The sequence below is a fragment of the Arachis stenosperma genome, chromosome 7 (genome assembly GCF_014773155.1).
Source record: "Arachis stenosperma cultivar V10309 chromosome 7, arast.V10309.gnm1.PFL2, whole genome shotgun sequence".
Classification (NCBI taxonomy): domain Eukaryota; kingdom Viridiplantae; phylum Streptophyta; class Magnoliopsida; order Fabales; family Fabaceae; genus Arachis; species Arachis stenosperma.
In genome coordinates, this window is record NC_080383.1 from 59,818,183 (window position 1) to 59,962,361 (window position 144,179).

General features: G+C 36.3%; 5 protein-coding genes and 2 non-coding genes across 9 annotated transcripts; 4 read left to right on the forward strand and 3 right to left on the reverse strand.

Moving 5' to 3' along the window:
- The first annotated feature begins 4,877 nt into the window (after positions 1 to 4,877).
- Positions 4,878 to 4,981, forward strand: LOC130942712 (small nucleolar RNA R71). The gene has a single exon (XR_009071272.1). It is a non-coding gene; the product is annotated as a small nucleolar RNA R71 (small nucleolar RNA).
- Positions 4,982 to 40,913: 35,932 nt separating this feature from the next.
- Positions 40,914 to 45,655, forward strand: LOC130940801 (isocitrate dehydrogenase [NADP]-like). Its single transcript, XM_057869037.1, has 15 exons — positions 40,914 to 41,324; positions 42,308 to 42,351; positions 42,444 to 42,553; positions 43,072 to 43,109; positions 43,203 to 43,280; positions 43,371 to 43,424; positions 43,505 to 43,606; positions 43,785 to 43,876; positions 43,977 to 44,080; positions 44,204 to 44,272; positions 44,357 to 44,472; positions 44,627 to 44,661; positions 44,762 to 44,904; positions 45,035 to 45,157; positions 45,261 to 45,655. The coding sequence occupies exons 1-15, from the start codon at positions 41,276 to 41,278 to the stop codon at positions 45,352 to 45,354; spliced, it is 1,251 nt and encodes a 416-aa protein (XP_057725020.1). The 5' UTR covers positions 40,914 to 41,275; the 3' UTR covers positions 45,355 to 45,655.
- Positions 45,656 to 46,412: 757 nt separating this feature from the next.
- On the reverse strand, positions 46,413 to 48,930 carry LOC130939830 (serine/threonine-protein kinase RHS3-like). Its single transcript, XM_057867898.1, has 3 exons — positions 48,913 to 48,930; positions 47,963 to 48,756; positions 46,413 to 47,304 (listed from the first exon to the last, which is right to left on the reverse strand). The coding sequence occupies exons 1-3, from the start codon at positions 48,928 to 48,930 to the stop codon at positions 46,413 to 46,415; spliced, it is 1,704 nt and encodes a 567-aa protein (XP_057723881.1).
- Positions 48,931 to 52,374: 3,444 nt separating this feature from the next.
- Positions 52,375 to 56,842, reverse strand: LOC130940517 (mediator of RNA polymerase II transcription subunit 22a-like). Of its 3 annotated transcripts, none has more exons than XM_057868672.1 (5): positions 56,375 to 56,842; positions 54,594 to 54,687; positions 53,997 to 54,186; positions 53,325 to 53,390; positions 52,375 to 52,932 (listed from the first exon to the last, which is right to left on the reverse strand). In XM_057868672.1, exons 3-5 carry the CDS (start codon positions 54,165 to 54,167, stop codon positions 52,693 to 52,695), a joined length of 477 nt encoding a protein of 158 aa, XP_057724655.1. In that variant the 5' UTR covers positions 54,168 to 54,186; positions 54,594 to 54,687; positions 56,375 to 56,842; the 3' UTR covers positions 52,375 to 52,692. The 3 variants fall into 3 exon arrangements, with proteins under 3 accessions (XP_057724655.1, XP_057724654.1, XP_057724656.1); XM_057868671.1 differs by having other exon boundaries at positions 54,486 to 54,687; XM_057868673.1 differs by lacking the exon at positions 54,594 to 54,687.
- A 16,780-nt stretch (positions 56,843 to 73,622) lies between these two features.
- Positions 73,623 to 73,707, forward strand: LOC130942743 (small nucleolar RNA R44/J54/Z268 family). The gene has a single exon (XR_009071301.1). It is a non-coding gene; the product is annotated as a small nucleolar RNA R44/J54/Z268 family (small nucleolar RNA).
- A 4,404-nt stretch (positions 73,708 to 78,111) lies between these two features.
- Positions 78,112 to 85,265, forward strand: LOC130941282 (ATP-citrate synthase alpha chain protein 1-like). Its single transcript, XM_057869724.1, has 13 exons — positions 78,112 to 78,260; positions 78,448 to 78,575; positions 79,959 to 80,135; positions 80,641 to 80,802; positions 81,259 to 81,339; positions 81,416 to 81,467; positions 81,592 to 81,706; positions 83,429 to 83,510; positions 83,713 to 83,808; positions 84,021 to 84,122; positions 84,266 to 84,382; positions 84,478 to 84,594; positions 84,968 to 85,265. The coding sequence occupies exons 2-13, from the start codon at positions 78,477 to 78,479 to the stop codon at positions 85,037 to 85,039; spliced, it is 1,272 nt and encodes a 423-aa protein (XP_057725707.1). The 5' UTR covers positions 78,112 to 78,260; positions 78,448 to 78,476; the 3' UTR covers positions 85,040 to 85,265.
- A 24,993-nt stretch (positions 85,266 to 110,258) lies between these two features.
- Positions 110,259 to 112,902, reverse strand: LOC130941426 (peroxynitrite isomerase Rv2717c). Its single transcript, XM_057869922.1, has 4 exons — positions 112,645 to 112,902; positions 112,260 to 112,400; positions 111,501 to 111,569; positions 110,259 to 110,818 (listed from the first exon to the last, which is right to left on the reverse strand). Exons 1-4 carry the CDS (start codon positions 112,798 to 112,800, stop codon positions 110,699 to 110,701), a joined length of 486 nt encoding a protein of 161 aa, XP_057725905.1. The 5' UTR covers positions 112,801 to 112,902; the 3' UTR covers positions 110,259 to 110,698.
- Between the last annotated feature and the right edge of the window lie 31,277 nt (positions 112,903 to 144,179).

The following is a 144,179-nucleotide window of genomic DNA, read 5'->3' on the forward strand; positions in this document are numbered from 1 at the left end:
AATGCCAAAAAGCATATAAATTATCCGCTCATCACAACACCAAACTTAAATTGTTGCTTGTCCTCTAGCAACTGAAAACCAAATAGGATAAAAAGAAGAGAATATACCATAAATCTCAAAATATCAATGAATATTAGTTCTAATTAGATGAGCGGGACTTGTAGCTTTTTGCTTCTGAACAGTTTTGGCATCTCACTTTATCCTTTGAAGTTTAGAATGATTGGCATCTATAGGAACTCAGAGTTCAGAGAGTGTTATTAATTCTCCTAGTTAAGTATGTTGATTCTTGAACACAGCTATTTTTATGAGTCTTGGCCGTGGCCCTAAGCACTTTGTTTTCTAGTATTACCACCAGATACATAAATGCCACAGACACATGACTAGGTGAACCTTTTCAGATTGTGACTCAGCTTTGCTAAAGTCCCCAGTTAGAGGTATCTAGAGCTCTTAAGCACACTCTTTTTGCTTTGTATCACGACTTTAACCACTCAATCTCAAGCTTTTCACTTGGAGCTGCATGCCACAAGTACATGGTTAGGGACAGCTTGATTTAGCCGCTTAGGCCTGGATTTTATTTCCTTGGGCCCTCCTATCCATTGATGCTCAAAGCCTTGGATCCTTTTTGCCCTTGCCTTTTGGTTTTAAGGGCTATTGGCTTTTTCTGCTTACTTTTTCTTTTTCTTTTTTTCGCAAGCTTTGTTCTTTACTGCTTTTTCTTGCTTCAAGAATCAATTTTTTTATTTTTCAGATCATCATTAATATTTCTCTTTTATATCATTCTTTCAAGAGCCAACAATTTTAACATTCATAAACAACAAGATAAAAAATATGCACTATTCAAGCATTCATTCAGAAAACAAAAAGTATTATCACCACATCAATATAATTAAACTAACTTCAAGGATGAATTCGAAACTCATGTACTTCTTGTTCTTTTGTATTAGAAACATTTTTCTTTTAAGGTAGGTGAAGGATTCATGGAATTATTCATAGCCTTAAGACATAGACACTAGACACTAATGATCATGTAATAAAGACACAAACATAGACAAACATGAAGCTCAAAAACCGAAAAATAGAGAGATAAGAACAAAGAAGTTAAGGAATGAGTCCACCTTTGTGATGGTGGCACCTTCTTCTTGAAAGACCAATGGTGTCCTTGAGCTCCTCTATGTCTCTTCCTTGCCTTTGTTGCTCCTCCCTCATAGCTCTTTGATCTTCTCTAATCTCATTGAGAATGATGGAGTGCTCTTGGTGTTCCACCCTTAATTGGTTCATGTCATGACTCAATCCTTCTAGAGAAGTGTTGAGTTGTTCCCAATAGTTGTTTGGAGGAAAATACATCCCTTGAGGCATCTCAGGAATTTTTTGATGATGAGCTTCCTCATGCGTCTCTTGAGATCCATGAATGGACTCTCTTGTTTGCTCCATCCTCTTCTTAGTGATGGGCTTATCCTCTTCAATGAGGATGTCTCCTTCTATGACAACTCCAGTTAAGTTGCATAGATGGCAAATGAGATGAGGAAAAGCTAGCCTTGCCAAGGTGGAGGGCTTTTCGGCTACTTTGTAGAGTTCTAGAGGGATGACTTCATGAACTTCTACTTTCTCTCCAATCATGATGCTATGGATCATGATGGCCCGATCCACAATCACTTCAGATCAGTTGCTAGTAGGGATGATAGAGCGTTGGATAAACTTCAACCATCCTCTAGCCACAGGCTTAAGGTCCAGTCTTCTCAATTGAACCGGCTTGTCTTTTGAGTCTCTTTTCCGTTGAGCTCCTTCCACACATATGTACATGAGGACTTGGTCCAACCTTTGATCAAAGTTGACCCTTCTAATGTAGGGGCGTGCGTCTTCTTGCATCATAGGCAAGTTGAATGCCAACCTTACGTTCTCCGGACTGAAATCTAAGCATTTTTCTCGAACCATTGTAAGCCAATTCTTTGGGTTTGGGTTCATGCTTTGATCATGGTTCCTAGTGATCCATGCGTTTGCATAGAACTCTTGAACCATTAAGATTCTGACTTGTTGAATGGGGTTGGTAAGAACTTCCCAACCTCTTCTTTGGATCTCATGTCAGATCTCCAGATACTTATTTTTCTTGAGCATGAAAGGGACCTTAGGGATCACCTTCTTCTTGGTCACAACTTCATGGAAGTGGTCTTGATGGACTTTTGAGATGAATCTCTCCATCTCCCATGACTCGGAAGTGGAAGCTTTTGTCTTCCCTTTCCTCTTTCTAGAGGTTTCTCCGGCCTTAGGTGCCATAAATGGTTATGGAAAAACAAAAAAATCTATGCTTTTACCACACCAAACTTAGAATGTTGCTCACCCTCGAGCAAAGGAAGAAAGAATAGAAAAAGAAGAAGAAGATATAGAGGAAAGGGAGAGAGGTGTAGGTTTCGGCCAAAGGGAAGAAGAGAGGGTAATGTTGTGTGAAAATGAAGAAGGAGAAAGGGGTTTATATAGTGGAGGGAGAGGGGTTAGGGTTTGGTCATTTAAGGTGGGTTTAGGTGGGAAAGAGATTTTGAATTTGAAGGTAGGTGGGGTTTACAGTGAAGAGTGGATGGATGTGAGTGGTGAAGAGGTGATGGGGAAGAGTGATTGAGGTGATTGGTGAATGATGTTTGGGGAAGAGTGTTATGAAAAGGTGTTAGAGAGAGGGAGAAGGTAGGTAGGGATTCTGTGGGGTCCACAGATCCTGAGGTGATCCTGTGGGGTCTACAGATCCTGAGGTGTCAAGGATTTCTCATCCCTGCACCCTTTAGGTGTGTAAAATGCCCTCTGTAGAGGCAATCCTAGTGTTTAACACCAGACTGATGCTTGTTTATGGCGTTAAATGCCCAAATATAGCCTGTTTCTGGCGTTTAATGCCAGCCTGATGCTTGTTTCTGGCGTTAAACGCCAGCTTAATGCCTATTTCTGGCGTTAAACGCCAGACAGATGCTTGTTTCTGGCGTTTAAATGCCAGACAACTCTTCCTCCAGGGTATGCTTTTTCTTTTGCTATTTTTTATTCTATTTTTAATTTTTGTAATTGTTTTGTGACTCCACATGATCATAAACCTAATAAAACATAAAAGAACAATAGAAATATAGATAAATAAAAATTGGGTTGCCTCCCAATAAGCGCTTCTTTAATGTCAATAGCTTGATAGTGAGCTCTCATGGAGCCTCACAGATGTTCAGAGCATGATGAGAGCCTCCCAACACCAAACTTAGAATTTGAATGTGGGGGATTCTCAACACCAAACTTAGAGTTTGGTTGTGGCCTCCCAACACCAAACTTAGAGTTTGATTGTGGGGGCTTTGTTTGACTCTGTATTGAGAGAAGCTTTTCATGCTTCCTCTCCATGGTTGCAGAGGAAGATCCTTGAGCTTTAAACACAAGGTAGTCCCTATTCAATTGAAGGACTAACTCTCCTCTGTCAACATCAATCACAACTCCTGCTGTGGCTAGGAAGGGTCTTCCAAGAATGATGGATTCATTCTCATCCTTTCCAGTGTCTAAGATTATGAAATCAGTAGGGATGTAAAGGCCTTTAACCTTCACTAACACGTCCTCTACCAATCTATAAGCTTGTTTTATTGACTTGTCTGCCATCTCTAATGAGATTTTTGCAGCTTGTACCTCAAAGATCCCCAGTTTCTCCATTACAGAGAGTGGCATAAGATTTATACCTGACCCCAAGTCACACAGAGCCTTCTCAAAGGTCATGGTGCCTATGGTACAGTGTATTAAGAATTTACCAGGATCTTGTTTCTTTTGAGGTAAAGTTTGCTGAACCCATGTATTTAGTTCACTAATGAGCAAGGGAGGTTCATCTTCCCAAGTCTCATTACTAAACAACTTGGCATTCAGCTTCATGATGGCTCCTAGATATTGAGTAACTTGCTCTTCAGTTACATCTTCATCCTCTTTAGAGGAAGAATAGTTCTCAGAGCTCATGAATGGCAGAAGAAAGTTTAATGGAATCTCTATGGTCTCTATATGAGCCTCAGATTCCTTTAGGTCCTCAATAGGAAACTCCTTTCTGTCTGGAGGACGTCCCATGAGGTCTTCCTCATTGGGATTCACGTCCTCCCCTTCCTCTTTGGATTCGGCCATTTTGATTATATCAATGGCCTTGCACTCTCTTTTTGGATTCTCTTCTGTATTGCTTGGGAGAGTACTAGGAGGAGTTTCAGTGTTTTTCTTACTCAGCTGACCCACTTGTGCCTCCAAATTTCTAATGGAGGACCTTGTTTCATTCATGAAACTTAAAGTGGCCTTAGATAGATCAGAGACTATATTTGCTAAGCTAGAGGGGCTCTGCTCAGAATTCTCTGTCTGTTGCTGAGAAGATGATGGAAAAGGCTTGCTATTGCTAAACCTGTTTCTTCCACCATTATTAAAGCCTTGTTGAGGCTTTTATTGATCCTTCCATGAAAAATTTGGATGATTTCTCCATGAGGAATTATAGGTGTTTCCATAGGGTTCACCCATGTAATTCACCTCTGCCATTGCAGGGTTCTCAGGATCATAAGCTTCTTCTTCAGAAGATGCCTCTTTAGTACTGTTGGATGCATTTTGCCATCCATTCAGACTCTGAAAAATCATGTTAACTTGCTGAGTCAACATTTTGTTCTAAGCCAATATGGCATTCAGAGCATCAATTTCAAAAACTCCCTTCCTCTGAGGCGTCCCATTACTCATATGATTTCTCTCAGAGGTGTACATAAATTGGTTATTTGCAACCATGTCAATGAGTTCTTAAGCTCCTGCAGGCATTTTCTTTAGGTGAATCGATCCACCTGCAGAATGGTCCAGTGACATCTTAGAAAGCTCAGATAGACCATCATAGAATATATCTAAAACCGGTCCACTCTGAAAGCATGCCAGAAGGACACTTTTTGGTCAACTGCTTGTATCTTTCCCAAGCTTCATAGAGGGATTCACCATATTTTTGCTTGAAGGTCTTAACATCCACTCTAAGCTTGCTCAGCTTTTGAGGAGGAAAGAACTTGGCCAAGAAGGCCGTGACCAGCTTATCCCAAGAGTCCAGGCTATCTTTAGGTTGTGAGTCCAACCATGTTCTAGCCCTATCTCTTACAGCAAAAGGGAAAAGCATGAGCCTGTAGACTTCAGGATCTACTCCATTAGTCTTAATAGTATCACAGATCTGCAAGAACTCAGTTAAAAACTTATAGGGATCTTCTGATGGAAGTCCATGAAACTTGCAGTTCTGTTGCATTAGAGCAACTAGTTGAGGCTTCAGCTCAAAATTGTTTGCTCCAATGGCCGGGATTGAGATGCTTCTTCCATAAAAATTGGAAGTAGGTGTAGTATAATCACCAAGCATCCTCCTTGCATTATTGTTGGGTTCGGCCATGTCTCCTTCTTTTTCGAGATTCTCTGTAAGGTTTTCTCTGGATTGTTGTGCTTTAGCTTCTCTTAGCTTCTTCTTCAGAGTCCTTTCAGGTTCAGGATCTGTTTCAACAAGAATATCCTTGTCCTTGCTCCTGCTCATATGAAAAAGAAGAGAACAGAAAAGAAGAGGAATCCTCTATGTCACAATATAGAGATTCCTTTATGTGAGTAGAAGAAGAAAAGAATAGAAGAAGGAGGAGAAAAATTCGAACACAAAAGGGGAAGAGAAGGTTCGAATTTTTAGATGAAGAGAAGTGTTAGTAAATGAATAAATAAATAGAAAAAGATGCGAGAGAGGAGTTTTTGAAAATTAACTAAAATAAAAGAAAAATATTTTTGTTTTTATCTTAAATTAAAGTTAAAATTCAAATTTATAAAAAGAAATAAAATTAAAATTTAACACAATTAGTTGAATAAAAAGATTTTTTAAAAAAGAGGGAGGTGATTTTCAAAAATTAGAGAGAGGAAAGTAGTTAGGTGGTTTTGAAAAAGATAAGAAATAGTAAAACAAACAAAAAGTCAATTAGTTAGTTGAAAAAGATTTGAAAATCAATTTTGAAAAGATAAGGAGTTAGAAAAGATTTTTGAAATTGATTTTGAAAAAAGATATGATTGAAAAGATATGATTGAGATTTGTTTTGAAAAAGATTTGAAAAGAAAATTAAAAAGATTTGATTTTTAAAATTAAAATTGATTACTTGACTAACAAGAAACTAAAAGATATGATTTTAGAATTTAAAGATTGAACCTTTCTTAACAAGAAAGTAACAAACTTCAAATTTTTGAATCAATCACATTAATTGTTAGTAAAGTTTTCGAAAATTATGAAATAAAATAAAAAAAAAGATTTTGAAAATCAATTTTAAAAATTTTCGAAAATAATAAAAAAATTGAAAAAGATTTGATTTTTGAAAAAGATTTTGAAAAGATAAGATTTTTAAAAATGAAATCTTGACTTGACTAACAAGAAACACTTTATTTTAAAAATTTTTGACTAAGTCAACCCAAAGATTTCGAAAATTATGAGTAAAACAAGGAAAATATATTTTTTTGAATTTTTAATGATGAGAGAGAAAAACACAAAAATGACTCACAACATAAAAAATTAAGATCAAAACAAAGAAAATATGCAAGAACACTATGAATGTCAAGATGAATGATGACTACGCATCATGTACCCTTTTTCCTATCTAAAAGGACAATAAAAAGAACACAATCCTATTGAATCAATGCAATTTCATGGAACAAATGATGTATATTGTGGTACATTGCTTTGAAATAGTTTGTGTTAAATTTCAGGTGGAAAAAGAAGCAAAAAGAGCACAAAACAAGCAAATAAAATTGGACGTGCCACTTGGAGCTCTAGGCGTGGCACGCCAAGCCAACATTCCAGCAAAGAAGGTTGGAGAATTTCACATGGGCGTGCCACTTGGAGCTCTGGGCGTGGCATGCCAAGTTTGTGAAGCCAAGATGTCAAAGAGGGCGTGCCACATGGTATTTTTTGGCGTGGCACGCCAGGCTTAAGTTCCAGAGGAGTGATTTTGAGCCCCACAACTCCAAATGCAGATATCTTGAGTTACACAACTCCAAATGGGTTGATTCCAGTGACAGTAAAAAGTAGACATCCAGAACTTTCCAACCATATGTAACGCTTTATGATGGACACTATAATTGATGAAGATATTGACCCCGAAAATACAGGGAGCAAAAGATGTCAATGCAGAGTTACCAGTCTGACCTCTTCTTCTTCAAAGGGACATAACTTGAGTTGTAGAGGTTCAAATGATGTAATCTTGGTGGAGTTGCTAAGCTGACATCAAAAGCTTTCCAACGATATATAACACTCTAGGATGGACATTAAAACCGGAGGTGAAAAAGGCTATTATTTCAGCATTGCAAAACCTGGGCGTGCCACTTGGTATCGAAGGCGTGGCATGCTAGCGCAAGAATCTCACTATGGCGTGCCACTTGAAGCTTTGGGCGTGGCACACCAGTTCTAATGGCCAGAGAGCATCATTTAAGGTGTGGCACGCCAGCTTCACAACATATGGGGCGTGGCATGCCAGAAGTGGGCGTAGCACACTCGGCTACGTGACAGACTAATCTATCCGCCTTCAAATGGGCATAACTTGAGCTACAGAGGTCCAAATGAGTTGATTCCAATGGCGTTGGAAAGCTAACATTCAAGAATTTCCAACAATATATAATACTTTATAGTGGACATTCATTTTGAGGCCCAACCAACTCCATACTTTCAACGTTGCAAAGTGGGTCATACTCCAAAGAGCAAAATCAAGTGGGAGTGGCACTTGGAACCACACGCCAACTTCTCCCTGCAGCCCTCAACCTTCAATCAAGCCCACTCTAACTCTCACTCAAGCTACAATTGTCAACCAATCAAGGCCGAAAGAAGCATCTAGAATAGTTTATTTTTATTTCATTGTAATTTGCTTTTAATTTCATTTAAGTTTGTAATTTAGGAGAGCCTGTATAAGGGGCTTAGTTTCATAGAATTAGGTATGCTGGATTGGGGGAAGTCTTCGGACCCTCTCTGTTCACCATCAGCTTCCTTTCTTTTCTTTCTTACTTTTGTAAATATCTTTTAGTTATGAATCACTAACTCTTTCCATTGGGAAAGAGAGCTCTATTATTTTTCAATGGATTGATTGTTTTTATTCTTCTTCTTCTATTCATCTCTCTTGATTTACTAGAAGGGATTTCGTTCTTCATTCTAGCATTCAATTATCTTGGAAAAGAGATTGAATGTATTTGGGTTTTATGGGAACCTTGGAAGAGGAAACATAAAACCATGCTTGAAATTTTTTCTCACACTTGAGTAGAATATGGGTTTTGGTGATGGGATACGTGACATATAATCCCTCCTCTACTTGGACCTATGATGGTGTGTGGTATAATCAGGGACCATTCTTCATCTCTTTTCATGAGCAATTAGACCAAGGAATTGGCTATTGATCAAGATTTGAGAGATTGAGTCACCAAGGAATTAGGGCTCAATCAATCATGATTGCCAAGAGGTCAATGAGTTGCATGATTGAAGACGAGATGAAATCAATTAATCCGGAGAATGCAATATCTCTTGATCCCAATGCTTATTTTATCTTTCTTTCTTTTATTTACTTTATGGTTATTTATATTTTCTGCACTTTACATTTTCAGCATTTTACTTTCTTGTACTTTACTTTCCTTGCCATTTACTTTCCTGCACTTTATTGCTTTTATTTACTTTTATGTTATTTACATTTCTTGTTGCTTATCACCCAATTATGAATAGTCTAACTAGGATAATTAATCAACTATTGCTTGCTTAATCCAATTAATCTCTGTGGATACGATCCCACTCCATTGTGGGTTATTACTTGACGACAATTTTGGTGCGCTTGCCAAAAGAATGGATTTACTATATACGCGTGGGTAGTGAATTTGAGTCATCAAGTTTTATGACGCCGTTGCCGGGGATTAATTGTGATTAACAAACTACTGGTTGGTTGATTACGTAGATTAGACATTTTTTCCTTTCTCTTTTATTTTTGTCATTTAATTTCTTTTAATTTTTCTCTTGCTATTAAGGTGTTTATGTTATTGCCTCTCTAAGAATCCCTCAACTGTGACAATGGGGATTCTAATTTCTTTTGGTGATTATTGTTTGAGACAGAGTATTTTGCAAGAAAGAATGGAGTCTACCTCACATTTTGATCAATCATGTCATATGGGATATTGCCCACCACCACAAAATGATTCTAGTCATTATCCTAATGGTGGCTGGGAATATCACCAAAGAATGATAGAGTATGAGCAATCAAATAAAATGGAATACCTCCCAGAGCCACAAAATAGTTCATATTATTATGATAACTACCGAAATTTTGGCTGGGATTTCAATGATGCATACCCCATTATTCAAGGACTATCATCCCGTAATTGTCCAACCTATGCACCTCCACAAAATCTTCTAGAATTTGCAATAGAAGAACTCTCCAAGAGATATCTCTTCATTGCCCAACTCAGTGAGTTTTTAAGGAAAAATGTAAAAGAGGTGATTGAAGATATGAAAATCTCAAGGAGAAATCAAGAAGAGAAAATGAGACAATTGGCACAACATTTTGTTGATGAACCAACCAATGTCTTCCCTTGGCCAGGGGAAGAATATCATGCCATGAGTCTAAGGAGTGGAGAAGTGCTTAATGAGGGTGAAAATGAGGAATTGGTAAAGCAAGAAAAAGAGATCTTTGTACCAAGAAAGCTACCATTCCAAGAAGTTCTTAATAAAGAGGATACTCCAACCATCCCACAACACACAAATGTTGAAAACAAAGAAGTGAAGGCAATCAACCAAAGCACTGGAATAAGAATTGTGACCAAGATAAGAAGGACAACATTCATGAAAAAGAGAAGGTCAACTACAAACAATCCGACCCCTACCCCAGCAAGCAAAGCAAATCAAGCTAACAACAAAAGAAAGCTTGCTGGGAGGCACTCAAAACAGGGGGCATCAAGCTTCTCCTCTACTCCTCTAAGGTCATTTCTATTAATCAACTAGAAGAAGAGGAAGAAAGTTGATCACAACATGTCAAGATAATGACATTAAAAGAGCGCTTGTTGGGAGGCAACCCAACCGTAGCTAATATTTCCTTTCTTTGTTTTGTTTGTTTTCAATAATTTAGCATATGATTGTATTCTAAGTTTGGTGTTGCCATGCAACAAATTTGATTTTCAATCTTCACTGGGTACTTGCATCATGCTAAAATGAAAGTGTCACACTAAGTTTGGTGTTGCCACTTATCTATCATGCTATGTACCATGCACACCCCTTATTAATGAAACCATATTGCCTCTGTTTACTTCTTGTACCTTCATTTTATCATTAATTTTTCTTGCTTAACCACATGTATTACTCATATTTTATTGTTCTAAGACATTCATAAACTATCATAGACCCCATCACCACTGTTTTATTTGTTGCTTGAGGACAAGCAATCATTCTAAATTTGGTATGGAAAGGGGAAGAATAGAAGGAAAGTGACAACAACAATGAAGATGAACTACAAGGTGGTAAAGTTCCTTTTCCTCTTACTTATTTCCAATACATTTAGATTGCATGATTGTCTTCTATTTCCTTTGTATACATGTGTGTTGTGAATAAGCATAGCTTGATTGCTGAAATTGTAACATGTGCTATGACATTATGACTACCATCTTAAGTTTTGTGAGTTCAAAAGCAACTTAGTTTTATCATCATAAACAAACAAGATCATTAAAGAAGAACTTAGCATGGGCATATAAGTATTGGAAGGCTAGCATGATTATTGTTGCTCAATTGCATTTGAATTTGTTTAATTGAAATTTTCATCTAGGACATTTTATGAAATTTTTGAAATCATGAAAACCTTGAAGAAGCAAATGCAAATAAGGCAAGAAAAGAAAAGGGAAAGAATGAGAAAGCTGAAGGCTCTGAGTACCAATGACAATTCATTTGTTAAGTACTTGTGGTGTTTATGTATCAAGCAAAAAGCTTGAAAACAAAACACTTAGAGTCAAGGCTAGGCTCAAGTGCAAAAGCACTCCTTCAAAGCTCAAGGCTCTGAGCATCAATGATTAGAGAATAAAGAAAAGAAACAAATGAGCATAAAGAGTCCTCTAATTAAATGCTTGTGGTGCTTATGTATCAAGTGGTAATACTTGAAAACAAAGCATTTAGAGTCGTAGCTTTCAACACATGGTGCAAAGCACCCAAGAAGCTAAGATAAGAAAAGAATGAAAAGGCTTGTTTCAAGGAAGGAACATAAAGAAAAAGATTTCATAAAATGAGCTAGATAGAAGCATCAATCATTCGAATCTCTTTTGTGATTGTAGCATGCATAAAAAACTAGTCAACCATGAAAATAAATATTGCTACTCTTTCTACCTTTGTTTGTCAAAATCTATTGCATGATTCTTTGTTTGCTTGAGGACAAGCAAAGTTTAAGTTTGGTGTTGTGATGACTACGCATCATGTACCCTTTTTCCTATCTAAAAGGACCATAACAAGAACACAATCCTATTGAATCAATGCAATTTCATGGAACAAATGATATATATTGTGGTACATTGCTTTAAAATAGTTTGTGTTGAATTTCAGGTGGAAAAAGAAGCAAAAAGAGCACAAAACAAGCAAATAAAATTGGACGTGCCACTTGGAGCTCTGGGCGTGGCACGCCAAGCCAACATTCCAGCAAAGAAGGTTGAAGAATTTTACATGGGTGTGCCACTTGGAGCTCTGGGCGTGGTACGCCAAGTTTGTGAAGCAAAGATGTCAAAGAGGGCGTGCCACTTAGTATATTTTTGGCGCGGCACGCCAGGCTTAAGTTCCAGAGGAGTGATTTTGAGCCCCACTATGGGCGTGGCACGCTGGGGCATATGCCAGCCTGACCTCCTCTCATTCAAATGCAGATATCTTGAATTTACACAACTCCAAATGGGTTGATTTCAGTGCCATTAGAAAGTAGACATCCAGGGCGTTTCAACCATATATAACACTTTATGATGGACACTGGAATTGATGAAGATATTGACCTCGAAAATACAGGGAGCAAAAGACGTCACTGCAGAGTTACCAGTCTGACCTCTTCTTCTTCAAAGGGACATAACATGAGTTGTAGAGGTCCAAATGATGTGATCTTGGTGGCGTTTGAAATCTGACATCAAGGGTTTTCCAATGATATATAACACTCTAGGGTGGACATTAAAACTAGAGGTAAAAAAGGCTATTATTTCAGCGTTGCAAAACTTGGGCGTGCCACTTGGTATCGAAGGCGTGGCACGCCAGCGCAAGAATCTCACTATGGCGTGCCACTTGAAGCTTTAGGCGTGGCACACCAGTTCTAATGTCTAGAGAGCATCATTTAAGGCATGGCACGCCAGTTTGGGGTGTGGCACGCCAGAAGTGGGCGTGGCACGCCGGGCTACCTGACAGACTGACCTATCCACCTTCAAATGGGCATAACTTGAGCTACAGAGGTCCAAATGAGTTGATTCTAAAGGCGTTGGAAAGCTAACATTCAGGACTTTCTAACAATATATAATACTTCATAGTGGACATTCATTTTGAGGCCCAACCAACTCCATACTTTCAACATTGCAAAGTGGGTCATACTCCAAAGGGCAAAATCAAGTGAGAGAGGCACTTGGAACCACACGCCAACTTCTCCCTGCAGCCCTCAACCTTCAATCAAGCCCACTCCAACTCTCATTCAAGCTACAATTGTCAACCAATCAAGGCCACAAGAAGCATCTAGAATAGTTTTTTTTTATTTCATTGTAATTTGCTTTTAATTTCATTTAAGTTTGTAATTTAGGAGAGCCTATATAAGGGGCTTAGTTTCATAGAATTAGGTATGCTGGATTGGGGGAAGTCTTCGGACCCTCTCTGTTCACCATTAGCTTCCTTTCTTTTCTTTCTTACTTTTGTAAATATCTTTTAGTTATGAATCACTAACTCTTTCCATTGGAAAAAAGAGCTCTATTGTTTTTCAATGGATTGATTGTTTTTATTCTTCTTCTTCTATTCATCTCTCTTGATTTACTAGAAGGGATTTCGTTCTCCATTCTAGCATTCAATTATCTTGGAAAAGAGATTGAATGTATTTGGGTTTTATGGGAACCTTGGAAGAGGAAACATAAAACCATGCTTGAAATTTTTTCTCACACTTGAGTAGAATCTGGGTTTTGGTGATGGGATACGTGACATATAATCTCCCCTCTACTTGGACCTATGATGGTGTGTGGTATAATCAGGGACCATTCTTCACCTCTTCTCATGAGCAATTAGACCAAGGAATTGGCTATTGATCAAGATTTGAGAGATTGAGTCACCAAGGAATTAGGGCTCAATCAATCATGATTGCCAAGAGGTCAATGAGTTGCATGATTGAAGACGAGATGAAATCAATTAATCCGGAGAATGCAATATCTCTTAATCCCAATGCTTATTTTATCTTTCTTTCTTTTATTTACTTTATGGTTATTTATATTTTCTGCACTTTACATTTTTAGCACTTTACTTTCTTGTACTTTACTTTCCTTGCCATTTACTTTCTTGTACTTTATTGCTTTTATTTACTTTTATGTTATTTACATTTTTTGTTGCTTATCACCCAATTATGAATAGTCTAACTAGGATAATTAATCAACTATTGCTTGCTTAATCCAATTAATCTCTGTGGATACGATCCCATTCCATTGTGGGTTATTACTTGACGACAATTTTGGTGCGCTTGCCAAAAGAACGGATTCACTATATACGCGTGGGTAGTGAATTCCGGTCATCAATGAACACCAAGAACACTTTGAAGATCAAGATGAACATCTAGAACTATTTTTGAAAAATTTTCAAGAAAAGAAAAACATGCAAGACACCAAACTTAGAAATTTTTTATGTGTAGACACTATGAATGCAAAAATGCATATGAAAAACAACAAAAGACACAAAACAAGAAAATATGAAGAACAAACAAGAAGACTTATCAAGAACAACTTGAAGATCATGAAGAACACCATGCATGAATTTTTCAAAAAAAATGCATAAATTTAAAAAAAAAACATGCAATTGACACCAAACTTAAAAATTGACATTAGACTCAAACAAGAAACACAAAAATATTTTTGATTTTTATGATTTTATTAATTTAATTTTTTTTTGGATTTTTTGAAAATTACTTTTTGGAAAACGAAAACAAGAGAAAAAAATTTTTGAAAGATTTTTGAAGACTTTTTGAAAAGAAAATTACCTAATCTGAGCAACAAGATGAACCGTCAGTTGTCCAAACTCGAACAATCCCCGGCAATGGTGCCAAAAACTTGGTGCACAAAATTGTGATCATCAACAATGGCGCCAAAGACTTGGAGCTCTCAAACGTGAATCACACTTTGTCACAACTTCGCACAACTAACCAGCAAGTGCACTGGGTCGTCCAAGTAATAAACCTTACGTGAGTAAAGGTCGATCCCACGGAGATTGTTGGTATGAAGCAAGCTATGGTCATCTTGTAAATCTCAGTCAAGCGGATTATAATGGTTATAATGGTTTTTGAATATAACGATAAATAAAGAATAAAATAGAAATAGAGATACCTATGTAATTCATTGGTGGAAATTTAAGATAAGCGCATGAAGATACTGTGTTCCTTCTGAATCTCTACTTTCCTACTACTTTCATCCAATCATTCTTACTCCTTTCCATGGCAAGCTGTATGTTCGGGTTTCACCGGTGTCAATGGCTACCTCCCGTCCTCTCAGTGAAAATGGTCCAAATGCGCTGTCACCGCACGGCTAATCATCTGTCGGTTCTCGATCATGTCGGAATAGGATCCATTGATTCTTTTGCGTCTGTCACTATGCCCAACACTCGCGAGTTTGAAGCTCGTCATAGTCATCCCATCTCAGATCCTACTCGGAATACCACAGACAAGGTTTAGACTTTCTGGATCTTAGGAATGGCCGCCAATAATTCTAGCTTATACCACGAAGATTCTGATTAAGGAATCCAAGAGATACACGTTCAATCTAAGGTAGAACGGAAGTGGTTGTCAGGCACGCGTTCATAGGTGAGAATGATAATGAGTGTCACAGATCATCACATTCATCATGTTGAAGTGCAGCAAATATCTTAGAATAAGAATAAGCTTAATTGAATAGAAGAATAATAGTAGTTGCATTAATACTCGAGGAACAGCAGAGCTCCACACCTTAATCTATGGTGTGTAGAAACTCCACCGTTGAAAATACATAAGTGATGGTCCAGGCATGACCGAATGGCCAGCCCCCATGAAGGTCTAAAATCACATACACTGATTAAAGATCCATCCAAAGACCTCGAATACAATAGTAAAAAGTTCTATTTATACTAAACTAGTTACTAGGGTTTACAGAAATAAGTCTAAGTGCAGAAATTCACTTTCGAGGCCCACTTTGGTGTGTGCTTGGGCTGAGCTTGAGCTTTACACATGAAGAGGCTTCTCTTGGGGTTAAATGCCAAGTTGTAACGTATCTTTGGCGTTTAACTCTGGTTTGTGACGTGTTTCTGGCGTGTTACTCCAGAATACAGCATGGAACTGGCGTTGAACGCCAATTTGCGTTGTCTAAACTCGAAAAGTGTATAGACTATTATTTATTGCTGGAAAGACCCGGATGTCTACTTTCCAACTCAATTGAGAGCGCGCCATTTGGAGTTCTATAGCTCTGGAAAATCTATTTTGAGTGCAGGGAGGTCAGAATCCAACGGCATCAGCAGTCCCTTTTCAGCCTGAATTAGATTTTTGCTCAGCTCCCTCAATTTCAGCCAGAAAATACCTGAAATCACAGAAAAGCACACAAACTCATAGTAAAGTCCAGAAATATGAATTTTGCATAAAAACTAATAAAAACACCCCTAAAAGTAGCTAGATCCTACTAAAAACTACCTAATACAATGCCAAAAGCGTATAAATTATCCGCTCATCACTCTTCATGTTGACACTGGCGGACATGCTCGGCCTAGACCCCAACTTCATGTTTCACCAACTAACTATAAAGGTGGATGCAAAACCAGTAGCATAGAAGCGGCAAAAGATGTTGATAAATAGAGCAGTTGAAGTAAAAAGACAAATAGCCAGCCTCCTACTGATGCGTGAGCACCTTTTCCTAGTGAATTTGCATTCAAATTGTTAAGTTTAATCAAGATTTAACTATCTTTTAGCCACTATGGATGCTACTTTGAGTCGTGTGCAATTCTGTTTATTTCAGGTAGCATTCGGATGGATTTGATGGAGTTTCTATAGAAAAAGAGAAGAAAGTGGATAATGCTGTCAACCCTAACTTCCCTACACTCTAACATGAATAACTTGAGATACAAAGGTCCAATTGACGTAATTTTAATGGCATTGAAAAGCCAACTTTCAGAGCTTTCCAACGATATAATAGTCTACACCTTTCTTATGGAACTACTGCCTTGGTGAAGCCAGACTTAGGAAATCCCAAGTTTGACGCCATGATCATCACAAAGCTTCCCATGCGTACTACCTTGGTGGTTCCAAAACTTGGAAAATCCAAGTTTGGCACTAGGATGAAGAAACAATTGAGAATTGCAAGCGGAAGGAATGGCACCAAACTTGGCCTAGCCCAAGTTTGATGCCAGGTTCAGCAATTTGGGGTGGTCCCCTACTTCTCCAAGAAGGCAGCATGCAATCTTTTATTAATTTTGATTAAACTTTTATTTTATTTACAAATAGAAAAAGATATTATTTAGTTTTTAGAAAATATATTTTATATTAATTAGGATTAAATATAAAAGGGAAAAGAATCAGCCCTTCGGGTTAATCTCTTCTCTTCTACCTCATTCCGCAATTTACAGTTTTCTGAATCCTAGTTTTCTCTCTGAACCATGAGCAGGTAAACCTCCACTATTAAGGTTAGGAGCTCTATCTATTGTATGGATTGATACTATTATTTTTCTATTTTAATTCATGTACTGATTTTAATTTCAAGAATTGTTTTCATTCTTTATCCTATGAATTTGGGTGGAACAGAAGTATGACCCTTATTCTAATTGAGTTCTTGTATAACTTGGAAAGCCTCTTTACTTGAACAACAACTTGAAAACAACTTCTCCTAAACTTCTAATTATCTGGACTTAACGGGATACGTGACATATAATCCTCTTATATTCGGCTAATTAGGGTTTTTGTGGCATATAAACTAGAATTGAACTTCACCTTCTAATTAGAATTAAGTGACCAAGGAATTGGCGGTTGATGAAGGTTAGAGAAGACTAAAAAGGTCTAAGGAATTACGATTTAGTCACATATAGTTTACCATGAATTGAATCTTCCATGATTAAAATAATTGGTAAGAAAAGTCAATCTGGAAGATAGATATCTCTGAAGCCTTAACTGTTTCTCCATATATACTTCATACGAGTTTACTGCTTGCTTTCTGGTTTTCTGGATTTATTGTTTTTTGTTTTTGAACTCTCAAAATATCGTTTTTTGTTTGTCTAACTAAGTACATCACTTAACCATTGTTGCTTAGTCGATCAATCCTCGTGGGATCGACCCTCATTCACTTGAGGTACTACTTGGTACGACCCGGTGCACTTGCCAGTTAGTTTGTGGGTCATAAATTCCGCACTAAGTTTTTGGCGCCATTACCGGAGATTGACTGTGATTGATAACTACTAGTTGTTTGATTTCTTATATTAGGCATTTTTGCTTTAATTTCATTTAACTTATTTCTTTAATTTTTTTAAAATTATTTTGATTTATTTTTTTAAATTTTTTCTTAATTTTTGAAATTAAGTTTGGTGTCCCCTTAGTTGTTTTATTCTTCCTAGTTATTTTACTTATTGAGTTTGAATTTTATACTTCTTTTTTCTTGTTAGTTGTTTTATTTTCTTAATTATTCAATTTATTTTCTTTATTTTATTTTTCTTTTATTTTTTTCTTTTATATTTTATTTTATTTTTATTTTATTTTTATTTTTATTTTTCTTTATGTTCTTTGTTCTTTGCTTGCCTGTTTACCACATAGTGCATTTAATTCTATTTGGTATTTTGTGCTAAGAAAAAATAATAGAGAGAGATCACATGGGTTACTACTCATACCCAAAGAGTGATTCTTATTATTATGGATGGAGGAACTACCCGAATTTCGGTTGGAAAAGTCAAAACCAAAGAAACTTTAGTGCTCCATGTTCCAACTATCAAGAACTACCATCTCTATATTCATACCAAGAACCACCACCTCTCTATCCATATCAAAAACTATCATTTTTCTACCCATATCAAGATCCACCATCTACCTATTCATACCAAGAACCATCCTCTTTTTACTCTTATCAAGAACCATCATCTCCTTCTTATTCATATCAAGAGCCACCATCTCCTTATTCATATCAAGAACCATTAGCTCTTGAGCTTCTCATGAAGGAATGCATACATGATATGTGGATGAGTGTCAAAAATATAGAGAAATATGTGGAGTTGATTATCAAGCCCCAGAAAGAGGAACAAGCAAATTCCTTCCCAAGAGATACAATACAAGATCCTATGGAAGAAAGTGAGGAAATCAATCAAAAGAGTTCATACTCCAGTGAATTGGAGAACTCTCCACCCTCACATATGGAAGAAGTGGATGATGCACAAATAAAGGAGGTTGTAAGGGATGAAAATAATTATGGGAATTTACACTCCAATGAAGCAGAGAGTGGCATAGAGGGTGAGTTTTTTGAACCACTAATTCAAGAAGTTCTTGATGAAGGGTACACTCCAACCATCACACAACACCAAAATTTTGAAATCAAAGAAGTGAAGGCAACCAAGGAAATCACTGAAAAGGGGATTGTGACCAAGAAACAAAAGAAAATATCCATGAAAAAGAGAAGGTCAGCAAAAAACAATCCAACCTCTACCCTAACAAGCAAGGTAAATCAAGCTAACCACAATAAAAGAAAGCTTATTAGGAGGAATTTATATCAGGGAACACTAATTTTCACCTCTTCCCCCTTAGAGACATTTCTTTTAACCAACTGGAAGAAGAGAAAGAAAATTCAACAATCAAGTGTCAAGCTAGTGACATTAAAGAAGCGCTTGTTGGGAGGCAACCCAACTACTAGTATCCTTGGTTTTGCAGTTACTTTGGTTTTAATTTTATAGTTATTTTATTTTAGCATTATAATTATTTTAGTTCTGGTTTTAAATTACTTTAGCTCAACTTTTTTTTAGAATTTTTCATGTTTTACATGTGTTTTGGTCATGCAGAGTGATTAGAACAGGAACAGGAGCAATTAAGAGGCATTTTTGACACCCTGGAGATTTTCTTTGCTTGAGGACAAGCAAACTTTTAAGTTTGGTATTGTCGCTTCGCTTGTGGGTCTTCTGTTTATTTTAATGGCACCAAAGTGGGGGCGAATCATCTTTACGGAGGAGCACAGCCTGAAGAATGAGACGGCCACTAGGATAACTGAGGTGGTTGAGTTCCTTTCATTCCCATTATGTTATATTCATGTTTTTTCTATTTTACTTAAATGTCTGCATGATCTTTAGTAATTCTGAGTCTTAGGTTCTAGTTTAATTCTGTTATTTTGAAATTTTAGTTATTTATCTTTTAATTGAAGAGATGTCTCATGTACCGTTCACTGAGCTTGAATCTAAAAAGAAAAAGAAAAGAAGTGATGTATTGCATGAGAAATTGAGTTTATATTCAAGAGTAGTCTTATTTACTTAAATGTGGTGGTGTTATCTGTAATTTTGAATGCATGATATGAATAGTGCATGTTTGAATTTGAATAAAAGGATGTTGATGCATGAGGAATAGGAATTTATGGAACTATTATGAATTCTCTGAATTAAACAAAAGCTTAATCTTTGAAGCAAAAGAAACAGCAAAAGAAAAAAAAGGCAAGGTCCAAGGCTCTAAGCATCAATGACTAGGAAGGTCAGACATGATTAAAAGCTCAAAGAGTTGTTTCCCTAGTCATATGCTTGTGGTGTAATTGTGTTAAGTAATCCTTGAGACAGAGCACTAAGAGTCGAGATCAAGTGTATTTAACAGAGTATGCCAAAGGCTTTGAGCACCACTGTTTGGGAGTAACTGAAAGAAAAATTAGAACTTAAAGAGAGTTCCCCAGTTAAGTGCTTATGGTATTTTTGTGTCAAGTGAAGCTCGAGACAAAGCATTTAAAGTCACAGCTAGGCTCAAGGTGCAAAGCACAAAAAAAAAGAGAATTGAGGGAAATTTGCTGTGTTTAAGGATTAAGCCAAAGTAAAAAGGTTAGAGAATTCATAATATTATCCGGATTTTGATTCCGAATGACGGTGATACTCCTCTGATTCAAAGGATAGTAAGATGCAAAAACTATTCAGAATTGCAGTGTATGAACCCCACTTTAAGAAGAGACAGGAGCTTAAGTGAACACTCACCTCTCATGCAAATTCACATCCTAAGCCTATATTAGTTTTGGTTGGTTGAGGACAAGCAACAGTTCAAGTTTGGTGTTGTGATGCGTGAGTATCTTTTCTATGTTTTCCTAGTGAATTTGTATTCAAATTGTTAAGTTTAATCAATATTTAACTATCTTTTAGCCACTATGGATGCTACTTTGAGTCATGTATAATTCTGTTTATTTCAGGTAGCATTCGGATGGATTTGATGGAGTTTCTGTAGAAAAAGAGAAGAAAGCAGATGATGCTGTCAATCCTGACCTCCCTATACTCTAACGTGAATAACTTTGGCTACAGATGTTCAATTGATGAAATTTTAGCGTCATTGAAAAACCAACTTTCAAATCTTTCCAACGATATATAATAGTCTACACATTTTTATATGGAATTACTTCCTTGGTGGCGCCAAACATGGGAAATCCCAAGTTTGGCGCCATGATCATCACAAAGCTTCCCATGCGTACTGCCTCCAAGTTTGGCGCCAGGATGAAGAAACAATTGAGAATCACAAGCGGAAGGACTGGCGCCAAACTTGGCCAAGCCCAAGTTTGGCACCAGGTTCGGCAATTTGGGGTGGTCCCCACTTCTCCAAGAAGTCAGCATGCAATCTTTTATTAATTTTGATTAAACTTTTATTTTATTTACAAATAGAAAAAGATATTATTTAGTTTTTAGAAAATATATTTTACATTAATTAAGATTAGATATAAAAGGGAAAAGAATCAGTCCTTCGGGTTAATTTCTTCTCTTCTACCTCGTTTCGCAATTTACAGTTTTCCAAATCCTAGTTTTCTCTTTAAACCATGAGCAGCTAAACCTCCACTATTAATGTTAGGAGCTCTATCTATTATATGGATTGATACTATTATTTTTCTATTTTAATTCATGTACTGATTTCAATTTCAAGAATTGTTTTCGTTCTTTATCTTATGAATTTGGGTGGAACGGAAGTATGACCCTTGTTCTAATTGAGTTCTTGTATAACTTGGAAAAACTCTTTATTTGAACCACAGCTTGAAAACAACTTCTCCTAAATTTCTAATTATCTAGACTTAACAGGATACCTGACATATAATCCTCTTATATTCGGGTAATTAGAGTTTTTGTGGCATATAAACTAGAATTGAACTTCACCTTCTAATTGGAATTAAGTAACCAATGAATTGGTGGTTGATGGATTAAAATAGTTGGTAAGAAAAGTCAATCTGGAAGATTGATATCTCTGAAGCCTTAACTGTTTCTCCATATATACTTCACACCAGTTTTCTGCTTGCTTTCTGATTTTTTGGATTTACTGTTTTATGTTTTTGAACTCTCAAAACACCATTTTTTATTTGTCTAACTAAGTATATCACTTAACCATTGTTTCTTAATCCATCAATCCTTGTGGGATCGACCCTCATTAACTTGAGGTACTACTTGGTGCGACCCGGTGCACTTGCCGATTAGTTTGTGGGTTATAAATTCTGCACCACCTACGAGCCAGTTTTGGTCAAGAGTTGACATACCCCACTTGGCTATCGAACGTGGTTCTGGTCCGGAAGCCAAACGGTAAGTGGAGGATGTGCGTCGACTACTCAGATCTTAACAAGGCTTGTCTCAAGGACTCCTTCCTACTGCCCAACATTGACACCATGTCGACTCCTCATCCGGGTATAACTACTTGAGCTTCATGGATGCATATTTCAGGTACAACCAGATACCGATGCATCTACTAGATAAGGAAAAAACAGCATTCATTACCCTAGATGGCATTTACTGCTATATGGTGACGCCTTTTGATCTAAAGAACGCGGGGGCCCTGTACCAACGGTTGATGACCAAAATCTTCCATAATCATATCGGCAAGACGATAGAAGTATATGTGGATGATATGCTCATCAAAATTGCGGAGTCGGGAACACTACTAGATGACCTCCGTCAGATTTTCGGATCCCTACATGAACACAAGATGCGCCAAACTCCGGCAAAGTGTGCCTTCGCAATGGAAGTGGGTAAGTTCATCGGGTCTATGCTAACCTAGTGAGGGGTCAAAGCCAACTCGGAGAAATGTGACACAATTATCCGGATGGCCAGCCTAGGGTCCATCAAAGACGTTCAAAGACTATCAAGGAGACTTGCGGCCCTTTCAGGATTTCTCGGGGTCTCGGTGCAAAGGACTCTCCCCTTCTTCAACTTGATGAAAAAGGGGATCGCCTTCCAATGGACAGAGGAGTGCAACATTTCTTTACAAAACTATAAGAAACTTTTGTCGAAGCTACCAATGTTGTCAAAACCACAAGTTGGAGAGCCATTATATCTATACCTGGTGATCTCAGACGAAACCATGGGCGCGGTGCTCATAAGGGAAGTCGAGAGCCGACAGCTCCTGGTACACTTGATTAGCAAGGTTTTCTAAAACATGAAAAATTGATACTTGCGATTAGAAAAATTAGCTTTTGCCTTACTCGTCTCATCTCGACGGCTTAGGCAATACTTCCAAAGCCACCCGATCGTGGTACGGATCGACTATCTCATCAGGTAGGTGCTGCAGAAACCTGAACTAATGGAGAAAATGATAACGTGGTCAATCAGGCAGGCTATCAAATCCCTGGCCATGGCTGACTTCTTGGCCGAGATGGCCAATCCCGATGCCGATCCTTCGACCTAATAGTGGAAACTCCATGTAGATAGAGCCTCCAATAATGTCTCAGGCGGAGCGGGGTGATTCTGGAAAACTGAGATAGGCTTTTGTATCAGTAATATATCAAATATAAATTCCCAATGTCGAACAATCAAGCTGAGTACGAAGTCATCTTAGCTAGGCTCTTATTAGCCAGGGAACTCAGGGTTGAAAGTTTGCTCGTCAAAAGCGATTCGTAAGTGGTCACATCACAGATCAAAAGTACCTACCAAGCCTGGGATCTACTCCTCCAAAAGTACTTAGAAAAAGCTAGAGAATTGGATGCAAGCTTTGGAAAGATGATAGTTCAGCATGTTCCCCAAGAAAGAAACGCTAGGGCAGACTTGCTAACAAAGTTAGCCAGTACCAAGACCTCGGGAAGTAATCACTCTCTCATACACGAGGCAGTCACAGAACCGTTGGTAACCTTAGTGGTGGGTGTAGTAAAGGATGCCAACTGGAACACGCCCATCCGATAATACTTGGAGGAGGGAAAGCTTCCCGATGATGCATCGGAACAAAAACGGGTGAAAAGATAGGCTGTCAAATACACGATAATCAAGGGAACTTTATACTAAAGGGAAGCTTCCCAACCCTTCCTGAAATGCCTACGTCCTGAACAGACAGATTATGTGATGAGGGAGATTCACAAAAGATGCTGCATCCATCATATGGGGGGAGGGCTCGCTCAAAAAGTCGTAAGGGTGGTGCACGAAATTGTGATACATAATGGCGCCAACAACTTGGTACGCACAATTGTAATCTCAACTCTTTTTCACAACTTCGCACAACTAACCAGCAAGTGCACTAGGTCGTCCAAGTAATAAACTTTACGTGAGTAAGAGTCGATCCCACAGAGATTGTCGGCTTGAAGCAAGCTATGGTTACTTTGTAAATCTCAGTCAGGCGGATTTAAATGGTTATGAAGTTTTAATAATTAAAAAGATAAATAAAACATAAAGTAAAGATAGAGATACTTATGTAATTCATTGGTGAGAATTTCAGATAAGTGCATAGAGATGCTTTGTTCCTGTTGGATCTCTGTTTTCCTACTACCTTCATCCAATCCTTCATACTCCTTTCCATGGCAAGCTGTATGTTGGGCATCACCGTTGTCAATGGCTATTTCCCGTCCTCTCAGTGAAAATGGTCCAAATGTGCTGTCACCTCACGGCTAATCATCTGTCGATTCTCGATCATGTTGGAATAGAATCCAGTGATCCTTTTGCGTCTGTCACTACGCCCAACACTCACGAGTTTGAAGCTCGTCACAGTCATCCCTTCCCAGATCCTACTCGGAATACCGCAGACAAGGTTTAGACTTTCCGAATCTCAGGAATGGCCACCAATAATTCTAGCTTATACCACGAAGACTCCGATCTTTCAGAATGGAGGCTAAGAGATATACGCTCGATCTAAGGTAGAACGGGAGTGGTTGTCAGGCATGCGTTCATAGGTTGAGAATAGTGATGAGTGTCACGGATCATCACATTCATCATGTTGAAGTGCAAGCGAATATCTTAAAATAGGAATAAGCATGAATTGAATAGAAAACAGTAGTACTTTGCATTAATACTCGAGGAACAGCAGAGCTCCACACCCTTAATCTATGGTGTCATGGTGTGTAGAAACTCTACCATTGAAAATACATAAGAACAAGGTCTAGGCATGGCCAAATGGCCAGCCTCCCCAATGTCTAAGATCACATAATTCCAAGGTTCCAAGATGAAAATACAATAGTAAAAGGTCTTATTTATAATGAAACTAGCTACTAGGGTTTACAGCACTAGGTAAATGATGCAGAAATCCACTTCCGAGCCCACTTGGTGTGTGCTTGGGCTGAGTATTGAGCTTTACACGTGTAGAGGTCTTCCTTGGAGTTAAACACCAGCTTTGGTGCCAGTTTGGACGTTTAACTCCAACTTTTATGCCAATTCTGGCATTTTGACGCCAGAAAAGGCGGAGAGCTGGCGTTTTGACGCAATTTTACATCATCAAAACTCGTGCAAAATATAGACTATTATATATTGCTGGAAAGCCCTGGATGTCTACGTTCCAACGCAATTGAGAACGCACCATTAGAAGTTCTGTAGCTCTAGAAAATCCACTTCGAGTGCAAAGAGGTCAGAATCTAACAGCATCTGCAGTCCTTTGTCAGCCTCTGAATCATATTTTTGCTCAGGTTCCTCAATTTCAGCCAGAAAATACCTGAAATCATAGAAAAACACACAAACTCATAGTAAAGTCCAGAAATGTAAATTTTGCATAAAACTAATAAAACATCCCAAAAAATAGCTAGATCCTACTAAAAACTACCTAAAAATAATGCCAAAAGCGTATAAATTATCCGCTCATCACAACACCAAACTTAAATTGTTGCTTGTCCCCAAGAAACTAAAAAAAATAGGATAAAAAGAAGAGAATATACAATGAATCCCACAGTATCAATGAAACTTAGTTCTAATTAGTATGAGCGGTGCTTGTAGCTTTTTGCTTCTGAACAGTTTTGACATCTCACTTTTTCCTTTGAAATTCAGAATGATTGGCATCTATAGGAACTTAGAATTTTAGATAGTGCTATTGATTCTTCTAGTTCAGTACGTTGATTTTTGAACACAGCTACTTTATGAGTCTTGGCCGTGACCCTAAGCACTTTGTTTTTCAGTATTACCACCGGATACATAAATGCCGCAGACACATAACTGGGTGAACATTTTCAGATTGTGACTCAGCTTTGCTAAAGTCCCCAGTTAGAGGTGTCCAGAGTTCTTAAGCACACTCTTTTGCTTTGGATCACGACTTTAACCACTCAGTCTCAAGCTTTTCACTTGGACCTGCATGCCACAAGCACATGGTTAGGGACAGCTTGATTTAGCCGCTTAAGCCTGAATTTTATTTTCTTGGGCCCTCCTATCCATTAATGCTCAAAGCCTTGGATCTTTTTTACCATTGCCTTTTGGTTTAAAGGGCTATTGGCTTTTTCTGCTTGTTTTTTCTTTTCTCTCTTTTTTTTGCCATATATATTTATTTATTTTTTTCACTGCTTTTTCTTACTTCAAGAATCAATTTCATGAGTTTTTAGATTATCAATAATATTTCTCTTTGTTTATCATTCTTTCAAGAGCCAACAACTTTAACATCGATAAACAACAAGATCAAAAAAATGCACTGTTCAAGCATTCATTCAAAGAACAAAAGGTATTGCCACCACATCAAAATAATTAAACTAGTTTCAAGATAAAATTTGAAATCCAAGTACTTCTTGTTCTTTTGTAATTAAGCACATTTTTCATTTAAGAGAGTTGAAGGATTCATGGAGTTATTCATAGCTTTAAGACATAGACACTAGACATTAATGATCACGTAGTAAAGACACAAACATAGATAGAACATACAGCATAAAGCCGAACAACAGAAAAATAAATAGACAAGGAGATTAAGGAATGAGTCCACCTTAGTGAGGGTGGCGTCTTCCTCCTCTTGAAGAACCAATGGTGCTCTTGAGGAACCAATGGTGCTCTTGAGATCCTCTATGTCTCTTCCTTGCCTTTGTTGCTCCTCCCTCATAGCTCTTTGATCTTCTCTAATCTCATGGAGAATAATGGAGTGCTCTTGGTGTTCCACCCTTAATTGGTCCATGTTGTAACTCAAGCTTTCCAAAGAAGTGTTGAGTTGCTCCCAATAATTGTGTAGAGGAAATTGCATCCCTTGAGGCATCTCAGGGATTTCTTGATGAGGGACTTCCTCATGCTCTTGTTGAGTGCCATGAATGGGCTCTCTAGTTTGCTCCATCCTCTTCTTATTGATGGGCTTGTCGTTTTCAATGAGAATGTCTCTCTCTATGACAATCCCAGCTGAATAGTAAAGGTGACATATGAGATAAAGAAAGGCTAATCTTACCAAAGGTGAGGACTTGTCGGCCACCTTGTAGTGTTCTAGAGGTATGATTTTATGAACTTCTACTTCCTCTCCAATCATGATACTATGGATCATGATGGCTCAATCCACAGTTACCTCAGATCGGTTGCTAGTGGGAATGATAGAACGTTGGATGAACTCCAACCATCCTCTAGCCATAAGCTTAAGATCCGGTCTTCTCAATTGAACCGGGTTGCCTCTTGAGTCTCTTTTCCATTGAGCTCTTTCTACACATACGTCCATGAGGACTTGGTCCAACCTTTGATCAAAGTTGACCCTTCTAGTGTATGGGCGTGCGTTTTATTCCATCATTGGCAAGTTGAACGCTAGCCTCACGTTTTTAGAACTGAAATTTAAGTATTTCCCCCAAAACATTGTAAGCCAATTCTTTGGGTTTGGGTTCATACTTTGATCATGGTTCCTAGTGATCCATGCGTTTGCATAGAACTCTTGAACCATTAAGATTTTGACTTGTTGAATGGGGTTGGCAAGAACTTCCCAACCTCTTCTTCGGATCTCTTGTCAGATCTCCGGATATTCGCCCTTTTTGAGCCTAAAAGGGACCTCAGGGATCACCTTATTCTTGGCCACAACTTCATAGAAGTGGTCTTAATGGACCTTTGAGATGAATATCTCCATCTTCCATGACTCAAAGGTGGAGGCAGTTGCCTTCCCTTTCCTCTTTCTAGAGGCTTCTCTGGCCTTAGGTGCCATAAATGGTTATGGAAAAACAAAAAGCAATGCTTTTACCACACTAAACTTAAAAATTTGCTCATCCCCGAGCAAAAGAAGAAAGAAAGATGTAGAAGAAGAAGAAAATAGAGGAGATGGGGGGTGTATAAGGTTCGGCCAAGGGGAGGGGAAGGTGTGTATGATGTGTGAAAATGAAGGAGTTGAGAGGGGTATTTATAGGAAAAGGGAAGGATAGTGGCCGAAAGGTTTGGGTGGGTTTGGGAGAGAAATGGTTTTGAATTTTGAAGGTGGGTGGGGGGTTTTTAGGGAAGTGTTAAGGAAGTGATTGGTGAAGGGTATTTGGGGAAGAGATATGGAGGTGATTGGTGAAGGGTATTTGGTGAAGAGTGTTGTGGAAAGGTGTGAAGAGGAGAGAGAGTGAGTTGAGGCTAGTGGGGATCCTGTGGGGTCTACAGATCTTGAGGGGTCAAGGAATTCTCATCCCTGCTCCAATTGGGCGTTTAAAACGCCTTAGAGTACAATTCTGGCGTTTAAACGCCAGTGTGCTGTCCTGTTCTGGCGTTTAAACGCCAGCTTTCCTTCCTGTTCTGGTGTCTGAACGCTAGTTTATTGCCCTATTTTGGCATTTAAACACCAGTCTGGTGCCCTGTTCTGGCGTTTAAACGCCCAGAAAGGTGCCAGATTGGGCGTTTAAACGCCCATTTTGCTACCCTTATTGGCGTTTAAACACCAGTAAGTCCTTCCTCCAGGGTATGCTATTTTCAATGCTGTTTTTGATTTTTTTCTTTATTTTTGTAATTGTCTTTGTGACTTCACATGATCATCAACCTAAAAGAAAACAAAATAATATAGATAAAATTAAAATAAAATTGGGTTGCCTCCCAATAAGTGCTTCTTTAATGTCAATAGCTTGACAGTGAGCTCTCATAGAGCCTCACAGATGATCAGAGTATGGTTGAGATCTCTCAATACCAAACTTAGAGTTTGGCTATGGCCTCGCAACACCAAACTTAGAGTTTAAATGTGGGGGCTCTGTTTGACTCTGTATAGGGAGAAGCTCTTCATGCTTACTCTCCATGGTTACAGATGGAGAACCTTGAGTCTTTACTACAAGGCATTCTTCATTCGCATGAAGGATCAACTCTCCTCTGTCAACATCAATCACATCTCTTGCTGTGGCTAGGAAAGGTCTTCCAAGGATGATGGATTCATCCTCATCCCTCCTAGTGTCTAGGATTATGAAATCAGCAGGGAAGTAAAGGCCTTCAACCTTTACTAGCACGTCCTCTACTAGTCCATAAGCCTTTTTTATATAGTTATCTGCCATCTCTAATGAGAATTTGGCAGCCTGTACCTCATAGATTCCCAGTTTCTCCATTACAGAGAGGGGCATCATGTTTATCCCTGACCCCAGGTCACACAGAGCTTTTTAAAAGGTCATGGTGTCTATGGTACAGGGTATTAAGAATTTACCAGGATCTTGTTTCTTTTGAGGTAAATTTTGCTGAACCAATGTATTCAGTTCATTGGTGAGCAAGGGAGGCTCTTCCTCCCAAGTCTCATTACCAAACAGCTTGGCATTCAGCTTCATGATTGCTCCTAAATATTGGACAACTTGCCCTTCAACAATGTCTTCATTCTCTTCAGAAGATGAATAGTCATCAGAGCTCATGAATGGTAAAAGGAGGTCCAAGGAAATCTCTATGGTCTCTATATGAGCCTCAGATTCCTTTGGTTCCTCATTAGGGGATTCCGTACTGACCATTGGATGTCCCCTGAGGTCTTCCTCATTGGGATTCACGTCCTCCTCCTCCTCTAAGGTTTTGGCCATGTTGATTATATCAATGGCCTTGCACTCTCCTTTGGGATCTCTTCTGTATTGCTTGGGAGAGTGCTAAGAGGAGTTTCAGTAACCCTTTTACTCAGCTGGCCCACTTGTGCCTCCAAATTTCTAATGGAGAATCTTGTTTCAGTCATGAAACTAAGAGTGGCCTTAGATAGATCAGAGACTATATTTGCTAAGCTAGAAGGATTCTGCTCAGAATGATCTGTCTGTTGCTGAGATGATGATGGGAAAGGTTTGCTATTGCTAAACCTGTTTCTTCCACCATTGTTATTATTGAAGCCTTGCTTCTGTTGATCCTTCCATGAAAAATTTGGATGATTTTTCCATGAAGGATTATAGGTGTTGCCAAAGGCTTCACCCATGTAATTTACCTCTGCCATTGTAGGGTTCTCAGGATCATAAGCTTCTTCTTCAGAAGATACTTCTTTAGTACTGTTGGATGCATTTTGCAATCCATTTAGACTCTGAGAGATCATATTGACTTGTTGGATCAATATCTTATTCTGAGCCAGTATGGCATTCAGAGCATCAATTTCAAGAACTCCTCTCTTTTGAGGCGTCCCATTACTCACAGGATTCCTCTCAGAGGTATACATGAACTGGTTATTTGCAACCATTTCAATAAGTTCCTGAGCTTCTGCAGGCATTTTCTTTAGGTGAATGGATCCACCTGCAGAGTGGTCCAGCGACATCTTGGAAAATTCAGATAGACCATTATAGAATATATCTAATATGGTCCATTCTGAAAGCATGTCAGAAGGAGACTTTTTGGTCAGCTGCTTGTATCTTTCTCAAGCTTCATAGAGGGATTCACTTTCTTTCTGTCTGAAGGTTTGAACATCTACTCTAAGCTTGCTCAGCTTTTGAGGAGGAAAGAACTTGGCTAAGAAAGCTGTGACCAGCTTATCCCAAGAGTCCAGGCTATCTCTAGGTTGTGAGTCCAACCATGTTCTAGCTCTGTCTCTTACAGCAAAAAGGAAAAGCATAAGCTTGTAGACTTCAGGATCAACTCCATTGGTCTTAACAGTATCACAGATTTGCAAGAACTCAATTAAGAACTGATAAGGGTCTTCTGATGAAAGTCCATGAAACTTGCAGTTCTGTTGCAGTAGAGAAACTAATTGAGGCTTTAGCTCAAAATTGTTTGCTCCTATGGCAGGGATTGAGATGCTTCTTCCATAGAAGTTGGAAGTAGGTGTAGTAAAATCACCAAGCATCTTCCTTGCATTGTTGTTTGGTTCAGCCATAATTGTTTCTTTTGCTGCTTCCTTTTCGAAAATTTCAGTGAGGTCCTCTTCAGAGTTTTTTGCTTTAGCTGCTCTTAGCTTCCTCTTCAGAGTCCTTTCAGGTTCAAGATTAGCTTCAACAAGTATGCCTTTATCTTTGTTCTTGCTCATATGAAAAAGAAGAAAACAAAGAAAATATGGAATCCTCTATGTCACAGTATAGAGATTCCTTGAGGTGTCAGAGGAAAACAAGAATGGAAGGATGAGGTAGGTAAGGAAGAATTCAAACACACAAAGAGAGATGGAGTTCGAATTGAAAATGGAGGAGGAATGTTAGTGTTTAAATAGAAAAAGGTAAGAGAGGGGGAGAATTTTCGAAAATAAAAAGAATAAAATTTAAAATAAATTTTGGAAAAATTGGTTGTGGTTTTGAAAAAGATAAGAAATAGTAAAACAAACAAAAAGTCAATTAGTTAGCTGAAAAAGATTTGAAAATCAATTTTGAGAAGATAAGAAGTTAGAAAAGATTTTGAAATTGATTTTGAAAAAGATATGATTTGAAAAAGATATGTTTGAAAAGATATGATTAAAATTTATTTTGAAAAAGATTTGAAAAGGAAATTAAAAAGATTTGATTTTTTTTGAAAAAGATATGTTTGAAAAGATATGATTTTGAAAAAGATATGATTGAAAACATTTGATTTGAAAAAGATTCAATTTTGAAAAAATATGAAGATTTGAAAAAGATTTGATTTGAAAAAACAAAATTCCTCTCCTTGTGTCATCCTGGCGTTAAACGCCCAGGAGCTGCATGCTTTGGGCATTTAACGCCCAATTGCTGCATGGTTTGGGCGTTTAAACACCCAGCCTGGTACCCTGGCTGGCGTTTAAACGCCAGTTTTCCTTCTTTACTGGGCGTTTTGAATGCCCAGCTTTTTCTCTGTAATTCCTCTGCTTTATGTTCTTGGATCTTCATTTTGCCAAATCCTTTATTCAAGAAGATATGTTTTCAATTTTGAAAAACAACAAAATGAGTTAAAACATATAACTCTTGGATCAAAACACAAGATATATGCAAGAACATTATGAACGTCAAGATGAACACAAAGAACAATCTTGAAGATCAAGCTGAACATCAAGAACTCAGTTTTCTTAATGAAAGAAAACATGGAGGATACCAAACTTAGAACTTTCTCATGTTTGGGCCATATGAATGCAAGAATGCATATGTAGAACATCATGCAGTGCAAATCAATAAATCATGAAGATCAAACAAGGCAATTCATCAAGAACGACTTGAAGATCATCAAGAACACAATGCATGTGTTTTGAAAATTGCAAGACAATTAAAATCATGTAATTGACACCAAATTTAAAATTTGGCCCTAGATTCAAACAAGAACCATGAAATATTTTTGAGTTTTTCTGATTTTATGAATTTTTTTTGGGTTTTTCAAAAATTGTTTTAAAAAAAATGAAAAAGAAGAAAATTTTTCGAAAAATTTTTGAAAATAAAATAAAAAGAAAATTACCTAATCTGAGCAACAAGATGAACCGTCAGTTGTCTAAATTCGAACAATCCTCGACAACGGCGCCAAAAACTTGGTGCACAAAATTGTGATACACAATGGCGCCAACAACTTGGTACGCACAATTATAATCTCACTCTTTTTCACAACTTTGCATAACTAACCAGCAAGTGCACTAGGTCGTCCAAGTAATAAACCTTACGTGAGTAAGGGTCGATCCCACAGAGATTGTCGTCTTGAAGTAAGCCATGGTTACCTTGTAAATCTCAATCAGTCGGATTCAAATGGTTATGGAGTTTTAATAATTAAAAAGATAAATAAAACATAAGAAAAGATAGAGATACTTATATAATTCATTGGTGAGAATTTCAGATAAGTGCATAGAGATGCTTTGTTCCTGTTGGATCTCTGCTTTTCTACTGCCTTCATCCAATCCTTCATACTCCTTTCCATGGCAAGCTATATGTTGGGCATCACCGTTGTCAATAGCTACTTCCCGTCCTCTCAGTGAAAATGGTCCAAATGTGCTGTCACCGCACGGCTAATCATCTGTCGGCTCTCGATCATGTTGGAATAGAATCCAGTGATCCTTTTGCGTCTGTCACTATGCCCAACACTCACGAGTTTGAAGCTCGTCACAGTCATCCCTTCCCAGATCCTACTCGGAATACCACAGACAAGGTTTAGACTTTTCGAATCTCAAGAATGGCCACCAATAATTCTACCTTATACCACGAAAACTCCGATCTTTCAGAATGGAGGCTAAGAGATATACGCTCAATCTAAAGTAGAACGGGAGTGGTTGTCAGGCATGCATTCATAGGTTGAGAATAGTGATGAGTGTCACGGATCATCACATTCATCATGTTGAAGTGCAAGCGAATATCTTAGAATAGGAATAAGCATGAATTGAATAGAAAACAGTAGTACTTTGCATTAATACTCAAGGAACAGCAGAGCTCCACGCCCTTATTCTATGGTGTGTAGAAACTTCACCGTTGAAAATACATAAGAACAAGGTCTAGGCATGGCCGAATGGCCAGCCTTCCCAATGTCTAAGATCGCATAAACTGATCAAAGAGAGATTCCAAGGTTCCAAGATGAAAATACAATAGTAAAAGATCCTATTTATAATGAAACTAGCTACTAGGGTTTACAGAACTAGGTAAATGATGCAGAAATCCACTTCTGGGCCCACTTGGTGTGTGCTTGGGCTGAGCATTGAGCTTTACACATGTAGAGGTCTTCCTTGGAGTTAAACACCAGCTTTGGTGCCAGTTTGGGCGTTTAACTCCAACTTTTATGCCAGTTCTGGCGTTTTGATGCCAAAAAGGGCAGAGAGCTGGCGTTTTGACGCCATTTTACGTCATCAAAACTCGCGCAAAGTGTGGACTATTATATATTTCTGGAAAGCCCTGGATGTCTACTTTCCAACGCAATTGAGAGCGTACCATTTGGAGTTTTTTAGCTCCAGAAAATCTAACCGGAAGGTCAGAATCCAACAGCATCTGCAGTCCTTTGTCAGCCTCTGAATCAGATTTTTGCTCAGGTCCCTCAATTTCAGCCAGAAAATACCTGAAATCACAGAGAAACACACAAACTCATAGTAAAGTCCAGAAATGTGAATTTTGCATAAAAACTAATAAAACATCCCAAAAAGTAGCTAGATCCTACTAAAAACTACCTAAAAACAATGCCAAAATGCGTATAAATTATCCGCTCATCAAAGGGCCAGGTACTATTGGCCCATGATAACCCAAGAGGCGATGAAGCTTATCAGATTGGGTGTTTAGTGTTAGGAGAATGACGATTTTCATAAGGTTTCCGTAGAGGAGTTATCGCCCATCACGACCTCCCGACCTTTCGCCACCTGGGGGATCGACCTCATGGGACCCTTCCCAACCGCACGGGACCAGCTTAAATATCCCATAGTGGCCATTGATTACTTTACCAAGTGGATCGAGGCAGCGGCCATGGCTACAATAACGGGAGCCTGGTGTGGAAAGTTCTTCTAGAAGCAAGTGGTCTGCCATTTTGGGATCCTGGAAGTCGTCATCTTCGACAACGACACCCAGTTCACCGATAAAAAATTTTGATGTCTTCTCGAGGGGTTGGGGATTCGGCACCACTTCTCCTCTGTTGAACACCCTCAAGCCAATGGCCAGGTAGAGGCTGCCAACAAGGTAATCCTAAAGGGTATCAAGAAGAGGTTGGAATAAAAGAAGGGTGATTGGGCAGAAGAACTCGGCTCAATCCTCTGGTCCTACTACACTTCTCCGCAGTCGGTAATAGGGGAAACTCCTTTGATGAGTAGAATTTATGTCGGTCTAGAATTTATCAATAAAGATCAAGTCGAAGTATAGTTCCAAACCAACAACTAACTCTCAATCAAAGTTTAATTTTGGTTGTCACAAGTTCAACACAATAAAAATTAACCGAAAGTATTACTCTCGGGTTGTTCTCCCTAGGAATTACAATCGAGTGCTCAATTATTGGTTATGAGATCAAGTGGGTTAATGATAAAAAGGCAAGAAATTAAATGGCTAGAAATCTAAATGACAATAAAATAAATCAAACAACTAAAGATGACAATTACTAAAGAGGCATTCATGGCAAGGATTGAGAATCAAGATTTTCTATCATAGTCATTAATCATAACACAATAATTACTAAGGGCTAAGCCCATTACGTTATTTTTGCATCGGAGGAAAGTCAAATATGCCTAGTTAACCCCAATCCATAAGTAATGTTAATGGAAATAAGATTAACTAACAACTCTAGATCACCAATACAAATTGGGTATTAATGACTCAAGATTGCCTAATTTCTCTTTCCAAACTAAAAATGCTAAAAAATCTACTCTAAAACTAAGCCAAGCATATTATCAAATACTTGGAATGTATAAAAGAAAAGCATATTAAATTGCAAGAAATATAAAATCTAAAGCTACCAAATGTAAGATAACAATAATAACAACTCAATTAAACAATAAGAAACATAAAAAGACATCAATTGTATTAAAGAAAGTGAAAATCAACAAGAGTTCATAAATATAAAAGTGACATAAAAAAGGGAAATTAACAAGAAGAACTAAGAGAACAAAGATATAAGAACAAGAAATTGCAATGAAAACTAATTGAAAACAAGAATTAAACTCTAAATCTAAGAGAGATTAACCTAATTCTAGAGAGAAGAGGGAGCTTCTCTCTAGAAAACTACCCTAAAACATATTTCTAACCTAACCTAATTGCTCCCCCCTTGTTTCTTCTTGAGTTTGGCTTGAAATACTTCAAAAAATATGTTGGATAGGGCCCAAAATGCTCCAGAAGTCGTTGGTCACGTGCTTCTTTAATGAAGCACGTTTTTTATCTCTCGCGTATGCGACTTTTGGGCTGCGTACGCGAGCATGTGAACTCATGTCAACTATAGATAATTTTATATTATTTTGAAGTCCCAGATATTATCTTTCCAATGCCACAATAACCGTTTCATTTGGATCTATGTAGCTCAAGTTATGATCATTTTAATACGAAGAGATCAGGGCTGACAGCTCTACACTTCCCTCATTTCTTCATGGATTCTTCACTTTTGCATGCTTTTTCCTCATTTCTTCAATCCATACTTGCCTTGTAAACATAAAATCACTCAAAAAACATATCAAGGCATCAAATAGAATTAAAGTGAATTAAATTAAGCAAATTAAGGGCCTAAAAAACATGTTTGCACTCTTAAGCACAATTTAGGAAGAATTCATAAAACCATGCTATTTTAGTGAATAAATATAGGAAAAGTTGATAAAATTCACTCAATTTAACACAAGATAAACCATAAAATTGTGGTTTACCACCCACTTCTAGATCACTTACGGCATGGAGGATGTGATCCCAGTAGAGATCGGAAAGCCCAGTACTAGATTCCACTCGGAGCAATTGACCGAGAAGTGGAGCTAGATCTGCTAGATGAGGTCCGAGTCCTAGCCCACCTGAAGGAAACAATCCTTAAGCAACGGCTGTCCCTCAGGTATAATTGAGGCGTCATCAAAAGGGCCTTTGAGGTGGGAGATTTGGTCTTATGACGAAACGACATAGGAACTTGAAATCTCGGAGAGGGCAAGTTGGTAGCAAAGTGGGAAGGACCTTACCATATCCAGAAAGCATACGGTAAGGTAGCGTATCGTTTGGAACGACTTGACAATTTGACCATCCCTAAGACTTGGAATGTCATCAACCTCAAAAGGTTATACTCTTAAGAAGTCCAAATCGTGGAAGGTTGATACTCTATTTTGAACTTTACATTTTTCTTCATTAAGTTATTTCGTGATAGATACTCTTTCCTCTCCTCTCGGCCCGAAAGGGACCTAAAGGAAGGTTTTAACAAGGCCCAATAAAGTAATTTAAAAGAGATTCCTCTTTAGTTTTTACAAGTATTAAAACCTACAACAATAGATACCAGCGTTCTATGCTTTTAAAACGTTTTTTTATATAATTAAATAGTAAAAATGGCGCAATGGGCCTGATCAACTCGGAAGCCAAAATGCCATCCAAGTGGATATTTAAAGACAAAAACAACATTTACAAAGGAGTACCAAACAGTGCGGTCTCAACACAAGTCGCCCCCTTGGGCATAAATACAAAGTACAAAAATTTCAATACATAGCAAATATAAAAAACAAAGAGGCAGGAGGCCGCTACGCTCTCTTTTCAACGTCGAGGTCCACAATCTGGCCGTCACAAATTGTCTTGAAAGTGTTAATCTGGGAAACATTGATGTCGAGGGCCAGAAGAGCTACCTGCGACTTCAGGGATTCTTCTGTGGCAGAGATGACCTCCTTTGCATTTCGGACAACCTCTTTGTTCCTCTTCCGCAAGGTATCCGCTAAAGTCTCAGTAGCCTTCATCTTCTTCTCGGCCTCCGCTGCCCAACTCTTTGCCTTTGCGGCCTTTGGCCTCAACAGGTCTCCATATCCTTGAGGCGTTGAACTTCACTAGCAACCTCCTGACCCAACTTCTCTGCCTTGACCTTGGCCTCTTTGGTCAACTCCTTCTCTTGACGGGCCCTCACTAGGTCTACTTGGGCTTGGTAAAGCTTGCCATCCAAGACATGAAACTATCCTCGTCCTCGATGAGGAAGACTGCCATCAGATTTTCCATAGTGGTGAGACCACTGGCCACATCAACTGCAAAGGGAAATCTCAAGAGGCCAACAAAATGAAAAAATAAAAGAGCAAAGATAAAAGACGATAAAAAATATCAAGACACCTACCCACATATTGATGACTAGCATCCCGATCACTCATCACGTGCTGAGGATTTAACGACCTATTCCCAAATATGGCCGTCAACACTTCAACGATATTCTTGTTGTCCCGACTCAATCCTTCATAAGTCACTTTCATGAGTTAGTCTGCATCAGCTTCATACTTCTAGTAGGTGAGAAACCTACGCTCCCCCTCTAGGGTCAACCAAAAGGGGTGGTGACCCCCGGCTGGCTATACTTTAAAGTATTCCTCTTTGAACCCATGAAACGAGTCCCAAAGAAGCCAATAATCTTCTGGCCCTAGACAACCCGGAAGAACATGAACCCTTTCTTTAATTTGTCTTCCCGATGAGGCATGGTCAGGAGAAAAAAGAATAAGAAGGCCTCCATCACGGCAGGGATCTCCAAGTATTCACACACGAGATCGAAGCATCTAATAGCGGCCCAACTATTAGGATGGAGTTGCGACGGGGCAACGTTGCACCGATTATGAAGCCCGATGACGAAGTCGGAAAATGGGAACCGAACTCCAACAACGTCAAACATGAGTTTGTAAACTCACATCCAGTCAGGGACCCAAGGAGCATCCAGGTTGATGTAGTAGACCTGTTCATGGGGCTCGGGAAAGGGGAGCACATATTGTTCCTCCGCTGCCCCCGGCCACAGATCGCTCCAGCATTCCGAAGCTCCTAAAGGCCTCCCTCAGTGAGACGTGAGAGGGTCCCCACCACCTCCGTGTTGTACCAAAAATATGTTCGGGGCACACCCCCACTTAAAAACATAAGTCTTCGAGGCTCGGCCCTCCGTTGCGCCATACCTACAAATAGGGGTACCACCACTACCGTGAGCCTACACGCTACGAACGAATCACGAAGGCCAAAAGACTAAAGGAAATAAACAAAGAAATATGGCCTAAACCCCAGGCCAAAAATGCAGTGGCACCCTCGCTAAACCACCCAAAGCCACCGCCATGGTGGTGACTAACCACTACACCCAATGAAGCAAAACAAATAGCAAACAAGGAAAAGCTTACATACGACAAAGCGAACGAGGACTTAGTTGGATAGTAACGGTGGCGAGTGAATGATAGGGAGCAAAAATTGTCCTTGCAAGCGAAGCAGAGCCCGAAGTAAAGAAAGAAACTGGAGAAAATGGCGAAGGAGAGATAAAGAAGGTGACAAAATTTGCAAAGAAGAAGAAGTGGAATTAGAAGAGTGAGGAAAACAAAACTGAAAAATAAAGTTTAAATGAAGGCACCCCAAAAAGCGTGAGCTGAAGGGACTGGAGGGGCAATATGGTAAATTAAGCCCATGATAATAAATGCCCCTCCCATTGAACTGACGTGAACCCTCGAAAACTGCAAGCACGTCTCTCACGATTAGGAGCTTTTAAAAACCAGTCGTCTGCAATCGAACTCCCGATGAACAAACACCACCTCGGGACCCCAGAAATGTGACGATGCTGTTGCAACTAAGCGTACCACGTTTGGGAGGCTACTGTTCCGGGCCTAGGCTTCGAACTAGGTAACCCAACAACAGGCAGACCCCAGACCCGGCTTATTGGGGACTCACGCAATGATATGGCCCATTCCGAAAATTCCGCCCATGCCACCTTCGGCACTTAATGTCACGGATATGCATCGTATCTTTCCGATTTAATTAAGGAGCACCAGAATCCTATAAGAAGGGGAACCACGATTCCCCCAAGGTATAAAACCTAACCCTAGCTTTCGATCTCATATTCATAAACACTTTTCTAACTTTGACATCGAAGTGTTGTTACAGGTCTATCCCCCATCCGATTCTCACCCAACATCTTGGAGGAGCACTAGCCAAGGAATACCCACTACCTGGTCACAGTCCCATCGAATCAGGTCTGACTTGATTAGATATCTTCATTGTATTTGACAATTTCGATTCTTATATATTTGTGCACACAACAATTACCATCAACTCCCATTTGATATCCTTGATTTTCGACTTCAAACATAAAACTTTCCTTCTATACCTTTCAATTTGTGGATCATTCTTTTCTAGTTTTGGGTTTGTCCAACGAAAGAACAAACGCTATTCCTAAATCTAAACCTATGATAAACCACAGAACCATAAACCCAAAGTGAAATTCCAAATAATCAACAAGCATGCATCTCGTAATACACACAACCCCAAAATATTGGGCATGATTTTTTTGTTATCCTTAAAGTTTACAAGATAGGTCATTGACCATGCCACACAATAACTCTCTTTTCAGTGCACTTAAGCTGGCTCGAGAAGATTTCAAACTCTGGAAGTGGTAGAAGCCCTAAAAGCCATATTAGTTTCGTCAAGAACCCCTACAAAAAAAAGTTTTGTCAAGAACCCTAATTTAATATACTTTGTTTTGTGAGACCGAAACATTATGATACTTGTTTTTTAGAGTTTTAATTTGTCCTTAAAATTTGAAGTCGAATTTAATTTTACCCTTAAAATTTTAGTGAACTCAAATTGGACTCTGAAATTTACAATCGTAACTCATATTAACTCTTGAATTCGTTGATTTGGTACATTAACTTGTTACGATTTGGATTTTTAGTCCAAGACTTCTTAGAGTTTCAAAAACTTGATTTTTGCTTCCAAAGCCACAAAATTTTTAAATTGAACTTGTTACTGTCGTTTTCATGAGAATGTTGAGGAGTCAATCAAGCTTCTAGAAAGTCTAGTAAGTCTCAATCACATTGAAGCACAGAAATCAGCTCAGGACTAACGTGAGTTACCATTGTAAGTGTTGAAGGACGAATTGAGTCAATCGTTATTTTAGAGTCAATTTAAATCCGATCTCAAAATTTATGGGTCAAATTGAGTATTAAATTTATTTTTGGTATAATTTTAGAGTTTAATTTTGATGCACTTAAAGTGTAAATTGTTTTACACAGTCATGCAATCACAACCATTTTTTTGGATAAGCATTCACACTGTTAATGTAAAAGGTAGTTATTTCTACTAATATGACATTGTGTATTTGATACAAGTATAAAACGATTTTATACAAGTAGTACATTAAAATTAAATTCTTATTTTTATACTTTAAATTTTTTTAATTTTTTCAGCTAACGTGTAAAATTAATGTCAATTAATGAAAAGATGATTTTAAAATTTTTGATTAATGCTTAGAATGTTTATGAAAATAAAAAATAAACAATTTTAATTTTACATACAAATTTTAAGAATTAAAATAATATTTTATTCAAAAGTAAAACCACCATAGACACAATGCTTTATTGCTTAGTTTAGATAATATATTCTTTTAATTTTTTTTCAATTAATTTTGTTAAAAAAAAAAAAGCACACCATATAAAATTTTTCTCAAATGCTTTCCTTTATTTCACTCAAGTCTTATACGATATAGTTACAAAATTAATTGAACGAAAGGTTTGAAAATAATGTTTCTCCAATGTTTAGTGGCACTCGGCAGAAGAAAACTAGAAAAGGGCGTTTCATACTGAAGCACTCAAGCACACCTGGAAAAGGGGGAGAAAAAATATTTAAGTATTGGGGAGTTGGGACAGCCAATAAAACCCTAGTGTTGGCTGACTCTGACCCCTTCCAATATTCCATTCCAAGCAGTGCAAGCGTTGATAACTATTACACACTGGGAATCAATAACCGGAAATTCGTTGATTCTCTATTACACACACTCTTTTCTCTCTCTCTCTCTCTCTCTTATTTGGTGTGTCTTTTGAGTTTCTTTCTTCTTGTTCCTCTCTGAGTTCTCAACCAAACTCAAGAAATGGCGTTTCAGAAGATAAGGGTTGACAACCCCATCGTTGAAATGGACGGTATTCTCCTCTCTCTCTCTTCCACCTGTTTGTTATTTTGATTATTCCTATAATCACTTTGCTCGCGCCCTTTAATTATGGATTATGATGGAACAACTGGTTCAATCACAATCTTTGTTTTGGGAACTTTGATTTTGTTTTAAGCATTGCGGAATTGAGCTAAACTGGAGCGTCATTCTTTCACATGTTTGATTTTATAGTTTATTATATTTATTATAATTATTGTTACTATTTTGTTTGTTAGATTGAATTTAATATGGATTTCATCCTGAAGCAACTAAGTCTTGTCCTATCTAAGTCAACTGGGGCCGTAGTATATTGTCACGAATGAGTTTGTGAATCTTGTCTACTTCAACTAATCTTTATTCATGGATCATCCTCAAATAGGTTGAGATTGCAATTTTATGTTACGGCCTGCGGATTTAACATGATGAACTCAGCTACTAGTAGCAGGCTAGTAGCAAATAAGTTGTGAAATTTAACAAGTAAAACTATGTTAGATATAGTTTTTGATGCTTGAAATGTCATGAGCTGAATGAGATTTTGGGAATCCATGTAAGAGTTGGCTCTGTTTTGAATGGATGGAGAATACAGTGGAATGTTTACAATAGGTTATAATATACTGATCCTATTGTTGAGTTTACTGAACATGAAATTACTGCTATAGGCTGCATATGTTCCAATGATATTCTATATGATATGTGTATCTGAAAATCTTCGGTGTCGCACACTGAAGTTTATTTGTCTGCTTCTTTGAGGGATGTAGGTTTTGTTTTGTTTTGTTTTGTTTTCCCCAAACAAACTTTCCATTAAATCATTAGGGTATATAATTTTAGGTTTTCCTTGTGAATCATTGATAGTTGCACTGATTTCCTGAGCTTAAGAAACTCATCACGTTAGGCTACTAGCAAACATCATTGGTTACAATTTTCTACTCGTTCCATTTCTTTCTTTGAATAATATTTCATACTTTGCACATGTAGGAGATGAAATGACTCGGGTAATTTGGAAACTGATAAAAGATAAGGTAGGTTTTGTCTTGTTTCATTTTCATGAAGCAGCTGTGAATTCTTTTCCTAGACATTATGGGAACTTATCTCTTGTGTTTTATTTCTGTAGCTTATTTTCCCTTATTTGGAGCTCGATATTAAGTATTTTGACCTAGGACTTCCTCATCGGGATGCCACTAATGACAGAGTTACCATCGAAAGTGCTGAAGCTACACTCAAGTATATGATCTACTTTTGCCTTGAAGGCTTCTTTGCATATTTGAACTTTTGAAATTATGTAAATTCTGGTGTTGCTGTCAGTGCCACTCTTTCCTGCATTTCCTTGATTTCATTTGTTTCTCTCTTTATTGTTAAGCTCAACGACTGCAGTACTTCTAATAGGAAAATCCAATTCATATCTTTCTATGATCAGATAAAAACTGTAAACACAACATTGTAAAACACTGAATTTCGTAATGAAGCAAGGCTAGGAGTAACAGAAGAATGCAAAATAATAGAAAGATGAGATTATATATTCTGAAAAGAGAATTATGGGTTCTGAATATATGTGATCGTGTACTTGTGTTTTAAATAATATAAACTTAAATAAACTCAACTTACATTTTAAATGGCCTCCTATGTCAAATCACAGGAAAAATAAGATGCTTTCATTGTTTCTGTTTTTAATGTTAAACAAATTTCTCTTAATCTCTGAGGCCCCTGAATATCATCCTGCAATTCTTTCTCTTCTTTTACAGGTATAATGTAGCAATCAAATGTGCAACTATAACTCCTGGTATTCGTTATTGTTCCAAGTGGAACTATGAACAGCTTTCTTGCTGAGAATTTGATAACTAAAATTAACTTGTGAAGAGTTTCTTTTTCTTAGACGAAGCTCGTGTCAAGGAGTTCAACTTAAAGCAAATGTGGAGAAGTCCAAATGGAACAATCCGAAACATTTTAAATGGTAGTTGAACTTTCTAATGGTTTGGTAACTTGTTTCTTGTTCTGAGTATATTAGTTGCCATCCTGGATTCATTTAATCTCTTTCCTACAGGTACGGTTTTTAGAGAGCCAATCATCTGTAAAAACATTCCGCGTCTTGTTTCAGGTTCTTAAAACTAAAACTTTTGTGACAAATGAGTTTAGTCTGTAATATCAAGTGTGGATTCTTATCTTGCTATTGTTTAGGCTGGACAAAGCCAATATGCATTGGAAGGCATGCTTTTGGAGACCAATATCGGGCAACTGATATTGTTATAAAGGGCCCAGGAAAGCTGAAACTGATGTTCGGTAAATTCCCTATACAGTCAATTGTTTCTTGTACACAACTACTCTAGATGTACAATCGTGATAAAGTTGCAAAAAGTTTATCAGGCTTGAGATTTGATTAGTGGAATTTCCTAACAGATCAACGTGCTAAATGTCTAAAATTAAGGCATCTTATGAAGTCAAATTGTGCATTTTACAGTACCCAATGGACATGGAGAACATAAAGATATAGAAGTCTATAATTTTACTGGTGCTGGAGGCGTAGCTTTGTCAATGTATAATACTGATGAGGTTTGCATTTGGGTGATGCTTCCTTTTGTCATCTTTGTTAAAAAGAATTTATAAATGTTGCCTTAATACTATTAGTATGGTGTATTTGATTTGGAAATAGTCCATCCGAGCTTTTGCTGAGGCATCGATGAACATTGCTCACCAGAAAAAATGGCCACTCTATCTTAGCACTAAAAATACCATTTTAAAAAAATATGATGGAAGGTATGGCAACATATTTGTGGTTCATATGCCTTTATATTATTTCTCTGTTATTCTAATTGAGATCTATTTTAATTGTAGTTAACCAAACTCTCAATCACATTTTTACTCTTTGCTTTTGTGAAGATTCAAGGACATTTTTCAGGAAGTTTTTGACACTCAATGGAGGCACAAGTTCAAAGAGGCTGGGATATGGTTAGATAAGTTGTTTCTCATGCTAGTCAATAATCAAAGCAATCTATGTTATTATATTGCTAATTTATATGGCTCATTTTGTAGGTATGAACATCGTCTCATAGATGATATGGTTGCCTATGCTCTTAAAAGTGATGGAGGGTATGTATGGGCCTGCAAGAATTATGATGGGGATGTGCAGAGTGATTTCTTGGCTCAAGGTGGATATCATATTCTTTTGTGATCTTCAAGCAGATTTTAGTTCGTGATAGCTTTGTTGCTTGTAATAAACTGGTTGCACACAAGGATTTACAAAATTCTTCACTAGACTTGCTTGTGTTTAATGTGATCTGAACAATTTTTTCCATTGAACAGGATTTGGTTCTCTTGGCTTGATGACATCAGTGCTGGTATTACTTTCCTAATCTTTTTCAGTCTTTCTCTGTCATTTTTTCCTTTGCATGTATTTCCAGCATGGATTTTGCTTTAAGAAGCTACATTTTGTGACAGGTTTGCCCAGATGGGAAAACCATTGAAGCTGAGGCAGCACATGGCACTGTTACCCGTCATTACCGGGTTCATCAGAAGGGAGGTGAAACCAGCACAAACAGTATAGCATCAATTTTTGCCTGGTCTCAAGGTCTTGCGCATAGGTAAATGTCGAAATCCATCCAAATAAATTTTCCTTGTACTAAATTCATCAAAATTAATATCCCCACCTATACTCCAAAAGAAAGAAATTATACTTCGTGAATAGAAGACTAAGAGATTTAACTTTTCCAGGGCAAAGTTGGATGGAAATGCTAGATTGTTGGACTTCACAGAGAAACTGGAAGCAGCTTGCATTGGAACAGTGGAATTGGGAAAGATGACAAAGGATCTTGCTCTTCTTGTCCATGGGCCTAAGTAATTTCTGGCACTGGGACATTTCATTTTCGTTTCTTCTCCTTTTTTTTTTCTAATAAAATAAAATGTTTGACATATTTAAATTACTTCCTTTTCTTTGTAGGGTTACTAGGTCTCACTATCTAAATACTGAAGAGTTCATTGATGCAGTAGCTGAGGAGCTGAAAACTAGATTATCTATGCAGGCAAAGCTATAAAGGTGAAGATTTATTAGGGCTATGTGATCTCCAATAAATTTTTACCTACAAATAAGTTTACCTTATTTATGGCTAATGCCTTTTTCAATTTTCATTTATACTGGTGCCTACAAATATCACCAAAATATAGCTCAGTTTGTTTGGGAAGTCAAATAATTCAGGGAGTATAATGTGTGGTGGTGCATCAAGTTCAAGCGAAACTATTGTATCATGAATAATCTCTTTCAAAAATTTAGGTAGAGACGAATAAATAATTTTTTTTTTAATCTCAATAACAAGTATTATCTTGCGTTAGCTTTAAGCAGCTTCATGCAATTTAGTGAACTTACAACTACGATTACTTCCTCTCATCTCTCACGAGCCTTGTGCTTTAGCAATAAACCACTTCTGATTTGGCTAGCCAGTAACCTCCAACTTTTCTGATTGCTTCAATTTTCTTTTTTTTGAGTAAATGTTAGCGACTGATTTGGGAGTTTATTTTTAATACATAAGAGACAAAGAGAGAGGATGTCTCGAATATTATCCCCAAATCAACCATAACGGGATACAAGTGAAAACCTTAATTGGAAAATGTATCTCAAACTATCCCAAGACCAAGAGATTATCTCAACAAACGATCAAATAATGGGATTATTTAATACTAATTCTCAACTACTGAGCTCCAACTAACGCACTAACTAACCCTTATTAATGGTCACTAATTCATATAATAATGGGATTCTAAGAGACCCATACTCTCAAGAATGATCTCATGTATTGCAATCTTTACATTGTTAAGTATTCAAGCTATAGACAGTTGAAATTTGAAACAGATACTCAGGTTTTTTCATACAATATTAATCTTTTAGGGACACTTATTATAATATTAAAGATTCAGAAAATAAAAGAAACTCAACTAGGGCGAAAGATTTTTAAAAAAAAAAATCAATTTACATGAACTTGTGTACAGTTGTTTGCTTGAGAGATGTCTTTAATTTTAGTTTAGGGGTAAGAGGAGGACATTTTGTACAGAACTTTTAACAAAGAGGTAAATTTATATCCGAGTAGGATTGTTACTGCTAAAAATACTCAAAATCTACATATGAAGAATCAGTAGCACTGTTGTTCTTTTTATTACTAGCAACATTATCTGCCACCTTCTTCTCAGATGCCGGTGCCGGTGCTGGTGGTGGTGTGTCTTTGCTAGCATACTTTGAGAAGTCAATAGGGTCTGGTATATGAGGAGGCACGGCACTTCTAACTAGAGCCCAGTTCACTCCCTCAAAAAATGGGTGCTGCTTTATCTCTGTGGCACCCCTTTTATATGCAATTCTGTTCTGAGGTTCCTTCACCAACAATCCTTTTATAAGGTCTCGAGCCACCTGACTAACCTGTGGATTTTCTGGGAACCTCAATGGCTGGCCAACAACATTGTAAAGTGTGGCCTTATATCCTTGGCCTTTAAAAGGGGTTGTTCCATGCAACAGCTCATACAAGAATATCCCAAAAGTCCACCAATCTACTGCACTACCATGACCTTCTCCTTTGATAATCTCAGGTGCTAGATATTCATGGGTCCCTACAAATGACATCGAGCGCACATTGGTCGGCTCTGCCATCAGTTCAGGCAGGCGGTTTCCACCGACCAATAGGCCGAAATCTGATTTTGCCTTCCTGTTCTTCTTTGAAGGCAAAATGCGTGGGAAGAAGGTTGATGTTGCACTACTTTGTGATGCTTGTTCATCACCTACTGTGCTGCCAGAGTCGCCGCTACTACTACCATTGTTTGCGTGCGCAGATGAAGACTTGACAAGTGTAGGATTGACCGAACAGCGAAGTGATAAGTCGAAATCCGAGAGCATGATATGGCCTTCATCTCTGACTAAAAGATTTTCTGGCTTTAAATCTCTATATACAATGCCAAGCATGTGCAGATACTCAAGAGCTAACAGAACCTCTGAAGCATAAAACCTATATAACAAGAATGAAATTTGAACGTAGAATTCTTAGTTGGTTTACAAAAGTGATAAAATTATGGGTAAATGGTACATAAATATCAATTATTGACTTATTGTCAATGGAAAATAGCTTTAAATATGTTTCTTTAAAGAAATTTAATTACAAATGATCCAGTTCAATTTAGATAAGCAAATGTAAGGGCAACCATAGTTGATCAAATTGTATCAAGTTGCAGTTTATTAGGAATTCTTTGCAGAAACTTGGAAAAGCGGTAAGTAGAGGAAGTGCAGAATTCAGATTCCAATGAGATTCCTATGATAAACAATTTTATATGGAAATATGGGAACCCCTATTTCATATGATAAATGACAAACAAATGAAGTAAATTTAATTTATTGCTAATTATATTGACTGGTTCTAAGCATAGTTACATGAATTCACCAAGTAGCGCACCACGTACTAATTGGCGCATAACGCGTACTAGTTCATTTGCCTACTGAGATGTTATATGTATATTTTTTATATAAATATTTTACCAATTTTCGTACTGGAATGTTCCATGTAACTATGGTTTAAATAGCTTTTGAGCACGAACTAAATGTGCTCTATGAATATGCAAGAATTTCTTATGGAAAAAGAAAAGGTAAAAATGACATAGTAGGTCACTAACCTTGCAGCCTCTTCAGTGAAACACTTGTTAGGTTGCTTCTGTCTAAGAGAATGGAGATCACCTCCACTACAGAACTCCATGACCAAACAGTATAATTTATCTGTTTCGAAATAAGAATATAATGTGGGCAAGAAGGGGTGATCTAGAAGTCCAAGAATCTCTCTCTCTGTCTGTGCTCTCAGAAGCTTGTTTCTGCTAATAAGTGCAGCCTTGTCCATTACTTTCATGGCAAAGTAGGTCTTACTTCCTTTAAGTTCCGCGAGATATACGCTTCCGATATCTCCATAACCAATACGCTTGAGAAGCCTGAAATTGCTAAGATTTAGAGGGCCTGCCTTGGTAGCCAAGTTAATTGCTTCCCATCTACAATCGCCACCGGTATGTGGTCTGAGGGGTGTGCTGGTGCTCTCTAAACTATTGCTGCGCGAGCTAGAGTTGCTCGATGCACCTTGGTACACTCCCCTCGAAGAAGTCGCAGGCGGCCGCCCTGGTGAGGTAACTGCAACATCATAAATTGAGTTTGTCTTGGCGCGTGGACTATGGCGTTGAGTGCCGGGTTCAGCAACATTTTTTGTTATTGATGCTAATCTTTGAGGTCTAGATTTACTTTTCGCATTGTTTTTAGAAACCTCTTCCATATGTGCAGCTTCGGTTGTTGAATTGTTGGTTGCACTGCCATCTTTTGCTGCTTGATTCACCCTTATAATAGGATGAGTTGGTGAATTGTTTCTTGAATTTTCAGAACTATGACCACCAGGATCTGACTTAAGAAGCTCTCCTAAGTTATGCTTCCTCTGCCAGTGATGAATGAAACACAAGTTTTAGCTCAGTCCTTTACAATCATAGATAAGTTTTCCCACAAAATGGTTACCGAAGCATGCATTCATTTTAGATTTTTCTTCAGAAACCATGCATATATGAATGAATACATTGTATGATTTAACTCTTACCCCAGGTGAGTCAGGCATATTGATAGGCTTTGATGCAATCAATTAATAAGCAACACAATAACACCCCTCGAGGAATATCTGCCAAAACCACATGAAAATAAGTTTCCGAAGAGGACAACGTGACATGCTTAAAGAAAAAAAAAAATGGGGATTGTTATGGGGCCTAAAATTTGGTATTTAACTTGCCAAAAAAAAAAATTAAAAATCAATATTTAATTTAAAAAGTATAAAACAACAAAATTTTAAATATTTGATGTTTATTTATTTAAAAAAAAACAAGTTTAGTAAGTTCTCCACCAAAATAAAAGGCATTATAGAATTGGTCAAGAAAAATTAACATGGTATAATGAGCCAATTATTTTAACAGAAGAAAATACTTGTAGGTCGTGCCATATATAAGAAACTAAAAGCATTCATTTCTCGCTTATTGCCCTAAATTAAAAAGAAAGTACATTTATGCTTAATCTTAAATTTTGGTTTAGTTTTATTTTATTTCTTCTTGAGAGTATGTGACAAAATCAGTGAAGAAAACAAAGCTCGAGTGTTGAACATGCATGACCCCGTAATGCAAACGTTGTGAGCACAAAAGAAGGAAAATCCAAATTAATGGTATCCACGTCATGGAACTTGATGAAGACAAATATGGTCAAAGTCAGAATAATGCACATATAATACAATAATCATTGTTAAAAACCAAAGAAATATTATTGAATCAATGAACAAGAGAAGATTACCCTTTAGGAAAATAAGATTTCAGGGAATTGAGTACACAATCCTGAAAGTCAGAAATGGCATGAATGCTGATAACTCCTCAGGGTATCTGAGAGTTATCAAGAACTAAAGGTAATAGCATTTTTACCCAGCATGGTTAACGGAAATATAACAACTTTTCCTTTGAAAAAGGGGAACAAAAAAGAGAGAAGAAATGTATGGGAGAACAAAAAACAAGATTTTTTTGGTCGTTATTAGGAAGAAAATGACATGTGGGAATTGGAAATGAGCTGGTTCTTAATTGGGACCATCACAAAAACACTAAGATATAATGAGAGGAAATTGTGGAACAAAAGGGTAGAAGATAGAAACTGCATAACCACAATTAGGAATAGACCATCTTAGTTAGTTATATATAGAAAGATTAAATGGCAAAACAAAACTATGGAGATTATTATTCCAATGTGATCATATTAAAAGAAGAAAATGCTCTCACATGAAAGAAGAGAAATGGTCTCACAACTATGAAGCCGAAATGATAGGCGTCATATTCTCATGAAAAATGGAAAATGGTGGTTTAACTGCTTTCCCTATCCTCTCTGCCCACTCCAGCACTGTCCTTAAAATTGACATTTTTTTTAACATTTTATAATCAGGTTATGTCTGTCACCACCATTGCTTAACTTCCACCTAAGAAAATAATTTAGTAACTCCATTAAATATAAAATGGAGTTTCACTTATACCGTCTAATAGTTTTGTAAGCTATGAGATTTTATCAATCTAATTCACATTATATTATCTTTATGATAAAGACATTAAACATTAATAGATATGTAATATAATATTTCGTATTTATTTGGGAAGTTTTAAAACTATATTTTAAGTTAAAATAAATTGGGATGATAAATTATCACAATGCTTTCGAATTTTACGAAAGTTTATATTGATCCATATGGAGAAATGATTCAATTTATTAATTGGATATTTTTTAACATACAAAATTTTTCGATAGTATAAATTACTAAGACTTAAACTTTTAGTGTAAGCTAATCCCTTACCACAAATATATTTTTTACCTATAATTAATATTCTTTGTACTAAATTTGACTAAATTCTTAAAGCTGATTCCATTTTAGTTCTTTAAATCCAAAATTCATTATATTCGTTTTTGAGATTCTGTTTTGTGTGTCAAATTGATATTTAGACCCTTTTTAGCTTTGAGTCAGCGAACGAAGTATTGAGTTGACTTTGACTTAGCACGTTGGACATTTGTTTTGGCTTTTCAAGGCATAAACGAAAAGACAAAGAAGAGTTTATATAATATGCAAACCATTTTATTTTTTATGATTCTCCAAAACGACCTTATTTTTGTCTTGTTCAAGAGACAAAACAAATGATATTCATGACAAGTCAAAGTTAATTTAGTATTTCATTCGTTGATTCAACGCTAAAAAAGGTTCAGAGACTAATATAGTGTTTGGGAGCCAATATAATGAATTTTGAATATGAATGATTAAAATGGTAAAAGATGTGAATTTCAGGAGCTATTATGGAAATTTAGTTACTAAATTTCATGAAAAGAAAAGAAAAGGGGAGGGGCATGGTAGGCTTATAGCGTAATCAAGAAAGAATACGGTTAACAAAAAAAAAATGTGACCCAAAAATTTAGTTGTGACAAAATGAATACGAAGAAATGGCTACTGAGATATGATAATCAAGAATAGTAAATGAGTTATTCTATTATTTTTATATTTGAATTTGAAGTTTAAATAGTAAAAGATTATATTGAGAAAAAAAAAATCGAAAGATCCACTCCAATGAGAGGACAGCCACTAACTAAAAATGAATTGTTTAATTGTCGACACTTCTCGTTAAGAAATGTTATTGAAAGGTGTTTTGGTGTTTTAAAAAGATGGTTTCAAATTTTAAAGCAAATGTCAAACTATCATATTCGACAAAGACAAATTTTTACTCCATGTTGTTCTATATATAATTATTTTTATTATTTTTTTGTTAAATAATACCTTTTTATTATAAATGTAGCTAATTATTTTAAGATAATAATTTATTACATATTTGATATTATATAAAAAGTTAATTGTTAACTAAAATTATAATTAAATACAAATATAATTTTAAATTCTAAAATATTAAAAATATATTTTGAAAATAGACCGACCAAACATTCAATGTTTGGAAATGAATTCTCTTTTCACAAATCAATTGCATTTTCTAAAATGTAAAAAATTAAAAATAAAAATTATTTTCAAAAAATAAAAACAAAAACAAAAATAAAAAATATTTTTTCAAACCAATAAACCCCTAATTGTTTTCTGAACTTGGAAAAGAAACAATATATTAAAGAATATAACGTGAGAAGCTAAATTGAATAAACAAGACTGCCTTAAAAGCAGTGTATTTACCATAAAAGCAACATAACACATCTTAAAAAAAAAAAAATACTTACAAATTCATTAACCATACACACATTTTAACTCTAACTTTAAATGAGAATGCTTAACAAGCCAAACCATTTGAAAAATCAAAAGCCTCCTCTCTTATCTGGAAAAATACATTGCAAAGCTACCAAATATGATAAAAAGCATAAAATTTGCCTCAATCTTTGATATGTACCTTTTAAACAATTATCTAAATATTGTAAAAGAATTCGAAGAAGATTCAATAACCACTGATCACTAATAAAACATTATGTATTTATTCATAATTTTTAAAAGACCAGAAATTATAGTTTACTCAAAATAAAAAAAAGTCCTATAACATAATCAACAAATAATACCGTAAAAAACAAACAAATAAGCATTGCTCTTACCCGTAATTTCAAGCTACATTTAAACCATCCATAGAATCCGTTGCACTTAAAATGTGCTAGGCTATATTCCATCCAACTTTCTCAGTAATGGAATATCTAGCTTGCATAATTCCTAGTCCTAAATTACATTCATCCATATTCAGAACTTAGAACCGGGTTAAAAAAAAGAATCAATTATATACAGTCAAAGAGTTTTCATCAAAGTGTCAGGTGCAAAGCATTGATATATATATAAACACTATGGTTTAAGGTTTTGAATATTCTTCTGCGCAGAAGAAGAATAATGAGTTTCAAGTTCCTTAAGACTTGCAGCAGCTTCCTCTCCAATTCTAGACAATAAACGATCAGTTTTCTCCCCGAGTTCGTTAAATTCAACCCTTCTTTGTTCTACATGGTCATTAAGAGAAGCAAACCCTGAAAAGATAGCTGTTTGCTTCAGCTCCGAGACCAACTTAAGTAACGAATCAGCTGCCTGAACCTGCGATATTGACCAATATAAATGGGAAATAAAAATCCGAGAAAAGATCTTAATAAACTTCAGAATCCAGCAAAAGCTTCTCAAATTGACCATGCTAAGCATGCCAAAAGCACACAAATTATAAATCAACTCTATATGCAAGCATTTATTAAATTACGTCCTATTGATTTCGGAATTCAGATAACTGATTGCAGAATGAAATTTCCAGTATACTCAAACAAATCCATTAGTCACTCCAAAATCAGTTAAGATAGTGATGATGAGTGGTACTTTGCATGGTAAGCCACACAACTTTGATCTCTAAAACCTAAAATGATAATAGGTAATAGACATGTAGTCTTTGCAGGCATGCTTGCATAAAGGCAAAAGAATCATTAGAACTGCATTCTTACCATCCTAGCAGCACGCATCTCCATCATAAAAGATTCTTGTGAATTTCTAACAGGTGGATCATTAACCTGCAAGAATACAAGCTTTTTGAAGTGAACAAGTAAACATTGTGCACGTAAACATTGGCATGACATGAAATTACAGAAGTTTCAAATAGAGGATTGCTGTTTGGTGTTAAAATGCAACGCGAAATACAACTCTCAATCAAATGGGGATGAAATACACAAAGTGCTCAATGATCATCTTTAGATTTGGCTTAAAACTAAGCACACAAATCACAAAATATGTTTCAGATTAATCAGATATCATTCACCATAAGGTGACAAATGTTCTTCTTTAGTTCCATGTGAATGTACAACAAAAATATCAATCTGGAAGATTCAAATACAAAAAATACTTGGATAACATCATGTATTAAAATGGTAGCAAAAAATATTGTGCCAAAATGGTACTTAGAATGTAATCAATTTACATAGACCAGAACTGGGGAAAGCAAGATTCCCTATCTTAACATGAATTATGGTATCAGATTTCATCTTGTTTTTCATATGAAAATTTACAATCAAAATGACAGTTACACAAAATCAATTTCAACATAAATACTTATGATAGGATATGTAACTGACAATGACAATCACATGCCATATAAAATGCAGCATGGAATTAAAACATACCCTGGCAACATTGACAAGGTGGCTGAAATTGTCCACAATATTGGCAATGTCACCTTCCACCCTCTGCAGCAATGTCTTCTGCTTCTGAGCAGCAGCTGCAGCAGCCGCTGCAGTAGGCCCGCTTCCACCAACCCCCAACCCTCCTCCACCTACTGGTCCTCCTTTATTCATTTTGTTTATTCACTCTGACCTGCACACACACCTCCAAGAGTTAGTTAAGCATGAAGAATAATAAATTCAGAAGCCTTGAATTTGTTCCGTTTCTAAGTGGCAATGTGCTATGTTGCATGGATACTAGTATGGTACGGTACATGTATGAGATAAACAAATTTATACGCAGGGAGTTATAATATATATTATACTATAATAATATTATATTTAAAACTGAAATTCACACAATAAAAGAATAAAACACACCATTTTATCTTGAAAAAATTTCAGCAGTACCTCTGAAAATAAATAAAGAAAAAAACAGCAACAAACATTTACCAACAACTATGATATTGATATGATAAAAAAGAAATGGAGCTTGCAACACCAACAGCAAAACTGCAGTGAGATTTGCAGCAACAGAGTTGATGAAACAAGAACAGTAACTGAATAATTCAGACGACGAGGAGAATCAATAATCTGAGATGTGTGGGCACTGGTGTTGTTGCGAACCCACCACCAATCACCGCCAGCCTTGAAGCTGATAGAAGAGGAAGTGAAGGGTCAAATGAAAAATGAAAAATGTGCCAAGTGGTTAAGGGAAACAACAGTAAATGACCTAAATAGCTAAGCAGTAAGAAGCACCAAATTGATAGAGGGGTATAAATGAAAAGAGATTGATAACTAAATCATTAACACAGCAGCATCAACCATATGAAATCAGTATACTTGTAACATAACAGCAACAACAATGAATTAAGATACCAAATCAAGAATGTCATAAGCAATAACATAGCAACAGCTGGAACAACAAATTAAATTAACAGAAGTGCAGAACTACAGAAGCAACAGGAGCAAAAAATCGCAGAAACATTTGAAGGAAGGGACGACAGCAGAAAAAAATTCACAGCGAAGGAGCAAAAATTATTAGAGAAGCAAAAAAAATTAAAGAAGCAACTAAAAAGCAGGAAAGAAATAAAATAAAAAACAAACAGAAGCAAAGAAAGAATATGAACCAGTGAAGGGACAACGCTGGCGGAAGATGGGACGCAACGGCAAAGTAAAGCGATGGCGACAGAAGGAGAAGAGGAACAGGGAAAAGAAGTGGATAGCAAACAGGGTTCATGCTAACTGAACTTTTTGCTTTTTAAAAATAGAAAAGAAAAGAAAAGAATCGTCCTAGTCATAGTTATCAAAACCGAAGAACTAATCGAACTGGTCAAACTATTGTGTCATTGGTTCAACTGGTGGGTCACCGATTGGACTCGCAGACCCGGTCTCACTTAAATAATCAATTGTCCAGAGATTAATAAAGAAAACACCCTGAAAATTTGAAGTTATAATGCAAAGGCTGAGATTATGATTTCTTTGTTTTTCAAGGAAATATATTGCATTGAAAATAGACTAATATAGTAGCATTCTTTTTTTTTTTTTTGTGAACATGAACAATCCTCTAGAAAAGCCTAAGTGTGTGGCTGTGACTTGAACCCACTCGCAAAGAAACCCATAGAAGAGGGTGGGCGTTGTACAAAATCAACAAATCCAGGCACAAACACACCAGGTCAGAAGCACAGAAATAAGATACAAACAGAAAACAGTCCTTAAAACATAAACAACAAACTAAAACTTACAGATAAGCACATAGCAAAAGAATAAAGGCTACAGGTTAATGTAAACCGAAACACCCTCATGTCCTCCCAGATTCTAGCTTTCTATCAGTTCAATTCCTTTACCAAAAATCCTTCAAAGTTAATACTTCACAATAAGTCCTCTAATTGTAAACCTTCCCATTTTCTCTTTTTTTGAAAAAAAAAAAAAACTCTTATTTATTATCACAGACCTCCAAATCAAACTATTGCAAAATGATTAATCCACTGAGGAAATTAAAGGGTGCTACACAACACCGGGAGAAAGACCCTTTTATTGAATCTTCATCATTTTTTTTTGGTGACTAAATCTTCATCATTTGATAATCAAGCTAGGAGACAAATTTTATAGTGTTGATGAAAATATATTCTGCTCTATTATCTCTCCAACTTTAGTATTCAAGCCTCAAAAGGAGAAAGAACAAAGAGAACAACAAATTAAATTAATTAGTTTTACATACAAATACTATTCATCTAAACCTATTACAAATTAAATCAATCAGTTTTACATACAAATACAATTAGCATCAATAAATTAAACAGCAAATAAAAAATTAATAAGAATAAAAAAAAAACACTCACCTACACTACGCTGCAGAAGCAGAAAGTCAGAAACAAAGTCAGGGACGGTTTTCCAACTTGGGGCCGTTGCAGTGTTCGCGGTTGCAGAGCAGTCCACCGGTGAACGAGAGCAGAGCTTCGAAGAGGAGCCAACACGATGACGATGGAGGAAGAAGAGGCAGAAGAGGCACGAGGCCGAGGCGAAGGCAGAGACAGGCTAGGCACGCCGGAGCCAAGGCAGCGGGGACGACACAGATGGAGAAGGCAGAGGCGAGCAGACACTAGCAGCGTGGGACGAGGCAGAAGAACCGGCTAGGGGAGTGACGAGTGACGTCCACCGTCGTTGGCAGCCGTTGTGTTCGGCGGTGACCGTGCGGAACGCGGTGAGTGAGCGAGAGCGAGTGAATCTGTGATTCTTTGGGAGTGAGCTGAGACTAGAGGTTGGGGATGGTTGGGGCCTTGGGACTTGGGAGAGAGTGAATCTGTTAGGGTTTTTTGGTTTTTTTGGTGAATACTCGTCTCGGGCTCTCTGCTATTGACATATTTTTAGAAGACCTCCGAGACCCATACTTTTCATAAAAAGAAATTATTTCGGCCCTTATTTTTAACCATGTGAGATTGGTTAGCTTTTTTTGTTAATGATCTTTCTTAAATTAATAGAACAAGTTGTAATTTTGGGCTTTTAGCCCCATTTAAATATCAAAAACAAAAATATAGAACAACTAAACGTGAAAAAAAAAAAAAGAACAAGTTACCGTGATATATTAATTGGCTGATTTGTTTGTTAGTGTCAATTAAGATCAAGGTTGCGAGAATCGAATCGGTCAATGAATCGGTGAAGTGACTAGTTTATTGGTTTATTGGTTCGACCGGAGCTCAATCGGAATTCAATTGGTTTAATTAAATATTAAATAAAATTATTAAAATTTAATATACAATTTTAAATATTTAAATTTAATAATTTCTAAATCATGCTCAATAAAAATACTAATAGAGATAATTTATTTATAGTATTTAATACAAAATTTCTCTATTATTTAGAAGTAAATAGTACCAATAAAAATAAAAAAATCCTCTAAACTACATTCTTAACAATTACCTCACTCTATACATTTCCACCATATAACAAGAGTGACTTTATGCCAATAAGAAAGAACACAATACAATACAATATATAAGGAGATTAACAAAAGAAAAAATATGCAGTTCAACCCAGGAATATGTCTGCAAATGCCATCATTGATTGAATCGGGTGAGGGATTTGCCATGGCTTAATAAGTGGATTCGAATCCAAAATCTAAAAATCCAAATTACAAATTACATACAACAATTAAGAATGACAGTAATCCAAAATCCAAAAGATTATATCAATTCATACAGCATTCAAAATCCAGAATTATATTCAGTAAAATTTAATATAACACAATTAAACTTATATAACAAAAATCAATATAACAAAATTCAAAATCCAAAGTTCCAAAATTGAACTTATATCAAATTCAGAATTACAGCATGATTAATTCATATAATTAACAAAATAAAAAAATTGAAAAGCAAAACTCTGCATCAAGCCATCAATTCATATAATTAACAAAATAAAAATGTTAACCAGCAACATCCTTTTTGTAATTCCAGCGCAACCAAAAGAGCATAAATCAACAAAAGAATAATAGAGTGAAGTTTTAGGCTATGTATTTTGCAACATTGACACAGCAAGCAAGCTTATCAGTTTTCTTATCCGGGATTTCAACTGAAAACTCTTCTTTCAGCATCAAATCAGAGCTAGAACCAGTTAAAGAGTACAAGTATTTTAATTGTATAATGACACATTCATTCCCAACAAAGTACCATCAACAACTCATAATTAGAAGAATTAGAAAAAATCAGCAACCAACAACTCAGAAATCAGAATCAATACAACAAACCAAGATTTTAAGTTTAACTAATTTCACTCAGCAACAAGCCAATAACTAGTAAATTAACTCAGAATTAGCAAAAATAGCACAAAAATAACTCAGAAAATTACCAATAATCAACAAGAGTTAACCCAGAAATCAAAACAAAACAATAATCCATCCCTGTTAATAATGAACAACGAAGAAAATTAACTCAGAAAATAACTAAATAACCCAGAAAAAACAATCGACAATCGACATAATTAAATCCACAAAAATAGCAATTAACCCCCAAAAATGAAACTGAAGAAGCAGTGAAGGGATGGACGCTTACCAACGGTAACAGTGATTGAGCTACAAGAAAGAGAGAGAGAACAGAGACGAAGCAGAAAAACGCCGAAGAGAGTGAATGTGCGTGAGCGACAACGATGAGAGAAGTCGATGACGGAGTTGAAGTGCGCCGATGAGAACTATAAGCGAACCAAACTTAACAAAAACAAAAAATCTGCAACTCAGGGCTGACGATGACAACTGGCTTGACCTTTGAGAGGGCCGAGAAGACCTTCAAGAGGGTTGTCATTGTCAGCGGCAACAGTGGCGGGGGCTGGCACGCGTTTTGGAGCTTGAAGGTGGATGCGATTGGGTTTCGTGTTTGAAGAGAGAAGAGAGAACTGAGATCTGAGAACTGAGATGAGAGCCTCTGGTTTATATATATATATATATATATATATAAAGTAGCGAACCGGGAGGCTCAAAAACCCGGTCGGTTCATACGGTTTACCAGTTAATCATCGGTTCATCCGATTTTTCTACCGGTTTTTTGCAGGCCGGTTTGTAACATCAACCAGACCGGATAAATGACCGGTTCTTGATAAATCCCATTTTGACGGTTTATCTTGTATTGATTTTAAGGAATTTTATCACCTTTTACCCACATTTATTCAATGAAATAGCATGGTTTTGTGATTGTCTCCTTATTTGTACTTAGATGTGAAAACATGCTTTTAGACCCTTAATTTGATAGTTTTCATTCACCTTTGATTCCATAAGATGCCTTGATATATTTGCTAGTGATTTCAGATTGAAAAGGCTAGGAATGGATCAAAGGAGTGAAGAGGGAAAGCATCCAAAGTGGAGAAATCATGAAAAGTCAAAGAAGTTGAACTCGCCCATGGACGCGCGCGCGCACCTAGCGCTTACGCGCACCTTGCGAATCACCCCATGGACGCGTACGCGTGCTGTGCGCGTACCCGTCGGTGCTGGTTTAGGATTTTTTTTTATGAGAACGTGACCAACGAATTCTCAAGGGTTGTGGGGCCCAATCCCAACCAACTTTGGCGCCGAAACTGCTATTTAAAGCCAAGGATTGAAGAGCAAAGGAGGAGGATCTCACTTTAGTTCATTTTCACTCATTAGGATTAGTTATAGAAGTAGTTTCTAGAGAGAGAAGCTCTCACTTCTCTCTAGGATTAGGATTAGGATTAGGTTTAGTTCTTAGATCTAGGTTTTAATCTTTGCTCTCTTCTACTTCTACCTTTCAATTCTTTGTTGTTACATTCACCATTCTCCCATTCTTTTGTTCTTATGTTTTGTTGTATATCTACTATTGTTCCTTCCATTTTCTTTCAATTCAATAAGAGGTAATTCATGTAGATCTTGTTTCCTTTAATTGTTGTTGTTAATTCTTTACATTTGATTGTAGTTAGAATTAATTCTTGTTGTTGATTTACTATGTTTTCCTTTTGTGCCTTCCAAGTGTTTGATGAAATGCTTGGTTGGATTTTAGTGTAGGTTTTGTTCCTCTTGGCCTAGGTAGAGTAATTAGTGACTCTTGAGTTATCTAATTTCTTTGTTGATTGATAATTAGAAGTTGCTAATTGATTTGAATGCCTCTAAAGCTAGTCTTTCCTTTAGGAGTTGATTAGGACTTGAAGAATCAAATTGATTCATCCACTTGACTTTTCTCCATGGTTAGAGGTTAACTAAGTGGGAGCAATGGACAATTTGTTATCACAATTGAGGAGGATAACTAGGATAGGACTTCTAGTTCTCATATCTTGCCAAGAGCTTTGTTAGTTGTTAGTTTATTTTCTTTGCCATTTATATTTCTTGTCTAAAATCTCAAAAACCCCAAAATAACTCACAACCAATAACAAGACACTTTATTGTAATTCCTAGGGAGAACGACCCGAGGTTTAATACTTCGGTTTATAAATTTAGGGGTTTGTTTTAGTGACAAACAATCTTTTGTATGAAAGGATTATTGTTGGTTTAGAAACTATACTTTACAACGAGATTTCATTAGTGAAATTCTAAACCGTCAAAAATCTAATCATCAAAATGGCGCCGTTGCCGGGGAATTACAATGGTGTTATGTTATTGGTTATTGTACATATGTGAATAGTGTGAATATCTTGTTTTTTTTTTGCTTTGTTTGCTATTTGTAGAATTTTGTTTCTCTTATTTTCTATTAGCTTTTGATTTTTGTTTTCTTTTTTCACCATGAATTCTCATTTTGGCTATGAGTGTGATTACAACTATGTTGTAGGTGATGGGAGCTACAATGAAGATGTGTGTCAAGGATGGGACAACCAAAGGTGGGAGGAGCCATATGCATATGATCAATCCTCATGGCAACAACCTCCACCAATGCACTATGAAGAAGAGCCATTCTATGATGCATATCAATCCAATGGCTATGGTGAATCTCCTTGTGATTTTCAAGAACCACCACCATATGCCTATGAGTCATATCCTCAACATGACCCTCAACCACACTCACAAGCCTATTTTCAACAAATACCTCCATATGACCATGATCCTTACCCACCATACCAACCTCCTTTTGAACCATATGAGCCATACATGGAACCACAATTCCAAGATTACTACTCCCAAGAACCACCTCAATACACACCACCACCTTACCAAGAAGAACCACCTTCCTATAATGAACCCTTTCTCCAAGACAATGAACCCTCTTATCCACCCCAATCCTCAATGGATGAAATCCTTTGCCTTATACTTCAAGGGCAAGGAGAAATGCAAAGGGAGACACTAGAATTTATGGCTACCTTGGCCAAGGTAGTAAGCATTTTAGCCTCCCAATGCTTGAGCACTCAAAGCACTCCCATGGTCACATGTGGAGAATCAATTAAAGAGCATAGCATGAAGGAGAGATTGGAAACTCCGGTGGAAAATGAGGAATGCCACTTTGTATTAGAACAATTGGAGAAGCCTATGATTATTGAAGAAAAGGAAGAAGTGGTTGAAGACTTAGGAGATGCGAAACTTCCATGGGAAGCTAAAATCAAAGAAAATCCCTCCAAGAAGAGTAAATTTGATGTTGAGGAAGAATGTGCACAACCTCCGAGGCATATTCTATATGAAGACTTGGAGAGAATGAAGCAAGAATTGAGTTTCCTTGGAGATGAAAATCAAGCATCAAACCTTCTTGGTGGTGAATCCTTTGAATTTGAAGAACCTTCTCCCAATGAATTTGAAAGTGATGTGGAGGTAGATTTTTCTCATTCTCCAATTTATGACTTGAGTGATGGAGAAGAAGTAGACAAAGTTGATGAACAAAGGATTGAAATTGAAGAAAGTTGTCAAGAGGTGGAGATTGACAAGGAAGAAAACAAGGGAGTAAATCTTGCTAGCACATTGGGAATACCTCTCCCCAAGCTACCACCATCCATCCTTTCATTCAAGTGGGTAAATTCCTTATACTTAAGCTTTGTTATTCCCCTTGAATATGGTTTGCTTGAGACGGATGGTCAACTTAGAAAAATTAGTGGCTTTAAGAGTAAAAAGGAGATGGTTAGTGGTTGGAAGCATCATTCTAGGTTCATTATGGTCACATGTCCAAAGCTTGATAGCAAAGGTTGGTGTATAACTAGAGTACATGGGTCTAGAAGGATGTTTGGTCACTTTGTTGAGAATTCACCTTGCTCACCACCCACATGGATTAATGATAATCAACTTGGAGATGGGTGTGAAGACAAAATATGGGATCCGGGAACACATGAGGATCAACATTGGGAGCCCATGGTTTGTGAAGAACTCCATCAAAACTTGGAGATATTAATCTTGAATGATGGAGCTTATTGGAAGTCCAAGCATTGGTGGAAGTTCCAAGATGAGTACAAGCACAAGCCACCTTGAGAGAAGCTCCCCATAAGTCCAACTTAAGGACAATAAACAAAAGTGTTAGGTGGGAGACACCCACCATGGTAAGTTGGTAACTTCTTTTCATTTTCTCTTTTGTACATATTGGTAGAATTAGTTTAATTTCACGTTCTGTTTAGATCGATGAGTTTAATTGGTATTTTAGTATGTTAAATAAGGTTTTATGGTATTTTGGTAGCTGTTTAGAGGTTTGGAATGCTTGGATTGGTGCAAAAACAGAGCACCATCCACGCGTACGCGCACTTCACGCGTACGCGTGCATCAAGTGTTTTCGACCATCCACGCGAGCGCGCCATGCGTGCGTACGCGTGGATTGAGAAGTTCCACATTCCATACATTTTAAGGGATTTTATCACATTTTACCCACATTTATTCAATGAAATAGCATGATTTTGTGATTGTCTCCTTATTTGTACTTAGATGTGAAAACATGCTTTTAGACCCTTAATTTGATGGTTTTCATTCACCTTGGATTCCATAAGATGCCTTGATATATTTGCTAGTGATTTCAGATTGAAAAGGCTAGGAATGGATCAAATGAGTGAAGAGGGAAAGCATCCAAAGTGGAGAAATCATGAAAAGTCAAAGAAGTTGAACTCACCCATGGACACGCGCGCGCACCTGGCGCTTGCGCGCACCTTGCGAATCACCCCATGGACGCGTACGCGTGCTGTGCGCGTACGCGTCGGTGCTGGTTTAGGTTTTTTTTTATGAGAACGTGACCAACAAATTCTCAAGGGTTGTGGGGCCCAATCCCAACCAACTTTGGCGCCTAAACTGCTATTTAAAGCCAAGGATTGAAGAGCAAAGGAGGAGGATCTCACTTTAGTTCATTTTCACTCATTAGGATTAGTTGTAGAAGTAGTTTCTAGAGAGAGAAGCTCTCACTTCTCTCTAGGATTAGGATTAGGATTAGGTTTAGTTCTTAGATCTAGGTTTTAATCTTTGCTCTCTTCTACTTCTACCTTTCAATTCTTTGTTGTTACATTCACCATTCTCCCATTCTTTTGTTGCAATTTCCTTTATGTTGTTCTTATGTTTTGTTGTAGATCTACTATTGTTCCTTCCATTTTCTTTCAATTCAATAAGAGGTAATTCATGTAGATCTTGTTTCCTTTAATTGTTGTTGTTAATTCTTTACATTTGATTGTAGTTAGAATTAATTCTTGTTGTTGATTTACTATGTTTTTCTTTTGTGCCTTTCAAGTGTTTGATGAAATGCTTGGTTGGATTTTAGTGTAGGTTTTGTTCCTCTTGGCCTAGGTAGAGTAATTAGTGACTCTTGAGTTATCTAATTTCTTTGTTGATTGATAATTAGAAGTTGCTAATTGATTTGAATGCCTCTAAAGCTAGTCTTTCCTTTAGGAGTTGATTAGGACTTGAGGAATCAAATTGATTCATCCACTTGACTTTCCTCCATGGTTAGAGGTTAACTAAGTGGAAGCAATGGATAATTTGTTATCACAATTGAGGAGGATAACTAGGATAGGACTTCTAGTTCTCATATCTTGCCAAGAGCTTTGTTAGTTGTTAGTTTATTTTCTTTGCCATTTATATTTCTTGTCTAAAATCTCAAAAACCCCAAAATAACTCACAACCAATAACAAGACACTTTATTGTAATTTCTAGGGAGAACGACCCGAGGTTCAATACTTCGGTTTATAAATTTAGGGGTTTGTTTTAGTGACAAACAATCTTTTGTATGAAAGGATTATTGTTGGTTTAGAAACTATACTTTACAACGAAATTTCATTAGTGAAATTCTAAACCGTCAAAAATCCAATCATCAGTTCTCGGTTAACTCGGTCGAACCGATCGGTCTGGTCCGATTTTTAGAACCATGGTTAAGATGGATAAATTATTTTGTTACGAGTCTCATTATTTTTTGGGATAATTGTCTCTTATTAGAATTTTTTTCTATTTTTTGTTTCTATATATTAATAAAAATAACATTACTAATGGTTGATATTAGTTTTATTTATTTGTTACTAATTATTCTAAAATATTAAAATTTGAATTTTTAATATTATATTTACATGATTAGTTGACATAAATATTCTTATTCATGGTATTTATTTTAGAAAAAATATCGTGTCAACTTTTTTATTATTTATTATAAAATAGAATATACACCTTTTCTAATAATGAGTTTATGTTAACTAGTATGATTAGTTTAAATTAAATACATCTAAAATTTAACATATTTCTAATAGTTTAATATTTTAACATCTTTTCTAAACAAAAATTAAAAAATATACTTTTATTCAAATTTTATAAGTACAAAAAATAAAAAAATTACTAATATTTTTTAATTTTTACAAAATAAATTTAGCTAATGTATATAAAAAATAATTAAAAAAAATTTTTTAACAACTCCTAACAATTATCTTCACAAGACAACGAGACCCCTAATAAAAAAATCTATCAATTCTAGTTGACACTTAACGAATAAATCAATAGTTTAACATGTTATGTAAGCAAGTTCTATTTACCCAAAGAGAAAACATTGATTGAGGAACTAACCAGTCTCACAGAAATAAAAGCAAGGACAAAAAAAGTTTCTATTTTTGTTGGAGACTCGTTGGGCATTTAAGGTTTTTTTTTTCTTTTTTTTATAAACTAAAAGTCTAAAACAATGTAATATGTTAGTATTGGGGTTTAAAAAGAAATAAAAATTTGATCAGGTCTGATTTTCAAAAATCAGCCTGGTCACTGGCTTTTCTCTTTTACGAACAATTTCGTTACATATCCAAGTACTTTTATCAACCAAGTCTAATCAAGTTGGTCCAAATTTAACAAAATCACTCGCACAATGTATGCGTGAATCACACGCTTCTTTTTTGCGATCCTTCTCCTTTTTCGCATATTTCCTCCTCATCATCGTTCTTTTATTGTTGCTGCATTTGATTTTTTATTTTTTCTCCTCCTCTTCATTCTAATGGTTATTGCATCATTTTTTTATTTTTTTGTCTAATTTATCTTCTCTTTTTCTTGTGTTTTATTTTTGTTAAGGGGTTGAAATAAAAAAAAAATTATGAGAAGAGGAGGATGGAGAGTTTTAAATTCTGCAGAATTTATCAGAAAAATAGTATCAAAACTTTTTAAAAGTAACATAGAAAATTTCTTAATTTTGATATCAAAATTTCTTAATTGTACTACATATTCTTGTTAAAAGGGTAAAATAAGAATTATGAGAATGCGAAAAAGAAGAAAAACAAGTAGAAGAAGAAGAAGAATTTTAAATTGTGTAGAATTCATTAGAAAAATAGCACAAAAACTTTTTAAGCATAATGCACGAAGTTTTTTAATTTTAACATAAATTTCTTAACCGTGACACATACAGTAATTTCTTAACTTTCATTTCCAACCAAATATTGTACTTTTCTTATCATTGAACTAATTGAGTGGTATTAAACTCATATATAATAGATTTAGTTATTTCTGTGTCATTTGCAATAAATTGATATATTTTTTTGTTCCAAAACACATTTTTTGTTAGTTGAGTGAGTTAAGATTTTGAACTTGTAATTCTTTAAAGATTTTTTGTGTTTTTATTAAAAATTCTCATGTCATTTTTAACTAAATGATGTGTTTCTATTATCACTGAATTGATTTGATGGTATTAAACTAATATATAAGAAATTTAGATATTTCTGTGTCATTTGCAATAATTTGATGTGTCTTTTAAATTTGAAACACATTTAAATATATTTTGTTGGAAAAAATTTGAGAACCAAAATAATTCAGCCATAATTAGCCAAAAAAATTTTATTTTTACTTCATTTATATAACTTCTTTACATTTTAATTTTTTATCTCACTCTCTTATCACTTAACTTATCACATTATATTCTTAATTATTAGGATGTAACATATCATATATTAATGAGACCTTTTATAATTTGATTTTCGTATATACTATTACATTAAAGACTAATCATAATAATATACTTTGAATATCATTAATGTTAATTGAGTTTTTTTGTAATCACTAATTTATTTTTTTCTTATTGTTTCTGTAAATCTCGTGAAATTAGCGAATAATTAGTCAATAAATTAAATTTTAATAAAAAAAATTAAAAATATAAATCTAATATTAAAATAGGATAGAGCTCATTAAAATGAGAATTTTAATACCAATTTCAAAAAATTCGGCCCAAAATTGGACCGAATGGGCCGAACCGGACCCGTGGCCCCAACCGTTTCATTTAAATAAAATGAGCTCAGCTCATTCTTCTTCTTCAAAGAAGAACTGTTCAACATGCAAGGAAAGGGGGGAAAGGGTTCTAAACCCTTGGCATAGCTTCAATCCTCCGTAACTTTAAATCCGGAGCTCCGATTGACGAGCCGTTTGTGGCCACGCGTTCTTCTTGGAGTCCTCCTCAATTCTATCCAAAAAAAAGTGATAAGTTTCTCTTCTTTCATTCTCAGTTTTCTGTGCCCTTTTTCTACACGAAATTTGTTGAGATTTTGAGTGATCTTGATAATTTTGGTGGTTTAGTTACAATCTAAGATTGGATAATTGTTGGATTGTACTCCAATCATTAATGGGTAAGGTAAAAAAATTCTAAATCCTTGTGAGTTATCCAATTTTATGTACTTAGTGCTAATTTAGTGAATTGTGTAAATTAGATTGAAATTATGTTAGAGTGAAGTTTGGATTGGTAAATTGGAGCTTTCGGAACAACTTTGGTGGTTGGATTTTTGGGAGTGGAACTTGTGAGCTTGAATTGCGAGGTTGTCTCGAGTAATACGTGGAAATCGGCCAATGTATGGTTTAGATTTCACGTATGTAATATATAATGTTCTGTAAAGACTTAGGCTAGTTAGCTTTAAGATAGGCATGAATTTATAAGTATGTAAATTGATTAGTATTCCATGACAAATGTTGTGTTTTGGCTTGGTTGTGGATGTTGGAATTTAAATGATGGATTTCCGAAAGATGAATTATTGATGCTTATAAAGTGGGAAACGAAATGAATATGAGTATATTGGAATTAATGATGATGAGTTGATGATATTGTTAATGTATGAGGTTGAAATTTTGTGGCTTGTGCTTGTTGATGGGTTAATGATGTTTTATGGATTGCTATTAAGGAATTGAGGATATAAGTTAATGAATTTTAATGTTTGTAGCTTGTGGTTGGAATAGTGGATTTTTGAAAGTGTATGAGTTTCATGGGTTGGTATGAGCATTAATGTGATAGTAGTTGGAGTTAATAAAAAAAGGGATGTTATGTTGCAAATGTGCAGGTTTTGTAGGTCATGGTATGTGAATTTGGTAAAAATGGAGGTTTGGTAAAATTTGGTTAAAACTCAATTTTGATGAAATTTGGTAGTCCATAACTTGCTCCTCAAATTTAGGATGAAGATGAGTTTGTTTCAAATTAAGGAAGGTTTTATAAGCTTGAAAATGATATAACATTTGCGGAAAATCGAATTTTGTAGGGAAAGTTATGGACGCCAGAAATCTGGTGCTAAAAATTGTACTTTTAATGTAGTAGCAGACTCAGGAAATTCTGGTGTGTGCCCACGCACACTGCTGTGTGCACGCACCCAGCAGAAACAAAAATTTATCTATGCGTACGCATGCCTCTGTGCGCACACACACTTGGTGCTTTTCAGAAAGTGTGCGCACGCACACGCCAGGGTATGCTTTCTGCTGGTGGCGCTCGCACAGGTGTATGAACTATTATATATTGATGGAAAGCTCTGGATGTCTACTTTTCAACGCCATTGAGAGCGCGCCATTTGGAGTTTTGTAGCTCTAGAAAATCCATTTTGAGTGTAGGGAGGTCAGAATCCAACAACATCAGCAGTTCTTTGTCAGCCTTCTTATCAGAGTTTTGATCAGGTCCCTCAATTTCAGCCAGAAAATACCTGAAATCACAGAAAAACACACAAACTCATAGTAAAGTCCAGAAATGTGAATTTAGTATAAAAACTAATGAAAACATCCCTAAAAGTAACTAGATCATACTAAAAACTACCTAAAAACAATGCCAAAAAGCGTATAAATTATCTGCTCATCAGATTACAGTAAGATCTGCTGAAACGAGAGTTTCTAATTTCTAATAGTAATTTTTACTTCTATCAATATCATGAAAAAATTCCTTAAATTAAATTCTAACCTTTGAAGAAGATATTGTTCAGTTGCTTTTTGCAGGAGAGGGATCAACGACCAGAGTGCTGCTTAGCAACTGGAGTGCTGCTCTACTTAGGGTTTGTTGCCACGGCTTATGATTGGACGACGATGTGGACTCAGAACTGCACGAGGGCGTGAATTGGATGATTCTTCTAGCTACACGACGGCGCAGCTCTTTGCTACACCTGCGAGTCTGCAACGAAGATGAACGGATGACTAGCGATGGCTTTAAACCACGATGGAGGACTTCCTTGATTGTGGATGATGCTCTCTGGATCTCATTCTCTCAAGCATGGCCCATAGAGGAGGAAGAATGGAAAATGAAAGTGAGCTGTGGGTGAGTGGGTGTCTGTATGACAACTCAGGCTGTGCGAGTGAAAGGGTGTATGATTTAGGGTTTTATTCCTATGTTAACTAAGGGTAAACCAGTAAAAAGAACCACTATGGAGCATCTTCCTCGGTTCGGTTTGGTTTGGTTTGGTTCGGTTTCTACCAAGCCAACTAAAAATTAAACCGAACCGATCGGTTTAATTCGAAAAAAACAAAAAAAATTGGTTTTTCGGTTTTTTATTCTGTTGTTGTAATTTTTGGTTTAATTTTGTGGTATTTTTTGGTCTGGTTCGGTAACTTACACCCCTACCACCGGGTAAGATGCAGTAGCATTGTCCACTTGCTACGGATAAAAGGTTCGAGACACCGAAAAAAGATACAAGGGTTGGATTTTGTCACACTTGCTCCATATCTAGAATTGTAACACCACCTGGGTAAGAGGCAAGGGTTGAAGTTGTCCCCCTTGCTTTGGGTTATGCGAGTAAGATGCAAGGGTTACGGCTTTGTCCCACTTGCTTTGTGTTATGGTGTTCCTGTCCATGATTCACTACTGGATATATCGGGTTTGTCCGTATAGCTGACAGATAAGACTCATCGCTCATAGGGCAGACATGCATTATATGCACTTGTATGTTTTGTTTGATTATGCAGTTGTTTTGACTTACCTATTTACTTAACTGTAATTAATTGCTACTTGACCTATTTGCTGTATCTGCTATCCATATCTGTATTTTTCTTGTTTGTCTTGTTTGTGTTTATTTCTGAGAGATCCCTTATGTTGGCGAAGGTGACGCTAAGGGTTGTTCCACTTGGTGATTAGGAGGTATGTAGAAACCTGAGTTAGACTAGAATCCTTAGATATACTCATCTTATTTCTGGCTTAGTGAGAACTTTAGGATTTGATATGAACTGTTGGAATGTCTTTGGCTTCTCGGGACTTTATATATTATCTATACGGGCACCTTTACCATACTGAGAACCCCTGATTTTTATTCCATACATATTATATTGTTTTTCAGATGCAGGATGTGAGGCACCTTGTTGAGCGTTGCTGGAGACTCTTATGCAAGCAAAGATTTATTTTGGAGAGCTATAGTTTGTACTTAGTATATAGACATGTACATATTCTCCACTTTGTATAACTTGTATTTTGTCCCTTTTAGAGGTTAATTTCGTAGAAACAGGATTTATATTTTGGATATGTTTTAGGTTGTATAATTGTATATATGCTTTGATTGGCCTTTGTTTCGCAGGTCGAATCTGGAGTTTGTTAATATGTATTGTTTTTTCTTTTTTGAAACTCTTATTCCATATGTCTTATGTTTCGTCGGTTTCGCTATTATCTACGCATTTTATTTTTAACTATTTCAAGTGTGATGAGACTTTCGAGTTTTGTTTTATTCAAATTTTCTTCAAAGCTCCTAGTTAAACTTCTTTTCATATATATATATATATATATATATATATATATATATATATATATATATATACTTTTAGAGGTCGTAATACCTCACCACCTTTGATTTACGAACTTAAGCGTAAAGCTCTGTGTGGTAAAATATCCAAAACTTTGATTTTGATTTTGATGCCCAACGCATTAGGAACAAACCTCAAACCATGGTAGGCCATGAGGTTGGATCCTAATTATGGCAGGGCTCATCATTGTTTGGCATCTCTTTTCTTAAGGTGTGATTGCTGTGTTATTTGTTAGGATGTTGATGTTGTTAGGTTTGCACTAATTGTATTATAGAATTGCAGGTTGGGGCAAGTTGAGAATGCAAGGAAGCACCTTTATTACTCTGGGATACATCTAGATCCATGTGAGATGCAAAAGCACTATTGAAGTTACACCAAATTCGGTTCTATATTACGATGGTGATTTTTTTTATTTGTTGTTAATAATGATGGTTTTGGTGATGAATTGTTGTTTTGATTTTGGCTTATTTAAAGTTGTTGCTGAATGTTGAATTTTTTTGTTGGATTCATGAAGAGATAGTGATGGAGTGGTAGTGAATAAGGTGGTGGTGGTGGTGAGAAGAGAGAGGGGTATTTTTGTCATTTAAAAAATTAATCTGTCCAAAAGGACAATTTTAAAGCCACGTTGAATTTTAGGGACGATTTTATATTAAAAAAGGTTGAGAAACAAAAATTTTCGACTTAAACCATAGAAACCAAAATTATACTTAACCCTATATACTTTTCTTTTCTTTTTTTCTTTTAGGGTGTGTGTGGTTGGGGGAACTATAGAACATTCCCAGAAATTTTAAGATGGGAATGTGAAATTCCTATGTGTGGTTCAAGGTTAAAAAAAAACATTCCAGGGTAACTTTTATTCCTTGGAATTGAATTACCACTAATTCAATTCCCATCTCCCCCTAGTTATCTTTCATTCCAATGGGAATGGAATGTAAATAATGAAACAAAAAGACTAAATTATCCCTATTATTTAATACTATATTTCACTTCTTCTTCGTTTTTGTCTAAAGAACTAAACCCTAGCAGAGCAGTTTTTTCCCAAATCAATGAGCTTCACCAACGCCACCGCCACTGGAGCCGGCACCGGCAGCGGCACCGCCCTTACTCTAAACAGAAGATTCGTCTCCTTCTTTTCTCTGATTCATGTTCACACTGCTCTGTGAATTTTCTTTGAATCTCATATTAAGGTTTGAGTTTTTTCCTAAATCAGTGGAGGCTTCACCAACGCCACCGCCATCGGAGCTACACCGGCGCCACCATTACCCTAAACGGAAGACTGGTTTCCTTCTCTTCTTCAAGTCCATATTCGCATTGCTTATCTCTGAGAATTCTCTTTGAATCTCTCATTAAGGTTTGGGTTCTTTTTATGCTTTCTACATCATATTACACTAATTTCCTGCAATAGACTGCTAATTTGATTAGTTATTTTTTATTTTGCTTGATTTCTTATACGCTCTTTGTGATTATGTTGCATGCAAACAACATGTTTGATGATTTACCTCAATAAAGAGTTTAAGCTTTTGACATATTTTTACATGCTTAATTTGGCTTGAATCTGACAAAAATATATTTTTACATGCTTAATCTTGTCTTAATTTGGCTTTTCATGCTGTGTACTTCATGAGCCATGCTACAATGCACTACTAAGCTTGCATTACTATTGCTCTGCTTCTTTATCCTGTTGTCTTGATGAATTTTACATACTAGTAACAATGTAAAGTTGTTTTGGTGGCAATCTAATTTTCAGCTATAGGATCTGTGGGATCTAGTTTTCCAGTTTTAAAATGTATTTTGGTGTGCATGTTTTGGTATACTTGTATGTTCTGGTGATATTTATTACAGTTTCGTATGATAGTACAAGTTTGTTCAATTATTCAATCTGCATGTTTACAGATTTTGGCATATAATAAGAAGTCCTTTAAGTTTTCCTCCGATGCTTCTTCAATTTATTTATTCTGTTTTGCTTGTTTGTTGATATATTTTAGACTGTTTGAAAATTGAATTAGCTAACTTACTTAGTGGAACAAGGATCAGTTGTAATTGTATTTGTTGAGAATTGATATTTCTATCCTGCTATTACTAAATTTGATATGTGATCACCGGTTCTTTTCTTTCTTATTAATAGTAACTCGGGAGTGGAATGACTCTTGTATGATTCCTATGTGCAGTTAATGTTTTGATTCAAGTGATTTGAATAAAGTCTTGAATTAGATTGAAGGATGACTAGGTGAACAAGCATTAGTGTATTACCATTAATGTGCATGTAAAATTCTCTAAACCACAATGAACTTTGATTTATTTTTTCTTGATTTGATAAATCTGAATGTTAGTTTATATATAAAAAAATGAATTTAAAAAGGAAAAATGTAAATTTTGGTACTACAATCAATTTCAATGCATTAAACTTTTAGTTGATTGACTTTGGATAAAAAAGAAAATGTAAGGTGATTCTCTTATAGTTATACTCTTCATTGAGTGAAGTCTTAAAAGGGTACAAGAGTAAATAGATTAACCGACAAGTTCATTGATTTCCCCTTTTTTTGTTTAAAGTTTTTGTTTTTCTGAAATGGGTGTCTCCCATGATTTCTCACTTCATAGGTCAATGCTTTTGTGTCATTGAAATGTCTCCATTTGGTAATAATGTGTCTCTGTCTCTCTGTGTTTGTGTGTGTGCATTTTCAAGTAATGTTTGTTTTTCTTACTTTGCTTTTGGTAATTCATTTGCTTTGGTTTTAGTTCTTGATTGTCACTGTTAAAAGTGCTTCTGAATTTGAGTGGTTGGTCATTTTTTGAACTTTGTCATTTGTTCAGAGAAACGAGATTAGGTTGGTTAGAGGCAAATACAGTGAATCTACACCAGTGTATTAGCTTCACGAATTCGTAAGTGTTTAGATCTGAACCACAATACATTATTCCTAATATACTTCGAGATTTAATTCCATGATATCAATTTTGATTTGAGGCACCCGCTTTTTCTTTCACTATTTTGTTTTTCTCCCTTTTTTTCCCACCTTCGGAATAGAAAGCTCTATTTTTTTAATCTATTTAGCAATGCATATTCTGCGTTATTGAATTTTTAAAAATTTAAACTGGCATTCTACTTGTGTGAAGAATTGAAGTTCAAGTTTTTTCTTTTTTTTTCCATTTATTATTTCTCTGCTTGAATTATAATTATTTCTGAGGTATTGTGTGTGAAAAATCCATGTTTAAGCTTGCAAATGCAGTATTTTTTTCTATTCGCAAATGATGACAAATAGACAGGGACATCAGCACTCGAAGGAGTGATGACTTAGTCTAAAATGGGAATTTCTCTGATGCGTTTATATAAAATTTACAATCTGTTATTATCAATGTTCTGAAAATCGGTTCGAACCGGCCGGTCGAACCGGTCGAACCGTGAACCGGAAGCTAAAGCGGTTCGGACAATTAGAAAAACCGCAAAATTAGGAAACCGGTGTTGAACCGACGAACCGGTCGGTTACCGGTCGGTCGAACCGAACCGGGACCCGACCGGTTTTTTAGCCGTGCAGCAAAATGCTGCCGTTTTGTGTTTTGTGAAATGTGAACCCTAATTCTCCTTTGCCATTCGCACTTGCGTGTTGCATCCCAGACTCCCAGAGTCCCAGTCCCACACGGCCACACCCACAGACCCACACCCACGCACTTTAGCTCCACTCTCATCATTCATCACCGTCACAATCCGTCGCGCCATCACGTCAGAGAGAGTGAGAGACAAAGAACGCCTGAAGCCCTGAACGCCATCACGATCCGTCGCGCCATCAGCACCGTCGCGCTGTCTGCTCCGTGGCGCCGTCACGATCCGTCGCGCCGTCAGCTCCGTCGCGCACTCAGCCACTTCGACCAGTCACCTCCGTCGAGCTCTGAGAGAAAGCAATAGAGTTCGGTTGAAGCGTTGAAGAGGTGAAGCCTGAAGCCTCAAGGTGCCTTCGAGCTCTGAGAGAAAGCAATAGAGTGCCAGGTAATTTTTAATTTAGTTATGAACTGTTGCATGATGAACTGACTCTGAGTCTCTGATACTGTGATGAAATCTAATACTGTGAACTCTGTGAATTGACTGAATTCTGATGAAACTGTGAAATCTGATGAAACTGTGAACTCTGATTATGTGAACTTGATTGTGTGAACTCTGATTTATAATTTATGTGACATGATTTTGTCATTGTGAACTCTGATTTTGTATACTCTGATTTTGAGAGATGAAACTGTGAACTCTGATTGTGTGAACTCTGATTTTATGAAATCTGATTGTGTGAACTCTGATTTATGTGACATGATTTTGTCATTGAGAACTCTGATTTTGTATACTCTTATTTTGAGAGATGATTATGTGAACAAAGAATTTTTTGAACTCTGATTTTGTGACATGATTTTGTGAACTCTGATTTTGTCAACACTGATTTTGAGACATGATGAACTGCTAAACTTTGAATTTTGGATGTTGTTTGTTCATTTGTTGTGAACTTGAGAGTTGAGATCATTGGGTTGGATTACTGTGAACTCTGTTCATTGAGTAGCTCTTTGATTTTGTGACATGATGAACTATTGAACTCTGAAACTGTGAACTCTGATTGATCAATCTCATTTCTCAATTTTTCTCCAACATTTGACTTGGATTGGTGGACTACTTTTCATTTGTACTTCATCTGCTTGTCACATTGTTATTTAGTATTGCTAACAATTCTACGGAACCTACATTGAGGAACTGCCACACCAAATTGGCAACTTGTACTTTTGATCCAACCCACCACGTTGCTTATACCATAATGCATTATTTATACGATGAACTAGATATCAATGTATTCATCAATAGTTTATTTCTGTACATGAGCAATTTTATAACATGTTTCTAGGTGGAATACTATGGAAGTCCAGTTAGCTTGAAGAGCATTGCTCAAATTAGCACCCCTGATGCCAGTTCTCTTCTGGTACAACCATATGACAAATCAAGGTATGTTGTGCACTTATCCATGATAAAGGATAATGATTGATTATTGTTGAATTAGATCAAAAACATTATTTGATCTTATCCATGTTATTGTAACAGTAAAGGGGTTTTTGTTATGGTCTATGTGTCTTTGTTACTTCATGTACACTCTGTAGATTTTACTTCATGTCTTTGTTTTATTTTTTGACTTTTGAATTTGTATTTGAATGAGATTATAACATTCTGGTTAATGTAGTACTTTTAATTTGAATGATATTTTAAAGTTTACATTAGAATATAATTATATTTTCATGTGTTTATTTATATTTTATTTATTATAAAACGGTTTTTTCGGTTCAACCACAGTCGAACCGGTTGAACCTATGAACCAGTGAACCAGTAGCTAGAGCGGTTCGATGACCGGTTCGGTTTTCAGAACCTTGGTTATTATATTTTTCGTATTAGCCATTTGTTTCATTTAGGGATTAAGCATTTTGATTTTATATTGCATCCTTTGTAGCTATCAGTGTATCACTCATTTTCTTATGGAGATGGTTATGGCAATGTGTGTTTATTTATTTTGTTCCCTAATGTGTTAATTTTCTGCTGATTTTTCATTTGTCAATGAACCTGATGTTAAAATCTATTTTATTTTTCAACATATGTATGTTATTGTTTTTACTCTATTGAAGAAACCATCGTTTTAACTTTTAAATCAATTTTCAAATTATACTTGGCCTTTGCTTAATGCAAATACCTTACTAATGGTTTGCCCAATAATGTATTCTATTGCACGTATTATCAGATATATGTATCTGATGAAATCTTAAATTGTCACTACCTCTGAGGCCATCCATCTTGTATAGTTAAATCTTTTTACTGGTCTTTGTTATTTGCACGTGTTGTTAGCTCACTCCTGCTTACATTCCTCTTATTTTTTCTTCCTTGGTGAAGTCATTGTTGTTTTCTCTAACCATGTTGGAGATCATTTTGGTGTCTGGTTTCTTCTGAGCATTTTGGTGCCAAGGATGATTAGCAAAATAATCATGGATGGAGCTGCTATTCAATGTGATACAAGCCTGATGATTGTAACTAAGAACGGAGATTTGAAGATTGCTTTTGTTGAAGTCTGACCATAGTTGGGCTCCAAAAGAATCTTATGAAATAAACCAATCTATGTTAGGGTAGATAGAGAGATCAACTTGCACAAAAAATATGGAACCAATGGAGGAGAAGACATCACGCTCAATAATTGAAATAATTTTTCTATGTGTGAGGTTGTCTGTCGTAATATTGATTTCATTTTATTGATGTGTTTGTGTTCTTGTATAAGAGTTGTGCATGTATGCTTATTAGTGCTAGTAATTTTTTACTTTTGAGACTTCTTTGTAACTTTTATTTGGATAATAGTAATGCTTTTTTAGTAAATTTAATTGTGATAATGTTAATTTTAATTAAAGATATTTGTTATTAGGGATATTTTAGTAAATTTGAAAAGATTAGAATTGATAATAATTTTAATTAAATATATTTTTATTAAAGATATTTTAGTAAATTTTTTATTAGAAGTATTTTTGTAAATTCAAAATGTAAAAAAATAATAATTTTAACTAAACATATTGTTATTAAGTGAAATTTAGAATCAATAATAATTTAACTAAAGATATTTGATATTAGGGGTATTTTAGTAAATTTAAAAAAATTAGAATCAATAATAATTTTAGTTAAACATATTTGATATCGGAGTATTTAAGTAAATTTAAAAAAATTAGAATCAATAATAATTTTAGTTAAACATATTTGATATTGGAGGTATTTAAGTAAATTTAAAAAGAAATAGAATCAATAATAATTTTATTTGAACATATTTGTTATTAAGGGTATTTTAGTAAATTTAAAAAATTAGAACCAATAAACAACTTAACTAAAGATATTTGATATTAGGAGTATTTATTTTAGTAAATTCCAAAAAAATTAGAATCAATAATAATTTTAGCTAAACATATTTATTATTAGGGGTATTTTAGTAGATTTATTATTAGAGATATTTTCTAAATTAAAAAAAAATTGTAAAAAAATAATATTTAATTAGCTTTATATTTAATTTTAGTCATTAATATTTTAATTTGAATGAGTAAGGGTAATTTTGACATATTACATAATATGACCAAGAAATTTAAACTCAACCAAACAAAAATTTAGCCATTCCTAGAATTATTACATAACATTCCAAGATATTAAAATTTATAACCAAACATAAATATCCTATATTCCAAGTAATCCTATTCCTAAGCATTATATTCTTAAGAAAGACATTTCTAGTAATAAAATTTAATCTTTAAACCACACACACTATTAGGGCCTATCCGAAAATAAAGCTTAGCTTTTAGGAGATCAATTAATTAACATTCATATAATTAATGCTTATCAATTTTTTTACTGATCTTAATATTACTATCTTATTTAAATTATTTTTTTATTTTATTTTTGTATCTCCATGTTATAAGGCTTCTTTTAAAGGGTGTTAAGTTCTATCTAATTTCATTTTTTATATATTTTAGATTTATGTCATATATTAGTATCTATAATATCATATATCTTATTTATGATAACTATATTATAGTTTAGGATTTTTGTTAAAATACAAATAAACAAAACTAAAAAAAAAGTTTGAGTTTGATTTGTACATTGCCCGTTTCATCATTCCGTGAGAAGCACGAGTGATTATTATAGTATTAAATACCACAATATTATAATATACCTTTTCTACCCCTCGTGCTCCTCTTCCTTTTGCTCATTTTTCTCGTGCTGCTACATACATGTATAGTATATAACTACTTCACACAACTTCTCCAATCCCAGCATTGGATCTAACTTCTTCCTTGCCCTTTTATTCCCCATTCGATCCATTCCCTTTTCTTAACGCACGGTAATTACACTCATCACCTCTCTTTTCAACGTGTTCCATTTTTCATGCTTGATTATTGTTTAACAACTAACAAGTGCTATGTTGCATGTGATCTAAGTCATTTCATAAGAACATGATTTGACTTAGAATTCTCATGTCCCCGAATCTGACTTTTTTTATCTTAATTGTTTTGTGTTTTTTCTTGAAGTAAATTATTGCATATTTTGAGAAGCGAAAATGGCACGAAAGAAGATCAGAGAGTATGACTCTAAAAGGTTGTTGAAGGAACACTTCAAGAGACTCTCTGGCAAGGAGTTGCCCATCAAATCTATACAAGTAAGCAATGTTGGAAGTTTATTATAATATAATTTTTTATTGTAGTTTAATTATAATTATTCATAAATTATTAGTGACTTAATTTCATTTGTTGATTTTAATACATTACAAGAGACACACCGAATAGCGGCGGTTTTAAATTGCCGCAAAACAATATACCAACCGTTTTAGAAGTGTTGCTTGTTAGGGATCGAAATTTGATTTTGTGGCGATTTGACTGGCATAATTGCAGCAAATCAGATAACTGATTTTGCAACAGTTGCAAAACCATCGCTATTTGTTCAGTGGATTTTTTCTCCATAACACATGAGATTTACCGTTTCTCATCGTATATACTTCTTGACTTCTCTAATCTTTTTTATATCATGTGCAATGATTTCATTTGACAAAGGTTTTATTGTTGTTGTTATGTATGTGATACCAATATACTTTATCAACAAGTTGAAGCTACATTAGAAGTTTTGTTAGCTTCCGTTGTCTTGGAAAACAATAAGACCCTGTTTTTGTTTAGGGTCAATATGTTATGTCAATTATTTTGTCATATCTATGCTTACTTATTTCAGCTTTTACGGATTGACAAAAATCAACTTTGAAAGATTTAAAATATTAACATAAATTTTATAAAATAACTAAAATTTCTATTTTTTGTATAAATTTATCAAAAAATAAAAATATAAATTTTAGAACTTTTTTACTTATATGAAAAAAATAAATTATAAAATAATGTTTTTTAGAATAAAAACAAAGATACCTAATATCTGAAACACATTTCTTGTTCCAGAACGTGATAGCAAGTAATCTGGATTTATTTTGTTGGCTTAGTATATAAATCATTAACTAATTTATAGTAAAATTGTAATGAACTATACTACGTGTACATTAAAATCAGTCACTAAAATTAGTTACTAGTATAAAATATATATTGAAAATAAATTAAATCACAATATATTTATACACAAATATATTGATAGTTGATTTGAGTGACTGATTTTAGTGTACAAATAGTATTTTTAAATTTTAATAAAACATAGGTCTTTGTTATTGTCGACTTTTAGTATTGTAAATAATATTGTTAGTTGGTGCATGTCATAATAATATTTATCTTAAAAAATTAGGTGAATAGAAAAAAAATATAAATAACTATATTTTTAATATTTTTTTTTATGTAAGAATCTCTTTTAGATCATAATATTTTAATATTATATCATACTATCACTTATTTCAAAAGCTTTAAGCGAATTAAAGAAACTTGATTATATCTTTGACATTGAGAGATATGAAGCACACAAGGACTAAGATTACATCTTCCGTATTAATGATCTGCACCAATGCACCATACAATAATAATGCATTCGTCTGTTGTGTGTAATTATATTTCATCAGGTTACAAAGTACACGGATTTGAATGAGTTGGCAGAGAAGGAACCCTGGCTTTCATCTTCAAAGTTGGTTGTGAAACCTGACATGCTGTTTGGAAAGCGTGGCAAAAGTGGCTTGGTGGCCTTAAATTTGGATTTGCCACAAGTTGCTTCTTTTGTGAAAGACCGTCTTGGAAAACAAGTGCTTAATTAATTCTTATCTCCCCTGTCCTCCACAAGTCATTAATCCAACTAGTGAAAAATGCAATTTATTCTCACTTTTTAAATTTAAATATTATGTTTTAATGGTTAAAGCATAGTATTATTAGCCAAAACGAGTTAGTATAAAGACATCAAATTACTGCACTTGAATTTCTACCGTAAAATAAATTAAAATTTAGTACAATTTGAGTGTATTTTTTAAACTTTAAAAAATTTTAATTTGCAATTTCACCTCCTCAATTTATATTTTTCAAGTTAATTTTAAAAACTTTAATATTTTTCGTGGTGTTTTATTAGCACGATTCTCTATTAATAGAAGGATGATTTAGAAAAAAAAAACAGAAAAAAATATTTTTAACACAATTAAATATTTCAGAGAAATTAAATTATATATTTTAAGAGGTTAGTGATAAATTGCGTAGGAAGTAAAGTTTTGTGGTAATTTTTTTCCCCATCAGATTATATTTCCCACTTTTTTATTGTAGGTTGAGATGGGTGGATGCAAAGGACCTATAACAACTTTTATTGTTGAACCTTTCATCCCACACAATGAAGAGTTTTACCTCAACATTGTCTCCGAGAGACTTGGGTACAGCATAAGCTTTTCAGAGTGTGGAGGAATTGAAATTGAAGAGAACTGGGACAAGGTGATAAAAATGAGGATTTTATTTATTTATTTATTTTTTACTTATGGATTAATCTATTTAATATCTATCTATCTATCTATCTATCTATCTACTTAGTACTTAATATATCTACTTAATATACTAAAAATAGAGTTTTAACCAAATTTATTGTGTGCTATTGATATTTAATAACATAAAGTATTGTTTCACATAAGTAAATTTTCTTTGAATGTCGGAATAAACAGATTATTATAATAGGGCATTATCTACATGGATATATAGTATATATATATACTGACTAATTTTTTTTTTTTTGTTGAACTATATATACTAGCATAAGTAGATCTATTTTTGTATATCATGTTTCTGTTGATCAAATTATTATATATGTATTTTATTATTGTTTCTTGCATTTAAAAAAATTATAATTTACATATTGAATATATTAATTTTAATTTAACAAAGTAAGTGTTTCAGGTTAAGACTATATTTGTTCCAACAGGAGTGTCTCTTACATCAGAGAATATTGCCCCTCTTGTTGCAACCCTACCCTTGGAGGTATATTCACTTTACTTTATACTATTTTCGGTTCACAATATCTACTACTAAAAAAGTTATTTATTCATGTTTACAGATTAAGGGAGAAATTGAGGAATTTCTCAAGGTGATATTCAATCTATTTCAGGGTATATTACAAGATACATATTTACTTACTTAAATACCATTCAATAAGCATTTGAAATTTGAAGACAAGTTCAACAATGATTAAAGATTTTAGTCTTTAACATATTGTTTTCCATCTTGTGTTAGATCTGGACTTCACTTTCTTAGAGATGAATCCTTTCACTTTGGTCAATGGAAATCCTTATCCTCTGGATATGAGAGGAGAGCTAGATGACACTGCTGCTTTCAAGAACTTCAAGAAGTTGGTTAATTACTTCCCACTAAAAACATTAACAACTATTATTTGACGAATAGAGAAATTATTGCACCCTATATTATTCTTTGATAGAGTGACGTATGATCGTTTTATTTTAGGATAAGAAAAGAACCACAATTTTATTTAGGGGTGTTCATGGATCGGATCCGATCCGCATATTCGCAGTATTTATCCGAATCCGATCAAAAAATTGCGGATATGGATCCGATCCACAAGGCTTTCGGATCGGATCCACACACTAATCGGATTAGATTGCGGATTTTGTGTTGGTATCCGCATATTTGCGTATCCGCAAAAATAAAAAAATAAATAAGTACATATTCTTTTTATGTTTTATTTCAACTAATAATTATCATATATGTTATATTATTTTAATTTATTATTTAAAAAAAATACGTTTAATATTATTTTAAAAGTAAACATATTTAAAAAAATAGAAAAAATAAATTTTATTGATATTTTTTTAATAAAAAATAAGCTTTTAAAAATATTTTTGTGTTTTGCGGATATATCCGATATCCAATCTTAAAAACTGCGGATATTGGATCCGATAATTTTAGTACAAATCGGATCAAAATTTTATCCATATCCAATTCGATCCGATCCGCGTTCACCCCTAGTTTTATTAGAAATGTCAGTATATCCATGGATGGAGCACAATCCACCTAAATATTATGCATTAATTTAGGGTTCTAACAATCCAATCGGCCATTGAACCAAAAGTTTAAAAGTTCAACTAAAGATAAATTGAATATAATAAAGTGATATATTTATGTATAAAATATATAATACTTTTTTATAATTTATTATTTTAAACTGGTTAATTTCGCCTATGTTACACTTTGCGGTACATAGCCGGTCCCAAGCTCGGATAAAGGAGGAGGGTTGTGTTAGGTATTCGACAACCAACATAAAAATATAGTCGAACCCCCATGATATGAATCAAAGACATTATTGGGCTAAAACTAGGTCGTTGCCGGGAAGCAACGCACTGTATGGCTCGAGTACAGTGTCAAATAAGCAAGAGCCGGTACATCGGTACCCGGATGTAATGTTAAATGAGTGTTGGACGACCAAAGAGGAGCACGAAGATACGTTGAGTGTGGCAGAGATGAAGATATTGAGATGGATGAGTGGTCATACGCGATTGGATAAAATAAGGAACGAATATATAAGGGAAAGAGTTGGAGTAGCACCCATTATGGAAAAGATGGTTGAATCGCGTCTCAGGTGGTTTGGACATGTGAGAAGAAGACCGATAGAACACCCAATCAGGAGGGTGGATGAGATAGAAGATGGACAAGGGGCGAAAGGCAAAGGAATACCTAAGAAGACCATCCATGAGGTGGTCAAACGAGATCTACATATAAACGGTCTCTCTGCAGATATGATACATGATAGAGTACAATGTCGTCGTTTGATTTATGTAGCCGACGCCACCTAGTGGGACAAGACTTTGTTGTTGTTGTATTATTTTAAACTGGTTAACGACTAAAAAACTGTTTCAGTTTGACAAATTAACCGATTTTTTTAATTTTAACCGATTTATTACCAAGTGATTTTTATCTTAAATTAAATCGGTTTGATAACTAACACCTGGTTAACCGGATCAATCTGGTTCTTAGAACCATGCAATAATTTCTCCCCTATCTCTAATTCATATTTAAAAGTTGAACCAATATATCTGCTTGTTCTTGTTATTTGCAGATGGGGGAACGTTGAATTTCCAATGCCATTTGGAAGGATTATGAGTACTACTGAGTCTTTTATTCATGGATTAGATGAAAAGGTGAAGGCATATACTTCAAATCTTATTATCTACAATCTTATCCATCGCATCTGATCTGTATATGGATCTCCAGGATTAATTGAATTCCTTGATTGGTACTAATCAAGAATCAATAATAATCTTGCTTCCAACAATATCATGGGGCAGGGCCTATAAATGTTTACTCTAAAAGATTTTTGTTTGCTTATTTCTCTGATGCCAGACAAGTGCATCTTTGAAGTTCACAGTTTTGAATCCAAAGGGCCGAATCTGGACAATGGTAGCTGGGGGAGGAGCTAGTGTCATCTATGCCGACACGGTTTGTTCATCTTTTTATTTGTTTATCTTTCAAATGAGATATTTTTTCTGGACCAAAATTTTATTTCTTTCTTTCTAACTGCATTTTGTCCAAAATCGACACAATGATAGTTTACTCTCCAATTAATTGTTATATATATTCTTCGAATATCAAGCAAGCAAGAAAATCAACTGCTTAAGTACAAAATCTAATTTAAAAAAAAAAAAAAACAGGTAGGAGACCTTGGTTATGCACCTGAGCTCGGAAATTACGCAGAATACAGCGGCGCACCAAAGGAAGATGAGATCTTGCAGTATGCCAGAGTTGTAATTGATGTAATTAATCTTAATACTATTCTTGTTTGGTACTTAAATCATTTTACAATTTCCACATATATATATATATATATATATATATATATATATATATATATATATTTTATCAAAATGCATGCTAAAGTCTGAACTTGATACCACAGTGTGCAACTTCAAATCCTGATGGCGAAAAGCGTGCCCTTGTAATAGGCGGCGGAATAGCCAACTTCACAGATGTTGCTGCCACATTTGGCGGCATAATTCGAGCTCTAAAGGAGAAGGTAACCCTATGGATTGTTGAGCTTTTCTCTGATTCTAATATAATAACTTGTGGCAAAAGTTAACTGATTTTCCAGCGAATTGTTGCGAAAAACAGGAGCAAAAGCTAAGAGAAGCAAAGATGCACATATATGTGAGGAGAGGAGGTCCTAATTACCAGAAAGGTTTAGCGAAAATGCGCGAACTTGGAGAGGAGCTCGGCATCCCCATTGAGGTTATATGCCTGAACATCTTCACTAATTCTAGAATAAATCCTCAATTTCATCCTAACCAAAAACACTAATGCGTGTTATGGTAGTTACAGTAACTATTCAAAGCTTTTTAATTTGAAAAGCAAATGACATCTAAATGTAAAAAAAAAAAATAATTTTAAGTGTTGTTAAAAATTATTTAATTACCATAATTACTGTAGCCATAAATAGCATAGACTCCACCTAATATGAATGAGAGGACTAATATGTTCGATAAGAGACAAGTTTGTAAGTTTTAAATCTTGAGAAACTATTTTATCCTCCATGTGTTTTTTATGCTGATCAGAAAACTTGTTCGGACGAATCTTCTCTGATCTATTAATGGTATCTTTGCAGGTTTATGGACCTGAAGCCACAATGACTGGCATATGCAAACAAGCAATCCAGTGCATTACAGCTGCTGCATAAATTATATACAATTCTTAGTCCAGTCTATTCTCATTGCTTGTTTCTTGATTCCTGGATTCCGTTTCTATTTCTCATCATTGAGGCATTTGATAAGTTAGAACTCAGTTTGTCACAAATCTACAATTCAGTGTATCATTGTGTATAATTCTGAGAGTACTATCCTGAAAATACAATAGAATAATGTAATTCATAATGTTAAGTCAAGTGCACATCTATGTTTCATATCTGTTCTTGTCTAGAACTGGATGTTCTTGTCTAGAACTGGATTCCGAGATATAGCTCGTCCACAACGAGAAGAATGTCGATAAAGTCCTTGCTTAGTGTGTTGCGTTGCTGATTCCTCATCAGTTCGAGCAATGTGGAGAACCTGAAAAAAGGATTCCGACGCTCAAGTCAACGTATAATCTCAAAATACTAAAACTTAAAATCGGAATGCTCTCTTTCTGCTGTGTTTTTTACGATGGCTTCTATAGCTCGCCTGTGCTCCTATTTATCATCAGGCAACGTTAACCATTTTCTTTAGTTTGTAAGCCGAGATTCGCGTGGCAGCTATAAGGCTGCGTTTGTTTATGGTGGACAGAACACAAAGACATAGACAATACATATGTAAAATGTATTTGGATAGAGAGACATGGACAATGGACATAGTGTCTTTGAGACACTTTTTTTTCATTTTTGTGTCCACTTCTAAGCGAAGGACACTGATGGACACGGAAATAAGAAGGTGGACACGGATTTTTAATGAAAATTGTTTCTCTTTCTGCCCATAGTAATTTCTCATTATTCCCCTATTACCCCCTTTTATTATCTTGTGAAAAACCTAACCTAAGCTTGTCTGTCGTCGTTTCCAGGTACTCTCCTTCTTGCTCTCTCTTTCTACTCTTGATCTTCTTCTTGCTCTTTTTGTCGTGATTTTCTACTTCGTTCTGTTCTTCCTCTTCCTTCACTTCTTTCACAATAATATCTTCTTCTTGTTCTCTGTTTCTGTCTTGCTTTCTTCTTCTTCTTTTTACTGATTCTGTATCTTCTTTTTTGTTTCCGATTCATTTCTTTTTTTTTTTTAAATCTTCTTCTCTTTTCTGATCTTTTATCTTCTTATCTTTTTTTTATTGATTTTTTGTGCAGTTAATATAATAACAATATTTCTAATAGCCAATTACCGCTTGTTCCTATTACAATTTTTGAAAGACTGTTCTTCTCGTTATCAGTCACATAACCAGGTATTTGCATCTCTCCTTATTGCTTCTTATTTTTTATTTTTTTTGTTTCTATTCAAAAGAATTTTGTTCTGCTTTATTTTCATTTTTTTCGTTTTTTATTTTTTTTATGATTTTTCAATCTGAAAATCATATAAGAAGAAGAGCTACATTCTTTTTTTTGACAAAATCTCAAATGTTTACAATGATAGTGTAAATAAATGAGTGAAAAAATTATTTTGAATTTTAATATGTTGATGTATTATGTTCATAATAAAAGAATGAATGAAAAAATTGTATTGAATTTGCCTCTTAGTATTAGTTTGAACTAAAAATTAATATAATTAGTGAGTTATGTTGTTGTTGCTCTTATGGCTGCTGTGTTTATTGTTGCTGATAATTTTTAGAATGTGTTAATTATATAAGTTATTTTTTATGTATTGATTAGAGAAGAATGGAACCATCGGATCGCTCTGAGCAATTTAGACGATTTATTTTTTTTTATTTTATGATTCAAGCTGAGCTTGAAGTAGTTACGATATTTGTTTTTATGTTTGCTTTTTTATATTTTAGGAATAGAGAAATTAATACTAATCTCTTAAGACGGAATGTATTAAACCGCTTAATAGGAGGGGCGATAGAAATTATATTTGGAAAATTAGTATTATGTTTTATATGTAATTTGTGTGTTAGGATGTGACATGTGATACATTTATTAGTTATGTGGTTCTAATTTGAATTTTGCTTTGAGTTTTTATTAGTGCAGATTTTTAATGCAGAATTTGACTTTATGTTAGTGCAGAATTTAGGATTTTGTTTCAATTTTGCATTGAGTTTATAGTGTACAATTTTGATGTAGAGAGAGACTGATTTGTTAGTGCAGAAATTTAATTTTATGTTAAGGCAAAATTTGGGATCAAAAATTGATTTAGTTACAACATAAATCTAATTCTATGTTAGTGCAATATTGGTTTAAATTTTGACATAAATTGATTTACAGCATAAATCTAACTATGAAAAATATTTCATTGCATATGGTTGTCATTCTTTACAAGCCTGAATAAAATGAATTTTTTGTAACCAAAAACAAATTACAAATAATTTAATAGCTAGAATCCAGATTCTAAGTAATATTTTCCAATTGCTTTTGAACCCAAGAATCATATTCTTGAAGCATTTGCTGTTACAGTATCTCATAATAAATAATTTTGTATAAATCTGCAAAACACAAATGACCACAAGAAAAAATATTAAAAATATAGTTAACTGTGTAATAATTTTGATTGTAGAATATTAAGCTATATATAGGGGTGGCAAACGGGCCTAAACCCGCTGGGCCGGCCCGCGTAACCCGCCAAAAAGGCGGGTTGGGCTGGAAAATCAGGACCGACGAAAGACAAAAGCCCGCCTAACCCAAACCGTATAAACCGTGGGCTTTGGCGGGCTTTAGCGGGGCGGGGCGGGCTTCCCCGGCGGGCTGACGTTTTTTTTTTTTTTTTGGGCTGAAGTGCTGAACCCATTAGCCATTACCCATGAACCCACCCACCCGGCCACTTCCTACCCGACCCGACCCAATCCCCATTTCCCCAGCCAAAGTGCCAAACGGCCGAAACCCTAATGGCCTAATGAATCCCCAAGAGGCCAAGACCCCAACCCCAAGAGCCAAGACCAGAAGACCTAATCCCTAATTCCAGTTCCAGATTTGCAGCTTCCTCACTCAGCCACTCCTCAGTTCGGCGTCACTCAGCCACTCCTCGACGGCCTCAGTTCCTCAGTTCCTGCGTTCCTCACCGAGTCACCGTCAGTTCCTCACCGAGTCACCGTCACTCTCAGTCTCTCACTCGGTCATCCTCATTCCTCAGCCCCTCACCGTCACTCTCAGTCTCTCAGTCTCTCACTTCCATCGTCCCTCACCGTCACTCTCAGTCTCTCACCTCAGCTCGAACTTCAGAGTTCCGTCCTCATCCCTGACGGTTGCTGAGTCGGAGTCAATTTCCTCACTGTCGATCTTCGGTCGTCGTGGCCTACAGGTTTATAGCCACCGCTGCTGCTCCGTCTGGCCGTCATCGCTGCTGCCTGCTAGTCTCGGTCCTGGGCTCCTGGGTCTTGTCCTCTGACTCTGCTGGTCTCGCTCTCCATCACGGGCTCACGGCTGCTCCTCGCCTCATCTGTGGCTCTGTCCTGGTCCTCGTCTCCTCTGGTAAGTTTTCTGGCTTAGGGTTTGAGATTCATCAATTTAGGTTTGTTTGTTGTGTTTTGTGACTGCTGTTTGATATAGGTAAATTAGGGTTGATATTTGGTTGAGTTTTGATTATAGTTGATATTTGGTTAAATCTGATTATGGTTGAGTTTTGATGATGGTTGATAATGGTTGAAATCTGCCTATTTGGTTGAATCTGATGCAGATTCAGAAATTGTTTCTTATTTTTTGTGTTGTTTGATAATGGTTGAGTTTTGATTATGGTTGATATTTGGTTAAATCTGATTATGGTTGAGTTTTGATTATGGTTGAGTTTTGATTATGGTTGATATTTGGTTAAATCTGATTATGGTTGAGTTTTGATTATGGTTGATAATGGTTGAGTTTTGATTATGGTTGATATTTGGTTAAATCTGATTATGGTTGAGTTTTGATGATGGTTGATAATGGTTGAAATCTGCCTATTTGGTTAAATCTGATGCAGATTCAGAAATTGTTTCTTATTTTTTGTGTTGTTTGGTTGATAATGGTTGAAATCTGCCTATTTGGTTAAATCTGATGCAGATTCAGAAATTGTTTCTTATTTTTTGTGTTGTTTGGTTGATAATGGTTGAAATCTGCCTATTTGGTTAAATCTGATGCAGATTCAGAAATTGTTTCTTATTTTTTGTGTTGTTTGGTTGATAATGGTTGAAATCTGCCCATTTGGTTAAATCTGATGCAGATTCAGAAATTGTTTCTTATTTTTTGTGTTGTTTGGTTGATAATGGTTGAAATCTGCCTATTTGGTTAAATCTGATGCAGATTCAGAAATTGTTTCTTATTTTTTGTGTTGTTTGATAATGGTTGAGTTTTGATTATGGTTGATATTTGGTTAAATCTGATTATGGTTGAGTTTTGATGATGGTTGATAATGGTTGAGTTTTGCCTATTTGGTTAAATTTGATGCAGATTCAGAAATTGAGCGATTTTGAACATACGTGGATATGATGATTTTGGTATATTATATTTATGACATACATACTTGAGTGATTTTGAACATTATTATGTACTATTTTGCTAATATATTTATTTACTTTTTTCTAGAGGAAGATAAAGATCAGGAAGATATTGCAAAAGGAGAAGGCTATTCTTCAGGAGTTGGTTCCAATGATGTTATTGACTTATATGAAGATGAAGATGAAAATTAAGTGTATTGAATTAAGTTTAATTTGCTTTGAAGACTATTTATAATTATGTTTTTGGACTTTGGATTATATATTTATTTTGTCTATGGGACTATTTATAACTATGACTTGAGAATTTTGGATAATTGGATTATGTTTATTTACTTTGAAGACTATTTATATCCTTTGAAGACCATTTATATTTAATATTTGTATTTATATTGATTTAAATAGAAGATATTAGATATGTTCTTCTAAAAAAAAATAATTAATTAGGCGGGCTTAGCCCGGTTTATATTAATTTAAATAGAAGATATTTTTTCTTATTTAAAAAAAAAAACTAATTAGGCGGGGCGGGCTAGGATTTTGGGACCGCCAGAATAGGCGGGGCGGGACGGGCCAGCCCGCCAGAGGGCGGGCTTCCGGCGGGGCGGGGCGGGCTTCCCCGCCTGACACCCCTAGCTATATAGTATGTGGGAGAAAACATCAAATTCCAACTATGAAGTGAGACGAAGACACTTTCAAAGTGAAACTTTGATATAAGATCTATGTTTGGTCCACTGCAACTCTGTTTGATTCACAAATGAGCAATTCTTATAATAAAAATTCCTTAATCAACTATAATACTATATTGGGGGCCAAATAGTGCATATTCTTATTCCATAAAACTCATACACAATAATTGATATACAATAATGAATATATAAACCATGCCTTTGAATCTTGCATTGTTCTTATAAAATGCAGTGTTGTTCTGGTACTTGAAAGGTGAAATAAAAGATATTATATCAATTGAGAAATATGAATTGAGCAACTATTCATTGTTTTCCAGTTGCCAAAATAATTTGCAAGAAATTGAGGGTAATACCAAATTTTGCTTCCAAAATAGAAACAAAAAATGTGTTATTGGAATAGGGTCATTTAACTCAAATATCAAATTCATTGCTTTTATAAACTCATAATTAACTGAGAAATCCAACTAAAATTATCATATAAACATAAACATCAATGTAAGGCTCTTCCATCTAACTTTAGTAGTGTAACTAATCATCAACAAGAACAACACAGTCACAATCTTCAATAACAAAAAAATAGAGGACAATTGAATCTAGGCATAAACAGGATTCGACAATTGAATCAAGCGTGTTCCTTTTTTCTGCTGTAGGAACAGTAAGAACGGAGAAAGAGATGTATTATAGAGTATATAGTAATAAATGGTTGAAATTTTTATGTTATAATTGTGAACAAGGAGCAGTTCAAAAATAGAATAATCGAAAAGGGAGATTTTTGAAACCCTAATTTCCTTTCCCAAATAAACTTTTTCCTAACATATTTTGTTCAAGGTTAAGGGAAAAATCAATTTACTTGTCTTTTTTTTCTCAAATCAAGGGTTTAAAAACATGTTGTGCAAAACTAATGAAAATCAAGCAAGATAGAACTTACAAAGAGAAAGTTTAGAATAACAGCCAAGAAGAGAAAGAAGAGAGATTGAGTTGGGAGAAACAGAAAACGAGTTGGAAGCGGCGCAAGAAACAGGAAACGTCGTGCAGGTGGAACAACATTCACTCCTCTACCGTTTTTGGAGAAAAGTTAGGGTGGCAGCCAAGGAGTGCAACACAGAGATAGAGACAGTGAGAGGTGGGTATGAAAATTAAAATTAGATAGGCCTATTTTAGTAATTTTACATTATATTTTAGTCTTATTTATATGTATCCAAACAGAATACTAGACATTACATTAGTGTCTTGTCCATTGTATCCAAACACAATACATAAAAGAGTAATTTTTAGTGTCTTTGTCTCAGTGTCTCTGTCTCAATGTCATGTCATGTCCTGTCTACAAAAATAAATGTAGCCTAAAGGTGTAAAACAGTTTTTGTATTTTGAATTAGTTGGTTTAAGTGTTGACTAGTCAGTTCCAAAGTATAACGTCATCCGAGATTATTGAGTACATATCGCAACCCCCAAACTTGACTTGCTATTGTTGGTAGCAAGTTGCGCTTTTGCCTACGTTTTTGACGTTATACTGTTATGTAAAAAAATAGTGCTGAGCCTCCAAGGTCATCCTGCTACCGAGCATATGAATAGTCAAGCTTATATCTGTAAAAATATTAATTGCTAATAAAGTTGTTTAAAAATGTGCGCGTGGTTTCGTGCCGTAGTAAATGTTAGCGGTTGTTTAAATTGAGGAAATTTTAGCCATTAAATGTTTTTGTGAGAAATAAATAGTTGCTCCATCTAATGGCTAATAATGGTGGATAACTTAAATCGTGTGATAGTGGTTTTGGTATCTCTAAAGCTTCTGTCTGGGTAAGTATTGGGAAAGTTACTGGTTACTTGCTATCCATCAAAAAGGGATGAAAAGATGACTTCAAAAGATCAGTTTCTTATTCTTCCAGTATTTTCTGAATTTTGTTGCAAAAATAAAAAAGGCGAAAAAGAAAGTTGTGGAAATAAAGGATGATTTGTATGAATGGGTTCATGCGAATGTCAAATGTCGTGCGTCCTTTATCAAAATGCCAAATCCTTAGCAAAATTTGCTTAGTTAGTTGGGTTTGTGGGGGGTATGTTACTTCTTTTGAGCTTATTCCTTGTAATGGGGAAGAAAGAATTCGTGAAAGAAGAGGTGATTGGACTTATTTTTATATGTATGCATGTGTGCTTACAAAGCTTAACATGAGGTTTCCTTTCATAGAGTTTGAATGTAAAGTATTGACACAGTTGAACTGTTCTCTTTCGCAACTCCACCCAAATTCTTGGGCTTTTCTTTGTGTAATTGAGTGCCTGATGGATTTTCACAAAACTTCGCCTTCTCTAGTTATTTCAGTCTAAAGAAGTTCGTAAAGGGCTTTGGATAAACTTGAGTAGTTATCCTGGTTGTTCGTTATTTATTTTGTATAAGTCACCGTTTAAAAATTTCAAAAAAATGTTTGTTAAGGTTCCGTCTTGTGATCTGACTATCTATTTTTCCTGGATGATGAGCAGGTAGAGCGTTTTTCTTTGTATTGGTGTCCTGAGCCGATGCAGATTTTGGATGCAATGGTTAGTCTGAAGATGAGAATTTGATGTTGAATTATTTAATTAAATGTTCTTCTGTGGAAAAATTACTGTCAATATATGATTTGTTGAAATTTGAAGTGAATGAAGATGGTTTAAGAAATTATATAGGTAGGAAAAAATTTGTTTTGAATTTTTGACTTATTTGATAATCTCAGTTCTAATTGCTGTTTTGTGTGGTTTGCAAGTGGAAAAGTTCCGAGTTTGTCCTCAGCTCGCATAAAGAGTTTCTTTAATAAAAAGAAGGATGGTAAAGAGTTTCAGCCAATAGAACAGAAAGGAATGTTGCGGTGGAACTTGCGCAGTATAGTGCGCATCCTTAAGGAGAAAAAAAAGAAAGAGGGTTGAGTCTGAAAACTCTTTGAAAATTTTTTCTGCTGCCAACTTGGTCGTTAGTTCTAGTGTCAGGGGAGGGTTGAAGAAATAGATACGACTTCATGGCCTTGTGGGTGGTGCTAGTGAGGGAATCTATCTAGAGTGATCAATTTCCATTTGCTGCTCTATCTGATAAGGTCGCACAGTATCCAAGCGACATACAACTGCTGGAGGACCTGGGTAAGGAAGTTATTGGACAGTATCTACAAGTAAGAAGTATCTCTTGGCTTATTTTTTTTTGCTATTACTTATATATATTTTTGTTCAGGTGATTGCGACTAGGATGCTTTGTATTGGTCGTACTACTGAATTGCTAGGAACTTCGGAGAAAAGTGAAATGGAGAAATTGGTGAAGCTTGAAAAATTGCTAAGTGAAAGGGATGAAGTGATTCTGGACGTCACTAGAAAAATGAAAAAGTACAGAGGAAGAAGTGGGGGAAACATCAAGAATAGATTCCTGTATTGCAATCTCAGGTGCAGGGATTGGATGTGGAAAAGGGAAAGTTGACATCTCAAGTACATGAGCTCAAAGATGAGGGACTTGAGATGTTCGCAGCTAGGTTTTACCGAGATGTGAGTCAAGTATCACTGTTTGCGCCTGAGTTTGATGTTGGGCAGCTTGAGTTAACCAAGATTGTAGTGAATGATAAGTTAGTTGATGATGAACCTGTTGGTGAAGTTCAAGATGAAAATGTTGGAGACAAGGAGAATTGATGTAGTTGTTTATAGACTTTTTCAAGTATTTGCTAGTATTGACTTTTTTATGTTTATGATCATTTTGATACTTTTGTATGGCATTTTCTGCCTTTGATGACTCTCTGATATTGGTATGTCATGTTTGGATTTTGGTAAATAGTATGCACATTTGTTGCTTTTTATGAATGAAATTTGAGTAGGTCAAAATGAGTATATGCCACAGTTGTTGTATTTAGATCTGTCGAGATGGTCAGCCTCGTTATAATCTCCCTAAGTAAAATCCATACTGGGATAAAACCTTGGTAGTAGGAAAAAGAGTACCTTCCATTTTCTGACTTGTAGCAAAAAGACTAACTATAGTATATACGTAGTGACAATATGTTCCAAGTATTTGGTAACTCGGTTCTGTAAATCATGTTGCTTGTATGCGAAGTTTGTATTTGTAGGTTTTGATGAATGACAAACCAACAAACGACATGAAAGACAAACCAACAAACAACTTGAATGAACAAGCATGTTGAAAGATCAACCAACATTCAACGTTGAGGAATGAAGAGTTGAAAGCAACACAACAACAACAAGAAACTCAAGTCCACAACATTTGAAGACAAGTATAGTGTCTTAGGACTTAGGTAACTTCTTGTTAAGAACCAATTGCTAAATCTCTCAACACACACTCACAAAATGTTTTGATGCACATCTTGCAATTCGATGCTAGCCAAATGGTTTAAAACTTGTTTTCAAAGGTACAAAAGCATAGGAATTGACTCCAACAAGTTTGAGATCAATCCTAAGTATTTTAAAGTGATTTTAAGCCATTCTTTAAGGTTTGCATCGATGCACACTCATCTTGCATCGATGCAAAGCATGCGACGACTTGTTGCATCGATGCAAAGATGTTTGCATCGATGCAACCTAGCTGAAAATTCAAATTTCAGCTTTAAAGACACATTTGCATCGATGCAAAGTGTTATGCATCGATGCAAATGATTCAAAAACATAAAAAACGGCTAGTTTTGACAAAAGGCTCCATCCCATTAACTCCCCAACGTTTCTAAGGTTTGGGGAGTCTATAAATAGATGGATTGAAGCCTCATTTCATATACTTGAGTATTTGCAAACTATCTTGTTCATATTCTTTCATTCTACACATCTTTTAAGGTGTTATAATACACAATTTGAGAGAGCAATATCAATTGGTTCAATAGTGCTAAACTTGTAATCATACACTCTTCTAGAGAGTACTCATTTCGTCTCAACAATTCTTTGAGAATTATTTTCTTGTACACTTTGTAAATTGGAGTGTGATCTCCAAGTTGAGTCAAGAGTTATAAACACTATAGTCGGTGAGGATACCAAAGAGGTATACTAAGTACTCAAGGCAAATCTTAGAGAAGGTATCTCTAAGTGGAGTGGGTTAGTATACGAGTGGTGATCATATACCGTGAGGTGTTAGAAACTAAGGACTCGGATTGTAAAAGGTTTTGCGCGAGCACCTTGAAGCTTGGCAATAGTGGAACTTCTCAATAGCGATTGAGAAAGAAAGTGGACGTAGGACAAGGATTGTGCCGAACCACTCTAAATAGCATTTGCATCTCTCCAAACTCATCTCTTCAATATTATTGTCTTTTACCTTTGAGCAAATAAATTGTGATCGAAAAGTAGCTTCGTAAGTACTTAAGGAATAGCTTAAGTCCGATTGGTGAAAAGCTTGATCAATTTATTTGAGTTGGTGTCTATTGGAAAGTAAAAGCTCCTTATAAATGCTTAGCAATTGAGTTAAGCTCTTGGAAAAATACTAGTACAATAACACTTTTGTATATTGTCTTTAACTTTCGAAAAAGATTCATTGTTGTTGCAATACTCAATTCACCCCCCCTCTTGAGTAATTGTGCATAGGTTCTACAGGTGGTATCAGAGCTTAACCCTTTGAAAGACTTAACCGTTTAAGGGAAAAGATCATGGCAAGCACAAGCTTTAACAACAACAACACTAGTGAAGGTAACTCAACCGCTAGACCTCCTCTTTTTAGCGGAACAAATTACTCTTATTGGAAAAATAAGAGGAGAATTTGGATCCGTTCTCAAGATGTGAGAATTTGGAAAGTGATGAGAATGGAAATCACATTCCAACAAAGACAACAAGCGCTAAAGAAAGGAGAAGTCTCCGTCTCAAAGCAAGTACCGAAAGGAGAAGATGAATATAGTGACGATGATTGGAAGAAAGTGGCAATGAATGATAAAGCCATCAACTTCATTCATTGTGCACTTAACGAGCATGATTATATGAAGATCTCTACATGTGAAACCGCTAAAGAGATTTGGGATAAACTCCAAATCACTTACGAAGGAACCGACCACGTTAAAGAATCAAAGGTATTTATGTTGGTTCATGAATGGGAAAATTTTAAAATGAAAGATGAAGAGAGCATTGAAGAAGCTCTTGAAAGACTTTCCAAGATCTTCAACAATCTAAGCATGCTTGGCACAAAATACAATGATAAACAAATTGTGACCAAGGTGCTTACAAGCCTTACACCAAAATGGAACTCCAAAGTGAACGCCATTGTGGAAGGAAGTCTCTATGATCAACTTACATTTGATCAACTACGAGGTAATCTTCTCACCTATGAAATGACTATGCTAAATAGACAAAAAGGTGAAGAAAGCAAGAAGAAAAGTCTCGCCCTTAAAACAACATCACTACAAGAAGAGAGTGATGATAATGAAGAAGAAGGAGATGAAGAATTTGCACTCTTATTAAAAAGATTCAATAAGTTTGCAATGAAGAAAAACTTCAAGAGCAAAACAAAGGTACCAAACCCAATTGTCCAAAACTTCAAAAGGAGGACAAAAACAAGAAATTTAAGAAGAAGGAGAAAGCATACATATCATGGGAGAACGAGGATGAATCCGACTCCGATGACGACGAGGTTGCAAATCTTTGCTTAATGGCAAGCGAAGAAAAGGTTAGTGATGACAACTCCACTTCTTTTAATTTACAAGATGAATATGATGCCTTACTTGAGGTGTACACAAAACTTACCCAAGATTATTCTCTCCTAAAGAAAAAGAATATGGATCTTTTAAAACAAAATGAGATGTTGAAAAACGAGAATATCAATCTTGGAAAAGATAAGTGTAGCACAAGTAGTGATCCATACAAATCTTGTAAAATGTATGAAAATGAAATTACAAATCTTAAGAACACTTTAGCTAAGTTCAATGAATCTTCAAAGAACTTAGATAAAATGTTGAAAAACCAAAAGCATGTTCATAATAAGGAAGGTTTAGGTTTTGAAAAAGGAAAATTTAAAAATACTAAAACTCCTATTAGGCAACCGCAAGCCCAAAAGGCAAGCATGCCTAAAGGGAATGAAGCCTTTAAACATCCTCCTCAACATACTTCATTTAGAAATTATAATCACAATGCATATAGATCAAAAGATGTTGCATTTAGGAAACAACCTAGGCAACCATTTAGAAACATGCATAGGATGCATAATCCAAATGTCATATGTCATTATTGTAATAAAGTAGGTCATATAGCACCCGTATGCTTTACTAGAATTAAACATATAAACTTTCGTAGTCAAGATACGAGATGGGCACCTTATGGGCATTATGCTCATACTAACCATCAAGGACCCAAATTCACTTGGGTACCTAAATCTCAATTTTAATTGTTTTGTAGGTACGTGTTGGAGCTAAGGATACAAATTGGTATGTTGATAGTGGATGCTCCAAACACATGACCGGCGATGAATCAAAGTTCACCGCAATAGAGCCTACAAACGGAGGAAACGTGATCTATGGAGACAACAACACCGGCAAAGTAATCGGCGTTGGAAAAATTGATTTTGATGAAAATGTAGAAAACTTTGATTCACTAAATTTGAATGGTGAAGACAAAGAAAAAGATTTAAATGAAGCCTCTACAAGCTCAACAAAGGATAGTGTTCAAGTTGAAGAAATTGAACCATCACAAGCACAAATAAATGCACTTCCAAAGGATTGGCGTACTTCAAAGGATCATCCTCTAGACAACGTCATTGGTGATGTTTCGAAAGGGGTAACAACTCGATCCACTTTTAGAAATTTATTTGCATATAGTGCTTTTGTTTCTCAAATTGAACCATCTACCATTGAGTCCGCAATTGACGATGAACATTGGGCTATGGCAATGCAAGAGGAGCTTAACCAATTCAAACGAAATGACGTTTGGGAATTGGTGCCTAAACCAAGTAATCAAACAATTGTAGGAACAAAATGGGTTTTTAGAAATAAACTCGATGAAAATGGTACAATTGTTAGAAACAAAGCTAGATTAGTAGCTAAAGGTTATAATCAAGAGGAAGGCATTGATTATGACGAAACTTATGCTCCCGTAGCTAGATTAGAAGCAATTAGGATGTTACTTGCTTTTGCATCCTCTTATAACTTCAAACTTTATCAAATGGATGTTAAGAGTGCCTTTCTTAATGGTTTCATTCAAGAAGAAGTATATGTTGAACAACCTCCCGGTTTTGAGGATTATGAAAATCCTAATCATGTTTTTAAACTCAAGAAAGCTCTTTATGGTCTTAAACAAGCTCCAAGAGCTTGGTATGAACGTTTGAGCAAGTTTTTAATAGAAAAGGGTTTTAGAAGAGGGAAGGTTGATACAACTTTATTTATCTTGATTGAAAACAAAAATATCCTTTTGGTACAAGTTTACGTCGATGACATAATATTTGGTTCAACTAACGAATCACTTTGCAAGTTTTTCTCAAACCTCATGCAAAGTGAATTTGAAATGTCCATGATGGGCGAACTCAACTTCTTCCTTGGTCTTCAAATCAAACAAGGAAAAGAAGGAACTTTCGTTAGCCAAACCAAATATTGCAAGGAACTGCTCAAAGATTTGGAATGGACAATGCTAAGGCAATGGACACACCAATGAGCACTACTTGCTACCTTGACAAAGATGAACAAGGTAAAAGCATAGATGTAAGGAAGTATAGAGGCATGATAGGATCATTACTTTATCTAACGGCAAGTAGGCCAGATATCATGTTTAGTGTATGCATGTGTGCGAGATACCAAGCTAATCCTAAGGAATCTCACTTAAGTGCGGTGAAAAGGATTATGAAGTATCTCATAGGAACATTAAATTTGGATTGTGGTATCCGAAAGGATCCACTTGTGATTTGATTGGTTATTCCGATTCCGATTTTGCCGGTTGCAAATTGGATAGGAAAAGCACTAGCGGCACTTGTCACTTGCTAGGAAACTCTCTTGTTTCATGGCATAGTAAGAAACAAGTAAGTGTAGCCTTGTCTACCGCCGAAGCCGAGTATGTAGCCGCCGGTAGTTGTTGCGCCCAAATTTTATGGATGAAACAACAACTTGTGGACTATGGACTCATGCTTGATCACATTCCTATCAAATGTGATAATACTAGTGCAATAAATTTAACGAAGAATCGGTTCAACATTCAAGAACCAAGCATATTGAGATTAGACATCACTTCATAAGAGACCATGTTTGAAAAGGGTGATGTGGTTATTGAATTTGTCGAAACTAGTAAACAACTAGCGGACATCTTCACTAAACCTTTATGTAAAGAAAGTTTTTTTAACATCCGAAATGAACTTGGTATCTTGGATTCTAATCTAATATGATTTGTTTGAATTCATTGTATTTATATTGCTATTTTTGTATCTCTTACTAACTTAAGCATTGGAGATATCCAATTAGCCACTGTTTTGTAGGTTTATGAGTTGATGAATGAGTGATTAATCTTGAGGTAGATTGAAGAATTTGAAGATTATAAACAATGGAGGATCAATAAATTGAAGTTTATAATGGTTTAAGTGAGTATATACATGATGGAACTCAAAGGATTGAAGAAAGAACCACCAAAGGATGAAAATTTGGTGATTTTGGGCAAAATGATGCATGTTGCATCGATGCAACCAAGCTTTGCATCGATGCAAAGCACATAACGTGCTATGTACATCGATGCAAAGCCTATTGCATCGATGCAAACACGACCAAATTGCACAAAAACACGTGAATTTGGCATTTTTGAGCAACAAAACCCCACTTTTTCATCATCTTCAACCTCACAACTCATATCCCCACATTCAAACCTCCATAACCTCCAAAACAAGCTCACATATAGCTTCATACAACTCACAAAACTTAGATACCCACTACAAACAAATTACATATTTGAAGTCCCCACATTCTCCTCTACAAAACCCATAAAACAAAATCATCCACAATGCCTAGAATCAAGAGAACCATCAAGAAGTCAAAAGGCTCTTCAAGTGTGGTTCCACCTCCAAATGATCATCCTTTGGCAAGGTACTTTGCTTCTAATGAAGATCTTCAATTCTATGAGGCAAGGCTCGCCGAAAGAAAGGAAATTCCTCCGAGGTATTTGGATCCGACCCTTCTTGTCATTCATAAGTTTGATACTCTTAAGGCTATTCTAGTTCATCAAGGCCTCATGGATTTTGTTCAAATTAAGAGTAAATATTATCCGGATTTAGTTGCCATAGCCTATAGTACACTCATGATTGAGATTGATGAGGAAGATGAATCAAATTTCACATTATTCTTCAAGATAGGAAGAAAGGATTATAGGCTAGATGGTGATGCGTTAGCCACCATTTGGGAGTTGCCAAATCAAGGTGACTTGTTTCAAGGTGGTAAAACCCCAATTGATGAATGGGATTATTCAAAGGACAATGCCATGCATTTGTTCAACCTTGTACAAGGAGCTCACTCCAAAATTAGCTGCAATTCAATGAGTGCGGAACATAGAACTTTGTTATATCTAGTCACCTATGTATTGCAACCTAGAATATCCGGGCATGCGAATGTAAATGATGAAGATTTGATTCTCATGTGGGCTATGATGAATGGGATTAAGATTAATTGGCCATACTTTATAGTACAACATATGATTAGGCTCAAGATGAAGGATAGGAATGGTGGATTAGGATTCCTTTGCCTATGGTCTAAAGTCTTTGATTATGTTGGTATTGATGTATCAAATGAGATTGCCAAGGAAGTACCACCTCAATCTTGTATCAACACTCATATTCTCAACAAAATGGGAAGAAGAAATGTTGATGAACAAGGTCCTCAAGAGCAAGCTCCTCCACAAGCACCTCAAGCTCAAGAACCACCCTCCTTGGTTGATGTAATGAGAGAATTACAATCCATCAACCAAAACATCCAAAGGATTGAAGTAGAGCATGGTAGGCAACTTGAAGCACTTAATCGTCGTGTGTCTCGTGTAGATCATCGCACGGGTCGCTTGGATCGTCGTATTGATGACTTATATGAGCATTTCGGCATCCACCTACCGTATGAAGAGGATAATGATGATGATGAAGACCAAGATTGATTGTCTCCTCTTCATCAAGTCACTTTTTATTGCTTTATGTTTATTTGATTATATGAATTGTTAAACTAACTCCTAGTAAGCTAAGGATTTCTATTATGGTTTAAATACTTTGATATTTCCTTCATAATTTTGTTTCATGATTAATTCTTGTATGCTTATTTGGTGAATAACTCAAAATAGGCTTGGTACCCCTATTTTAAGTTAATGTGCATGCCTTGATATATTTCACTTCTTTAGGGAGAATTATGCATGCTTGTTATATATAAAAAGAGGAAATCAAATTCTTTTTGAAAGGGGGAATATCTCATCCTTGAGATTAATAGAGAAATTGAATTTAAAAAAAAATTCATTGTTTTATGCATGCTTCTATGACACATTTCAAACTCCTTTCTTTTTGATAATGTCAAAAGGGGGAAGAAAAGTTTGAGGATATTTGAAGTTTTGAACTTTTGAAAAAGAAGAAGTTTGAGGATTTGAAAAGAAGAAATAAGTTTGCGAAACAATGATTTCAAAAAGACTTCCGCTAAGCAAAAACTTTGATATCTAAATCGTTTTCTTTGATAAACGCCCATTAAGGGAACAAATGCACATATTTAGGGGGAACTCCTGCAAAATTTTTTTTGTGAAGTCTTCTACAAAGCTTTCTATAAAACAAAGTGCATTATTGTTGCTTTCAAAATCATTTATAAATGCATATCCTCAAAATTGGTTTGTCATTATCAAAAAGGGGGAAATTGTAAATCATGTTGCTTGTATGCGAAGTTTGTATTCGTAGGTTTTGATGAATGACAAACCAACAAACGACATGAAAGACAAACCAACAAACAACTTGAATGAACAAGCATGTTAAAAGATCAACCAACATTCAACATTGAGGAATGAAGAGTTGAAAGCAACACAACAACAACAAGAAACTCAAGTCCACAACATTTGAAGACAAGTATAGTGTCTTAGGACTTAGGTAACTTCTTGTTAAGAACCAATTGCTAAATCTCTCAACACACACTCACAAAATGTTTTGATGCACATCTTGCAATTCGATGCTAGCCAAATGGTTTAAAACTTGTTTTCAAAGGTACAAAAGCATAGGAATTGACTCCAACAAGTTTGAGATCAATCCTAATTATTTTAAAGTGATTTTAAGCCATTCTTTAAGGTTTGCATCGATGCACACTCATCTTGCATCGATGCAAAGCATGCGACGACTTGTTGCATCGATGCAAAGATGTTTGCATCGATGCAACCTAGCTGAAAATTCAAATTTCAGCTTCAAAGACACATTTGCATCGATGCAAAGTGTTATGCATCGATGCAAATGATTCAAAAACATAAAAAACGGCTAGTTTTGACAAAAAGGCTCCATCCCATTAACTCCCCAACGTTTCTAAGGTTTGGGGAGTCTATAAATAGATGGATTGAAGCCTCATTTCATATACTTGAGTATTTGCAAACTATCTTGTTCATATTCTTTCATTCTACACATCTTTTAAGGTGTTATAATACACAATTTGAGAGAGCAATATCAATTGGTTCAATAGTGCTAAACTTGTAATCATACACTCTTCTAGAGAGTACTCATTTCGTCTCAACAATTCTTTGAGAATTATTTTCTTGTACACTTTGTAAATTGGAGTGTGATCTCCAAGGTTGAGTCAAGAGTTATAAACACTATAGTCGGTGAGGATACCAAAGAGGTATACTAAGTACTCAAGGCAAATCTTAGAGAAGGTATCTCTAAGTGGAGTGGGTTAGTATACGAGTGGTGATCATATACCGTGAGGTGTTAGAAACTAAGGACTCGGATTGTAAAAGGTTTTGTGCGAGCACCTTGAAGCTTGGCAATAGTGGAACTTCTCAATAGCGATTGAGAAAGAAAGTGGACGTAGGACAAGGATTGTGCCGAACCACTCTAAATAGCGTTTGCATCTCTCCAAACTCATCTCTTCAATATTATTGTCTTTTACCTTTGAGCGAATAAATTGTGATCGAAAAGTAGCTTCGTAAGTACTTAAGGAATAGCTTAAGTCCGATTGGTGAAAAGCTTGATCAATTTATTTGAGTTGGTGTCTATTGGAAAGTAAAAGCTCCTTATAAATGCTTAGCAATTGAGTTAAGCTCTTGGAAAAATACTAGTACAATAACACTTTTGTATATTGTCTTTAACTTTCGAAAAAGATTCATTGTTGTTGCAATACTCAATTCACCCCCCCTCTTGAGTAATTGTGCATAGGTTCTACAGGTTCCTTCCAAGGTTTGTAAATAATAGGCTCCTTGGCCGTGTACCATTGATATTATGTAAGGGCCTTCCCAATTTGCGGCAAACTTTCCATGTCCTGGAGGTTTTCGGACATCTTCAAGTCTGTGTTGGACCAGGTCGCCTTATTGTAATGTCCTTGGTTTCACCTTTTTATTGTATTTTTGTTGGATGGCTAGCTGCATTGCTTGCTGCCAAATCCTATCCAAGGTTCTGAAAACCAAACTGGTCATTGAACCATTCTAGCTACTGGTTCACTGGTTCATAGGTTTTACCAATTCAACCGTGGTTGAACCGAAAAACTATTTTATAAAAAAATAATAAATAAAATATAAATAAACACACAAAAATATAATTATAGACTAATATAATCTTTAAAATATTATCCAAATTAAAAGTATTACATCAACCATAATATTATAATCTCATCCAAATACAAACACAAAAATCAAATAACAAAAAAAAATCAATCACAAACCATTCAATTATTCACCATCTTCATATTACATGTCAAATTGCTGCATAGAGAATACTAACATTTTGATGTATTTAATTTGATCACTGCCAGTCTTCTGTTGCGTCATAAGTGTTATTCATTCAGTAGTAGAGAGTATGTAAAGGCAGGATTAGGTGAATTAGAGAGATGGTGTATTGAGGCCACTGATGAGGTAAGTACCAATCAACCATTTGAGACCATTCCTTCTATTCTATATTGATATCATAACCTGAATCTGTCATGCCCAGTATGTTGGTTTAGCCTGGGAGGAACTGAAACATATTGAGCAAACTGTAGGATTCCTAATAAAAGTCAGTTTTACAAAATCGTGAATTCATATTCAAACAAACAAGCAAAAAGAAAGTCAATATTTCTCATCTTCCATTCAATTCTTAATCTCAAGTGTTGCATCAAAAACCCAAAAAAAAACATTTAATGAAGTAACAAAGGAGCTCTGCCCAATGAGTGTCCTTTTTTTAATTTATAGCTATCTATAAATTGATATACCTCAATTCCATTCTCTTCCTAATAACAAGAACAATTAATTAAGATCAACATCATGAACAATTTATCAAATTAAGATCAACAACATGAATACTTTATCAAATCAACATTAATAACATGAACAATTTATCAAATCAAGAACAGCAAACCATAATAAGAACAATTTATAAGATTAACAAATTATCAAAAGGTCAAGAACAACATAACAACTTAACAATCTAAAATTTAAAAGTTAAGAACAGCACTAAAACATTAATTTATCAAATTAACAAGTTAATAAGATCAATTAGAACGGAAAATCAAAATAACAACTAAAGCTTTAAAATACAACAAACCAACAACATAATGATCATTAAAAACAACAATTAAATAAAATAATAACTGAATAATTAATACAAGAAAGAACAAGTAAAGGAAAATAAATTACCTTAGGCTGGAGCATGTTTTGAAATTCGAACAGAACAGGGAGAAGGAGCTGGAGCTTTGAAATGCGACGGAAATGGTTGAACAAAAACATAACGGTGGTTGAACGACGGCTCTAACATGCGAGGAGAGGTTGGAACAGAGGGCTAAGCAGCTCGAACAGAAAGACAGGGGATGCAGCGTGGGGGAACAGAGCTTGAAGAGCGGTAGAACCTTGGCGAGACAGCAGTGGAAGGTCGGCCAAAAAGGAGGCAGAACACGCGTTGTGACGATGCTGTTGGCCTGTTGCAGTGCGGACGACAGCGAAGGTTGGACGTTGAAGAACGGCGACGAAGAAGAACGGTGGCGGTGGCAAAACTTTCCAGTTCAAAGGTTGAAGAAGAAGAATGTGGGAGTAAAGGAGGATATTGAGATGAGAGCCGCAGGTGAAAGGAAGGAGAAGGAGTGACTAAGTGAGTGAGACTTGAGAGAGTGCGTAGCTTTGGTTAGGTTTTCGATGAATGAAATGGTGTCGTTTGGGCGAAAAATAAAAAAACTGGCCGGGTCCCAGTTCGGTTCGATCGGGCGGTTCCTGGCCAGTTCGACGGTTCAACTTCGATTTTTAAATTCATCGGTTATGCTATTTATCCGATCCGTCTTTCTTGTCAGTTAACGGTTCGACCAGCCAGTTCGAACCGGTTTTCAGGACCTTGATCCTAGTAGTCTCGGTCTTCTTCGACTGTGTCAAGTTCGGCATTTCAAGCTTGTATGTTGAGGTCATTATTGAATTGGTCAGTGCGAACCGACCTCTATGAGGTTTCGACCGGGATCATTGATGTTGCTCTGTATACAAGTCTGAAGGGTATCTCCCTAGTTGCAGAGTGTGGTGTAGTGTTATAGCTCCAGAGGATTTTGAGTATTAAGTTGGTCCATTGTTTTTTGGCCTATGCCAATTTCTTTTTTAGCGCCTACAAAATAATTTTGTTAGCAGCTTCAGTGAGCCCATTGCTTTGTGGGTGCTCTACTGAAGAGAAATAGTCTTTTATATGTAAATTATTCATGAAAGAAGTTATTTATGGTCAGTAAATTGCCACCATTATCGATAATGATTTTCATAGGTAACCCATATATATAGATAATAAATTTCCAAAGAAAAGATTCTACTTTGACCAATATTATCTTCACCAATGATTGTGCTTCTATCCATTTTGTGAAATAATCGATTGGGACGAGTAAAAATTTTACCTGGCCTCTTGATATAGGAAATGGTATGAGGATATCAAGCCCCTATCTATGAAAAGACCATCCGATCTCTAAGGTGTGCAATTGCTCGGCTAGGTTGTGTATTACCGGCGAGCACTTTTGACGGTTATCGCAACATTTGACCTTTTCAGTGCAGTCTGACTTGAGGGAGGGCCAATAATACGCTGCCCGCAAGATTTCTGCAGCTAAGCTCCTTCCTCCTGTATATGTCCCATAAATTCTTTCATGCATTTATGATATATCTAAGTCGAACTTTTCAACTCCAAGACATTTCAACAGTGGTCGGGAAAGGCCCCTTCTATATAGATCATTGCCGATGAGGATATAATGGCTTGCCTTTTTCCTGAAGGTTACTCAATTTTTCTCCAAGGATGGGACGATTCCATCCTTCAAGTAACTCATGTATGGTGTTCTCTAATCTTGATCCTTTAAGTAACTTAGAAATTTATTATCTGTAGATATGGGTTACCTACGGAAATCATCACCGATAACTATAGGCATTTTACTGACAAAAAGATAACCTCTTTCATGCATAATTTACGTATAAAACACCATTTCTCCTCGGTAGAGCACCCCCAAATAAGTCAAAAATTCAAAACAAATTTTCACAAATAAGATATTGTCAGCAATTTTCCCACGGAAAAATGTTGAATTAAATAATCCAACATCAAATTCTCATCCTTAGACCTAACTATTGCGTCCAAAATCTGCATCGGCTCGGGACACCAATACAAAGGAAAACTCTCTACCAGCTCATCATCCAAGAAAAATAGATAGTTAGACTCATAAGACTGAACCTTAACAAACATTTTCTTGGAATTTTTAAATGATGATTATCCAAAATAAACAACGAACGACCAAGATAACTACTCAAGTTTATTCAAAACTCCTTACAAACTCCTTTAGACTAAAATAAAGAGAAAAAAATAGACAGAGAAGGCAGAGTTTCGAGAAAATCCAGCAGGCACTCAAACGCATGAAGAAAAGCCCAAAAATTTGGGTGGAGTTGCAAATGAGCACAGTTCAATTGTATCAACACTTTACATTCAAACTCTATGAAAGGAAACCTTACATTAAGCTCTGTAAGCACACATGCATACATATAAAAATAAGCCCAATCACCTCTTCCCTCAAAAACCCTTTCTTCCCCATTGCAAGGAAGAAGCTCAACAAAAGTAATACACCCCTCACGAACCCAACTCACTAAGCAATGTTCTGCTAAAGATTTGGCATTCTGATAAAGGGACGCACGACATTTTGACGTCCGCATGAACCCATTCATACAAATCATCCTTTATTTCCATAACTTTCTCTTTCGCCTTTTTCATTTTTGCAACAAAATTCAGAAAATACTAGAAGAATAAGAAACTGACCTTTCGAAGTCATTTTTCCCTCCTTTTTTTATGGATAGCAAGTAACCAGTAACTTTTTTCAGTACTTACCCGGATAGAAGCTTTAGAGATACTAAAACCACTACCACACGACTCAAGTTATCCACCATTATTAGCCATTAGATGGAGCAGCTATTTAACCAACTATTAATGGCTAAGATTTTCTCGATTTAACCAACTGCTAACATTTACCATGGCACAAAACCACGCACACATTTTCAAACAACTTTATTGGCAATTAATATTTTTACAGATATAAGCTTGATTATTCATATGCTCAGTAGCAGGCAAACCTTGGGAATTTGGATCCTAGCACGATTTTATTACATAATAGTATAACGTTAGAAACTTAGGCAAAAGCTCAACTTGCTACCAACAATAGCAAGCCAAACTTGAGAGTTGTGATCTATACCCAATAATCTCGAAAGCACGACATTATATTTTGGAATTGACTAGTCAAGACTTAAAATGACTAATTCAAAATAAAAAGCTGTTTTGCACATCTATAACTGCTATGCGAATCTCGGGTTATAAACAAAAGAAAATGGTTAATGTTGGCTGATGATAAATAGGAGCACATGCGAGCTATAGAGGCCATCGTGAAAAATACAACATAAAGAGAACATTCTGATATTAAATTTTTAGTACTTGGAGATTATACGTTGATTTAAGTGTTGGAGTCCTTTTTACAGATTCTCTACATTGCTCGGACTGACAAAGAATCAGCAATGCAATATAATAAGGAAAGACTTTTCTGACAATCTTCTTGTTGTGGACGAGCTATATCTCAGCATCCAGTTCTAGACAAGAACACAAAAAATATAAAAAATGATTATTTATTTTAATATAAAAACTTTCATTAATTCATTCACACTTCAATGATTCAAGTTGGTTCTTTAGTTGGGCAAATCTAAAACACCAAAAAGATACTAATCAAGAACAATAAGAGTGCTTTTTATTAGAACCTTTTAAAATTAAAATTGAGTTGATGTACAAATCAAATATCTTGTTTGGAATTAGAAAGGGAAAAAAGAATTTGATTTAAAAATAGTTTAGTTATTATATTGATCCTTATAATTTTATTAAATTTATAATTAAATTTTTATTTTTTTAATTAGATTCTTACACCACTTTTAATTTTATAACTAAGTTATTTTTCATGTAAAAAACATTAATATTAGCATAAATATTTAGTTAATTCTAATTTTTTTACACTAAAAAGTCCTAATTATAAAATTAAAAGAAATGTAAAGACTCAATTTAAAGGGGAAAAAAAAGAACCTTATCGTAAATTTGGTAAAATTATGAAGACCAATAGAATAATTAAACCTTTAAAAATCTCATAGATTTGTTTTATCCATTATTCCAATTTCTCTATTTTTTTTAAAAGAAGTAGGGTTTGGTTAATTACAATTAATAATTCATAGAAAAAAAATCAATTACCAATCGGTATAAAGAACTGATAATGAAAAAAATTACGAGGAATAAAAGATACAACGACACAATAAAAAAGATAAGAGGATAGTTGGATAAATATTTTTTACTAAATTTCTAAAAAATTAATTTTTAATTTAGATCATTGGAAGAATTTTTTCTGCTAGACTTTTAAAAACCTATTACTGACAACCTAAATCAACGAGATAAAATTAAAAGAATTAATACTAAGAGTTACTTTAAACTGGATCGTTCAATTTTTTCATGTAAGAAGCAAAATAAATCACTCACATCACTTTAATATACAAAGAAAAATGTACATAAAGCACCCATAAATTTTATTCATCAAAAACGGCATAAAATAAATTTTTTAACAAATCCTAACAACAAAAAAAAAAAATTAAACTAAACCAATTTGAATTTTATGCCTCCCAATAAACTTGAAAGGAACTCTTAAAATTTTTACTATCTTCACTTCACTTAACCCAATGACCATGTATCTTCTCTTCTTTGGCTAATAATTGGTGTATTTCTTTGTGCATAAAAGTCACCAAGTCAGCACTATTGTTTTTGAGACGAATTTTTGATGTCTTTAAAATCTAAAATTAATATAGTATAATTTTTTTGATATTCAGATCTTTAAATTAGACAAAATTATCATTCTACCTGTTGGTTCTAGAATAATGAAAATCCTCGAACACGTATCAAGAGGATTAATGAGGGTTTTAAAAAATAAAAACTAATGATTTTCTCTTTCGCTATTAGTATAAAGAGAGAAGGTTTGAGGAGGGAGGTGGTGACAACTATGATAGTGGATTATTTTATATAATTGGAGAATAAGAGTTTGTTTGGAAACCTATGAATTAAAATTCACTCAAGATTTAGAATTTTTTTTCTTGTTTTGGAACAAATAAAAAAGAATTATTTAAATTCTTTTGAGAATTTCAATTCTCACTTTTTTCTCATTTGCAAATCAGACAAAAAAAGATCTGATTTTAATTCTCACACCAGTTTAACTTAACATGTCAAATGTAAAAAGTATCTCTATTTATATAAGTAGATGTTTAATAAAATAATTTTGTTAAGGATAAAATTATAAAAGAAAATTTAACTCATGTAAGAATTATTCCAAACCAAAGAATTGATTTCTATTCTATTAGTATATTAAAATCATTTCAAACCATAGAATTAAATTTCAAATAAAAATAAATTTTTTTCCTAAAGAAAATAGAATTCTTTTTTTACACTCAAATACTTTCCAAACAAGCTCTAAAGAATAAAAATGTAAAGTTTTAAAACCAAATCAATCAAATCTCATTTTATATAATTTATTCCAAATGCAATAATTGATTCACAATTCAATTGAATTAAAAAATCATTCTGCTTCTAAAAACACCCAAAAACATTTCACTCGACTCAAGTATGTAACTCTCTAAGTACTTAAGTAGTTATTACTAAACCATAATAGCTTCAAACAAGTAGCATGATACAGATATATGTTTTGAGAAACATTATTCTCTACAAGGGTGCTTCCAACAAATCAAATGTCCTCAAGAAAAACGTCTTAGGTGCATAAAGTTGCAACTGGAGCATCTTACACTCGGGTAATTCAGTAGTATATACATTTGAACAATGAAAAAGTGGCATCTATCACGACTCAAATCTATACTACTCAATTACCTTAGTGCATGATACTAATGCAATTCAACCTGTTATATCATGGAATTGTCCATAAATCAGTGTCTTGAAAACTTTGCACAACTTTCAAAGGAACAAAGATTATTGCATTGCACCCTTCTGCTAGCAGTAACGGAAGATGTTCTATTCAGAGCTTCTTTAGTGCAGCTTTCAAGTGCGGTTGAAGAGTTATCGTGTTGGTAGCCATCTCAACATCGTAGCAAAGAGTCCCATCAACCATCCGAAAGCATCTTCTTATCTCTTTTACCTGCAAGAAGTGCACAAAAGACTATAAAAACTAACAACATAGAAAAAGGGCAGCGACGAGGCAAAAAATTCAGTCCCAAACTTTCTTCAACCAGCATAGGAAAGCCGGCAGCAAAGTATTTGTTTGATGAGCGAAATGACGTATCTAATTTGTGGTCCAATGGGTATGAATTAAAAAGAGGCAGTGTGTTTTCTAATGTAGACAAAACAAAAAATAAAGAGCTTAGTACTTTGCATGAATAATATATTGTAAAGAAAATTATGTTTACCTCCCATGAGGTGTATTGATATTATACTTTACCTTCTTCTAGTTTCCAAGCCTCAATTTATTTAAAGACATTATACTAACTTATCCCTTAGTTAGTTTGATGCTATTTTATGCCAAATTGTTTACTCCTATTTCGATACTCATTGCTTTGAAATCTAGATATCAAATTAATAATTAATTGGTCACCACAACTGAGTTCCGTTTTCTAGTTTATGGAGCTTCTGCACACTTTTCTCATTGGTAAAATCAGTTTCAATCATACTTACCAGAAACCACCTTACAATGATGGTTATTCTCTAAATCTTTGAAATGCAACCTAATGATTGACCACGCAATTACGTAAAATGTGTGTGAACATAGCATTTATTAGCGGATAATAATAGTATCAGCATTCGGTGAACACTAAATGAATTACCTTAGAAGCATTCCCAACCATTTCACTCTGAAGCTGAATCACTTTCTGTTCAGTGCTATATGTCCCTTTCTGGATACAGTATAGTAATAGCATGTAAGAAGCAGCAAAAAGCAGCAGAATGTAAAGAATAACGCAAAATCCTAAGAACAGAAGATGAATATCGCATAATAGACCAGGTTTCAAAGAAGTCATTATCAAGTTCCAATGCAGTGACATGAAGAGACATACATATCAGAGTACATGACTTCTTAATGAAGGAGATAGGAAAAAAGTTCTTTCTTTTTTAGGATAAAACCCGAAAAGAAACGTCAGCAATTTCAAATTATATTACTAACATGGCATTATGAACTGAAAGCAACAGTTTGCATGTTTAGTGTTAGGGACACAGGACTCTGCCATATGAATACTGTTTTGTTTACCAATTCAGTTTGATTTGTTTCCAAATGAAGACAGAGGGGGGTTTACTAATGAAGAGAGTTCATGACTTCATGGAGCTTCAAATCCACCATTTAATTTTCCATTTTTTTTGTTGGTACTATAAAGTTCAAGGGGAGACTGGAGAAGTAAGATATTTCATGCCAAAGTCTAGGCATCAACAATAATTGATCTTATCAATTGACCTGCCCTTGAAAATTTCCGAACACTTATATTTGCGACACAAGCAAATGTAAACATTCAAACAAGGTCACAGCAAGGATTACGTTCTGCGATACAATTATAACAAGTCATTGATGAAGAAAGCTAATGGAAGAACAGTACCTGAACTTCAACAAGACCAGTGCTTTGAGCAATGACAACTTCAATGGTGCCATCAAGTTTAGGACGCCAGTATCCACTCTCAGCGTGCATTGGCTCTCCGGAGCCCAGCTTCCATGTCTTTTGAGTATACCCTATCACAGGCTACACCCATTTCACACATCCAAAGAAAATAAACCAAATCAATGCACCTAAACAAATGAAAAAAGAAAGAATAGAATAACTGCTAGAAAAATTGGTCTTAATCCTTCAAGCACACATCAATTCAAGGATCAAATTGTTTAAAACCCTATATTTATTCACTGCACACATGAGTCATAGCACAAACTGAAGAACAAGATTGATGCTCGTGTTGAAAATTGTTGTGTAAAATGAGGGAAAGAAGAACCTTGTTGGGAGAATGAGAGAAGTGAAGTTCTTCGGCATAAGAGAAGGAATTGATGGTGGGGTAGCCTCCTTCTCCTTGGCCTCTCCAAGTGCCGAGAAGGAAGGACAGTGCTGCAACCGCTGGGTGCACCACCGGAGGCTCTTTGTTTGCATCCATGATCTATTCTTGTTAGCCCCAACCGCAGCAAACTCACTTTTGGATTTACGTAGCACAGGCGAATCAGTTTTCAGTTTTCTGAGTTTACAAAGACCGCAGGATTCTTACATGATTTAGGCTTTGTTTAGTAAAGTTTTTTGTTAACAAATTTTTATTTTGTGTTTAGTTAATAAAAAAAAATTATGTTTGTGTTTTTAAATTTTAAAAGATAAGTATTTTTAAAAATATTAAGGTGAAATTTTTTAAAGTTAATTTATATTTTTTAAAATTTAAAAGTCTAATATAATCTTATATATTAACTAATTTTTAAATTTAACATTTAAATTTTATGTCTTTTATAATATTTTTAAATTTTAAAAACTATTTTATCAAATATAATTGTTGTTACTTGTGTTTATTGAAAGTCATTTTTAATTTAATTTACCAAACATAAATGTTATATTTCTTAAAAAGTCATATTTTAAAAACTAACTTTTACAAGCTATTTTTAAAAAGTAAAAATTTTAATAAATTAAGCCTTATAGTACCAGACTGGCTGATGCCTGTCTGCCTGCCGGCTAAGCTTGAAGTTAAGTTGAGCTCAAGTTCGACATCACAAAATTTAAAGATCAAATAATGGGTTAATAACTTAATGTTCAATTTCTGAAAAATGACTTATTTTTCAAACCAAAAAAGTTATTTATACGCTAAAATAAATAACCAAAATTAACTACAGTTCGATAGCTCATTGGATCAGTTGGAGAGAGGTTGTTGGGAGTGAGGATCGAAATCTAAACGCGAGAGTTGAGGTGTAGTATTCGCAATCCTCGTTAGGTTAGCGAGTGAAGTCACCTGCAAGGACATTCCGATGTTAAACCAAGCGTCTGTACCATGAGACGATTAATTAGGGCAATAGTGACATACCTGGGGGAGAGGTAGGTCCCTCCCCTTTATTCCTTGTTCTCGGGTGTGTCCTTTCGTTTTGGTCCACTTGTCTGAAAACTTCTGCCAGCTGTCCAGACCTTTACTGAGGGAATTGTGTCACGCGAAGGGCACTGTCGTTTAAACGGGTTGTAGATGCATTAGGTCGTGGGTCCGTCGGATGGATCGGAATAGTGCTCCCAATGTGTCAAGTCATAAGACTTACGGCTGACGCATTAGCTTAACTCATATCTTCACATGTAGTTGTCTTCCTCTAATCGCAATTTCGCCGGTGGGACTCATGCTTCTAGCACTTTTTTCGTACACGTGAGTTGCCCCCAACCGTTGTCTTGAGACATCGCTTCGGTTCTTGTGGCCAGAGCATTTAATGCTCTGATTTAGAAGTGCAGGGAAAAGTCCATTATACCCTTAGTGCGCTTCTCCCTCTTTAGTTACAGTTACCTTCATTTTTTCATTTCCTTTTCCTTTTTGTAACTGCAACCACCATTACTGCCATCATTTTCTTTATCGTCACCATCATTCCTTCTCTATCTTCTTCATTGTTGTGGATTTCACTTTGCCCTTGCAGCGCCATCACTCTTCCTCTTGCAACCTTCTCTATTCGTTTTTACTGGTAAGTGACCTTTTGTTTATGTTATTCTGCTTTATTTTCTGTCATTGTTACACTGATTTGTCTATCACTGTTACCTTTTGGATCTAAAATTGGCTTTGTTAGATAGTTTTGAAGGGGTGCCATAGGTTTCCTTTTTTGCGGTTTAGACTATAATGGTTTAGTGTAAAACAATTTTAGTTTTAAGTGTAGATTATAAGATAATGTAGTTTTAGCTTAGAACCTTCTCCCGACCTCACGATTTAAGTGGTGTCCCCTCTGTAGGTATGGCGCAATGACCCCTTATGAATCATTAAGCTTGGTGTACTACTGATTTCACGAGCTTATCCTTCAGGTTAACCGCAGAGGAGTTACAAGAGCTCCGTGACTCCTCATGAGCGTTGTGCAGAAATGACCCCGAGGAGGCGAATTACGAACTCTTGGTGTCGGGCCCCCAAGAGCGCATCTGCCAACTTAACCTTGACGCTCTTTGTGTCCCTGACTGGATGTGGGGTGTACAAACCCATGCTTACTACCCTGGGGGTTCAACTTCCCTTCTCCCCCTTCATTATGGCTTTCTTAACTTAGTGTGACGTTGCCCTTCGCAACTTCATCCGAACAGTTAGACTGTCATCTGGTGCTTCGAAATAGTCTGTGAGAACCTGGAGCTCCTGGCCACCATCGAAGTCTTCTTCTTCTTCTTCCTACTCACGAACCCTTCCCAGGAGGGTAAGCAAAAAAATGGGTACCTTTCTTTCCGGACTGTGCAGAATCAGAGAATATTCGGCCTCTTCAAAGATTCTTTTCATGGTTTTGAAGAGACTTTTTCTTTTCAAAATAAGGCCAGCTCAAGGTCGTCATCCCTTCTGACTTACCCTTGAGAGGGAGGGGCGCATTCCGACCTATTGGAGCTTCGGCGCTGGCTCCAACTACTTAATCAAAATGACCTATGATGATTGATACATGGCCAAATGTCGATTCAAAATTTTCTCAATATATAAAAGAATTGCTTCATCAATAATATAGTTCCAAACTGACAAATAGCCTTAATCAAAGTTTAAATGATTGCGATTGTCACAATTCAAATCAATAAAAACCGAGAGTTTTAAGTCTCGAGTCATTTTTTTACAGAATTGTAGTGACATGGCCAGCCATATCATTGGCTATGAGAAATCGAGGAAGAGATAACAATTGACACAAAAGCAAAAAGGTAAATGACAATTAACTAGTAAGATAAAGCAAATTCAAATGCTCAAAAGGGTCTTGGTAAAGGTTGAGAGTCAAGGTTTCCTGTCTTAGTCATAGACCACAAACATGGGAATTATGAAGAGTTAATCCCACTTAGTCAACCCTAACATCAAAGATAAGTCAAATAGGCATAATTGATCTTAATCCACAAATCCAAGCTAACTCACTAATTAGCTTAGTGAAAGACTAGCGTTAGTGGAAGGAAAATCAACCATCAACAACCCTAAATTAGCAATCAATACTGAACATCAATGGCCCAAGGTCACCTAAGTCCTCAATCCCAGGATAAGCTTATGAAAAATTACTCTAAAACTAAAAGAGACATTGCATCAAACACATGGTAGACATAAAAAGAAAAGCATAGTAAATTGCATGAATAATAAAATCTAAAGCTACCAAATGCAAGATAACGATAACAACAACTAAAAGAAGCAACAATAAACATGAAAATATCAAATTACATTAAATGGAATCAAAATCAACAAGACTTCATAAATATGAAAGTGACAAAATAAAGATAGTAACAAGTAAAACTACAAGAATTATAATGCTAGAACAATAAAAAGTAAAGAGAATTAAATCAAAACAAGAACTAAAACTTAAATCTAGGAAGAAAACTAAACCTAAAACCCTAAATTCTAGATAGATGAGAGAGCTTCTCTCTCTATAGAAATCTAATCTAATACATCACTATCCTAATTACGCTTCCTTTCATTCTCATGGAGTTTGGCTTGAAATGTTTCAGAAATAAGTTAGATTGGGCTTGAAAAGGCATGAAATCACGACCCATGTGTTCACTTAAGTGCAATAATGTGCTGGCAGCCATGTGTACGCATAAGGCATGCATACGCGCAAATTCGCAAAATTCCAAACGCGTACGCATGCAGTATGTGTATGCGTGACTCTGAAATGCTCCAAAATTTTATTTCTTCATGAATTCTCTACTTTGCATGCTTTTTCCTCACTTCTTCAAGCCATCCTTGCCTTCTAAGCCTGCAATCATTTCAACAAACACATCAAGACATTGAATAGAATTAAAGTGAATTAAATTTATCAATTTAAGGGTTTAAAAAGCATGTTTTTAATCTTAAGCACAATTTTGAAGGAATTCATAAAACTATGCTATTTAAGTGAATAAATGCAGGATAAGTTGATAAAATCCACTCATTTCAATACAAAATAAACCATAAAATTATGGTTTATCAAATTTCCCACACTTAAACAATAGCATGTCCTCATGATAAACATTAAGAAAGATAAAAAAGGGGTATCGACACTTATTCAATGCAAACTATCTATATGCAATCTATCTAAATGCATGCAACTACTCTACCTAATACTATCTACTTATTTATATGTATCTACTTAGTCAAAATCAATCAATTTTCAAGAAATCATGTAAACAATCAAGGGCTAAAGACAATAGCAACCAAGTCAAATCCACAATTGAATTGAGCCATAGAAAATAATTTACAAACTTGCAAGATAAGAGATAATCATAGGTGAAAACATAGAAATGAGCAATTAAATCCCTCACTGGATGTGTATACACTCTAATCACTCAAGTGTATAGGATCGATTCACTCCATTCTCATTTGATCATGCTTTCTAAGATTTTTTTTTATTTAACAATCAACAATTATTCAATGTATGCACACAATTATCATGATGACTTTTTCAAAAGTTATAACGGAGCTAGGGTAAGGGTAAGGATGCATATGGCTAAGTGAGCTAAAATTTGAATCTTTGATTAACCTAAGCTCTCACCTAACATATAACAACCTATACAATTCTAATATCAAGCCTAACTACCCATTATTTCACCTTTCACATACTCATGCATTCTTTCCAATTCACATCCCATATGCATTGTTATTATCATTTTTTTGGGGCCTTTGTCCCCTTTTTATTACTTTCATTTTCTTTTTCTATTTTTTTATTTGTAACAATAACATAATATCTACAAAAGATGAATGCATATGGTTTACACAATTAATACATAAGCATGTACTCAATTCCCAAAATTTTCAATAAAAATACAAAACGCACTTTTATCAACCCGTGTTCCCAAATTTTCCCACACTAAGATATTATACATTCTCACTAGCCTAAGCTAATCAAAGATCTAAATTAAGAATATTTATTATTTTTCACTTAAAGCTATTAACGTGTTAAATTAAGAACAAAAGGGAATTAATAAGGCTCAAAGTTGGCTAACAAAGAAAAATAAAAGGGTAAGGCTATATGGGTAAGTGAGCTAATTGAAATGAAGGCCTCAATCATATAAATGCATATATACACTAAATAATGGACATAAAGAGTCAAACAAATCGAAAATTGCAATCATAGACATAGAATAACACAAAAGAATAAAAATAGTGATTAATACATTAAGGCTCAAAACTTACAAGGTTGTGTGTTCTAGCTCAAAAACTATGTTCCACAATGTATAATTCAAGCAAGTTTCAATGAAAAATATCAACTCAAATCAATTAGAATATCAATGCTCTATATAAAAAGAAGTTTTCTTAAAAATTTCATTAATTTGACTAAGCTTATTCTATATATATAATGTGATTGGATGAAAAAATTAAAAATTCCTAAGTTCATTTTCTAATTTCAATCAAACCAAATCATCATGTATATAGGAAACTGAACTAGATGCAGTATTAAAATAGAAATCTAGATTATGTACAAACAAAGATAGAAAGTACAATAAACTAAAAAGGAGTTTAAAATAACAAAATATATACAAAATATCTAAAAAGCATAATAAAAATTAAACTGAAGTGTTCGGAATGAAAATTTATTACCCAAAATGCAACGTCGATGGTCGGACGACCTCCACACACTTAAGATCTAGCACCATCCTAGGTGCTCATAAAGTCATGCGGAATGCAAGAAGTCATCATCGTTGTCGCCGTCAGCTGGTGGGTCCCACCCCTCCTCCTGCTCCGAGGGGTGTCCAACTCCTCTATCGTCGGTCAATGTGTTGAACTTCCTGACCCACAACGTGTTCACCATCACAAGTTTCCTATCTAGAAACCTCCATTTCCGCTGAGCAATCTGATCCTTAGTAAATTTTTGCAGCTCGGCGGGTATCTGAAGCTTCCTCTCAATATGGAAGCTCCTCTTCTGAAGAAAATTGGGGAACTTAAGCTCCGAGTAAAGGTTGCTGAACTTGGACGGATCAATGGGAGGTGTATTCTGATCAGCTCTATCTCTCTCCCTGATCCATCTCTCAGAGAGTACCGCATCCGCTGTTTCAGCAATCTGTTGTGTTCTTTTCCTTTTACCGGAGCCTGTGGCCTTGTCCTTCACTTTCCTGTCAGACTTCCTGAAAAAACAGAAGAAATTGGTATATGAAATGTATTCTAAAGGAACATAGAGCAAAATGATGTAACAAACAGGCAAGAAGCAGAAAACTAAGGTAAATAACAACATAAATGTGAAGTGAACGGATAATGTAAAATTGATTGGAAGCATATATGAAATTCAAAGCAAAATTAAACAAAAATACATTCCAATCAATCAAATCATTCAAAGTTAGTCATTTTGCGTATTTATCAAAAATAAAGGAAAGAACCATTGATGCTATTCACGAAGAAAAAGAAAACAGTTAGTTGAAAAAGAAAAGAAAAGTTAGTGGTGGTGTGCATAGTAAAAATGGTCCTTAATCCTGAAAGATCTCAAAAGGTCCAAAACAAGCAAGCTCACATTTAACTTAACAACAAAGCATTATGCTAAAACAAGTGATGCAAACGTATGTATAAAGCATATAATCAAATGAATAATGGTCACAATTTAGTTGGCATAAGCTTAAGCAATTTGTATTAAAAAGGCTAAAGCAGTGATTAACAAAGTAATTAAGGTAAGTTCAAACACCAAAATTTATTCCAGCACTAAAATCACATGATCGAAACAAGAAACAGAAAATTCGTGCAACATGTAACTTAAATCAGTTAAGTATGATGAAAACGGATGAAACTAGTTACATAGGCTAAAATTCCTCAATATTGTGAATTCACACAAAAGAAACTCTAATCATGAAATAGTCCAAGTTTTGGTCAATTTTAAAATCAATTCAAGCCATTCAATGCACATGAATAAATCAGAATGAAAATAAGCAAAGAATTATACGGTATTAACCAAAATTGGCAGTAAAGCTCTTTTGAGGCAACTTTTCAAAACCGTTTGGTAAGCAAGATTCTATTGACACAGAAAACTGTCAAATAGAACCTTGTTGCACCAAATCCACATAATACAGCTTAATAAAACAAAATAATAGGAAATCTCAGCTTTCAGGAATAAAACAGTAAAGCAAACAGCCGAATAACTGATTAATTGAGCTTAGCAATATTTCAAAGCAAAAGTAACATAATGCCAATGTAATTACTCAACCGTATGAAGAACGAATAGTGAAAACTACTTCAAACAATTTTTGACATCAATTTAGTAGTAAACTAACACATTTCATAAATCCATTCAATCAAATAAGTTGCCATATGAATGCAGCAAATAAACAAACACAATTCAGATATCACTTCACAGGAATCAAACAAATAAAAAAATTAAGTGAAGTAGAAATTCACAATTCAATCCTTAAAATAAGGAAGTCAACATCATGCAACAAAGCACAAAAATAAGCTCACTCCAAATACATCACAGCAGCAAAATTAAACAAGCCTAGAATCCACTACAAACTATGTTCAAACCTACCTAACTACCTAAAAATCCACTAAAATATGCAATTCCAACTAATGCTAATCTAAGTAAATTAACTAAACTAACTAATTAACTAACAAGTAACTAATAAAAATTCAAAAAGGGAATGGAAAAATCTAGAATTGCAGAACAAAGCAGAGAAGACAAAAGAAAAAGGGTGGCAAAGAAGGAACCACGACAGTGATGGCTGCTAAGAGAGGCAGCGTTGGTGGCAGTTGACGTGTGGAGGAAGAGACAGGGGGTTGCCCTGTTCGCGTAGAAAAGGAGGAAATAGAAGTGGAAGAAGAAGAAAGAAGGGTAAGGCTATGCGAAATTGTAAGGGTGAATAGAAGAAGATGGTGGTGTGGCCGCCTGTGATGGCACCGGCGGTGATTGCTGCACCGTGGCTGTGGGTGGCAGACAGGGGAAGGAGAGATGGAGAGGAAGAAAAACGAGAAAAGAAAAGGGAAAAAAGGAAGAAGAAGAGGGGTCGATGGCAGTGAGTATGGTAGATGGAGGTGAGTGGTAATGGAGGTTAGGATGGAAGGAGACGTTGGGGAAGAAGAGAGGTTAGAAGGGGGTGATTTGTGCGAAAGCTGTTAGGGTACGCATGACTAGGGCAATTGGGGGAAGGTGCGTATGCACAAGATTGTGCGTACGCATGGACCAGAGGGAATTGAATATGGGGGGTGCGTACGCATGATTGGGTTCTTACGCACAAGTGATTTTTTTTACCTTAAGGGTGCGTGCGCACAATTGAGTGCGCATGCACACACCAGAGCAATTTATTTTTTGAGTGTGTACACAACAATAATGTGCATATGCATGGACCAAAAAAGTTGGGGGAGGTGTGCATACGCACAAAGCTATGCGTATATATAAATTATTTTTTTTAAAAGCAACTTAAACATAAACAGGACTTCTTAACCTAACTATTTACATTCTAAAACAAATTAAACTCCAAAATTAACAAGATTTTTAACTTCTAAAAACTATTTCAACTCTTCAAATATGCAATTCAAAACAAAAATCTACCAAATCAAGCTAACAACTAAGAAAAATATTTACAAAAATGATAAAAAGAAGTGAAGTTTGGAAGGTTTTACCATGGTGGAGTGTCTCTCACCTAGCATTTTTATTTAAAGTCCTTAAGTTAGACATTTTGGTAAACTCTTTGTCAAGGTGGCTTGTGCTTGAACTCATCTTTGAGCCTCCACCAATGCTTGATGAAGTACACCAAGCTGTGATGAAGTTTCACATAAACTCAGAGCTCTTGAAATTGATCCTTATCTTGTAATCCGAGCTCCCAAACCTTGTTTTCACACTCGTCTTCAAATTGATCATCATGATTCTATTCGGGTAGCAAGCATTTAGAATTCTCACTCAAACATCCAAGCATCCTTCGAAATCCACTCAATTAACCATTACACTCACCATGGAAACCAAACCTTTTTAACCTTGATGAACCTTACATTGTGTTTTCCACCACTATCTAACTCTCTTTTTCTTTTCAATCCACAAAGAGTCCTAGGTTGACCATCTATTTTAAACAAACCATATTCAAGCGGGATAATAAAGCTTAAGGATAAGAGTTTTACCCACTTAAATAATGGAATGAATGGTGATTTAGGAAGAGAGACTTCCAATGGCTTTGTCAATGTGACTTCTACTCCCTTTTGCTCCTTTTGTATGATCTCCACCTCTTGACAAGCCTTCTCAATTTCAATTCCTTGTTCAACTTCTCCAAACTCTTCAACCATTTATTCTGATTCCTTGATCTCAACCTCCTCCACTTGTTGCAAGTCATGCTTCAACTCCTCTTCTTTTTCTTGAGGTTCCAAGCTCTCTTCCACTCCACATGCTTCAATTGAAGTTGGTTCTTCACTTTTATCCATGAAAGTGCTTGAATTATTGGAGGAGTGTATTGAGGCTAAGCAAGATAGAGCTTCGGCTAAGGTAGCCATGATGTTTCTTTGCCTCTCTTGTATCTCTTCTTGCTCTTAGAAAAACACTTGGAGTGCTTCCTCTGTTGAGGGTTGTGGAGAGAAAGAAGGTTCATCAATTGGGAGAGGGTCTTCATATATGGAAGGTGGTTCATATTGGTAAAAATGTTGTGGTGTATATGGAGGTATGTGTTTAAAAGGGGTTTGAGGGTATTGGTGTTGGAAGGGGGGTGATTTTACGGGTGCTTGTTCATATTGGTCACAAGGGTGTTCATAAAGAGGGTATGGATTTGGATCATGTAGAGGTGTTTGGTGGTATGGAGCTTGTGAGTATGGTGGTTGTGGCCTATGCTGAGAAAGGGGTTCATACGCATATGGTAGTTGAGCTTGATAACCAAAAGAAAGCCCAACATATCCATTAGATTGGCATGCATTACGGGGTTGATTATAACCATAAGATACCAGAGGAGTTTGTTACCAAGAATGTTGTCTATAAGCACTTAGCTCCTCACACAATTGATTCCAGGATCTATGATGCGATATGTCATTGAATTTTTCATTTCCTGCAATATAGTTGTAACCAAACTCATAGCCAAAGGGGTGAGAATTCATAGAAAAGAAAGAAAATAAAAACAAAAGATATCAAGAAACAAGAAAAACACAATCCTAACAACTAACAAAAATAAGCAATAATATGACACATATTGCAATTCTCCGACAACGGCACCAAAAACTTGATGGAGCGCCAAACGTCGGTTCGGAAGTTTCTCAATAAAAGAATTGATTTGTCAATAGTATAGTTCCAAACTGACAAATGGCCTTACTCAAAGTTTAAATGATTAGGATTGTCATAATTCAAATCAATAAAAATTAGGAGTTTTAAGTTCCGAGTCGTTCTCCCACAAAATTGTAGTGAGGTGGGCATATCATTGGCTATGAGAAATCGGGGATGAGATAGCAACTGACACAAAATTAAATAGCAAGAAAGTAAATGACAATTAACTAGTAAGATAAAGCAAATTCAAATGCTAAAAAGGGTCTTGGCAAGGGTTGAGAGTCAAGGTTTTCTATCTTAGTCATTGACCACAAACATGGCAATTATGAAGAGTTAATCCCACTTAGTCAATTCTAACATCGAGGATAAGTCAAATAGGCATAGTTGATCTTAATCTACAAATCCTAGCCAACTCACTAAATAGCTTAGTGAAAGACTAGTATTAGTGAAAACAAAATCAACTAACAACCCTAATCACCAATAAATATTGGACATCAATGACTCAAGGTCACCTAAGTCTTCAATCCCAAGCCAAGAGTGTGAAAAACTACTCTAAAACTAAAAGAGACATTTCATCAAACTCATGGTAGGCATAAAAGGAAAAGCATAGTAAATTGCATGAATAATAAAATTTAACGCTACCAAATGCAAGATAACAATAACAACAACTAAAAGAAGGAACAATAAACATGAAAATATCAAACTGCATTAAATATAATCCAAATCAACAAGACTTTATAAACATGAAAGTGACAAAATAAAGAGAGTAACAAGTAAAACTACAAGAATTACGATGCTAGAATAATAAAAAGCAAAGAAAACTAAATCAAAACAAGAATTGAAACCTAAATTTAGGAGAGAACTAAATCTAAAATCCTAAATTCTAGAGAGAAGAGAGATCTTCTCTCGCTAGAAATTAAACCTAAAACATCAACTAAAACTATCCTAATTGCCCTCCCCTTCATTCTTATTGAGTTTGGCTTGAAATTCTTTAGAAATGAGTTGGATTGCACTTGAAAAGGCCTGAAATTGTGACCCACGTGTTCACTTAAGTAAAATCACATGTTGGCAGTCATGGTACGCATGAGGCATGCATATGCACAAATTTCCAAAATTCCAAAACATACGGACGCATGCAGTGTACGTATGCATGACCCTGAAATGCTCCAAAACTTAATTTTTTCATGAATTCTCCACTTTTCATGCTTTTTCCTCACTTATTTAGGCCGTCCTTACCTTCTAAGCCTGCAATTACTTCAACAAACACATCAAGGCAACGAATGGAATTAAAGTGAATTAAATTTAGCAATTTAAGAGCCTAAAAATCATGTTTCTAATCTTAAGCAAGATTTAGGAGGAATTCATAAAACTATGCTTTTTAAGTGAATAAATGCGGGATAAGTTGATAAAATTCACTCATTTCAATACAAAATAAACCATAAAATTATAGTTTATCAATAGTTTAGGTTGGCAGAACCAGCAGATTGCCAATGACTCACTGGCAATATTTGGTTCCAATCCGCTTAACCCTCATCTCCTAATGGGTGACCGGGAAGCCGATCGAGATTACGTAGGTAAATTCGTGCTTCCTACTATTATTCTTCCATTTTCTCGAGTTGTATACTACTACTTTATGACCGACTTCATAACTTGGTTTTCTTTTTTTTGTAGTTGGAATGGCTGCTGGGAACACCTTGATTAGTTTTTTGATGATACATTTCTTCCTCGGTGATGATGACGATAACTCTGATTCCCCCAATCCTCAAGCCGAGATCCCTTAAGCCAATAAGCTGGAGGTTCAATCTTAGCCTCCACTTGGGCTGCTTCTCAGGCACAGTGCTAGTGGTAAGGTTGACCACGACAAAATGGTGGCGGCTAAGCAGTTTTCAGGTGCTCAGGTGGAGGAGCCAGAAGTGCTCGTGATCCCCAACCTAAGAAGAGGAAATCAAGCTTTATCACGGGATAAGTTCTTACCATGATGGAGAAAAACATTGACGCGGGCTTCTTTATCAATTCCCAGCTATTGTTGGTCACTGAAAACTTTTTCTGGGGTGAGGACCTAGCTACCCAAGCGAGTTGGATGTATTGCAGCCTTCTCCAAGCCGCCACTATTTGGGAGGAAAGTGGATCCAGTCTTGGCCCACTGCCAGGTTTTGGAAAGGAAGTATAGGACGGCCCAACACAAAGTTTCAAAATTGAAGGCTTAAGGGAAAACCATGGGGACCAAGCTGGTGGAATCCGAGAACAAGTTGAAGGAAACGGGCGAAGAGATAGAGCGCCTCATTGACCAAGACTTATCCCTTTCCAAACAACTCAACATTGCACAGGGTCAAGCTGCTGCGGCGGAGACCAAGGTGAAGGAGCTGGAGAAGGAGCTAGTTGAGGTCGTGAAGTCAGTAGATATTGCTCACCTAGAGGCCACCAACATAAAGAAAAAAAACAAGAAGATTATCAAGGATGCCCGGGATGCCATAGCCGCTATCGAGGAGGCGATCAAGGCCTAGCTTTCGCTGTTTTCCCCCGACTTCAACACTTCTATCATAGGTTCCTTCAAGATGATTTATGATGGCAAGATTTTTGACGTGCCGAGGAAGTGATTTGACTTGTAATAATATTTAACTCTTTTTGTTGTTGTTGGGTCGATGTATTGCCCTTTTGAACTTGTAATTCCCAACTCTTTTTGTTGTTGGACCAGTGCGTTGCCCTCTTGAACTCCTAATTTGAGGGCTTTTGTACTTTGAACTTGTAGATTTATTTTCATGTTTGATTGATATTGGTTGTTTATTCATATATCGTTTGTTTATTTGGTTGCTTAGCCATATCTTGATGGATATCCGTGTATCGTCATGTAGGGGCTCCCGGGGTGATCAGTCTTGGGAAGCCGCACTCATAACTTTGTAATAATTTCCAAGCAATAAATTTCAAAATAAAATATAAGTAGTTTACAAAAAAGGGCCTTATCAAAATGCCCCTGCCGCTGTTCTGTACTGGCAGGAAGGGGAAAGAGTACCCTTTCTTTCATATGTCACGACAATACAAGTAAGCTTGCAAGATTTAAAACAAAGTAAATAAATAAAAATGACCACAAGACATTAAATGAACACAAGAAAGAAAAGTAATCGAATCGTGACTGGCAAACAAGGCATAGTCGGTAGACCGTCTGGGCGTTAGGAATAGAATCTCCTGAGGTTCACCACATTTCAAGTCCTCGGTATCTCCTTCCCGTCCATTAGCTCCAACTTGTACGTGCCTTTGCCTTGCACCTCCTTACCCAGTAAGGTCCTTCCCAATTGGGGGAGAGCTTCCCTTCCTCTGGGGTCGGCAGACTGATGTCGTTGCATCGTAGTACCAAGTCTCCCTCTTTGAATCTTCTGTTATGAAGCTTGTGGTTGTAGCGTTATGCCAACCTCTGCTTTAGTGCTGCTTCCGACAAATGGGCCATTGCCTTGGTTTTATCTACCAGGTCTTTTCGATCACCTTTTCACTTCCTCCTAATAGCAACCTTGGGCTGTGTTCTCCTATCTTGACGGGAATCACGACATCCATACCATAAGTGAGTCAGAAGGGCGTCTGGTGCGCGAAATTGTGATCACTACACAACTTTGCACAACTAACCAGCAAGTGCACTGGGTCGTCCAAGTAATAAACCTTACGCGAGTAAGGGTCGATCCCACGGAGATTGTTGGTATGAAGCAAGCTATGGTCACCTTGTAAATCTTAGTCAGGCAGACTCAAATGGGTATAGATGATGAATAAAGCATAAAGATAAAGATAGAGATACTTATGTATATCATTGGTAAGAGCTTCAGACAAGCGTATGAAGATGCTGTCCCTTCCGTCTCTCTGCTTTCCTACTGTCTTCATCCAATCCTTCTTACTCCTTTCCATGGCAAGCTTATGCAAGGGTTTCACCGTTGTCAGTGGCTACCTCCCATCCTCTCAGTGGAAATGTTCAACGCACCCTGTCACGGCACGGCTATCCATCTGTCGGTTCTCGATCAGGCCAGAATAGAATCCATTGATTCTTTTGCGTCTGTCACTAACGCCCCGCCCTCAAGAGTTTGAAGCACGTCACAGTCATTCAATCATTGAATCCTACTCAGAATACCACAGACAAGGTTAGACCTTCCGGATTCTCTTGAATGCCGCCATCAGTTCTTGCCTATACCACGAAGACTCTGATCTCACGGAATGGCTGGCTCGTTTGTCAGGCGAGCACTCGGTTGTCAGGCGATCAACCATGCATCGTGTATCAGGAATCCAAGAGATAAACATTAGAGCCTCGTTTGCTTGTAGAACAAGAATGGTTGTCAGTCACTTTGTTCATGAGTGAGAATGATGATGAGTGTCACATAATCATCACATTCATCAAGTTCTTGAGTGCGAATGAATATCTTAGAATAAGAACAAGCGGAATTGAATAGAAGAACAATAGTAATTGCATTAATACTCGAGGTACAGCAGAGCTCCACACCTTAATCTATGGTGTGTAGAAACTCCACCGTTGAAAATACATAAGAACAAGAGTGATCATTGGCTTCGGTCCCAGAGAGGGAACCAGAAGAACCAAGATGAAAATACAATAGTAAAAGGTCCTACTTATAGGGAACTAGTAGCCTAGGGTGTACAGAGATGAGTAAATGACATAAAAATCCACTTCCGGGCCCACTTGGTGTGTGCTTGGGCTGAGCATTGAAGCATTTTCGTGTAGAGACTCTTCTTGGAGTTAAACGCCAGCTTTTATGCCAGTTTGGGCGTTTAACTCCCATTTAGGTGCCAGTTCCGGCGTTTAACGCTGGGAATTCTGAGGGTGACTTTGAACGCCGGTTTGGGCCATCAAATCTTGGGCAAAGTATGGACTATCATATATTTCTGGAAAGCCCAGGATGTCTACTTTCCAACGCCGTTAAGAGCGCCCCAATTGGGCTTCTGTAGCTCCAGAAAATCCACTTAGAGTGCAGGGAGGTCAGAATCCAACAGCATCTGCAGTCCTTTTCAGTCTCTGAATCAGATTTTTGCTCAGATCCCTCAATTTCAGCCAGAAAATACCTGAAATCACAGAAAAACATACAAACTCATAGTAAAGTCCAGAAAAGTGAATTTTAACTAAAAACTAATAAAAATATACTAAAAACTCAACTCAAACTACTAAAAACATACTAAAAACAATGCCAAAAAGCGTACAAATTATCCGCTCATCACAACACCAAACTTAAATTGTTGCTTGTCCCCAAGCAACTGAAAATCAAATAAGATAAAAAGAAGAGAATATACTATAGACTCCAAATTATCAATGAAACTTAGCTCCAAATTAGATGAGCGGGACTAGTAGCTTTTTGCCTCCGAACAGTTTTGGCATCTCACTTTATCCTTTGAAATTCAGAATGATTGGCTTCTTTAGGAACTCAGAATCTAGATAGTGTTATTGATTCTCCTAGTTAAGTATGATGATTCTTGAACACAGCTACTTATTAAGTCTTGGCCGTGGCCCAAAGCACTCTGTCTTCCAGTATTACCACCGGATACATACATGCCACAGACACATAATTGGGTGAACCCTTTCAGATTGTGACTCAGCTTTGCTAAAGTCCCCAATTAGAGGTGTCCAGGGTTCTTAAGCACACTCTTTTTGCCTTGGATCACAACTTTATTTCTTTCTTTTTCTTTTCTTTTTCTTTCTCCCTTTTTTTTTTGTATTCACTGCTTTTTCTTGCTTCAAGAATCATTTTTATGATTTTTCAGATCCTCAGTAACATGTCTCCTTTTTCATCATTCTTTCAAGAGCCAATAATTTTAACATTCATGAACAACAAATTCAAAAGACATATGCACTGTTTAAGCATACATTCAGAAAACAAAGAGTATTGTCACCACATCGAACTAATTAAGCTAGTTTTAAAGATGAATTCAAAATCCTGTACTTCTTGTTCTTTTGTAATAAAAACAGTTTTCATTTAAGAAAGGTGATGGATTCATAGGACATTCATAACTTTAAGGCATAGACACTTAAGACACTAATGATCATAAGACACAAACATGGACAAACATAAAGCATAAATTTTCGAAAAAAAACAAGAAAATAAAGAACAAGGAGATTAAAGAACGGGTCCACCTTAGTGATGGCGGCTTGTTCTTCCTCTTGAAGGTCTTATGGAGTGCTTGAGCTCCTCAATGTCTCTTCCTTGTCTTTGTTGCTCCTCTCTCATGATTCTTTGATCTTCTCTAATTTCATGGAGGAGAATGGAGTGTTCTTGGTGCTTGATGAGCGGATAATTTGTACGCTTTTTGGCATTGTTTTTAGTATGTTTTTAGTATAATTTAGTTAGTTTTTAGTATATTTTTATTAGTTTTTAGTTAAAATTCACTTTTCTGGACTTTACTATGAGTTTGTGTGTTTTTCGGTGATTTCAGGTATTTTCTGGCTGAAATTGAAGGTTCTGAGCAAAAATCTGATCCAGAGACTAAAAAGGACTGCAGATGCTGTTGGATTCTGACCTCCCTGCACTCGAAGTGGATTTTCTGAAGCTACAGAAGCCCAATTGGCGCGCTCTCAACGGCATTGAAAAATAGACATCCTGGGCTTTCCAGCAATATATGATAGTCCATACTTTGCCCAAGATTTGATGGCCCAAACCGGCGTAGCAAATCAGCATCAGAAATTCCAGCGTTAAACGCCGGAACTGGCATAAAACTTGGAGTTAAACGCCCAAACTGGCATGAAAGCTGGCGTTTAACTCCAGAAAAGGTTTCTACACGAAATTACTTCATTGCTCAGCCCAAGCACACACCAAGTGGGCCCGGAAGTGGATTTTTCTGTCATTTACTCATTTCTGTAAACCTTAGGATACTAGTTTTACTATTTATAGGATCTTTTGACATTGTATCCGTACCTTATGACCTCATGACATTTTTACACATTTCTTTGTATACATTCCACGGCATGAGTCTCTAAACCCCATGGTTGGGGGTGAGGAGCTCTGCTGTGTCTTGATGGATTAATGCAATTACTACTGTTTCTTATTCAATCATGCTTGCTTCCATTCTAAGATATCACTTGCTCCTAACCCGGATGAATGTGATGATCCGTGACACTCATCATCATTCTCAACTATGAACATGTGCCTGACAACCACCTCTGTTCTACCTTAGATTAAGTAGATATCTCTTGGATTCTTTAATCGGAATCTTCGTGGTATAAGCTAGAACTGATGGCGGCATTCAAGAGAGTCCGGAAGGTCTAAACCTTGTCTGTGGTATTCTGAGTAGGACTCAATGATTGAATGACTGTGACGTGCTTCAAACTCCTGAAGGCGGGGCGTTAGTGACAGACGCAAAAGAATCACTGGATTCTATTCCGGCCCGATTGAGAACCGACAGATGATTAGCCTATGCTGTGACAGAGCATCAGGGACGTATTTTCACTGAGAGGATGGGAGGTAGCCACTGACAACGGTGAAACCCTACATACAGCTTGCCATGGAAGGAGCATTGCGTGTTTGATGAAGATGACAGTAGGAAAGCAGAGATTCGGAAGATGGAGCATCTCCAAAGCCTCAGCCTATTCTCCATTACTGCAAAACAAGTACCTTTTTCATGTTCTTTTGCTTTTTACAATCAATCCTGATAATTTCTGATATCCTGACTAAGATTTACAAGGTAACCATAGCTTGCTTCAAGCCGACAATCTCCGTGGGATCGACCCTTGCTCACGCAAGGTATTACTTGGACGACCCAGTGCACTTGCTGGTTAGTTGTGCGGGATTGCAAAAGTGTTATTGCAATTTCGTGCACCAAGTTTTTGGCGCCGTTGCCGGGGATTGTTCGAGTTTGGACAACTGACGGCTTATCTTGTTGCTTAGATTAGGACTGTTTTGTTTTTATTGGTTTAGAGTCTTTTAGTTGAGTCTAGTTCATATTCTAAGTTTGGTGTCAATTGCATGCTTTGTTTTTTTTTCTTTTAATTTTCGACTTTTGCATGTTCTTAAGTCCCTTTTTGATTCATAAAAATCCTAAGTTTGGTGTCCTCTTTGTGTTTTTCCTTTAAAATTTTCGAAAATTAGTGTTTGATTTTCTAAAAATTTTAAGTTTGGTGTCTTTTTGTGTTTTTCTCTTTCCTCTTTTCAAAAAAAAAATCAAATCTTTTTCATAAAAATCTTTCAATCATATCTTTTTAATTGCTGTTTTCAAAATCTTTTTAATTAACTAATTGATTCAGTTCTCAATTTGCTTTGATTTTGTTTTCTTTTTGAATTTTCGATTTTTTTTATTATTCCTTTTATTTTACTTTAATTTCTTTTTCGATTAATTCAAAAAAAAAAACAACAATTTATCCCTTTGCAATCATTATCATTTTTCTTTTGTCCATTATGGACTTAAGTGGAATTAATCAGTCCAAGAGGACTCTGGAGTCATATGCTAACCCCATTACAGCTGCATATGGGAGTAGCATCTGTACACCTCCCATCAAAGCAAGCAGCTTTGAGCTAAACCCTCAACTCATTATCATAGTGCAGCAAAATTGCCAGTATTTCGGTCTTCCACAGGAAGAACCTACTGAGTTTCTGGCACAGTTCTTACAAATTGCTGACACAGTACATGATAAAGAGGTAGATCAGGATGTCTACAGACTATTACTGTTTCCATTTGCTGTAAAAGATCAAGCTAAAAGGTGGTTGAATAACCAACCTACAGCAAGCATAAAGACATGGAAACAGTTATCAGACAAATTCCTGAATCATTTCTACCCTCCAAAGAGGATGACACAGCTAAGGCTGGACATCCAAGGCTTTAAACAAGAGGATAATGAATCCCTTTATAATGCCTGGGAGAGGTATAGAGGTATGCTTAGAAAATGCCCCTCTGAAATGTTTTCAGAGTGGGTACAGTTAGACATCTTCTACTATGGGCTCACAGAAAAAGCTCAGATGTCTTTACACCACTCAGCTGGTGGATCTATACACATGAGGAAGACAATTGAAGAAGCTCAAGAGCTTATAGACACTGTTGCTAGAAACCAATACTTATATTCTAGCAATGAGTCCGTTCCAAAAGAGGAGGTCATGGCATTAGTCACTGACCCTAATCCTCAGGAACAGATGAATGAGCTTAATCAACAATTGCTCCTGATGGCAGAACAGTTAGCAGAATTTAAAGAAATACTCCATGATACTAAAGTTGCTAACAAGAACATAGAACTGCAATTGAATCAAGCAAAACAGCAAATATCTAAACAAATAACAGAAGAATGTCAAGCAGTTCAACTGAGGAGTGGGAAGACACTGAATAACACTGCTCAAAAGAGCAAAAAGCCAAACAAGGAACAAATGACAGAGGATAACCAAACCACTGTTCAAAATCCCTCTGAGGACAGTAAGAGCCCAGAGAGGAATGTTATTGGCATTCAAACGCCAGAAAGGGAAGGAAAACTGGCGTTAAACGCCCATTCCTTGCCCAGTTCTGGCGTTCAAACGCCAGAAAAAGGGGAAAAGTTGGCGTTTAACGCCCATTTTCCACCCAATCCTGGCGTTCAGACACCAAGGGAGGATCAGACACCTGAGAGTGCTGACAGTAATCCCTTTAACAAGGCTTCCTCAACCACTTCTGTAAGGAATAAACCTGCAGCATCTAAGGTTGAAGAATATCAAGCCAAGATGCCTTATCCTCAGAAACTCCGCAAAGCGGAACAGGATAAGCAATTTGCCCGCTTTGCAGACTATCTAAGGACTCTTGAAATAAAGATTCCGTTTGCAGAGGCACTTGAGCAAATTCCTTCTTATGCTAAGTTCATGAAAGAGATCTTAAGTCATAAGAAGGATTGGAGAGAAACTGAAAAAGTGTTTCTCACTGAAGAATGCAGTGCAGTCATTCTGAAAAGCTTACCAGAAAAGCTTCAAGATCCTGGAAGCTTTATGATACCTTGCACATTAGAAGGTGCCTGCACCAAGACAGCTCTATGTGATCTTGGAGCAAGCATCAATCTAATACCTGCATCCACTATCAGAAAGCTTGGGTTGGCTGGAGAAGTCAAACCAACCAGGATATGCCTCCAACTTGCTGATGGCTCCATTAAACACCCATCAGGCATAATAGAGGATATGATTGTCAAGGTTGGACCCTTTGCTTTTCCAACTGACTTTGTGGTGCTGGAAATGGAGGAGCACAAGAGTGCAACTCTTATTCTAGGAAGACCTTTCCTAGCAACTGGATGAACTCTCATTGATGTACAAAGAGGAGAAGTAACCCTCAGAGTCAATGAGGATGAGTTCAAGTTGAATGCTGTAAAAGCTATGCAGCATCCAGACACACCAGATGACTGCATGGGCGCTGACATTATTGACTCTCTGGTAGAAGAGATCAATATGGCTGAAAGCCTAGAATCAGAGCTTGAGGACATCTTCAAAGATGCTCAACCTGATCAAGAAGAACTAGAGGAAGTAAAGGAATTTTTGAAAATTCCTCAGGAGGAGGATAAACCTCCCAAACCTGAACTCAAACCTCTACCACCATCCCTGAAGTACGCATTTCTGGGAGAGGGTGACACTTTTCCAGTGATTATAAGCTCTACTTTGAATCCACAGGAAGAGGAAGCACTGAGTTAAGTGCTAAGGACACACAAGACAGCTCTTGGGTGGTCCATAAGTGATCTTAAGGGCATTAGCTCAGCTAGATGCATGCACAAGATCCTGTTGGAGGATAATGCCAAACCAGTGGTTCAACCACAGAGGAGGCTAAATCCAGCCATGAAGGAGGTGGTGCAAAAAGAGGTCACTAAATTACTAGAGGCTGGGATTATTTATCCTATTTCTGATAGCCCCTGGGTGAGCCCTGTCCAAGTTGTCCCCAAAAAAGGAGGCATGACAGTGGTTCATAATGAAAAAAATGAACTAGTTCCTACAAGAACAGTCACAGGGTGGCGCATGTGTATTGACTACAGAAGGCTCAATACAGCCACCAGAAAGGATCATTTTCCTTTACCATTCATAGACCAAATGCTAGAAAGACTAGCTGGCCATGATTACTACTGCTTTTTGGATGGCTATTCAGGCTACAACCAAATTGCAGTAGATCCCCAGGACCAAGAGAAAACAGCATTTACCTGCCCTTCTGGCGTGTTTGCCTATAGGAGAATGCCTTTTGGTCTGTGCAATGCACCTGCAACCTTTCAGAGGTGCATGCTCTCTATCTTCTCAGACATGGTAGAGAAATTTCTGGAAGTCTTCATGGATGACTTTTCAGTATATGGAGACTCATTCAGCTCCTGTCTTAACCACCTATCACTTGTCCTGAAAAGATGCCAAGAGACTAACCTGGTTTTAAACTGGGAGAAATGTCACTTTATGGTGACTGAAGGAATTGTCCTTGGGCACAAAATTTCAAGCAGGGGAATAGAGGTGGATAAGGCAAAGGTAGAGGTAATTGAAAAATTACCACCACCTGCCAATGTTAAGGCAATCAGAAGCTTTCTTGGGCATGCAGGATTCTACAGAAGGTTTATAAAGGATTTTTCAAAAATTGCCAAACCTCTAAGTAATCTGCTAGCTGCTGACACTCCATTTATCTTTGATAATGAGTGTCTGCAGGCATTTGAGACCCTGAAAGCTAAGCTGGTCACAGCACCAGTTATCTCTGCACCAGATTGGACATTGCCATTTGAATTAATGTGTGATGCCAGAGATCATGCCATTGGTGCAGTGTTGGGACAGAGGCATAACAAGCTTTTGCACGTCATTTATTATGCCAGCCGTGTTCTAAATGACGCACAAAAGAACTACACAACCACAGAAAAAGAATTACTTGCAGTGGTTTACGCCATTGACAAGTTTAGATCCTACCTAGTGGGATCAAAGGTGATTGTGTACACTGACCATGCTGCTCTTAAATACTTACTCACAAAGCAGGATTCAAAACCCAGGCTTATAAGATGGGTGTTGCTTCTGCAAGAGTTTGATATAGAAATAAGAGACAGAAAAGGGACAGAAAACAAAGTAGCTGATCATCTGTCCCGAATAGAACAGTAGCTGGGGCGTCCCTCCCTTCTACTGAGATCTCTGAGACTTTCCCAGATGAGCAACTCTTTGCCATTCAGGAAGCTCCATGGTTTGCAGATATGGCAAACTATAAAGCTGTGAGGTTCATACCCAAGGAGTACAGCAATGTGCAAAGAAAGAAATTAATTTCAGATGCAAAGTACTACCTCTGGGATGAACCATATCTCTTTAAGAGATGTGCTGACGGAGTGATCCGCAGATGTGTACCCAGAGAAGAAGCACAAAAGATCTTATGGCATTGCCATGGATCACATTATGGAGGACATTTTGGAAGTGAGCGAACAGCCACTAAAGTCCTCCAGTGTGGCTTCTACTGGCCTACTCTCTATAAAGATTCCCGAGAGTTTGTGCGTAACTGTGACAGTTGCCAAAGAGCTGGTAACCTGCCTCACGGATATGCCATGCCTCAACAAGGGATATTAGAGATAGAATTGTTTGATGTATGGGGAATTGACTTCATGGGGCCATTCCCACCATCATACTCAAACACTTACATTCTGGTGGCAGTGGACTATGTATCTAAGTGGGTAGAAGCAATTGCTACACCCACTAATGATACCAAGACCGTACTAAAATTCCTCCAGAAAAACATTTTCAGCAGATTTGGTATTCCCAGAGTACTAATTAGTGATGGGGGCTCTCATTTCTGCAACAAACAGCTATACTCTGCTATGGTTAGATATGGAATCAGCCATAAAGTGGCAACTCCGTATCATCCACAGACAAATGGGCAAGCTGAAGTCTCTAACAGAGAGCTAAAAAGAATCCTAGAACGGACTGTGATAGCCCGAAGAAAGGATTGGGCAAAGAGCTTGGATGATGCTCTGTGGGCATACAGAACAGCATTCAAAACTCCTATAGGAACTTCTCCATACCAACTGGTGTATGGGAAGGCCTGTCATTTGCCTGTGGAACTGGAACACAAAGCCTACTGGGCAACCAGATTCCTAAACATGGATGCTCAGTTAGCTGGTGAAAAAAGATTGCTTCAGCTAAATGAGCTAGAGGAGTTCAGACTCAATGCCTTTGAAAATGCTAAAATTTATAAGGAAAAGGCAAAGAAGTGGCATGACAAGAAATTGTCAACCAGAGTCTTTGAGCCAGGACAAAAAGTTCTGCTCTTCAACTCCAAGCTCAAATTGTTCCCAGGAAAACTCAAATCCCGGTGGAGGGGTCCGTATGTGATCACAGGAGTGTCACCATATGGATATGTTGAGCTTCAGGATATTGATTCTGACAGAAAGTTCATTGTTAATGGACAGAGAATCAAGCATTATCTTGAAAGCAATTTTGAGCAGGAATGCTCAAGATTGAGACTTGAGTGATTCTTAGCAGAAGTCCAGCTAAAGACAGTAAAGAAGCGCTTGCTGGGAGGCAACCCAGTCATTAGGAGGGTATATGATTAGTTCTTACAGAGGCAAGTATCAAAAATGAAGGAATTCACAGAGTTACAGAAGGATTCAGCTCAAAAAGCAGAGAAAATGAGCTTACTGGCGAAAAAACGCCAGTAAGGGGCATTTTGGGCGTTAAACGCCAGAATGGGTACCATTCTGGGCGTTTAACGCAAGGAATGGTGCCATTTTGGGCGTTAAACGCCAGAATGGGCACCATTCTGGGCGTTAACGCCAGGTGTGCAGCATCCTGGGCGTTTTGGAAAAAACGCCCAGTGACAAAGGATTTCTGGCGTTTAACGCCAGCCAGGGCACCTGGCTGGGCGTTAAACGCCCAAAAGGGGTAGCAAATGGGCGTTAAACGCCAGAATGGGTGCCATTCTGGGCGTTTAACGCCAGAAAGGTGGGGGGACCATTTTTGTTTTCAACTCAAATTTTTTCAAACTTTCCTCTTTTTAACCATACTCTTCTACATAAATGCACTTCAACCTTCATCATTCACTTTCAAATCTTCACAAATCAAAACCATTCTTCAAATCTATTTCAAATTAATCCCAAATCTTCTTCAAAAACTCACCCTTTCTCAATTTCTTTCCATATCTTCTCAAATCTTCTTCTAATTTTTATTTTTTTCGAAATCTCTTCTTCCCACCCTTATAAATTCACGTTTGGAACCCCCCTTTGCCACACCATTCGAATTAGTTGGTGTGCTTTTCCGTGATCACTAAGCCAAGATTCATCAATATCATGGCTCCTAAGGGAAAACAAACCAATTTAAGAGGAAAGAAGAGACTAATCCAAAGAATCTTTGGAATCAAGAAGTTCTTAACTAAAGAACATGAAGACCATTATCAAAATAATGGGTCTGAGCAAAAATGGGTCTGAGGTCAGTGATCCCGGAAGTTAAATTTAATCTGAAAGAAGATGAGTATCCGGGGATCCAAGAGCAAATTCGAAACAGAGGATGGGAAGTTCTAACCAATCCTGAGACAAAGGTTGGAAGGAACATGGTTCAGGAATTCTACTCAAATCTGTGGCTGACAGATAAGCAGAGAATGACTGGAACCGCTTACCATACCTAGAACTATGGTCGAGGGAAAGTTATGTACTTCCATATGGACAAAATAGAGAAATCTTCAAGTTACAACTGCAAGATGATCCTGACTCCTTTAATAGGAGGATGGTGAGAGTAGATAAAGGGTTGATAAGTTCTAGAGGACATATGCCTCCCTGGAACTAAGTGGAAACCAATTCTAAGGGTGTCCCAAACCAACTCAGAGGGGAGACCTCAAACCAATTGCTAGAGGTTGCTAGACTTATTGGGCGTTCCATATTGCCCACTAGCACCGTTCTGAGGGTTACCATCAGAGAGCAGTGATGATTCATTGCATTATGCTTGGAAAAGAAGTGGAGGTTCATCATGTGATTGCTTGTGAGATCTATACAATTGCAAATAAAAATTCCACTGAAGCCAAACTGGCTTATCCAAGCTTGATCTCCTTGCTCTGTAAAGAGGCTGGGGTAAAGATGGGAGTAGATGAATTCATACCTATTGAACATCCAATCACGAAGAAGTCAATGGAAGGACAAGTGCAAGAAAACTCTATCAAAAGGAGGGCGCAGGAGTTCCTCCCTGAATTCCCTGAAATTGGCTACTGGGCCAGCCTAGAAGCATCTATTACCAAGCTGCAAGAGACTATGGAGCAACTTAAGGAAGAACAGCAGAATCAGAACTGCATGCTCTGCAAATTGCTGAAAGAACAAGAGAAGCAGGGGCGTGAACTCCAAGAGATGAAACGCCAAAAGCTCTCCTCTCAAGCTGAGGGAGCATCCACTTCTCAAAATCAAGGTTGTTGAGTCCTAACTCTGTGAAAACCTCTATCATTAGGAGCCTATGTTTTGCGTTTTTTGTTTTTAGTTTCATTTTATATCTATATTTAAGTCTTGCTCTTAATTCATAATTAATAAAATTTAAAGTTTATGCCTTAAAGCTATGAATGTCCTATGAATCCATCACCTCTCTTAAATGAAAAATGCTCTAATCACAAAAGAACAAGAAGTACAGGATTTCGAAATTTATCCTTGAAACTAGCTTAATTGGTTTGATGTGGTGACAATACTTTCTGTTTTCTGAATGTATGCTTGAACAGTGCATATGTCTTTTGAATTTGTTATTCATGAATGTTAAAATTGTTGGCTCTTGAAAGAATGATGAAAAAGGAGACATGTTACTGAGGATCTGAAAAATCATAAAAATGATTCTTGAGGCAAGAAAAAGTAGTGAATACAAAAAAAAAATTTCGAAAAAAAAAGAGAGAAAAGAAGAAAGAAAAAAAGAAAGAAAAAGAAAGAAATAGAAGTTGTGATCCAAGGCAAAAAGAGTGTGCTTAAGAACCCTGGACACCTCTAATTGGGGACTTTAGCAAAGCTGAGTCATAATCTGAAAAGGTTCACCCAATTATGTGTCTGTGGCATGTATGTATCCGGTGGTAATACTGGAAGACAGAGTGCTTTGGGCCACAGCCAAGACTCATACACTAGCTATGTTCAAGAATCATCATACTTAACTAGGAGAATCAATAACACTATCTGAGTTCTGAGTTCTCATAGATGCCAATCATTCTGAACTTCAAAGGATAGAGTGAGATGCCAAAACTGTTCGGAGGCAAAAAGCTACTAGTCCCACTCATCTAATTGGAGCTTAGTTTCATTGATAATTTGGAGTCTATAGTATATTCTCTTCTTTTTATCCTATTTTGATTTTCAGTTGCTTGGGGACAAGCAACAATTTAAGTTTGGTGTTGTGATGAGCGGATAATTTGTACGCTTTTTGGCATTGTTTTTAGTATGTTTTTAGTATGATTAGTTAGTTTTTAGTATTTTTATTAGTTTTTAGTTAAAATTCACTTTTCTGGACTTTACTATGAGTTTGTGTGTTTTTCTGTGATTTCAGGTATTTTCTGGCTGAAATTGAAGGTTCTGAGCAAAAATCTGATCCAGAGACTGAAAAGGACTGCAGATGCTGTTGGATTCTGACCTCCCTGCACTCGAAGTGGATTTTCTGGAGCTACAGAAGTCCAATTGGCGCGCTCTCAACGGCATTGGAAAATAGACATCCTGGGCTTTCCAGCAATATATGATAGTTCATACTTTGCCCAAGATTTGATGGTCCAAACCGGCGTAGCAAATCAGCATTAGAAATTCCAGCGTTAAACGCCGGAACTGGCATAAAACTTGGAGTTAAACGCCCAAACTGGCATGAAAGCTGGCGTTTAACTCCAGAAAAGGTTTCTCCACGAAATTACTTCATTGCTCAGCCCAAGCACACACCAAGTGGGTCCGGAAGTGGATTTTTCTGTCATTTACTCATTTCTGTAAACCTTAGGATACTAGTTTTACTATTTATAGGATCTTTTGACATTGTATCCGTACCTTATGACCTCATGACATTTTTACACATTTCTTTGTATACATTCCACGGCATGAGTCTCTAAACCCAGGTTGGGGGTGAGGAGCTGCTGTCTTGATGGATTAATGCAATTACTACTGTTCTTATTCAATCATGCTTGCTTCCATTCTAAGATATCACTTGCTCCTAACCCGGATGAATGTGATGATCCGTGACACTCATCATCATTCTCAACTATGAACATGTGCCTGACAACCACCTCTGTTCTACCTTAGATTAAGTAGATATCTCTTGGATTCTTTAATCGGATCTTCGTGGTATAAGCTAGAACTGATGGCGGCATTCAAGAGAGTCCGGAAGGTCTAAACCTTGTCTGTGGTATTCTGAGTAGGACTCAATGATTGAATGACTGTGACGTGCTTCAAACTCTGAAGCGGGGCGTTAGTGACAGACGCAAAAGAATCACTGGATTCTATTCCGGCCCGATTGAGAACCGACAGATGATTAGCCTATGCTGTGACAGAGCATCAGGGACGTATTTTCACTGAGAGGATGGGAGGTAGCCACTGACAACGGTGAAACCCTACATACAGCTTGCCATGGAAGGAGCATTGCGTGTTTGATGAAGATGACAGTAGGAAAGCAGAGATTCGGAAGATGGAGCATCTCCAAAGCCTCAGCCTATTCTCCATTACTGCAAAACAAGTACCTTTTTCATGTTCTTTTGCTTTTTACAATCAATCCTGATAATTTCTGATATCCTGACTAAGATTTACAAGGTAACCATAGCTTGCTTCAAGCCGACAATCTCTGTGGGATCGACCCTTGCTCACGCAAGGTATTACTTGGACGACCCAGTGCACTTGCTGGTTAGTTGTGCGGGATTGCAAAAGTGTTATTGCAATTTCGTGCACCAGTGCTCCACCCTTAGTTGTCCCATGTTGGAACTCAATTCTCCTAGGGAGGTGTTCAGTTGCTCCCAATAATCTTGTGGAGGAAAGTGCATCCCTTGAGGCATCTCAGGGATCTCATGATGAGAGGGGTCTCTTGTTTGCTCCATCCTTTTCTTAGTAATGGGCTTGTCCTCATCAATGGGGATGTCTCCTTCTATGTCAACTCCAACTGAATAACAGAGGTGACAAATGCGGTGAGGAAAGGCTAACCTTGCCAAGGTAGAGGACTTGTCCGCCACCTTATAAAGTTCTTGGGCTATAACCTCATGAACTTCCACTTCTTCTCCAATCATGATGCTATGAATCATGATGGCCCGGTCTAGAGTAACTTCGGACCGGTTGCTAGTGGGAATGATTGAGCGTTGGATAAACTCCAACCATCCTCTAGCTATGGGCTTGAGGTCATGCCTTCTCAATTGAACCGGCTTCCCTCTTGAATCTCTGTTCCATTGGGCGCCCTCTTCACAAATGTCAGTGAGGACTTGGTCCAACCTTTGATCAAAGTTGACCCTTCTTGTGTAAGGATGTTCATCTCCTTGCATCATAGGCAAGTTGAATGCCAACCTTACATTTTCCGGACTAAAATCCAAGTATTTCCCCCGAACCATTGTAAGCCAATTCTTTGGGTTGGGTTCACACTTTGATCATGGCTCTTGGTGATCCATGCATTGGCATAGAACTCTTGAACCATTAAGAGTCCGACTTGTTGAATGGGGTTGGTGAGAACTTCCCAACCTCTTCTTCGAATCTCATGTTGGATCTCCGGGATATTCACTCTTTTTGAGTGAAAAAGGGACCTCGGGGATCACCTTCTTCAAGGCCACAACTTCATAGAAGTGGTCTTGATGCACCCTTGAGATGAATCTCTCCATCTCCCATGACTCGGAGGTGGAAGCTTTTGCCTTCCCTTTCCTCTTTCTAGAGGTTTCTCCGGCCTTGGATGCCATAAATAGTTATGGAAAAACAAAAAGCAATGCTTTGACCACACCAAACTTAAAAGGTTTGCTCGTCCTCGAGCAAAAGAAGAAAGAAGAGAGTAGAAGAAGAATAAATGAGGAAGAAGGGAATGGCTTTGTGTTCGGCCAAAGAGGGGGAGAGGTGGTGTTTAGGTTGTGTGAACATGAAGGGGTGAAGAAGGGTTTTTATAGGAGAGGGGGGGCTCATGGTTCGGTCATGGATGGGTGGGTTGGGAGGGAAAGTGGTTTGAATTTGAAGGGTGAGGTAGGTGGGGTTTTATGAAGGATGGATGTGAGTGGTGAGAGAAAGATGGGATTTGATAGGTGAAGGTTTTTGGGGAAGAGGTGTTGAGGTGATTGGTGAATGGGTGAAGAAGAGAGAGTGGTGGGTTGGTGGGGATCCTGTGGGGTCCACAGATCCTGAGGTGTCAAGGAAAAGTCATCCCTGCACCAAATGTCATGAAAAAAACACGTTTTGTGCCAAATCTGGCGTTAAACGCCGGGCTGGTGCCCATTTCTGGCGTTTAACGCCAGGTTCTTGCCCTTTCCTGGCGTTTAACGCCAGTCTGGTGCCCCTTCTGGCGTTAAACGCCCGAATGGTGCAGACTGGGCGTTAAACGCCCATCTGCTAGCCTTACTGGCGTTTAAACGCCAGTAGGTTCTTCCTCCAGGGTGTGCTGTTTTTCTTCCTGTTTTTCATTCTGTTTTTACTTTTTCAATTGTTTTTGTAACTTCTCATGATCATCAACCTACAAAAAACATAAAATAACAAAAGAAAATAGATAAAATATAACATTGGGTTGCCTCCCAACAAGCACTTCTTTAATGTCAGTAGCTTGACAGATGGCTCTCATGGAGCCTCATATTTTCTCAGAGCAATGTTGGAACCTCCCAACACCAAACTTAGAGTTTGAATGTGGGGGTTCAACACCAAACTTAGAGTTTGGTTGTGGCCTCCCAACACCAAACTTAGAGTTTGACTGTGGGTGCTCTGTTTGACTCTGAGTTGAGAGAAGCTCTTCATGCTTCCTCTCCATGGTGACAGAGGGATATCCTTGAGCCTTAAACACAAAGGATTCTTCATTCACTTGAATGATCAGTTCACCTCCATCAACATCAATCACAGCCTTTGCTGTGGCTAGGAAGGGTCTGCCAAGGATGATGGATTCATCCATGCACTTCCCAGTCTCTAGGACTATGAAATCAGTAGGGATGTAATGGTCTTCAATCTTTATCAGAACGTCCTCTACAAGTCCATAAGCTTGTTTCTTTGAATTGTCTGCCATCTCTAGTGAGATTCTTGCAGCTTGTACCTCAGAGATCCCTAGCTTCTCCATTACAGAGAGAGGCATGAGGTTTACACTTGACCCTAAGTCACACAGAGCCTTCTTGAAGGTCATGGTGCCTATGGTACAAGGTATTGAGAACTTCCCAGGGTCCTGTCTCTTTTGAGGTAATTTCTGCCTAGACAAGTCATCCAGTTCTTTGGTGAGCAAAGGAGGTTTGTTCTCCCAAGTCTCATTTCCAAATAACTTGTCATTTAGCTTCATGATTGCTCCAAGGTATTTAGCAACTTGCTCTTCAGTGACATACTCATCCTCTTCAGAGGAAGAATACTCATCAGAGCTCATGAATGGCAGAAGTAAGTCCAATGGAATCTCTATGGTCTCATTTTGAGCCTCAGTTTCCCATGGTTCCTCATTGGGGAACCCAGTGGAGGTTAGTGCACGCCCATTGAGGTCTCCCTCAGTGGAGTTCATTTCCTCTCTCTCCTCTCCAAATTCGGCCATGTTGATGGCCTTGCACTCTCCTTTTGGATTTTCTTCTGTATTGCTTGGAAGAGTACTAGGAGGGAGTTCAGTAACTCTCTTGCTCAGCTGTCCCACTTGTGCCTCCAAATTCCTAATGGAGGACCTTGTTTCAATCATGAAACTTTGAGTGGTTTTGATTAGATCAGAGACCATGGTTGCTAAGTCAGAGGTGTTCTGCTTAGAGCTCTCTGTCTGTTGCTGAGAAGATGATGGAAAAGGCTTGCCATTGCTAAACCTGTTTCTTCCACCATTATTGTTGTTGAAACCTTGTTGAGGTCTCTCTTGATTCTTCCATGAGAAATTTGGGTGATTTCTCCATGAAGAATTATAGGTGTTTCCATAGGGTTCTCCCATGTAATTCACCTCTTCCATTGAAGGGTTCTCAGGATCATAAGCTTCTTCTTCAGATGAAGCATCCTTAGTACTGCTTGGTGCATTTTGCATTCCAGACAGACTTTGAGAAATCAAATTGACTTGTTGAGTCAATATCTTGTTCTGAGCCAGAATCGCATTCAGAGTATCAATCTCAAGAACTCCTTTCTTCTGATTTGTCCTATTGTTCACAGGATTCCTTTCAGAAGTGTACATGAATTGGTTATTTGCAACCATTTCAATTAGTTCTTGAGCTTCTG

Coding starts and splice junctions, on each gene's coding strand:
- LOC130940801 (XM_057869037.1), top strand. CDS start 41,276: ATGGCGTTTCAGAAGATAAGGGTTGACAACCCCATCGTTGAAATGGAC. Junction 42,352..42,443: donor GGAAACTGATAAAAGATAAG/GTAGGTTTTGTC, acceptor TTATTTCTGTAG/CTTATTTTCCCTTATTTGGA. Junction 43,877..43,976: donor CAATGTATAATACTGATGAG/GTTTGCATTTGG, acceptor ATTTGGAAATAG/TCCATCCGAGCTTTTGCTGA.
- LOC130940517 (XM_057868673.1), bottom strand. CDS start 54,167: ATGAATAAAGGAGGACCAGTAGGTGGAGGAGGGTTGGGGGTTGGTGGA. Junction 53,391..53,996: donor ACCTTGTCAATGTTGCCAGG/GTATGTTTTAAT, acceptor GTATTCTTGCAG/GTTAATGATCCACCTGTTAG. Junction 52,933..53,324: donor AGATGCGTGCTGCTAGGATG/GTAAGAATGCAG, acceptor TCAATATCGCAG/GTTCAGGCAGCTGATTCGTT.
- LOC130941426 (XM_057869922.1), bottom strand. CDS start 112,800: ATGGATGCAAACAAAGAGCCTCCGGTGGTGCACCCAGCGGTTGCAGCA. Junction 111,570..112,259: donor CTGGTCTTGTTGAAGTTCAG/GTACTGTTCTTC, acceptor TACTGTATCCAG/AAAGGGACATATAGCACTGA. Junction 110,819..111,500: donor TGGTTGGGAATGCTTCTAAG/GTAATTCATTTA, acceptor CACTTCTTGCAG/GTAAAAGAGATAAGAAGATG.
- LOC130939830 (XM_057867898.1), bottom strand. Junction 47,305..47,962: donor TTCACTGAAGAGGCTGCAAG/GTTAGTGACCTA, acceptor CTTGTTATATAG/GTTTTATGCTTCAGAGGTTC.
- LOC130941282 (XM_057869724.1), top strand. CDS start 78,477: ATGGCACGAAAGAAGATCAGAGAGTATGACTCTAAAAGGTTGTTGAAG. Junction 81,468..81,591: donor GATATTCAATCTATTTCAGG/GTATATTACAAG, acceptor ATCTTGTGTTAG/ATCTGGACTTCACTTTCTTA. Junction 81,707..83,428: donor GCTTTCAAGAACTTCAAGAA/GTTGGTTAATTA, acceptor TGTTATTTGCAG/ATGGGGGAACGTTGAATTTC.